This window comes from Miscanthus floridulus, chromosome 2, assembly GCF_019320115.1.
Source record: "Miscanthus floridulus cultivar M001 chromosome 2, ASM1932011v1, whole genome shotgun sequence".
Lineage (NCBI taxonomy): Eukaryota > Viridiplantae > Streptophyta > Magnoliopsida > Poales > Poaceae > Miscanthus > Miscanthus floridulus.
The window spans coordinates 120,199,096-120,339,394 of NC_089581.1; the positions used below are offsets into that span (position 1 = coordinate 120,199,096).

The following is a 140,299-nucleotide window of genomic DNA, read 5'->3' on the forward strand; positions in this document are numbered from 1 at the left end:
TAGGGTGATTATACCACCACATAGTGGAGTAAACCAATTACAAGATGAATACCAGTTAAATCACTGGGAGAATACCAAAGGGCAAGAGACAACCAATTTTTCTTCCAAGGTTCATATGCTTGCTGGCACGCTAGTCTCCGTTGTGTCGACCAACACATGGTGGTTCGGTGGCTAAGAGGTGTTGCATGAACCTCGTCCACACAATTGGACACGACAAGAACCTACCCACAAGTGAGGTAACTCAATAACATGAGCAATCCACTAGAGTTACCTTTCAGCTCTCCGCTGGGAAAGATACAAGACCCCTTACAATCACCAGAGCCAGCCACAAACAATCACCAACTCGTACCGAAGCTCCTCCACTGCTCCAAACCATTTAGGTGGTGGCAACCATCAAGATAAACAAGAAATCCGTGGCCACAACGATCCCCAAGTGCCACTAGATGCAATCACTCAAGCAAATGCACTTGGAATCATTTCCAATCTCACTATGATGATGAATCAATGACGGAGATGAGTGGGAGGTGTTTGCTTAGGCTCACAAGGATGTCAAGTATGTAAAAGTGCCAAGAGGGTGAGCCCCAAGCCAGCCAAACACTATTTATAGATGTCTCCTCGAAATAGAGTTGTTGGCCAGCCACAAGCCGACCGGACGCTACTCCGTGTCAGGTCGCCCGAGTCCGGTCACTAGATGGCTGCCACACGTCCCTCATTCAAATCTCATGCGTCGATCTTTAATGGTAACTTCAATAAACGCCCAAGTGCTAAAGATTGATCGGACTCGTCCTCAAAACGACCGAACTCACATTCACAGTGCTGAAAGGTCCTAATGGCTAGAGGGGGGGTGAATAGCCTAATAAAAATTTCTACAACAACACTTAACCAAATGGTTAGACAATTATGAGGCGAAGCGAGTGTTGCGCTAGCCTACTAAAAAATGCAAGCCATCTACCACAATTCTAGTTTAGATAGTGTCAATTCACACAAGAGCAATGACACTACCCTATGTTAGTGTGCTCTCAAAGGCTAACTAAAGAGCCACACCAACCAAGCATGCAAGCTCTCACAACTAGCTACACTAAAGAGCTTGTCAACTAGTTTGCGGTAAAGTAAAGAGAGTGATCAAGAGGGTTATACCGCCGTGTAGATGAATGAACCAATCAATCACGAAGATGAATAACAATGATGACCAATCACCTCGGAATCAATGATGAACACAATGATTTTTTACCGAGGTTCACTTCCTTGCCGGCAAGCTAGTCCTCGTTGTGGCGATTCACTCACTTAGAGGTTCACGCGCTAATTGGCTTCACACGCCAAACCCTCAATAGGGTGCCGCACAACCAACACAAGATGAGGATCACACAAGCCACGAGCAATCCACTAGAGTACCTTTTGGCGCTCCGCCGGGGAAAGGTCAAAAACCCCTCACAATCACCACGATCGGAGCCGGAGACAATCACCACCTCCGCTCGACGATCCTCGCTGCTCCAAGCCGTCTAGGTGGCGGCAACCACCAAGAGTAACAAAGCGAAATCCGTAGCGAAACATGATCACTAAGTGCCTCTAGATGCAATCACTCAAGCAATGCACTTGGATCACTCCCAATCTCACTATGATGATGAGTCAATGATGTAGATGAGTGGGAGTCCTTTAGCTAGGCTCACAAGGTTGCTATGTCAATGAAAATGTGCAAGAGTTATCCCTTGAGCCGGCCATGGGGCTATAAATAGAGCCCCAATCAAATAGAGCCGTATACCCCTTCACTGGGCAAAACACGCTCTGACCGGACGCTCCGGTCATACTGACCGGACGCTGGCCCTCAGCGTCCGGTCGCCCGATGGACGCCACGTGTCATCGCCTTCAAACGCTGTTCGTCAGATTCCAACGGCTGCGAAGCTGACCGGACGCTCCGATAAAACTGACCAGACGCTGAAGCCCCAGCGTCCGGTCGTTTCCAGTAAGCTCCCCGAGGCATGTTTTTTTTACTGGACGCAGCCAGCGTCCGGTGCTCAACCCTAGCCACTGTGCCGTCTGACAGCTCGACCGGACGCAGCCTTTCAGCGTCCGGTCGCTGAGTGACCCAGCGTCCGATCAGTAGACCGACGCCAGCATCATTTCGATCAACTCCATTTCAACTCTTACTTCTTCACCCTTGCTCAAGTGTGCCAATCACCAAGAATTTTGCATCCGGCGCAATAGAAAATAGACATTTCATTTTCCTGAAAGCGTCGAATCTAGTGCACATGTGGTAGCATATTTTCACAATATTATCAAGGGTGTTAGCACTCCACTAGATCCTAAATGCATATGTAATGAGTTAGAGCATCTAGTGGTACTTTGATAACCGCATTCCGATACGAGTTTCACCCCTCTTAATAGTACGGCTATCAAACCTAAATGTGATCACACTCTCTAAGTGTCTTGATCACCAAAACAAAATAGCTCCTACAAGTTATACTTTTGCCTTGAGCTTTTTGTTTTTCTCTTTCTTCTCTTCAAGTGTAAGCCCTTGATCATCTCCATGCTATCACCATTGTCATGTTATGATCTTCATTTGCTTCTCTACTTGAAGTGTGCTACCTATCTCATGATTACTTGATGAACTAGGTTAGCACTTAGGGTTTCATCAATTCACCAAAACCAAACTAGAGCTTTCAAGTGCGTCCGATCGCGTCTAGTAGGGTTCCAGAGCACAGAAATCAAGATCGGACGCGCTCGGTCAAAGGTGACCTAACACGCCACGGCGTCTGGTCCTCACTGGCCTCTACTCTGCACGCACATTGTTAGCATACATCAGCAAAGTAGCTTTTCACCTGCGCGTCCGGTCACATGAACAGCTCATGTGTCCGATCGCGCCACCGAGCGCTGCACCTCACTAGACCAGGTGACCGGACTCAGCCACGAGTCAGGTCCCTATGTATGATCGTTCTTCGGTCTTCGCGGCCAAGTTACACGCCACCGGCTATAAATGACCGGACGCTGCCTAGGGTTAGGTCCCGCGTCCAATGTAGCGTCAGGTCAGGGACCGACGTCGCCTTTTCTTTTTCTATCTCCTCAAACACTTCGCCCTTGCTTCCAACTTGCTAACCACAAAGTGTAGGACTTGTGTGTACGTGTGTTAGCATTTTCCAAAGCATTTTACAATGGGCAAAGTTAGCACACTAGATTCCTAAATGCATGTGCAAAAGTCATGTCACCTAGTAGCACTCGATAAACCGTTTAACAAAAGATTTTCTCTCTTTATAGTACAGCTATCGATCCTAAGCGACTCACACCTTCTATGGTGTCTTGAGTGTAAAACAAAACCTATCATATACCTTTGCCTTCATCATCTCGGTTTTTGTTTTTCTCTTTCTTCTTTTCAAGTTGAGCTTGATCATCTTCAACATATGTCCATCTCTATCTCCATGAACTTCATCACCATGCTCCACACTTAGATTGCACCAACCTAGCTCATTTCACAACTCGTGACAAAGGTTAGTGCTAGGTTTCATCAATTATCTAAAACCAAACTAGGGCTTTCAGCTGCGCAGCCTCCTCTCCGGCGTGCAGGGTGGCGGCGGACGCATGGGCATGGAGGCACGCAGAGTCGCGACCCGTGCAAGTTGTCCCCGATCGGATAGAGGAGAGAGAAAAAATAAAATAAGTGAGGATTAAAAGAAAAGAAAAAAATAAATCCCTAAGGACATTTTAGACTTTTTGCATAGCAGATTGATACCGTTACTAGCGAAAGTGGACAGAATGGCTTGGGAGAAGAAAAAAAAAAGTAAAGTGTCATGACATCTAGGTGCGTTCGAACTTTTTAGTGACCTGTAAGTCTGGAGCATCTTTCATAATGGCACACAGGTCAAAGGCTCAAGGAGGAAGGATTTTCTCCTCTTCTGCTCTGTAAAACGCGGCCCGGTCTGGCCCGTTACTCAAGTAGAGGAAGCCCAAGAGGAACCAGGCCATCTGTGATTTCACTGCAGGGCAGGGGCAAGCGGCGAAACCTATGGAGTTAGCGCTGGACAAAATACTTGCGGCTTACCAACTCGCTCGACTCGTGTCCAGCTCGGCTCGGCTCGGCTTGTTTTAACTTTTTTCACGAGCTGAGCAGGAAGTCTAGCTCGCTGTTTTAACGAGCCAGCTCGCGAGCTGCTCACGAGCTTAAACGAGCTGAGGCCTATCAGCCCACGGCCATAAATCTAGAAGATGATGATGCTGACCTAGAAGCATATACCTATTCCATTGATATGTAATCCTTATTTTCAGCTATTTCGTATGAATTTTGATTTTATAATTGTTGTGGCACTTAAATGTTGATTTATGGATTGTTTTCCGGTGAGAAGACGATGATGCTGATATTGAATTTGTGAACTTTCCTAAGTCTATGATGGCAAGCAAGTAGTAAGTATGCTGGAACTACATGGATCATGAATGAACTAGCTATGTTGCATGGTTGATATTTTTGATGAACCTAATATGTATTAATCATGGTTGCATAACGGTGGACGTCATCTTCTGGAATTATTATGACATAGACATTATAAACATGTGTATCCTATTTTTTAGTAGCTCGTGAGCTAAATGAGCCATGAGCGGAGCTAAGCTGTCCCTTTAGCTCGTAATATTAACTCATTTAGCTTGTTAACTTAACGAGCCGGCTTCGTTGACAAAGAGCCAAGCTGGGTGGATATCAAGACCTCTACGGAGTCCGGTGAGGGCGGCGGCTGCCGAACATCGTCGTTTGGACGTCTGGACTCACGTTAAATGTACCCATTTATCATCAGCCCAATGTCATCGTAACCGGGGAGTCGATCATTCGAACGTCATTTTTGCAATTTTTTCCTCCCGTGGGAGCTCGTCGTGCAGATCCTCCGCCGCCTCCCGTACCGGTCGCTCTGCCGCTTCAGGTGCGTCTCCAGGTCCTGGCACGACGTCTCCTACCACCCCGACCACCGCAACACGCTGCCCCAGGACCTCGCCGGCTCGCCGGCCTTCTCTATAGCAACCACGTCCCTAGCCCCCTCCACTGCGACTTCGCTGTCCGGTTCGCGCCGGCCGGCTCGTCCCCGTTCCCCGGCCTTGGGTTCCTTCCATGTGTCGCCCGCGCCCTGCCCCTCGACTGCTGCAACGGCCTCCTCCTCTGCCGCGCCGGCGGCGGGGCCGGTGGATGTCACTATGTCTGCAACCCGGCCACTGGCAAATTCACCGTTCTCCCGAAGCCGTCGTCTGGGTTCCAGGCGCTGGCTCTGGCTGCCTTCGAGCCTCACGGCGCCTCGCCTCGATTCCATGTACTTAACTTCGCAAGAACCGAGCCTGTGCAAAGGGTCCTCTTTGATTCCGATTTCGAAGAATCCGACGATGATGACGCTCCTTCTGATGGTGGTGGCTACGCGGCAGCGAATTGTTGGATTTGTGTGAGGCGACCGATTTCTGTGTGCAGGGCCTTGAGGTATTCTCGTCGGTAACCAGGAAATGGGTGCACGCTTGCCTTGACTACCATGTCAGGCTGGTGGAAGGAATGGGCAGTGTGTTCATCAATGGCTTTGTCAATTTGCTCACCCACGAGAAGAAGGTTCTCGCTGTCGATCCAGAGGGCCGGGCGTGGCGTCTGATTCCCTTGCCTGTATCCAGCAGGTTTGGGTTGGTCGGGTGCCTTGGACAGTCTCAGGGATTCCTGCATTATGCCGTGCAAGAAGGCTGCGGCTGCACCATGATGCAGGTTTGGATTCTGAAGGATTTCGGGGAACGGATTGGATTCTGAAGTGCCGGTTCGAGATTGAAGTGGCTCCGCAGACGAAGATAAGATACTGTTTGATTATGCTGGCAATGAATTCTGGTCTGAAATTTTCTATGTGGTCGTGTTTCATCCCGAGAGGGATCTTGTTTTCCTCCCTGTGGAAGGATACAAGTTGCTCTCCTATAATTTCATCAGTGCTGAAGTGAAGGAGATATGCATGCTGGAACCACAAACAAGGCCCAGGTTCCTGGTTTAGGTGCCCTCCTATGTGGATTTACCAAATCCTGATGTGCAAGGGAAGGAGTTGTTCTGATCAGTTCAACGTTGTACTGCATCTCTGGGAATCATGATTCGCCTAGTATCAATTGCTAATGTAAATGCTCATTTTGTCTGTAAATTTTGTAATATATTCTGCTTATTAATCCTGATTTTACTTTGTTTGTCGGTTTTAGAATGTATCATTTTTGCTAATCTGGAATAAGAAAGTGACATTCATCCCTTGAGGCAACGTGATACTGGTGATATGTAAACAAAATATGAGCAACTATTTCATGCCTTCCAATTTTTATGATAATGCTCGACGAAAGCTTAACTATGCCCCTTTTTTCATACTTGTATGCCTAAGGTAAATTTATTTCACATGCTCAGCTTAACATATGACTAGTGAAGATGGTCACATTAACATTACTATCTTTACTAGTCACGTTGAAACATCCTTGACGTGGAGCTATGGCTGTCTACCTTGCTCCCAGTTATAACATCCTTAGGTCATATTATAACTGCCAGTTATAATATGACGTGTTGTGTCATTTCCTTTGTCTAAATTTCTGCATCTCTTTTAGGTACTTAGCCATTAGTCCATAACGATAGTTCAATACTTCAGTCAGCTAGTAGAACCTATCCTTATATCCTAGATGCAGTATAATTTGTATGCATAAAGCAACTACATGATCATGTACTCCCTCTGTCCCAAATTATCTGTCGATTTTGGTTTCCATGCCATAAGTTTGACTCGATTTGTAGAAAATACGTGCAACATTTATATCTCCAAATAAATTTATTAAATAACTAGATTCAAAGATCTTTCCAATGATATCAATTATGTAACATAAATATTAATATTTTTTAATATATATTTTGTCAAAGTTGTTTTTCGGGAAGCGAAAACGACATATATTTTGGGACAGTGGAGTATTTCTGAGTAGATGCAGTATGAGTAGATGCTCCACAATTCTTTGATCTCTAGATGCATCGATTCAGTACCATGTTTCTCTGAAAGAAACAAGGGAGAATTATCTATTTGGCACTGAAACAAATCAGTCTTCCGTATTTAGCACTAAAAAATTTGAACTTCTTTATCTAGCATCAAATTGAAATTTTGTTCCGTAAATAGCACTACCGTCTATTTTCACTAGTAACGGTGTTAAGTGGCTTGCAAAATGACATGAATGCCCTTATTTCTGATGTATTCTGGATTCATTTTTTTGAGGAATGGCTCAGGTCCACATGTATATAGGCCTTTTAATCTTGACCGCAGATCAGGAGATGAATGGCTCAGGTCCACAGGTATGCATACTAGTATTTCTGATGTGTTCTGGATTTTATTTTTCTGATGAGGAAAAATGGCCAGATGACATCACGTGTTCACCGTATTGCACGGCGGCGCGTTCGATTCGGCACAGCACAGCAGCGCGCCTACGTGCGTGCGCGCGGGGAGGGCGCACATGCCTTCGCGCTCGCTCGGCCATGCTCCTGCGTGTGCTCCAGGTGCTCGCCGAGCTCCTGCAGACCGGCCCCGCGCTGCGAGCGAGGCCACCCATGGCCAGTCCCATGCCGAGGAGGCAGAGCACGCGCGAGCCTCCCGGCGACCTTTTGCGTGCTGGCGACCTACGCCGGCAGGGCGAGCCTGGAGCGCGCGAGGCCTGCGACGACGACGGCGCCCGCGGAGAGGCCGGTGAGCAGGGTTCGCGGCGCGCATGACACGACGGCGGTGAAGGAGACGGGGACGAGCGGGTTGGCCTGCTCCACGGCAGCGCGCCACCGGACAGCTCGCGGCGCTCGTTGCCGGAGAGGCGGGCTCCGTCGATCTAGAGTTAGCTTTTTTTTGTTTGGGGAGGAAGAAGGTCGCGGGAGCGCTCGGCCGTACGGGGAAGAAGGTCGCGGGATCCTGAATGCATGAGTAGAAGGGTATATTGGACATACGGAGACAAAACTGACAAGCTCAAACGATTCAACTAACATATGCACGGTAAAAATTGACGGTAGTGCTATTTAGGGAAGAAATTTTTAACTTAGTGCCAAACAAAGAAGTTTAAATTTTTAAGTGCCAAATAGACTGAATTGTTTCGGTGCCAAATAGATAATTCTTCCAAGAAACAAACAATTTTCAGAACAGTGTAACCAAAAGCAATGCTATACTGTATGTAGATAATTGATTTTTTAGTTGTCTGCTATCTCAGAGAAAACAGTGATGTTGCATCCACTGAACTGCACCGTTATTATAGTTCATTTTCCCTTGGGAAGCTTCGCACCACAAATGTTTTTTCCTTGCACTTGTCCAGTACTGAAGATATGCTCAAATATTAATGATGGGCATGGCTTGATTTCCTGGATCCCTTCTCTTTGCCATGTTGACAGATTAACTTGGTTGTGCCACTGAATTTGTTTCCTAAATATCTTGGATTGGTGAGTATATAAGAATGGCTTTGACTTCCTTGCGCATACAACAGCCCTATTGAGAGGAAAGAGCCACAAAACTCTGAAAGAAATGTTGGAACATGCTCCTGACACCGCATGGTCCTTAGTTTTGTCACTGACCTTTTGAACTCATATTTCTGAGTAAATGTATTTTTCGTAATTATGGGTCCATAGCCTTCATTTTTTTCAATCATGCAGTAGTTTCGTTTTTGTACTCTTTATTTTGACATGTCCAGGAAATAACTGTCAAAAGAATTTTGCCACTGGTCAGGTTTCTGCTGCAGAGGATAAAAGAAGAGGAAATAGGGGAAACAGAACTGAAAGACCTTGATTTCTCGGAGCTTTTTTTTTTCTTTCCCATTAGAGTCGGCTAAAAGATGAATAGGACATTGACTGTGGTCCATCTATTCTACTTTTATTTACGCCGTATATCATATGAAACACTGTAAACATTCCCTATTTATGCCATATATCCCTGTACTACACTCATTCAGTCTATATATAACTCAACATTGTCTGAGATATGATGGATAGATGAGTTAATAGATACTAGTGTTAGCATTAAAACTTTAAGGTTGAGTAGTTGTCTGATGACTCAACAAATGCCGACTGTAAGCAAAAGCATCCAAAGTCCACGCAGAGATATTTCACAGGCGGAGCTCTCCAGCATTCAGATTTCAGAGGATGCAGCACTCTCCTGTTGCATTCAGATTTCAGAGCATGCAACCTCTCCAGTATTCAGATTTCAAAGCATGACGTACCAGTATGGGGCAACCAGACAACTTAAAATGGATTTAACCGCTGCTCCCATGCACTGGATTGCTGGATCAGCACCGGTTCGATCCACAGTTCAACCAGCCCCATCTTTAATAACTGGGACTGGGAGCAATGAGATCAAATTAGGGTTACATCATTGCTAGATGTCTAAGATAACCCATTTTCACCCTACACCAAGTGCCTGGTAGACAGCCACAGCCCCACGTCAAAGATGTTAAGGAATCCAAATCTGTATCCACTAGAATCTATCCTTATTCGTATCTAATTCTAATATTGATACTGTAATGGATGTATGTATTTGAATTCGATTTTCATTACTTTTCTATTTGATTTTGATTCATATTCGAAAAAAAATGTAGGTATGGATGGATATTGATACTATTTTTTTTTCCACAACGGTCAAAACTGAAATTCATTACGCTTGTAATGAAATTACAAAGTTCAGCAGATAACAGAAACGTAAACAACATTATGACCAAAAGCAAACGCATCCTGAGGAAGATCACCCAGGGATCTGTCTCGAGGACAAAACTACCCCCCACGACTAGAAACGAAAACGCGATAAACCAATTGGAAAAATGAAAGAAGCTCTAGAAACGAAAACGCGGCGATAAACCAAAAAGCGCCCGCAAGACTGATGGATTGGAAAAATGTAAGAAGCTATTTGGGTGAGGGGAAGTGTTTCAATGGGTACAGTATAGCAAATCTGTTTACATATCAAAATGCTGCAAAAATGAAAGAAGCTTCTCCAGCGGCAGACTTAAGTGTCAGGAACTCAGGATCCTACAAGTTCAAATACTGCAAGAACTTATCCGATGGCTTGTTGGAACATGGTGACACCCCTCACGTTCGCAACCTCCCCCAAAAGATATTGGTTATTCATAAGATCCCAGACCTCCAAGGGCTTTCATTTCTCAACAGAAGAAAGTTACATCACAACTGGGAGAACATTTAGTCCTTCGCTTCTATGTAATTTTAACTACCTTCTGATGGAGCTATTCTCTGTCGTTTCCTATCTATGCTTCTTTCCTCTTATAATGTGCTAAGTGAGAGCATGAACCATTTGCAACAATCTCCAATGCAATCGCCCTTGACAAGAATGCCCACATTACAGTAGAAATAAAAATTATCCTATTCTGATGTGAATACAATAATATACAACAGAGACAGCACAACATGTATTGCCAGTTTGCCACGTAAACAGAGAGGTTGATAGACACAGAAATATCCATAGAGAAAAAACACAGGTTAATTGGTTCGACATCAAGAGTATGAAGTTTCACAAAGGCTAAAAGATAGTTCATTCAAACACAAGCAGCATATGATACTACAGCCATACATGATACATATATCTAGCACAAGAAGCAAAATATAATTCATTCAGACATTCGCCTTTTACAAAAGAAACATAATTTCCATCTCTCAACAACCATTCCAACAAGATTGAGTACCTGAATAAATTGAAGTATTTCTTGCCTTCTTCTCCTTGCTGGTGATTCACATCAAGATGATTTGACTTCTTGTTGATGTATCCAGTATGCTGGATTGAATCTGCACTCTGCTTTCTAGTCCCAGGCAGCCAATGACTCCGAGAAAAGGGGAACATAGGACAAACAGCGTTTTGAATAATTGTCCTCAAGCTCACACCCCATGTTGCGAATCACATGCACTTTTCTACTATCCATATCATAGCATCTTATTGTATGGTCCAAATCCGAAACAAAGAATATCAAGTGGCACTCTGGATGAATCGTGATCAGATTATACTGCTGCAGAGGACTAGAACTGATCTTTCCGAGTAACTCCGAAGTCCTGACACTATGTTTGAAGATCCACTCATCACTAGCATAGTCCTCAAGAACATACACTGATAGTCTCAAGTCATGTTCTTCAACCGTATTGAGATAGTACAAGTGCCCTTGAGAGTGTCCAATGAAACCGTCGTCATTGCCGTGCGGCACCGGAATGGTCCTCCTTGAGTTCCCCTCGGTGTCAACCACCAGTACATCTTCATGCCCAGATGCAAACACATGAAGAAAGCCATTGAGAAATACAGTGCTTATAGCATCCCACAAGGTCACATCGTCACTCCATAAACTGTCCCTGTGAGCCCACTGCCCGGTCTCCAACGAGTAGATCTCAAGCCCCTCGATAAAGTAGCCATATAGTACGAGCTCAAACACATGGAAGTTGGGGGAAACGACCGGGTCGAACCCCAGCCGCGTATCGCAGATGTTACCAGCCTGGCTGGACTCAGGCAGCGCCACCCATTCCTCGGTCGCCGGATTGCAGACGACGTAGCCGTCGCCCGCGTCCGTCGGGCTGCGGCAGAGGAGGAGACCGTTGCAGCAGTCCAGGAGGGTGATGTCGGCGTGGCCCGGGAGGAAGGACAGGGAGGGGCGGATCAGGGGCGCGCCCCTCCCCGTGACGTTGGTGAAGTGGCGGGCCGACTCGGGGAAGCGCTCGCTGCTGGTGGTGTGGTAGAAGAAACCGGCGAGGGTCTGGGGCAGCTTCTTGCGGTGGTCGGGGTGGGAGATGAGGCCAAGCCAGTGTTTGGACACGCACTTGAAGCGGCAGACCGACTTGACAGGCAGTCGCGAGAGTATCTCCACGATGAGGTCGTCGGTGAGGCAGGTCGCCGTGTTCCTCCTCTCCTTGGAGCACGCCGCCATGTCTGTGGGGAGTGAGGCGCTGCGAGTGGCGGCTACGGAGTGCTGAGGGAAGAAGCAAGCAGGAAGGGTTTTCTCCTCTGCTCTGTAAAATGCGGCCCGGCCCATTACTCGACCAGAGGAAGCCCAAGGAACCAGCCCATCTGTGGTTTCACTGCGGGGCACGGGCAGGCGGCGGAAGCGGAAGCCTATGGAGTCCGGTGAGGGCGGCGGCTGCCGTCTCCCGTGGGAGCTCATCGTGGAGATCCTCCGCCGCCTCCCGTACCGGTCGCTCTGCCGCTTCAGGTGCGTCTCCAGGTCCTGGCACGACCTCTCCTACCACCCTGACCAACGCAACGCGCTGCCCCAGGACCTCGCTGGCCTTCTCTACACCAACCACGCCCCTAGCCCCCTCCACTGCGACTTCGCTGTCCGGTTCGCGCCGGCCGGCTCGTCCCCGTTCCCTGGCCTTGGGTTCCTTCCATGTGGCGCCCGCGCCCTGCCCCTCGACTGCTGCAACGGCCTCCTCCTCTGCCGCGACGGCGGCGGGGCCGGTGGATGTCACTATGTCTGCAACCCAGCCACTGGCAAATTCACCATTCTCCCGAAGCCATCGTCTGGGTTCCAGGCGCTGGCCCTGGCTGCCTTCGAGCCTCACGGCGCCAAGCCTCAATTCCATGTACTTAACTTTGCAAGAACCGAGCCTGTGCAAAGGGTCTTCTTTGATTCAGACTTCGAAAAATCCGACAGTGATGACGCTCTGTCTGACACCGACGGTGGTGACTACGGCGGTGGCGAATTGTTGGATTTGTGCGAGGCGACCAACTTCTGTGTGCAGGGCCTTGAGCTATTCTCGTCGGTGACTGGGAAATGGGTGCAGAGCCACGCTTGCCGTGACTCCCATGTCAGGCTGGTGGAAGGAATGGGCAGTGTGTTCATCAACGGTTTTGTCAATTTGCTCACCCACGAGAAGAAGGTTCTTGCTGTCGATCCAGAGGGCCAGGCGTGGCGTCTGATTCCATTGCCTGTATCCAGCAGGTTTGGGTTGGTCGGGTGCCTCGGACAGTCTCAGGGATTCCTGCATTATGCTGTGCACGAAGGCTGCGGCTGCACCATGATGCAGGTTTGGTTTCGGAAGGATTTCGAGGAAGGGGATTGGATTCTGAAGTGCCGCTTTGAGATTGAAGTGGCTCCGCAGACGAAGATACTGTTTGATTATGCTGGGAATGAATTCTGGTCTGAAATTTTCTATGTGGTTGTGTTTCATCCAGAGAGGGATCTTGTTTTCCTCCCTGTGGAAGGATACAAGTTGCTCTCCTATAATTTGATCAGTGCTGAAGTGAAGGAGATATGCATGCTGGAACCAGAAACAAGGCCCAGGTTCCTGGTTTATGTGCCCTCCTATGTGGTTTTACCAAATCCTTACGTACAAGTGAAGGAATTGTTCTGATCGGTTTATCTGTCCTCCTATGTGGATTTACCAAATACTTATATGCAAGTGAAGGAATTGTTCTGATCAGTTCGGTGTTGTACTGCATCTCTGGGAATCATGATTCACCTAATATCAATTTGTCTCTGAATTTTGTGATATATTGTGCTTATGAGAATCCTGTTATTACTACTTTGTTTGTCAGTTTTAGGCTTTTACCATGTATCGATTTTGCTAATCTGGAATAAGAAGTGACATTCATCCCCTTGAGGCAATATGATATTGGTGATATGTAAACAAAATATGCTACTGTTTCATTCCTTCCAACTTTTATGATAATGCTCGAGGAAAGCTTAACTATGCCCCTTTTTTTCATATAACTGGTGATATTTGTATGCCTAAGGTAAATTTTTCACATGCTCAGCTTAACCTATGACTAGTGAAGGTGGTCACATTAACATTACTATCTTTATGGCTGTCTCTGGGAGCAATGTCGAAGATGTCAAGAAATCCAAATCTGTATCCACTAAAATCTATCCTTAATTGTATCCAATTCTAATATTGATACCCTAATGGATGTATGTATTTGAATTCGATTTTCCTTAGTTTTCTATTTGATTTTAATTCATATATTCGAAAAATATAGATATGGATGGATATTGATACTATATTATTTTTGTATATAATAAAACACACCTCTGGACCATGCTATAAATATATCTTTGATTTAGAGCATGTTTGATATGCATGACTAGTTATTAGTTGAGGCTAAAAATTATCCCAAATTAGCTATTGTTGCTAACTAGTTGGCTAACAACTAGTTGAAGATTTGGCATGCCCACTTATTAATACTCTCCTATTTAGATGCATCAGAGCTAATTTTGGTTAATTTTTGCGCTAGAAATTAGCCCTTGTATCAAACATGCCCTTAGTTAGGAATTGATATATTTATTGTAAATTGTTTTTTATATATTAGTTTATTTATTTATCATTTTATTGATGTAAATATTTTTATATACTTTAGCTTATTTATTTATTGATGTATATTTATATAAAGATTATTTTTATAGTTAAATACAAGATATCATAGGAATTCTAGGATATATTATTATGGACAAAACCTAATGATACATGCAACTCTCCCTTTATTGTGAGAAAACAGTGGCAATTGTATTTTAAGCCCATTGTTGGGTTGACGAAAAAAATGTATTATCCATAGAAATAAAGGATAAAGAGAAACGGGGAAATTTATTGACAATAGGCATTAATGGTAAATATAAATATGAATAAAGTATTTTAAACTGAGTTACTATTTGGATTAGCTAAACTTTTTATAAAGCTGCAATAGCCGAGAGGGAGGCAGCTAATACCGAGTGGTTGAATAGTTCAAGATGAGTAATATAAATTAGACTATTAGCATGCTTGATATCATGGGCTAATTGTTAGCCAGCTAATTTTAGCTCAAATTAGCTCTAGTGCAAGAGGGCTAATAGATGAGCTAATTTATTAGTCAAGTCGTCAACCAGTTGTTAGCCAACTGATTTGGACTAATTTTTAGTTCAACTAGTAACTAACTGGCCATATCTATCCAAACATACCCTATAAGTTAGGTTGTTTGGACTAGCGAGGGCTTTTTTTAGCTGTTGACGAAAGGGTTACTTCACGGCTTCACCTAGAATCTATTGTAAATTAGGATAATTTTTGAAGGTATGCATGCCTTATATTTTTAGGATGGAGGTATAATGTAGCACTTTTATTGTTATATGTAGAAAGTGTATAGTATATTTATATTTCATGGTAATGCTCTCTATTGAGCGTCTGGCTGGCCGAACGAACCCCCACGCCTTGCTCGTCCGTGGCCTTGTGCCTTGCGCCCCACCCGCGCCTCCTGCCTTGCGTCACGCGCCACTTACACCTCGCGTCTCCCGCTATGCTCCGCCACACCTCACGCCTCCCGCCTGGACTCGCGTTGCGCACAGGCGAGGTTCGACCTCCGTGCTGTGGCATCGAACTCTGTGCCGGTATCAAGCTCCGCGTAAACGAGCGTCCATTGGAAAGCAGCAAGTAGATGAGCACATATTGCAACCGTATGTTTAATGCGTTTCTGATGTATGTGGCATATGTTTCATCTGGATATTGCAAAAGTAGATCTGGTGTTGCATATGTTGCAATGACTATACACGTACGTTGCAAGTGTATGTTTCAAATGTTTCAGTTGTTTTCAAACATATGTTGCAAGTGTTTTTATCTGGATGTTCACGTATGTTGCAAGTGTATGTTTCAAATGTTTCATCTATTTCAAACGTATGTTGCAAGTGTTTTATCTGGATGTTACATATGTTCTCATACACATATGTTGCAAGCGAATGTTGTAAATGTTTTATCTGTTTCGGACGTATGTTGTAAGTGTTTTATGAGCAGGCGCGGCAAGGGCGCAGGAGAAGGTGGTCCCCTCTGGCGTAGCGGCCCCCGCGTGTGCACGAGAAGTGAAGCGGGCACAGGAGCAGGCGATGAGCACAAAGATGTATCTATGGGCGTGGCAGCAGGCGCGGAGCACGAAGCTACATCTATGGGTGGGCAGTAGGCGCGGAGCACGAAGCTTCATCCATGGGCAGGCAGCAGACACGGAGCACGAGGTAAAGCGGAGCACGAAGCTACATCGATAGACGCCCTAAGAGTATCATTATTGAAAACAGACGGACAACAGGCGCATACAGACGCCGTATTTGGACGTCCAGGCGCTAGTCTATCCTAGTATATTTCAACCTCTCGTTGTATAATTTTGTTTTCCTAAAATTAGTGTTATTGCTGATTGAAATTTAAATAAACAACTAAATTGAATACATATATAAAAATCAAACTCGTCGCTTTCTGTTTATATCTCAGTATCATTATATAAACAGAAGGCATGGTTTGCCGACCTTTTTTATCCTTTCGATTTGGATTCGCTTGCCGCTACTCGCCAATCCTAGTCCGAGACCCAACTCGATCCAGGCTGTTAAAGGAAATAACTCAGGTCCAGTTTAGTTCAAGAAAATTTTGCAAAATTTTTCAAGATTTCTCGTCACATCGAATCTTTAGACGCATGCATGAAGCATTAAATATAAATAAAAAATAAAACTAATTACACAGTTTAGACGAAATTCACGAGACGAATCTTTTAAGCCTAATTAGACTATGATTAAACACTAATTGACAAATAACAACAAAAAGTGCTACAGTGCATTTTGCAAAAATTTTCGCCATCTAAACAGACTCTCATTCTGTCATAAAAAAGGGGAAAATTCCTATCACCGCCGCCGTCACCGCCTGTTCCTCCCGTTCAACCCCTACAAATACAAATTCCCTCCCTCACATGTTTCTCCAGAATCTCAGGTTCGATTAGCAGATTGATTTCCAAGAGGGTTTAGAGATTAGAGAATAGTGTCTCCAGCCATGGAGGCGGCCCGCGACACCAAGAAGAAGCGGATTCTCGCCGTCACGAGCTCCGCCACCACCGCAGCCGGCGGCGGCGTTGGACTGACCGACGACCTCGTCGTCGACATCCTCTCGCGCGTCCCCGTGAAGTCGATCTGCTGCTTCAAGTGCGTCTCCCCGTCGTGGCGCAACCTCATCTCCCACCCCCGACAACCGCAAGAAGCTGCCCCAGACGGTCGCGGGCTTCTTCTACTTCGACGAGTTCGATTCATGCAGCTTCGTCAGCCTCGCCGATGCCGAGCCGCCGAGGAGGACAGGAAGAGGAGGATGGGTGCGGCCCCCCTCGCCATGCGATTTCCTGCCCGAGAACACAGGTGGTGGGGTGGTGGACTCCTGCAATGGGCTCGTCGTCTTGAACAACTCCCGCAACTCCGGCTCCGGCTCCGAGCCCCGCCCATCGTATGTCATCTGCAACCCTGCCACCGAGAAGTGGACTACCGTGCCAGGATCAACCCATGCCGGCAAGATCTGCACTGCCAGCATCCTGTGCTTCGACCCGGCCGTCTCCCCGCATTTCCATGTCGTTCAGTTGCTGGACCGGGAGTTCGACGAGGCCGACGAGGAGGAAGACTGGTTTACCGAGGAAAACCAGTTCGAGGGGTTCAACATCTACTCCTCTGAAACTGGGGCCTGGGTTTTCCATCCTCACAACAGCCATTGGTCTCCTGTTGCCCACCGGAGCAGGATGACCTTCTTCAACGGCCAGCTGCATTTCGTCACCGACGACGATGGCGCGGTCGCTGCACTGGACAAGAAAGGGCAGACACGCAGGGTGATTCCTGTCCCGCGGAGTGGAGAGGTCCAGCTCATTGGCCATTCTCAGGGGCGCCTGTTCTACGCGAACAGAGATGCTCGTAACGCCTCCAAGCTGACGATCTATGTGCTGGGGGAGAACGGCTGCTGGACTCTGAAGCACTGTGTCGACACTTCAGGCATGTTTGCTGGTGAAGAGTATTTGCAGTCTGGGCTGTTGGTGGGAGTGGCCGCCATTCATCCGCACGGCGATTCCATCTTCTTGTTTGATTCGTTGCAGGGAAGGTTGATGTCATATGGTATGGGTAGCCGGCGAGGTCATGTCATCCGCAGTGTCGAAGAATCCCCGCTGTGGTCATTTGTACCGTATGTTCCAGTCTACTTGGAGATGGCAGCACTGGAAAACTCAAAGTAGATGCCTTTACATTTGTATGTGCTCTGTCTGTGATGTCCACAAGTGCGGCATGGGCAGCTTCATATTTGTCTGCTACTTGAACAGCAGCCGATGCTATTACAGTTTAGAAGGGTCTTGTCTAATCATCTACTAGCTATTCTGCAGTGAGTTATGCTATCAGAACTGAATTTAGTATGCTTTCTATTATAATTATGGTTATGGATCCATGTAAACTGATGTTCAGCGGATGCTATTACAGTTTAGAAGGGTCTTGTCTAATCATCTACTAGCTATTCTGCAGTGAGTTATGCTATCAGAACTGAATTTAGTATGCTTTCTATTATAATTATGGTTATGGATCCATGTAAAGTGATGTTCAGAGTGGTTACTTAAGTATTTCATCGTTGAAGGGCCTTTGGAGTTCACTAATGGAGCACATGTTTCTCTATCTTTATTTGTTAAAAAAATCGAATGATGTGTGGTTTCTTAGCCGTTTAAAGGCTACTAACTTTTTTTTCCCTTTGGGCTACTTGGATTTCCCCCCTTCTCTAATCTCTATGTTCTGTCTTTGCTTTAGGTTGGTACCGAGACATGGTACATCTTTTAAGCATAATTTATCTGTTGATATATTATCATACACATAAAATCTATCACTTTTTTAGTCATTGGGTTGAAACTCAATAGTTGGATAATCAATGGAACGCGGCAGCTAACCATAAAACAAAATAGAAAATGGTTGATCTAACAAGAAATTTGTGGAACTGTGGTGTGTAGAATTGGACTTGGATGGACATTATATTGATGCAATGGAATTTAGGAAATAGGTCTCAACATACTATAGCAGCAGCAAGACGATGACATGTAGATCAAGCGACAACTGAAGCATGAGAACAATAGTGGAAGAAGATGACGCGAGAGAAATTCTTTTTCTTTTAAGGAAGGGATACCCCCGCTTTTGTATTACCAAAAGCAAAACATTTAACAGTACTTGCGTATTGGAGGGCCCGCCAACAGAAAAGGCCTTAGGCCGAGGTCTGGATCACAGAAACTAAATTTCCAACATTTCTACTATCACTCAACAACTCTTCAGGCCGAACCAAAGCAACATTTACTGAGACTGAACGCCGAGCATCCAATGGCTCCGACCCTGATGATGATGTTGTCCCGCCCGCCATCCTGCACTGCAGTTGAGGCGGCGAGCAATTCTTGATCTCTAGACTTCATGCGAACTCCTCCACTTGCATCCCGATATCTTGTTTGAACAACGCCATCCATCTCCTTAGTAGCCTGACAATCCTTAGCAACACCTTTTGCATCCCTGTCCATGAAACACATTGAAAGTAGATTTCATTTCTTAGGCCCCGTTTGTTTCCGCGTATTCCCGCAATCGCGTTGCGAGTGAGCGAGGAAAGCGAGATAATCCCGCCGAACGCCCCGCGACCAACGCGCGACCGGGAATCGTTCGCGGCATGGAACGCGCGAAACTTAACTACGACCCGCGATTCGCAAAACGCAGTCTCCGAGCCGCGTTCGCTCAAACGCGAACGCCCGATACGGTGTCGCGGAAACAAACAGGGCCTTAGCTTCCACACATACCAAAGCACATCTGAGGATATGATATTATGCTAGTTTCAGTGGAGAGTTTCATTTCGTTGTTTCCAAGACTGCCGTGTCATATAGAATGAAATGAAACTTGGATGAAACACCAACTCTCAATGCAAAGTTTCATTCTATGGTTTCATAGACATTTAATTCTAAGACTCATAGAGAGTTGAAAATCATGCCAAGAAAGTTTCATCCCCATGAAACTCACTTCTTCTCTCTCTTTATTAAAACACTGCCATGCCATCAAAAATTCATATGTGGCAGGTTATTAAATACAAATGAAACTCTCGTGAAACTCCCACTGAGATTGGCCTTAGTAGCCTTATGACGTTTGTTAGAAACCTAGAACCGAGCGATCGATTCAAAATCTTTTCCCAAAATCTGACCCAACAATTCTGAAATCATTGACCAAAGATTGATAGCCATGCAACATTCAAAGAAAAGATGAACAATTGACTCCCTTTCATTACAGAAGATACACGTAGGGTCACTAACATCTCTTCATTTGGCTAAATTATCTCTTGTTAACAATTATTGGACAAAAGCCACAGAAAGAACTGCACTCTTGGAGGAATCATATTCTGCCAAATTGAAATAACAAACTGTGGGGTGACCCCTCTACAATTAATCACAGTATATAAAGATTGTACTGTATACTTACCAGAAGAAGTAAAGTTCCACAATATTTGGTCTTCCTCTTCAGAGAGGGCCATTAGGCTAAGTAATTCCAACCATAAGTTCATAGTACTACTAGACATACTTCTTCTTAAGGTTAACATGAGATTCTCACCATCCCAAACATCATAAACAATTTTACCTTGTTGTTCACTAATTACATACAAGGGCCAGTAAGCAATAGCTAGGCTAGTATTGCATATCCAATGATCTTTCCAAAATTTGATCTTTCTACCATTGCCTATTACCCATTTGATGCCCATATGAGCTACTTGCATGGCCCAAAGCACTCCCTTCTTCCAAAAAGGTGAGGCTCCCACATTGGGACAGCACAGAATATGAGGTTTATCTGTTTTATATTTGTAATCAACGATTCTTTTCCAAATTGGATTTGAATTTAGCTGATATCTAAATATCCAGGCACATAACAGTGCCGTGTTGAGGCTCCTCATATCTGGGATTACCTAGTCCACCAATCTCTTTTGTTAAACTAATTGCCAATTGGCCAAATGGTATTTGTGATGATCCACCAAGTCATTCCACAAGAAATGACCCATGTGAGAGTTAATCATGTCAATGGCCTACCTTGGAAATTTAATAACAGATAGCAAATAAATGGGAATGCTTGCTAAGCAAGCTTTGAGCAAGGTTAGCCTTCTTGCATAAGAAAGAATTTTGGCTCTCCAACTAGCTATTCTCTTCATGATTTTATCAATAATTGGTTGCAAATCATTTCTCCTAAGCTTGATGTAGTGTAAAGGCACCCCAAGTATTTTATTGGAAACTCACTTCTTTTACAGCAGAAAATTTTGGCAAAGCAATTTGCATCATCCTCATCTAGGCCAATAGTTAGCAGGTCACTTTTGTCATAGTTAATTTTCATGCCCGACATTTGTTCAAAACAAACTAGTAACCACTTCAATGTGCTGGCTTTTTCAAGATTATTTTCTAAAAATAGTAGAGTATCATCAAATACTGTAAGCTGATAATACCTCGATCTATAACTTGAGGGACAAGCCCAATGATCAATTTTGTTTGGCTGCTTTCATAAGCATTATTGAAAAGACATCAGCAACCAAGTCAAACAGGAGGGGAGATAAAGGATCCCCTATCTTAAAACTTTTCTAGGTTTAAAGAAACTACTATTCTCATCATTCATCCTAATACATATAGAGCCGCCCCCCCTAACAAATTTTCTAATCCAGCTGATCCACTTTTCACCAAAACCTCTAGATCTAAGCATATCCTCTAGAAAGTGCCAATTAACTTATCATAGGCCTTCTCATAGTCAAGCTTAAGCATGACCCTCTCTTCTTTATTATTATGGACCTCATGAATAATTTCATGTGTAGCTACCACACTCTCCAAGATATATCTGCCTTTAATAAAGACTGTTTGGTTTGAAGCTATCAATCTATCAACTACCCCCACCAACCTATTATTAAGCATTTTAGAAAAAATCTTAAAGCTACAATTAATCAAACTAATAGGTCTAAATTTCTTAAGAGTTTTGGCCTCTGATTCTTTTGGTATAAGGGCAATCATGGCATAGTTAAGCCTATCCAAATTTAGATGCTCTCTACTAAAGCTGTTAACCAGCTGCATCAGCTCCTTTTTTATCACTTCCCAAAAGGTCTCGTAAAAGAGAAAAGAAAAACCATATGGGACAGGGGCCCTTTCTGCACAAGAGCCAAAAACAGCCTCCTTAGCTTCATTCTGTGAAATCAACCTCAGTAGTCCTTTTCTTCCTCCCCCTAAAAATCTTCATCTATTCTAACACCAGTATCCTCTTCCTGCCCAAACAGAGATTTGTAAAAATCTACTGCATGGTCCAACATATTGTCATTATCTTCAATCCAGCCATCTGGGCCTTCCAGGCCTATGATCCTCTTCTTCCTATTGCGTTAATTAGCTACAACCTAAAAGTAGACTGTATTCTTATCTCCCTCTCTAATATTCCTATCTCTAGATCTTTGCTTAGCTTTCATCTCCTCCATCCTCCAAATGGGATCTAACTAACCATCAATGGTCTTCATCCTCTCTTTCTCTCTTAACTCTAGCCATCTCTCTTCCTGATATATCAAACTCCTTAAGGAGTTCCAGTTTTTGTTTCCTAATATTGACATTGATATTGATGGCCCAACCTTTAATATTTTTCCTAAGTAGTCTGATTTTGAACTGCAAGATGTCCATAGGATCATCATAGGCACAAGGAGCACACATTTTTAACTAGGTTTTTGAAATCTGGTTGCTCAAGCCACCATTTCTCAAATGTGAACAAACTTGATTTTTTGGGTTCAGTCACTCCAAGGTTCAAAACCAAAGGAACATGGTCACTTCCTACCCTAGCTTTGGCTGTCATAAAGGCTAGTGGGATTTTTTGTTGAAAGTTAACAGTACAAAAAATCTTATCCAAGGCTGGCAAAATAGGCTGGTCTTGGTTATTTGTCCAAGTATAAACCTATTTGAGTTTTTAAGCTCAATAAGGCCCCATTTATTTATCAGATCTAGAAAACTATCAGCCCATTTTTGATTAACTTGCCCATTATTTTTTTCCTTTGCTATAGTTACTATATTATAATCACCCTTTATAACAGTTGGGCCACCCTTGTTAGCTAGGAGCCCCTCTAATTCCCCAAGAAAATCAGCTTTACCTTCCTCATAAGGGAGCCATACACCACTACTAACCTCCAAACAAAATTATCAATACAATTCTTAATGATCCCAGCTACACTAAAAGAACCATTCTTCCAGGCAATCACCTCAAACTTTCTCTCATTCAAACCAACCAAGATACCCCCAGCAGTACCATTGGCAGGCAGAACATTCCATGAGAAATCTTTATGTATATAATTAAGGAATGAATCATTAGAGGATTCTTTCTTGGTTTCCTAGAAACCCATAAAATCAGGCTTATTGTCATTCATAAAATCAGTTATGCACTGAAGTCGGCCTTCTCTATTAGGCCTCCAACATTCCAAAAACCTCCTATCATTGTTATCCTTTTGTGTATTTTGTTGGGCTTTGCCTGTAGAGAAAACATAAGGCCATGTCTGGTCAACCAGAATATCAGTCTCCTTTATAGGAGTTTGAACCTTATCAGTTAAGGGTGGAAAATCAGTAACTATCTGTTCTAAATCCAGATCACCACAGAGATTAAATCAGGGTTGTCCTCCTTAACATTTTCACAGTTGAGTCTTTCTTTTTCTTTCAAGTTATCAATAACTTTATTAGCTTCTACACTATCAGCACCTATAATGTTCACACATTGAGCTTTTTGCATTAAATTGGAATTGCTTTCGGGTTACCTTTCTCCAGATTCATAATTTTCCTCAGTTTCTATGCTCTTTGTATAAAAATGAGACCATCATCTTGACCCCTCCTTGGTCTTGGAATTCTCTCCATGGGACCCCATTTGGTCTTCTTTTTTTGATTTTTCTTGTTTTCTCCTTCAGATGCCGGTTCCGATGTCAACTCTTTGCCATGCAGTATGTCTAGGTCTGCCAGAGAGATAGCACCTTCCTCCTCTACCATTTCTTCCATTTCATCATCCAGAATATCATACTCTTCATATGAATCCACTAGTTCCATTTTCTTCAACATCATAGAACATTCTTAAGTAAGTCCCTCTCTTGCCAATCTTTTGAACTCCTCCCACTTTGAATGATGAGACTCTTCATTAACAAAGTAGTAGAACTTATTTTCAACTATGTGGCAGTCAGACTCATCTTTAGGATGAGCTTCAGGTGTCTTCTAGCTATTCTCAGCTTTGGGAGTCTCTGTATTGACTGAAACTGCTGATGGTTTAATGTCTACTCTTATATCATAACCCTTTGGAGTTAACTCCATCTCAGAAAGCACAGCTGGTATGTAAATATTAGCTTCTTGGCTAGGAGTTAACTCCAAATAGCCAGGTGCTTCTTTCTCTCCATAACACTCCCCAGTATGGAACCATCCCTAAGTTGTTAACAACTTGGATGACTACCCTTCCATAGCCCACATGACTTGCTGTTCCTGGTTGAAATCAACATTGTTTTCAGTGACAACTTGCTGACAGCTAACAGTCTTGTATCTAGAATTCCTATTTTGAGTTGGTTATTGGATAGGTGTCTTGAAAGAATTCCCCTAAACTCTATTACGCCTTTCTGAAGTTTCCTCTTCCTTACCCAGGTATTCATCTTCCTCTCCATCTCCTTTGTTTCCATCATCATCACCATCACCACCACCACCACCTTCCTCTTTTTTTGTTTTTAGTTTGGGTTCCTTCACCTTCAACCATGAAGGACACCAGTGAAACCTCTAGTTTGGTTTTGGTGAATTGATGAAACTCTAAGTGCTAACCCATTGCTCTAAGTGATCATGAGATAGGATAGCACATTCCAAGTGATGGAGCAAATAGGTGAAGATCATGATGGTGGTGATGGCCATGGTGATGATCAAGTGCTTGGACTTGGAAAAGAAGAAAGAGAAAACAAAAATGGGCTCAAGGCAAAGGTGATATCCATAGGGCCATTTTGTTTTGGTGGTCAAGATACTTAGTGAGTGTGACCACATTTAGGATCTATAGTCGTACTATTAAGAGGGGTGAAACTCATATCGAAATGCGGTTATCAAAGTGCCACCAGATGTTCTAATTTATTGCATATGCATTTAGATTCTAGTGAGTGCTAACACCCTTAAAAATGTTTGTGAAAATATGCTAACACACATACACAAGGTAATACATTTGGTGGTTAGCACATTTAAGCAAGGGTGGCAAAGTTGGTGAAGTCAAGGAGGTCACTGGTGTGACCAGACGTAGGACCGGACTCTGGACCTACGCGTCCGGTCAATGGTGTAGAGAAGGGCGCGACATCGGTCTATGACCGGACGCCGGCGCAAGGAGATGATCGGACGTGACGGTGGTGCATCCGGTCAGGTGTGATGTACGCTGATGTAAGCGGCAGAGCGAGGCTGAGGAGGAGCAGACGCTGAAGGCATTCGGTCAGCAAAAACCGGCTCTAGATGCTTACTGTAGTCGCTTTGACGTGGCGTTAGCGTAGCATCAGGTCGTGTTGAGGCACGTCCAGTCGATGACTTCGTGGTGCGGGCACGTGGGTGATCGGACGCCGTGGCGGTGGCGGTGCGTCTGGTCGTCCCTAGGGTGCGTCAGATCGTCACTAAAGCACGAGCGTGAGCGAGTTAACCATTGGGATCAAGCGATAAACGTCGAACGCGGGGGACACGTGGATGGCTGGCAGTGACCGGACGCTAGGGCTGGTGAGTCCAGTCGGTGCGACAAGCGCGTCCGTCACCCCGAGCTGGGCTCTGTGTTGAGCCTAATGGCTCTATTTCGTAGGGGCTCCTATTTAAGCCCCGTGGCCGGCTCTTGCTCACTCTCTTGGTCATTTGCATTGACAATACATCCTAGTGAGCATAGCCAACACTCTCTAACTCACCTTGCTTGATTGGATCATCATCTAGTGAGATTGGAGAGCATCCAAGTGCATTGCTTTGAGTGATTGCATCTAGAGGCACTTGGTGATTATGTTTCACTGTGGGATTCGCTTGTTACTCTTGGAGTTTGTCGACTTCTAGACGGCTTGGTGCAGCAAGGATCATCGAGCGGAGGAAGGTGCTTGTCTCTGGCTCTGATCGTGGTGATTGTGACAGGTTCTTGACCTTTCCCCGGCGGAGAGCCAAATGGTACTCTAGTGGATTGCTCGTAGCTTATGGATCCCCATCTTGTGTTGGTTGTATGGCATCGGGTTACGGGTTAGGCATGTGATGCCTATTAGCGCATGAACCTCCAAGTGGGTGAATCGCTACAACAGGGACTAGCTTGCCGACAAGCAAGTGAACCTCGGTGAAAAATCATTGTGTCATTTTATCACCGGGATTTTATTGGTATTCTTGATTGATCACTTGCCACGGCGGTATATCTTCACTACCCTACCATGCATTTACTTTCCTAGTGTCGGTGTTTCGAACAAACACCGGCTAGTAAATTTATAATTATTGCGCGTTAGGCCCGGATGGTGCACTAAAGGACACAAGGTTTATACTAGTTCGGACTGAATGTCCCTACGTTTAGTCTGCTGCTGCTCGTGTTATTAGTACCGAAAAAGGTTTGTAGTAGGGGGTACAAACGATCGAGAGAGGGAAAGGTCCCAAGTCTCTAATGGAATGGTCGGAAGGACGCCAAGAGCTTGGTCACTGCTTGGCTGTGTGCGTGATGTGTTGTGTGTGTGTTGAACTGATCTGTCAAGAGTCGTTTCCTTTAGTGGGGGGCCCTGCCCTCCCTTTTATAGACCAAGGGGGGAGCAGGGGTTACAGATGGGAGAAAGTGGAAAATGCCAAAGGTATAGAAGGTCCTTTGAGGGAGCCAGGTCTTCCTTTTTCCCTATGCCTACCCTACTTAACACGGCAGGCCATGTCAGAGGTGGCGTGTTCGCTGATCCTCGTAGGCCATGCCCTGGCCTCATTTAGCAAGTGGGTGCGTCCCATCCTACGCTGGCGGACGATGCGGCGTGTCGGAGAGCCGAGCTGTGACCCCTCGAAGAGTAATAGGGGAAGTGACCATACGTCCATCACTGTAGATGATGTGATTTCTATCTTGGACCATAGTGGCTGTCGTATGCCTGTGTTAGTATCTGCGCCCGAGGACTGAAGGCGGCGCCTACTACACTGTGGGATAAAAGTCAGTGCCTACAATACTATTTGGGCACTATTACATTAGAAAGGGCTTAAAGCGCCTGTCCCATCGTATCCTGACGGTACCTTCCTCCAGGCATGTAGGGCATAGTCCTCGGTACTGCGTTTGACTCGAATGTCCTATCATACCCTATGCTTGTCATCATGAAGGAGCAGGGTACAATCGTTGGGCGAGGCGAAGCCCGCCCTCGGACGTCGGGCGAGGTGGAGCCCACCCTTAGACGTCGGGCGAGGCGGAGCCCACCCTCGAACATTGGGTGAGGCGGAGGCCAGCCCTCGAGGGTCGGGCGAGGTGGAGCCTACCCTCAGACGTCGGGCGAGGTGGAGCCAGCCCTCGGATGTCGGGCAAGGCGAAGCCAGCCCTTAGCCGTCGGGCGAGGCGGAGGCCAGCCCTTGGGGGTCGGGCGAGGTGGAGCCCACCCTCGAACATCGAGTGAGGTGAAGCCAGTCCTTAGCCGTCGGGCGAGGCAGAACCAATCTTCCGTCATTCGGGCAAGAAGAGTAGTAGTGTTCTTGTCTGACTGGAAGCATCAACGTTCGATGTTTATTAGTCCCACCTCATCAGGTACCCCGGTATTAGGTCCCCAACACCTAGTGTAGCTAAGCTCTTTAGTGTAATTAGTTTTGAGAGCTAGCTTTCTTGCTTGTGTAGTTTGGTTAGTGAGGCTCTTTAGTTAGTCTTTGAGAGCTCACTAACTTAGTGGTAGTGACCTAGCCTTTGTGTGCTTAGAGACTATAGCAAATAGAATTGTGGTAGGTGGCTTGCATGTTTAGTGGGCTAGCACAAAACATGCTTTGTTTGCCTCATATTTGTCTAACCACTTGGCTTAGTGTTATTGTAGAATTTTTACAAGCTATTCACCCCCTCTAGCCATTAGGACCTTTCAACCAGGAACAATTTCTTGTTCATCTTGAAAAGTATCTCATGACGTATCTTACTGATGTCCTTGTAGGCCACGTTAACCCTCACCACTTCATAGAAAGTCTTGAACAAGGTAGACCAATCAACTTATGTAACTAATCCAAAACTAGAAACTATAGAGCAAATACTTTCAATGACACCATTTTGGTGGGATACCTCTCATCTACACCCAAGCCTCCTGTAGTTCATCACATGCTTCAATGTCCCCAACCCATTCAAGCACTTCCACCTGTACTCCCTATTTCCTCATATTAAATGAACGATAGTTTTGGATGTCAACCACTTTCTTGTGTGGTGGAAATCTCACCAAGAATTTGCCCACCTCTAGTTCTCTAATCTGCCAAGGCCACTTGTCTCTAGATCAGAACCACGACAAGCATAGTTGTTCGAGTTGGTGTTAGAGCATGGGTCTCTAGTGGCTCGGGTGGACTCAAGAACATAAGAATCACAAAGAGGACGCAACGGTTTATCCTGGTTTAGGCCAATCGATGCCCGACGTCCAGCAGCTAATGATCCTTATACTCAAAAGCATCCAAAATTGGGGGATTACAACATAATGTAGAGAGAGATTTGGTAGGGGGTTAGCTCAGTGCTAATCCTAAGGTTGCCTCACCACTAGTGGAGTCTTTCCCTCGTCAAAGAGAAGGAAGACGATAGGATGTGGTGGAGGAGCTCTCGGTGCCCTCTCTGGGTTGCTCTGCTCTTGGTGCTGAGCAGGAGCAGATGGAATGAAATGGAATGTCTTGGGTTTGATCCTCCCCTCTAGGTCTGACCTTATCCCTTATATAACAAGATAGGTCAGGTACATGGCGGTTTGGAGAGATGAGTCTATGGTCTACATGCACCGGAGTCTAGGAGAGTCTTGCAGCGGCACTCTATGGACCGTGGTGGTGTCGTGGAGCCGAAGAAGCTTTAGGCGTCGTCTGGCTGCTCTGTTCTGAGACTCTACGTGTTAGGCTGTGTCAGCTTGGACCGACCTCCCCTGGGTAGACCTTCTAGAGTATTCTTAGTGGCGAAGGAGGTTGGCTCCAGGGGCTGATGTGCGGGCCCAGGAGCCGCCTAGCCCCTAGAGGTCATGGAAAGCTTGTATTCTTATATCACACCCCGTGCGTGACCCTATCATGGAAGTGGCCGGCAAGGCCACGCTCGGAGCACGATGCTTGGGAGCCCCTGAGCCTCAATGGCTTGGGGCTTGTCTTCTTGCGCCCAGGCCTTGGCTGGCATTGCAAGCTGGGCAGGAACCAAGGCCTAAGCTCGAGCATGTCATCGATCATGAGTCTGAGACCTAGGCAAGCCCTTGTGCCCAGTGTAGGGGCTACGCTGTGCCCAAGCTCAGTCAGGTTTCTTCATCGGAGGGTGCGCGTGAGCGTACCCGATGGGTATAGCCCCTGAGCCCTCGAGCGATCCTAGAGGGGTCGGTCGGGGGGTCCCTTCAGTTGGGAACCATTGATCCCGAGGCTTAACATACCAATATGTTAGGATCTCGTCAAGAGCCCCCGAGCCCTTTGTGGCCTCACTTGGCCTGATTTGTGATGATGACGAAGGGCTGAATTTGATCTCCTAGTGACCGAACTAGCCATAGTGGGGGCGGCTTCTACTGGCAGGAGTGTGTTGCCCTACGTGGGGCCATTTCCCTTAGTGTGATAGGGGTGCTTGGCTATCGGGGCCAAGTGGTAGTGGTGCTGACCCCTTCTCTACTCCTATGTCGCATAGGTCTATGACCCGAATGAGGGTTCAGTGAACTCATCTGGGAGTTACTGACTTTAGGCCTGGGGGCACCCTTCCTTCTAGTCGGGTGAAAGCTCTAGTTTGGTTTTGGTGAATTGATGAAACCCTAAGTGCTAACCTAGTTTATCAAAGTGATCATGAGATAGGTAGCATATTCCAAGTGGTGAAGCAAATGAAGATCATGACATGATGATGGTGATGCCATGGCGATGATCAAGTGCTTGGACTTGAAAAGAAGAAAAAGAAAAACAAAAGGCTCAAGGCAAAGGTATAAATGGTAGGAGCTATTTTGTTTCGGTGATCAAGACACTTAGTGAGTGTGATCACATTTAGGATCGATAGCCGTACTATTAAGAGGGGTGAAACTCGTATTGAAATGCAGTTATCAAAGTGCCACTAGATGCTCTAACTCATTGCATATGCATTTAGGATCTAGTGGAGTGCTAACACCCTTGAAAATATTTGTGAAAATATGCTAACACATGTGCACAAGGTGATACACTTGGTGGTTGGCACATTTGAGCAAGGGTTAGGAACTTAACCGATGCCACCGGCACCCTATATAGAAAAGATGGAGGTCACTGTAAGTGACCGGACGCTGGTCTCGATAGGACCGGCGCGTCCGGTTAGTGGTAGTGTGAAGACGCTGGCGTCGGTCTTCGACCGGACGCTGGGTCACTTAGTGACCGGACGCTAACGGGGTGCGTCCGGTCCTGCTGATGAGGCAGCGCACAGAGGAGACGCTGAGTGACCGGATGTGTCCGGTCGTGATTTTTCGTTTCTGGATGCTTACTGGAAACGACCGGACGCTGAGGTCCAGCATCCGGTCACTTCGAGCAGTGCGTCCGATCATCACTTGACCGTTGGGATCGGGCGCTTGGTATTTGAAGAAAGGGATGATGTGGTAGCCATCCATTGACCGGATGCTGGGGTCCTACGTCCAGTCGATCTGACCGAAGCGTCCGGTCACCCCGAGTTGTGCCTAGTGAAGGGGTACAATGGCTCTATTTCATGGGGGCTTCTATTTAAGCCCCATGGCTGGCTCTAGCTTACTCTCTTGGCCATTTGCATTGACATAGCAACCTTGTGAGCTTAGCCAAAGTCCTCCCACTTATCTCCATCATAGATTCAACATCTTTGTGAGATCGGAAGTGAATCCAAGTGTATTGCTTGAGTGTTTGCATCTAGAGGCACTTGGTATTCGTGTTTTGCTACGGGATTCGCTTGTTACTCTTGGTGGTTGCCGCCACCTAGATGGCTTGGAGCAGCGAGGATCGTCGAGCGGAGGTTGGTGATTGTCTCTGGCTCCGATCGTGGTGATTGTGAGGGATTCTTGACCTTTTCCTGACGGAGAGCCAAAAGGTACTCTAGTGAATTGCTTGTGGCTTGTGTGATCCTCATCTTGTGTTGGTTGTGTGGCACCCTATTGAGGGTTTGGCGTGTGATGCCAATTATTGCGTGAACCTCCAAGTGAGTGAATCGCCACAACGAGGACTAGCCTGCCGGGAAGCAAGTGAACCTCGGTAAAAAATCATTGTGTCATCACTTGATCCCAAGGTGATTGGTCTTCATTGGTATTCATTCTTGTGATTGATTGGTTTACTCATCGACTCGGCGGTATAACCATCTTGCTCACTCTCTTTACATTAGAGCAAACTAGTTATCAAGCTCTTTAGTATAGCTAGTTGTGAGACTTGTTAGTTTGGTTAGTGTGGCTCTTTAGTTAGCCTTTGAGAGCACACTAACTTAGTATAGTGACATAGCCACTGTGTGGTTAGAAACTATAGAAACTAGAATTGTGGTAGGTGGCTTGCATTTTTAATAGGCTAGCGCAACACTTGCTTCACCTCTTAATTGTCTAACTGATTTGTTAAGTGTTGTTGTAGAAAGTTTTAATAGGCTATTCACCCCCTTCTAGACATTAGGACCTTTCATCGGGACCTACCATGGGTCGGGTGATTGAGAGTGTCTAGGCTAAGGTGATTGAGAGTGTCTAGGACCAATCCTCTCTGAAGCTATATGTCCTATCCTTTGCATGATGATCATCTAAGGTTGTGCAACGTGTTGGTGGGAGATCTCGAATGTGCGTTCGCTATGCTTGAGATATCTCCCTCACACTTATTCGTGTACCTATTTTATTCAAACAGAAAGACAAAATTAGAACAAACAAGGGCTCTTCCAGCTAAAACACCGAGGAGCCTAAATTATTATTATTTATTTTTATTTTACTTTATTTTATTTGTTCACCCAACTTTTTATCTTTTAACAAAACTCAAAACAAGGCTAAGGTAAAATTATAGAAATAAATATAGCCTTGATTCACCTCCATCATGAGTTACCTCCTTTGTTTATGAAAGTAATACTCCAAAGTTCATTAATCAAACTTCAACACCATGTCAAATTTTGATTAAAGAAGACTATTTTAACCTAAGCACCATGCTTAATTTAAAAAGCCTATAGATGTGCTACGTATGAACATCCAAAACGCCAGAGCATACAACATAAACAGGGGGTATGAACTTGTATGAGCAAGCTATCTTTATGGAGACAAATAATGTGAGTAAAAAGAGTTGGTGAACATTACCTTTGCCTTTACATACCCTAGTTTTACTTACCGGCAGCATATGGATGGAAGCTTGAGGTTGTTGCGGTGATGGCTTGTATATGGTCCATCTCAGGTTGGCACCAAGGCTAGGCTACACACACAACTAGTGTATATGGACCATGAGCCATAATGATGGCAAAGGTCTAGATGAGGAGCACTCGTCTTCAGGCTCCTTCACTCGCTTCTTCTTCTTTTTTTTTCTTTTTTCTTTTTTATCATATATATATATATTTAACTTTCTTCTTTCTTATATATATATATATCTTTTTTTAGCAAGATAGAGCTATCATCATTTTTTATCATTTTTAACCAAGATGGCCTTTGTGTATGGAACTTGTGGTGAGATTTTCACCATCCTCCCCCACACTTGGACTTCGTGAAAGTCAAGTGTGTAATGTTGGGGGTCTCCTTTCGAGTGTGTTCCATCACTAAATATCATTAAGGTATGTAGTCGATGTCGATGCAGCTCCCATGTTTTTAGCATCATATGGCCCTTGTTCTTCTTAATCCCAACCTGAAATGGTTAGCGACCAAGAATACCCAAAGGTGCATACTAACTGGATAACATGTTCTTGCTTTTATAAGAAAGATATTTTTTATGATAATATATAGATAATTTTTTCTTTATGATAATCCAAGGTATCTCTCGGCAATGCTTAGTTTATGGTCATAAGCTTGACCTTAGGAACTTCATCCTGCAGCTATCAGTGGTGGTTTAGTTCCCAACTTCACCACCAAACATTTAACAATTTCGTTCAAGCTGCAAGGTTAGTACCATAGTGCATACACGATATTTGTAATATTTATGATAAACATAGGCATCAACAACCATCCTCCTAAAAAGTTTGAAAACAAGAATCAAGAGGTGGTTGTGATCCTCATAGCAGTATGTGGGACTAAATAGATGTCCATGGCACAAGAATTTTTGTTCTCAAGAGATATATTGTGTAGGGTCAACGTTGGATCTCGACCATTGTCAAGAACAACATTTGGATGGCCAGAGGGACAGGGTTTTGGTTCAATTGAGGGTGTTGATGGACATTCCGTTTCACAAGAGAGCTCAGGTAAAATGAACAGAGATATGAATTTTGTCTCCTCGAACGGGCCATTGTTAGGATGATGCTCTGCCATTGGGATATCTGAGTGAGTGGCAGAAGCAGTTCTTCCTAACTTTTCACCAAGGCTCCTATAGGAAAGTTTCTATTGGAAAAGTTTTTTAAAGGGGTAGCCTATAAAAAGTTCAAAGTCAAGGATAGCAAAGATATGGAAATCTAAGTGAACCTCAGTTTCGTTAGTTTCAATTGGCACGTCCCTAACGGTCCCACAACACTTGAAAATGAGTCCTGAGGGACTTTTGAAAAGTTTGTTGGTTGAGATTAGTGACATGTTGCCCAAAAGATTTTTCGCCAGAAATTCTGACATAATGTTGGTCCTGACTCTAGGATTGTAGAGGGCTTCAACAATAGTTCCCCTTAACGAATGAAGCATGGTCGTGGAAGGTTAAAGAATCTGAATTGCTTCAGAAGAACGTTTTACTTCCATTAACCATTACTTTAATGGTTTTACCATGGGGGAATCTTTCTCAGAAGGAAATGTAAGCTTTTCGTGCCTAAGGTATTTCAAGGTATTGCCATAATCCCCGAATTCGATCGAAAACTCCAATGGATGAATTAATCTTTCCTTTAGTGTTTGTGGTTCGGGTGAGGGCTCACGAGTTGAATCTAAGGATGGTATAGGTTTGGATTCGACTAATGATGGCTCCTCAACACTCGACATGACTTTTGCCTGGAGGATTCTAGTTCTCATGATGGGGGAGTGTAGCTTTCTAAGAAGTTTTCAAGGTATTTCACTTGTTTTGTCATGGGTTTGCGTGTAAACCGGCCTCTGGCAGTCGCGTCTATGCATAGGTCAGCATTTATGTCAATACCCAAACAAAAGAGTCGCAACAATAAGCTGCCGGGTAAAGACAACTCTAGGCCAGTGTGTATTAACGCTGAAAACCTAGCACAGCCTACTCCTATAGACTCCTTCTCATGCTGTTCAAAGTCAAGGATTGCCCTTGGTAGAGAGCCGATACGAGACATAGGGAAGAATGCAAGGTAAAACTTGTCTTTAAGTTTATCCCAGTTCCCATTAGTACTTTCTATGACAAGTGTGTACCATTGCTTCGCCTTCTCTATGAGAGAAAAGGAAAACAATTTCCACCTTAAAGTTTCTTGTGTCATGCCTAAAATGCTCAGGCATGAACACATCTCCTCAAACTCTAGCAGGTGATGGCAAGGGTTTTCATTATCATACCCTGAGAAGGGTTGTGCCCGAACTATAGCTATAAAACTAGGGTGAAGTTCACAGCCAGATGAAATATTTGGTTTAGAACATGGCTCATGGAACTCCCCCTTTGAAGTGGACCGGTATTGGATTGGAGTGGTTTTTATGGAGAAAATATTTTTGTGTTTTTATATAAAAAATGATACAAATACGAGGATGAACTAGGTTCGAAGGAGATACGGCAACCGTTCCTTGGCAATGGTGCCAGAAAGCTTGTCAGTATTTATTAACGTCTACAGAGTTTAATCCACAAGCGTACGAAATTACCGTAGTTGCTTTCACCCAAAAGTATTCAGGGTATCGTATTTTCCATAGGGAACGAAGGTATTTCTTCTAGCTAATTCGTCCAAGGACAACACAATGATAGCTAATGAGGGTAGAGATGGATTCCTATGGCTTAAGATCTAAGGATAGATAAACTCTACTTCTACTTGCTTTACTTCAGGCACTGGTTATCACCTGGTCTGCCAAGCAATGCTAGCCTATAGCTCTACGTCATACCCAGACGTGGGTGATTACGAGGGATGGACAGGGCTGTCACCATATGTCGCCTACCCCTCAACTACGGAGTATGAGGCAACGAAGGTAGCCTCTAGCATAGACACCACGTCTACGCTATCGACTACTACTCTAGTGTTGATCAGGGTTAGCCGTCTTTATTAGGGCCCTCTACGGTGAACCCGCAAAGAAATAATAGGAAAGCTTAACTAGTCAAAAGACTTTATACCACAAAGAATCACAAATACTCACTTAGTGGGAAAAACCGTTGAGGCACATGTATCTATTGAGGTACAAGGTGGGGAGACACCGACAAAGCCTGGCTCTTCCTTGAACTCTCCCTCACATCTCTTCCTACTACTTTTCTAGAGCTAGCTAGGGCCTAAGCCCATGGAGTGGTGTTGCTCTTCTCTTTCTCTTTGGTGCTCTTCTCTTGTGTGTTGTGTGTGTGAGAGGGGGGTTGCCTCTCTATTTATACAAGCCTTGAGGCTATGCTAGAGGCTATTCTTGGAGCGAAGCTATCTCCGCCGCCTCTACATGCCTCCATGCCACTGCCATTCGAAGGGGCGGTAGAGAGGAGCTGGCAGGGGGTCAGCTGACCCTAGGGTTCGGCCGCCCCCTGACCTGGCCCCCTCACCACCACCTTCATGCAATGGGCTATCGACTGGTCCTAGGCTGCTCCTTGGTTGGTATTTTGTCAGGATGACTTGAGTTGCTGGAGTTTCTATTTATTCCTTTGTGCAAATCAGCGTTCGAAAGCGCCTTTTGGTGTGTTCTCCCATGTATTTGTACTTGTGTCCTGAAAATGATCAACTCACCAAAACTTATGGAATATGTTAGTGCAAGACCCTATTTACTAAGTTTGGTGTTTGTTTGGATGGATTTTATATAAATGTTGGTGGTTAAAAATTTGAGTTAAGGACCGCCAACAGGTGCCACAGATATAGCCTCTCATGGTAGCGCAATCCTTGAGGAGGTGCTTTGCTTGCCCCCCGTGGAACAGGCAAGGGGCCTCAAGCGCCTTCTCGAAGTGTTCTGGGTGTGCGCCCTGCCCGCGGGGCTAAGGCCTGGTGGCCTGCTCGGCCACAGCCACCATCTCCTCCCTGTGGCGCTTCTCATCCTTATTCCTCCTGTCACAGCGTCGCTGGGACGAAGCGGGGTCATCGTCGCCATCTCCACCACTAAGGTGGCCAGTGGCCTTGGGCTTGCCACTGAAGTTGGCCTAGATAGCCTCCTTGTTAGTGGCGTACTGGGTGGCGATGTCTAGGAGTTCCGGCGTCATACGCGGGGTCTCACGGCTAAGCGCCTCGCAGATCGTGCCACAGATGATGGCATTGATCATGTCAGCATCAGTGATGCTACGGAGCTCGTTGTGCTTCTTGGAGAAGCATTGGATGTATTCCCGGAGGGTCTTGTCAGCCCTCTGCCTGTAGTTGTGGAGGTCCCATGAGTTACCTGGGCAGGTGTAGTTGTGGAGGTGCCCCTGCCCTATCGCTCAGGAATACGAGACTACGCCTGAGCATGGCGCCTGGCCTCGATGGTGTCATGGACGTCGCGGTCGTCACCAATCCGGTGGCACACGGGGGGACATCGAGGAGAAAGGTCACGACTTCGCTCCTACCGAGGCTTGGCGCCTAGGTCCGCGGCCGGTTGGAGCTATTGCAGGAGGTGTCGCCGTTGCTCCCCCTACCTGTGGGGCATGAGCGTCGGAGCGGTCCTCGTTGGGAGTGGCCATCATCTAGGACGGTAGGGATCACGCAGCATGGCACCGGGAAGCCGAACTCTCGACCTGCTGCTCGAGAGCGACGCGGAGGAGCCACTTTGCCTCATTCAGCCGCTCGTTGGTCTTTGGGTCTAGCATGTTGGAGATGTCTTCCAGGCGGCAGGCGATGGCCACCATGTTGTACGCCGCACGAGGAAAAGAAGAGGCCACTAGGAGCCCCGTGCAGGCGCTGTCATCGTCGTCGAGAGGGCACGTGGCTCGTTACTGCGCAAGGTCCTGCCTTTGGCGCTCGAGCTCTGCCTTAGTGGTCTTTAGGTCCACCTGTCGAGCTCATAGGCGATCCTCCTTCTCCTAAAGGTAGGCCACGTGGCTACGGGGACTCTGGTCCGGCGATGTGAGCTCGGGCGCCTCCTCGGCAAGAACCTCGCCGTTGATGTGGTAGCACATATGGGGCGGAGCGTAGCAGTCGATGTCATCGGAGTCGTACTCCGGGCCGTTCCCCGAAAGGATCCCGAGGAAGGTGTGCAGCGAGGGGACGACGGTCCCGGCCACGTCGGAGAGGATGGCGCTACGTGGTGCCTCGCAACTGATGAGGTGCTCTAGCTCCATCAAGTAGGACACCGCCGTGTTTTGGATCCCAAAGGGCAGGCCTGAGAGGTAGTACCAGAAGCGGTCAGGCGGTGGGAGGACCTCATCGGTAGCGTTCGGGTGGTGGACGTTGGCCAGCATGTAAAACATCTAGCGGCGGTCCGACATGGTGGGGTTTGGGCCCAAACCACGCTAGATCTGTTGGGCTAGGACCTCGAGATCTGCTCCCTGAAGTCCTGGTAGAGGGGGCAATGTTGAGGGCACGTTGCCCACCGGCGCAGCCTTGTGGAGTGGACGAAGCTTGCCATAGTAGTCGGTGATGTAGGCTAGGCTCCCAAAGTTGAGGACTTGGCCTAGAGAGAAGGCACCGGCCATGACGGAAAACTCATCGGGGAAGCGGACACCGCCGTTTGGGGCGGTGCCGCTTGCTCCAGCGATAAGGCAGGTGGCTCTAGCCATTGTAGAGCCTGAATCGCACTTGACGCTGCCCCCTACCTGGCGCACCAGTTGTCGTAGGGTTAGAACCGCGATAAGCATAGTTGTTCGAGTCAGTGTTAGATTACGGGTCTCCGGTGGCTCGGGTGGACTCAAGAACACAAGAATCATAGAGAGGATGCAACGGTTTATCGATGCCCTACATTCAGCAGCTGATGATCCTTATATTCAAAAGCACCCAAAATCAGGGGGTTACAATAGAGTGTAGAGAGAGATTTGGTAGGGGGTTAGCTCGGTGCTAATCCTAATGTTGTCTCGCCACCGGTGGAGTCTTCCCCTCGTCGGAGAGGAGGAAGACGACGGAATGTGGTGGAGGAGCTTCGGTGCCCTCTCTGGGTTGCTCTGCTCTCGGTGCTGAGCAGGAGCGGATAGAATGGAATGGAATGTCTTGGGTTCGATCCTCCCCTCTAGGTCCGACATTATCCCCTATATAACGAGATAGATCGGGTACATGGCGGTTTGGGGAGATGAGTCCATGGTCTTCATGCGCCGGAGTCTAGGAGGGTCTTGCAGCGGCGCTTTGTGGACTGTGGCGGTGTCGTGGAGCCGAAGAAGCCTTGTGCGTCGTCCGGCTGCTCTGTTATGAGACTCTGCGTGTCAGGCTGTGTCGGCTTGGACCGACCTCCCCTAGGTGGACCTTCTGGAGTGTTCTTGGTGGCGAAGGAGGTCAGCTCCAGGGGCTGACGTGCGGGTCCGGGAGTCGCCCAACCCCTGGAGGCCGTGGGAAGCTTGTCTTCTTGTGTCACGCCCCATGCGTGACCCTATCACGGAAGTGGCCGGCAAGGCCACGCTCGGAGCATGGCGCCTAGGAGCCCTCGAGCCTCGATGCCCCGGGGCTTGTCTTCTTGCGCCCGGGCCTTGGCTGGCGTTGTAAGCCGGGCAGGAGCCAAGGCCTGAGCTTGAGCGTGTCGTCGATAGGGAGCCTGAGGCCCAGGCGAGCCCCCGAGCCCTATGCAGGGGTTGTACCATTCCTAGGCTTGGTCAGGTTTGTTCATCGGAGGGTGCACACGAGCGTACCCGATGGGTATAGCCCCCGAGCCCCCGGGCGATCCTGGAGGGGTCGGTCGGGGGTCCCTTCAGTCGGGAATCATTGATCCCGAGGCTTAACATACCTATATGTTAGGATCTCGTCACCACTGCTTACAGTAAATTTCAGACAACTCTCCTTCTAGCTCAATCAAGGATATCTGAACAGTCTTCACTCTAACAACCCCACAATTAGTCAAATTCTCAGCCACTGTGTCGACTCTACACTAGGGACCTCAACATGGTAGAAACCTAAACCTTGGCTTGGCTAGCACTTCCTAGGTAAGCAGCAACAGTGTGATCCAACTTCCAGTGAGGACAAGCATTCATATGGTGCCCAGCAATCCCACAAATGAAACAAATCTTCGGGCGAGTACAGTTGCTAACAAAGTGCCCCGGTTCCCTACAATTATAGCAAGTCAGCGCGTGATACCTTGGATCAATGACAAAAGGGAGGTCCTCTGCTTGCTGATTGCCTTATCCTCGCCCTACTGTCCCCCACCTTGACATTGTGGAGGGTGACTGGCTGGCGGTCACTGATTTTGCTAAGGAGGACCTGCTATTCTCTCCTGTCTCTTTGTTGTTGCCTGTAGCGACCCTAGGGCCTGATCCCTTCCTCCCTGATTCTGGGGTTGTGGGGGTGGAGGGTACCTCTGAGGATTTGGTGGCGGAGGTCGTGGATGGTGTGGCGGCTACGGAGGGCGAGGCCTTGGCTCAGGCTGCCACACCCATCTCCTTCCCTCCTCCATGTCGCGATTGAGGACCGTTGCGTACACCTCCTTCCCGTCCTTGCCCTGAATGTCCCGGGAGAAGCTGATTTTGGTTGGCTTGGTGTCAACTCTGTTTAATCTTCCATCGGAAGCAGTCTTCAAGCCTGATGAAGGACCTCGCCTGAGCCAGATCCTTACAAACCCAGCAAAGCGCACCTCCCGCCGGCGGAGGGATGACCCAAAACTGGCCAAAAAAGTTAACCGCTCCTCTTCCTCATGGATCGAATCTTCACCAGCAGCATCCAGACCTGGCTCTGAGCCTAAGCGGCCGGAGCGACGGCCAAGGGCCCAAGCCGTTAGAGGCCCAAAAAAGTTCATGTATATTAGTATATATGTATGACTATATTGTATATACTCTTTTGGCCCATACGTCTAAGCCCATGGGAAAAGGAGCGTGTATTGAAGTCCGAGCACTGAAACGTCGCGTCGTTGATGCATAGCTACAGAATTGTTGCACTAATTTTGTCAAAACTTTTTCTCACGAAAACAAGTCTGATGTTGAGTTAAATGATTTTCTCTCTTAATTACAAGTGCTGCAAATGACTTTGTCAGATGATTTAATGTCAGCAACCGAGATTCTATAGTTTGTGACGGACTGACGGACGCAGATTGCTATCCGAATGTGTCTATTGTCTATCGGATTCTCTTAACAGTTCCTGTAACAGTAGCATCAGCTGAAAGAAATTTCTCCAAATTGAAACTATTAAAAAATTATTTGATGTCAACTATGTTACAAGATAGATTGAATGGATTGGCTATGTGTTGTATTGAGAATGATGTCTTGGACAACATTGATCTCGACATTGTTCTCAATGATTTTGCATCAAGAAATGCCCGTACATTTTTTCAGCAAGCCCTAAAGCATTATTGGCCTTGTTCGCTTATCTTATAAACCGTCTTTTTCAGCTTGTTTTTTTTTCAGCCGGAACACCGTTTTTCTCTCACAACAAATCAACCGGAACAGTGTTTCGATTTGTTTTTTTCAGCGAGGCGAACGGAGCCATTTTCTTATTTGAGGTAATCATAATAGTTATTTTATTTTTCTTTTAGTTACTTCTATTGCATAGACATTGTGTTTTATGAACTATATATATTCTCCCATTTATCTAGTATATGATTTCTTATGTTAGAAGTGGGAAAAAAATTTGGCCTAAAGGGCCCTTGCTTTCCTATTGTCCAAATCCATAGAGCCGGCCCTGGCAGCATCGTCGCGAACCCGGATCCGTTTGCCCTCTGCATGGTCCCCGATAGGTGGGGGAGCTTGGGGAGCGGACCCGGCGTGATGGGGCTCCGTTGTTAGCCAAGGTGGGTGCGCCCATGGCGATGGGTCCAGGTCGCCCACGTGCCTCTGCGCGGCAGTTGAAGAGGACGACATAATATGTATCTTTTCGGAAGAGAGATTCGCCATCGTGCATAGTTGAATCAAAGGAACCAACCACACGGGGGATCCCGGCTATTGGGTCTGCAAGTGGAGTCGAACAACAGAGCAAACCAGGAGCAGGAGGAAGCTGCATAAAAAAATAGAGCACCAAAGTGCACACCTCTAACCGCGAGGAGTAGATATGATCACGGCACGGAAGGCGATGAAGTCGCAAATAGGAGCGGTCCATGCGACACATGTAAAACCGATTAGAGTGGAGCCCCGTTTAATTATAACTCATCGAAGCATAATTGAAACACTCAAATGTTCAAAGCATACATGAAATAAAAAACAAATTCATGTAATAAGCATGAATGAAACAAAGCATACAGGGAAAGAACAAATTCATGCAAGCATAAATGAAACACTCAAATGCTCAAAGCAGAAACCCGTTCCTAGACCCCAGCACATATTGCAAAGCACGAAGAATTTTTTAGTAACGAAAACGTCAATGAAATTAGAAGACTCAGGTCCGTCGATCAGTCCGTGTGAGCTGGGATACCCCTGTTCCCGTGGTCCATCAACATGACGACATGTCCGTTACTACGGTGATGTCTATCCGGTCTTGTGGTCGTGGTCGTCCGAGTTTATTCCCGGGCCGGGCCTTCAACATCAATTGATCACTTTTTTTTTACAACAACATCATTTATATATATATAGCGTTAAAGTACTTTACACAGCGTGGGAAAACAATTCTCAGATTACATAGCACAAACAAGACAAAGCGACTGTAGTTCTTCTTCTGTAGACATAGGTGATGTTTCAGTCGGGGGCGGAGGGCCCACGAGAAGTGGCCACGATAGAAACATCGAGGGTCCTCGTTCTCGCACTCCGATAGCACAGCCAGTGCTCACCTCGACTATCTGATCTGCCGCTGCTGTCTGTGACTGTGGACTGTGTGGTGGCAACAAACGACTGCAGTGAGCGTCCGGCAACCAGCAGTCCAGCACATGGTTTCACCGTTTCAGTTTCAGGAGTAGCAATAAACATAAACCATGCATGCAGCCAGTGGCAGGTGATGATATATATGCACGCCGACCGGCGGCGATATATATGCACGCCGACCGACGTGGCCGCCGGCCGCCGTGAGTATCTGGTTACACCGTACGTAGTCTGTCCCCCAGTGCGTGCCACTTCACCTGACCGGAGTCCGCCGGAGGTGCACCAGATCGATCAGGATATACATGCGCAGTTTTTTCTTTGGCTTATCCGATACGTGTAGTGCATGCAAGCCCATCAGGCGCCTCCCTGGCCGCCACCGGCCGGCGCATGGTCGTATATATATAAGCATAGCCTGCCACTGCCACACCAATAAAAAAAACGACCAGAGTTCAAACTTCAAAACTCTTGGCACGTGATTTTCAGTCAAGAATTCATCGTACGGTGGTACGTAGTAAGCCGCCCGATCATATCGATCAATGGCGCCGGCGTCTCGCCTCTACCAGGACGACGGGGCCGCGCCGGAGACGACGCAGAGGGTCTTCCACTTCGGCAAGGGCAGGAGCGACGGCAACAAGGCGATGAAAGACTTGGTACGTGCGTGCGTAGCGGTTTACGTACAAAGTACAGCTTGGTCGCCTATCCATAAATAAATCATTATATATGCCACATGCATGCATGCATGCAGCTGGGCGGGAAGGGTGCGAACCTGGCGGAGATGGCGAGCATCGGGCTGTCGGTGCCGCCGGGGTTCACCGTGTCCACGGAGGCGTGCCGGCAGTACCAGCAGCAGCAGCAGGAGCTTGGCCTTGGCGGCGGCCGGGCCATGCCGCCGGGGCTGTGGGACGAGGTCGTCGCCGCGCTGCGGGTCCTGGAGCGCGCCATGGACTCAGTCCTGGGCGACCCGCGCCGGCCGCTGCTGCTGTCCGTGCGCTCCGGGGCCGCCGTCTCCATGCCCGGCATGATGGACACCGTGCTCAACCTCGGCCTCAACGACCAAGTCGTCGCCGGCCTCGCCCAACGCAGCGGCCGGCGCTTCGCCTACGACTCCTATCGCCGGTTTCTCGACATGTTCGGCAACGTGGTAACTACTACTGTACACCAAAACCACACTACTACTGCTTATTATCCGTATATATACGATACGAGTACAATTCGTATTTCACGTCTTTTTCTAAAAATAATAATAATAAAGTCCTTCATGTATGTATTTGGGCTTGGAAGTTGCAAGTATAGTCTAGTTCCCGTTATGGGCCTTGGGTCCATAGTGCTACTCTAGCTTCCATGTTCTTGCCCCTGCGGCTCTCTGCCATTTCCCTTCCCACTTCCGCTTCACCTCTTCCGCTAGGCGATCGCCGTGGGCCGTGGCTTGCGGCCGTCGTGGTCTTGGCACCGAGCCCCCCGGCTGCCACACGGCTGGATCGGAGGAGAGCGGTCCTCAGCTTGTCCATGGCTGCGGATCTTCAGGGCGGCGCGGCCGGCGGTGCGGCGCCGCGCCGTGGGCCGAATCCTGAATTGGGGAGCCTTCTAGGGCTGCTAGGTCATTCTCTCTCCTTTCTCTTTGCGCCGGGTCGGTTTTGGGTCACAAGTATTATTTATTCCTTATAAGCTCGAATATTGGTTTAGAATCAAACTCCAAATTAGAGCCTACTTGGCATATGAAGTCTACAAACATCATGTTCAAACTTAAATAAATGGATTATTCGATTTCACGTTTGGGATTTGAGTGTGTGCTAAAGGATTTTTGTTGATCTTAAACGTGAGGTCAGGCTCCAAGTTCAATCTCATTTTTCTAATTGAGGTTCCATTCCTGCAATCAAAGGGAAAGTTGGTTTAGAATTTCGTGTCTATTTTATCAAACATTCAAACTATCAATCTGAGCTGGATTATTGCCTTCAAGCAAATCTCAGTTTTAATTCAGACCCAAAAACTTCGGCTTAAGTGGTAGTAGCTTTCTGACTCTGAGACAGAGTTCAGACCTACTACAAAAACTGTTTCCTTCGCTAGGCTCTTTTCTCTCTTTTTTTCTGAACACACTCATGTATTTCCGTTTTTCGATAAATGGAAACGGGGCTCGACCTCGTCTGGAAAAAAAAATTCAGACCCAAAATTTCAACATGTTGGAACATTTAGCACAGACAATTCAAATTTCATTTTGATTGGAGTTTTTTTGTTTGTGGAAATGCCTTCATATGTCCTTTTTTTTGTCATTTTCCATTACTTAAATCTTTTAATTTTTGTAAACAAACTGAATTCTGCGTGTTTTATTTTCTTTTTCTTAATATGTTCATTTTAAGGAATGCAGTACTGTTTCTTTCCAGTGTCCAAAATGCTATGTAAGACCCCATGTCAATGCTCTAAAAGTTTCTTGGTATTACAAGCTGTATAACAAAAATGATCCAGTGGCCATGGCCAAGTGACTGTTGATGTTGCATGGGTTCCATGTAATCTTATTTGTATGAAAATAGCATTTTATCTTGACATGAAATTTGGTTCCCGTTGACAAAATTATCTTTACAGCTTGGTACATCTTCTGTCTGATTCATATGGTTGCTGAAATAATTGACTCATGCCCTTCCTCAAAGTTTACCAGTGTGTTGATTCTGTCAGGTTATGGGCATACCTCATGCACTATTTGAAGAAAAACTAGAAGCCATGAAAGTTGCCAAAGGTTTGCGGAATGACACTGAGCTGGATGTCAAGGATCTGGAAGAACTTGTAGCTCAATATAAGAATGTCTATGTGGTGGCCAAAGGTGAAAATTGTCCCTCAGGTACGTATAGGCATGTAGCCACATTTATAACATAATATTAAATATTAAATCATTTTCTGTTATGTGTGGCAATGTCATAACATGAAAATAGATTCATAGAGTTCTTGCTTTTCATCTTTTGTGCATATCTGTAGATCCAAAGAAGCAGTTGCATTTGGCTATCTTGGCTGTTTTTGATTCATGGGACAGTGCTAGGGCAAAAAAGTACAGAAGCATTAATCGGATTACTGGATTGAAGGGCACTGCTGTAAATGTTCAGTGCATGATATTTGGCAACATGGGTATCAGATCAGGCACCGGTGTTCTCTTTACTAGGAACCCTAGTACTGGAGAGAAAAAACTTTATGGAGAATTCCTTGTCAATGCTCAGGTAGTTATTTGGCATTTAGTATCTAATGTTCCATAAGGCATAGCTTTGTTTAAGTGTCATACTTTTTCCCTGGATTCAACCTATACTGATTTTTTTGAACAACTAACATGTTTCTTTCTTAGGGTGAGGATGTGGTTGCTGGAATTAGAACTCCACAAGAGCTTGATGCGATGAAGGAGTGCATGCCAGAGCCTTATGCGGAACTTGTCGCGATCTGCAAAATCTTGGAAAGCCATTACAAAGAGATGATGGTGCAGTATACTGTCCAATTATCGAGAATTCCCTCTCTAAGTTAGTAACTTAATATTTGGTTTCTGTGTGTGCTACATGCTACACATTAAGCACAATCTAAATTTCATGTCCAAAAGGACTTTTCTTTCTTTGTGCTGGAATAAATAAATTGGAAGTCGGTTTTGCAAATTTGACTTGTTGCTGGACCAAGTTACTGCCTTCATTTCCAACTGATGGGGTGGTCTGTGTCTGACATCATGCTTTTAAACACAATGAAATCTATGCATATAGTATAGACATTTGGAATTGACTCTCTGACTTGTTGAACACGAATGCCAATAGGCATAACTACAAGCATTATGAAACATTATTGTTCCACAGTAATGTTTTGTGCTGACCCTCGAATCAACTGTCATGTAGTGTAACTACAGTGACAGTTTGGGGCTTTAGCCTTGACCACCTAGTTCACATGCAATGCAGGACATTGAGTTCACTGTTCAAGAAAACAGACTTTGGATGCTTCAGTGCAGAACAGGGAAACGTACTGGCAAAGGTGCAGTAAAGATTGCTGTAGATATGGTCAATGAGGGCCTGATTGACCATCGTTCGGCAATTAAGATGGTGGAACCACGACACCTGGACCAGCTTCTTCATCCGCAGGTATATTTAAGTAATGAGTATCACAAGTCTGTCGCATTATATACTTTGTTGACAATTTTATGTTTAAAGAATAAAAGGTAGCAAAAAGCATTTCTATTAAATTAAACCAATAAATTGCAGCTGAATATAAACTAGGATATAACTATGTCAAATACTGCATTTTAAACTTGTCAGGCTACAGAATTAAGTATAAATGCAGGACCTGGTTTTCTAGAAATAAGAGTCACTTTTTAATCTTTTTCACATGTGACCTGTAGTAACTGGTACTTTGGTATCTGTTTTTCTGTGTCACTAGAATGCACTTTGCTAGTTAATTTCAACCAGTGTTCTACTTAAAAATGATGTTAACATACCTATTTCTTACACTCTTTCTTTGGCCTTTTATTAAACTAGTTTGAGGACCCATTGTCATATGAAGATAAAGTCATTGCTACAGGCTTACCTGCATCACCAGGTGCTGCTGTGGGTCAGATTGTCTTCACAGCCGTTGATGCTGAAACATGGCATTCACAAGGAAAATCTGTCGTTTTGGTAAGAATCTTGTTAATATTTTAATACACTTGCTAGTCCTTATATTTCAATTTACAAAGCTGTTAGGCATACTTTTCTTTTCTTATGTTCATATTATAACAATTCTTTTTGACTTGCATAATTTTATAAGGTGAGGACTGAGACCAGCCCGGAGGATGTTGGCGGCATGCATGCGGCTGCTGGAATTCTCACAGCTAGAGGTGGTGTGACTTCTCATGCAGCAGTTGTAGCACGTGGCTGGGGAAAATGTTGTGTGGCAGGATGCTCAAGTATCCATGTCAATGATGCAGAGAAGGTGCTTAACATATAAATCATTGTCTGCACTAGTTTTAGGGTAGAACCTTGGTTACTGCCATGTTGGCAGTTGTGTTGTGTAATGAGGAAGACAAACAGTTGCGTTTCAAATAAGGTTTGTTTACATTTTTAACTGTTTTTATGCAGGTGGTAGTGGTTGGAGACCAGGTGCTTTGCGAAGGTGACTGGTTGTCACTGAATGGATCAACTGGAGATGTCATTTTGGGCAAGCTACCTCTCTCCCCACCATCACTTAGTGCTGATTTAGAGATATTCTTGTCTTGGGTGGATGAAGTTAAACAGATAAAGGTAAAAAATCTGCATTGATATAAGTTTATTATTGACCATGATTGGCCTTTAATGATTCTCAGCACATTCAAATCAAGCACAGTAAATAAATAAATCTTCCATCATAATACTTGTTTCAAATATGGTTGTTCTAGGTCATGGTCAATGCAGACACTCCTGCGGATGCACTGACTGGAAGGAAAAATGGCGCTCAAGGGATTGGATTGTGCAGAACTGAACACATGGTTGGTACAATGCTTTATGTTTTAGTTGTATGAATATGTATATGATTAACGATATGCATCAATTTTTTTGTGCTTCAGTTCTTCTCTTCTGATGAGAGGATTAAGGCCATGAGGCAGATGATAATGGCGGATAGTGCTGAACAGAGGCAGAAAGCATTAGACCTTCTCCTGCCATATCAGAGGGTAGACTTTGAAGGGATTTTTCGTGCAATGGCTGGTATGTGCTCACAGACATGCATTTTTGTTTGACTTCACAGTTGTTCAAATGTCATTAATGGCTTTGATAAGACTACAGCTGCAGTGTTATTATTTCAGTTCAAGTAATGTTGACTGCTCAATGCATCTGTAACCTCATGATTGTCACATCATAAATGAACACTGATCTCCTTTTCTTATGGGATGAACATTGATCCCCTTTTCTTAAGGGGTGAACATTGATGTCCTTTTCTTAGGGGATGAACATTGATCTCTATATTCAATACTCATGCTAATTATTTCTCAAATTAAAATGAATTTGAAGCGTAAAAGTGAACTTGCTTATCTGACTATTGACTATCGCATTCATGCTTGTTCTTCAGGTCTTCCAGTAACTATCCGGCTCTTGGATCCTCCACTCCATGAGTTTCTTCCAGAGGGCAACATTGAGGATATTGTTCACATGTTATCTTGTCACACCAATTCTACTCATGAGGAAATCCTTGCAAGGATAGAAAAAATTTCTGAAGTGAATCCTATGCTTGGTTTCCGTGGGTGTAGGTCAGTTTTTCATGTTGTGCTCACTTGCCCCATGCATTTGCTTACCAGCCCTTCCCAATATGAAAGGGCAGCACTATTCCAGTTCACTGGAATTGGCAAGAAAGCACATGATTTGTACTAGTGATTGTTAGTCTTTATTTTATGTTCCAAAGCAGCATTTCTGATGTAGAATGTGCTAAATATTTTCAGGCTTGGTATATCGTACCCAGAACTAACAGCAATGCAAGCCTGTGCTATCTTTGAGGCTGCTATTGCTGTGAATGACCAAGGTTTCCAAGTTTTTCCAGAGATAATGGTGCCTCTTGTTGGTACACCTCAGGTATGAAAGTTTCTTCTCAATATTTGGTGGTGTTTGACATGTATTGGGGATTTGGATTATTACTTTGGACTTTGGAGTGCTACTTCAAAGTTAGGACATTTTGTTTTCTCCTGCACTAGCTCAGTTGGTCGAGGGTGTGGATATATGCCCAGACCACCTAAGTCCAAGTCCTCGTCGAGATGAATTTTATCTTCTTAATAAAATGCCACCTAGTTCCTCCTAGGCAGGTCTTTTTTTTTGTATATGCACAGGAGATGGCCTTTTTCATTTTTGAAATTCTCCATTTTTCCTTGTTTGCATTAGTATTTCTGGTTCAAACTGATTCTTGCTTGATTTATATTTCATTATATGTCATGCTTCTGGTTAGATTCAGAATGTTTGTAGTATAACATGGATTGGCATCACTTAGATGCTTTTATTTTTCTCAAGGTAACTATTACTAGAGTGATGCTTTTCAGGAACTTGAGCAGCAAATGAGTGTGATTCATCAGGTTGCTCACAAGGTTTTTGCCAATTCAGAAACAACTATTAGATACAAAATTGGGTCCATGATTGAGGTTCCTAGGGCGGCTCTTATAGCTGATGAGGTAAATGATGAACCTTGTAGTCCATAGGATGTACTATGCTCAATATGAGCAAGAATAAACATACAGTTATGTTATAAAGAAAATATGATTTTCGTCATTTGGCTATCATGAATACTGATTTATATTTTCTGTGAATGTGATTACAATGGTTGACAGATAGCAGAGCTGGCAGAGTTCTTCTCATTTGGGACAAATGACCTCACACAGTTGACATTTGGTTACAGCAGGGATGACGTTAGCAAGTTTCTCCCAACCTACATATCCCAGGGTATTCTCCAGCACGACCCATTCGAGGTAAGCTTTATTCCCTGCCTCCCTGATCAAGCTAAGGTTGTCAGAGTCCTGATGTTCTATTTTCCGTTCGCTCTGTATCATTAAAATGAAGTATGTTTCTATGATTCGATAAAGTTGTGTTTGGATCGTCAGGTGTTTGACCAGAAGGGAGTTGGGGAACTGGTTAAGATTGCCACTGCAAGGGGCCGAAGGTCAAGACCTGATTTGGAGGTAATGGGAACATGCATTATCTGTACTCCCTCTTTAAATTTACATATATTGAAGCTTAAATCTGTCTCTTGTTTATTAAATTGGTGTCTTCGAGTAACAAAATAGTAATAACAGGTGGGCATTTGTGGGGAACATGGTGGAGAGCCGTCTTCAGTTGCATTTTTCGCTAAGGCTGGACTGGACTATGTTTCTTGTTCGCCTTTCAGGTCAGGCACTATTATATCTTTTCATGAATAATTCATAGGAACGTTCTAGTTAATCAAATCGATCCTGTTAGAACTTAGAAAGTTAGAATTGATATTCTCATGTGCACATGTATCAGATTGGTATATATGTGCAGTATGGTACTAACTAATCAGAATGTGCAGATGTAGCACGTGTTAAAGTTTCTTAGCCTCAAAACTGGACCTTTTTTTTCCATAGTACAATCTTATTCTTTAGCAAAATCAAGTCTTTTCATGTTTATGTGTTGGCTGTTTTCTTGAGAAGTTTGGTAAGCTTTGTCTATTTTACGCTTTGACGTACAAAAATACAGAGAAGGATGTAATGCAGTGACTTACACATACTTTAGAACAACTTGCAAGTCTGAGTTTTTTTTTTCCCTACACTGCTAATTGGACTGTGGTTTGAGTCAACACACTCCACAACTTGGTGTATATATATTTGGATGCAGGGTCCCAATTGCAAGGTTAGCTGCAGCACAGGCAGCCCTTGAATGAGCGCGGATGTTTGTAGCTTCTCAGCAAGCAATCGGTAGTGCATCTTGCAAATAAATAATGCACAGACGGGCACCTGCTGAATGCTTGCTTGAGATGTACGATCACTTCTAAATGAAAGTTTGCATGCGTATGTAAATTATTAACCTTTGGAGTACGGCAAATGTGAAGCGCTGGACCCAACGTTCAAAGGTTGTATAATAGCTTGTTTGCGTTCAGTGCAGTACAATGGTTGTATAATGAAAGTTTGTACAGAGGTTGTTTGACAGTTTTGGAGTATATTACTTCTACTGAGGCCATTTACTTGCCTGTATAATTTAAACTTCAAGAAATTCACGACCGTTAAAAGTAAAATGTTGTCTAGTCTACGCTGCAGATATCAGATGCTCTAGAATTCATCAGTTCTGTATGCACGTTTTCATGAACACATGCATTCATAGTAGCAAACATAATTTTCAAGAAAAAAAAAAGATAGTAGCAAACTTCGTTTAAGCAAATAAGAACTGTTGGGACTTGGAAGTGTGGATGAGTACTTTGTTTCCCCATTTTTTAAAAAGGTCCTTTGACCTATCATGTTAGCGAAAATAAAGCGAGTTAAGACATGTATGTTTCGGTTGCACAATGCCATCCTTCGATCCTTAATAGACCTGGCCTTGGGGGTCACCTTGTAAGGGAAACAAATTCAGCTTGGCTAGGATAGGAAACAGGTTCTGCTGATGGCAGTGGACAATTTTGTCGAACTGCAGCACAATGGGGCAAGTGCGAAATGAAGTTTAGACAATCTCATTGGAAAGCAACAGATCAGAACCAACGGCACTAAGCAATCTCATTGGAAGGCAAGAGACCATAGCCAACGGCAGTAACTAAGCAGCAATATCAAAGGGTATAAAAGGAGAACATACACCGTGGGTCCTTAAATTTGTCATGATGTGTAAGTAATCTAAAATCATGACCCCTGACAATGCGCATAAGTGATTTTTACAACTCTTAGTGAAGGCATATCTTTTTTTCTTCTTGAACACACAAGAGGGTGCATGTCATACCATTAAAGAAGAAACGAAGGACACACCAGAACACCTCACAAAGAAAGCAAAAAGAATTGACACGCCACAGACAGAGATAAGACGACACTTCAACACAAAGCTAACAGGAGGGGGACCTAAACTAAAGCCATGACCAAGTTCCTAAGATCCTTGGCCCCGGAAGCACACCATGTAATTCCTTCAACGATCACCGTCCTGACCACCTCATCGACAGGAGTAACATTGTTGAAAATGCAATGCTTTCATCACCTTACACCACCAGCAGTAGGAAGAGGACGAATCTGACTAGGGGATCAAACTTTGCAGCCAAAGCTTCTGAAAGGAAAAGATGGAACTAGCAAAGACACATGAAGTTAAAAGGCGCCGGATGGTCTCCTCAGCCTGATCATGCCTCTCTAGCTGTTTTGGGTTATTAAACATCACCCCACTTCTATTTATTGAACAAAATGAGCAATGGAGAAAGAAATTCCTGCCAGCAATATTGCAATGCACACAGCTAACAAATGTCAACAAGCAAATTTAACTTGATACACAATCTCTGTAAATATAAGCTACAGGGTGATGTTGATGACTGGCATCATTCCTTTGAAAACAAAATCAAGAATACATTAAAGCATAAACGGGAAATAAGTGTGGGTGTGTGGGTGTGTGTGTGTGGGGGGGGGGGGGGGGGGGGGGGGGTAAATAACTATTTGTCTTCACCCTGCAAGTATGCTTGTAGCCTCTAGCCTTGATCAGCTAGTGAATCTGAGAGAAATGGAACATATGGAAGGTATGGAACAAATGGGTCATACAGATGCTCTTTGATATCGCATATAACACAAACTTTCCTGTGTTCCATGTCGTATGACATCAGCTTATGCTCGCACTGCCAAACGAAGTAAACCAAATTGCATTCTGGATGGATCGCAATCAAAGCGTAGTCCTTTCCAAACCTGACATTCTTCTCTCTGAAAATATGTGAAGTGCTAATGCTGTACTTCAATATCCATTCACCACTGTCATAGTCCTCAAGAATCCAGACAGACAATTTAGAGGTATCAGGGCACCTCATATTTATATAATGCAGTAGCCCATGAGATTGACCAATAAATGCAAGAGGGCCACTACACGTGAATAAGGCACACATAGTTTCCAGCAAAGGAATGGTCCTCCATTTCTTCCCTTCTGTGTCCACTGTCCGTATCTTGAAATCATAAGTCAACAAATGCATCATTCCGTTGAGAAAAACGTCTCTTGATTTGACTAGCTGAAGCTCATCGCCCCAGCCATTCCCCTTGTAACTCCAGGTACCTGTCTCTGACGAGTAGATATTTACACCATCAATGTAACCATAATCCTCATCCCCGTTTATAATTTCAAACACATGGAAGTGGGGGGAGATGGCCGGGTCAAAACCAAAAAGGTAATACAGAGCAACGCTGTCTGTGTCTGTCAGGACAACCCATTTCTCTGTTGCAGGATTGCATACAACAAAATCGGCTTCATCACGGGGGATACCTTCCGGCAGAAGCAGAAGAGAAGGCCATTGCAGCAGACCTTTGGAACAATCAACCTGTAGCCGGTCAAGAAGGGTAATGAGGAGTCTAAAAATGGCAGTTCTTCGCTCTCCATTATGCCAACGAAACCTGGCAATATTTTTAGGTCCTCGTTGTCGAGCCAGAACCTGTAGCTGGGGTGGAAGAAGCCCGATAGTGTCTGGGGGATCTTCTTGCGGTGCTCAGGGTGGGTGATTAGGCCGTACAGTGCCGGGAAACGCACTTGAAGCGGTAGATCGATTTGGCCGGCAGCCGTGACAGGATCTCGACAATGAGGTCGTCGGTGAGGTCAGCGGCGGCGCTGGTGGCGCTCTTCTTGCAACCATCCATTTGTGCGCTAGTCAATCTGAGGAACAGGGTTAAGTATAAATGCAGAATGAAGAAAAATTCAGATCAGACATCAGTGCAGGGACGGAGGTAAAGAAGAAAGATGAAGGTGGCACAAGGTGTTACCAGTCTGCCGGAGAGGCGCATCGCACAAGGATGGTGGAAGACTGGATCTGGAAGTCGAGAGATGGCGATGTTTGGCGGTTCCGCGGCTGGCGGCTGGGCGATGCGATGTGGTATGTGTGGGAAATTGCAGCCCATTGCCCTCCATGGGCCGTGGGCTCGTTAAAGATTCTGGTCCAAACGTCCTGCCGGTCTAGTTATTTTATCTCTCTGAATTAACAAAAAAATAGTCTACATTTTCTAATTAAACTGTAAAATCAGATATTTTAGCCCTTTAAATTTCACAAAGTTTAATGGAATTTCTAAATATCTGCCAGCAGATTTCTTGTGTTGTTTTCTTCCACATTTGTATGGCTCAGATATTCATCAAGATTCGTGTTTTTTTACAGGCTTGCCTAAATAACAATGGGCCTGAGCCTTCCGTTCTTCCAGCCCACTCACTAGCATCCTAGCAGTACGTCGCCGCCGCCGCACTCCATTCGCCGGCACAACACCGCCGCGCCCTCTACTAGCGTTTGCCGCCGAAGGTGGTCCCATCCACGTTGTCCACCTCTGCCTTACTCATAGCCTGTTCGCTCGATCGTATCATGGATTATAAATTAAAATAATATTTTTCTCTTATACCAATCCAGCCAGCAGTTTTGACCGAAACGAACAGCCTGTCAGTCCGCGCGTCCGGCACCGCCCCTGCTCCATTCGTCGCATGCGCGAGCGCGCTGAGAGGTCGCGCTCGGTCACGACAGCGCGATGCCTTCGAGACGAGCCCGGCCCAATAGTTGTTCCATGCCTTCGTGCGGCCTATCTGCTAACACGATCCAAAACGCACCTCAGGCCTTGTTTAGATGCCATCCAAATTCTAAGTTTTTTCACTCTCTCTTCATCACATCAATTTTTAGCCGCTTGCATGGAGTATTAAATGTAGGTAAAAAAATAACTAATTACATAGTTTAGTTGGAAATCACGAGATGAATCTTTTGAGCCTAGTTGATCCACGATTAGACAATATTTGCCAAATAAGACGAAAGTGATACTATTCATCGGGTTAAAAAAATTTGCAAAGTGAACCAGGCCTCAGCCTCCTTTCCGTTTTGTCAGCGCAGCCGGCCGCCGAGTCCGGCGTCGTCACTGTCGGAGAGCGAGTCGGCGAGTGGTGGTGGCGGCAGCTTGCGGTGGCCGAGATGACGCAAGTGCTTTGGTTGTCCTCGAAGGTCTCCTCTCTCTGGGGCGCCAGTCCCAATCGTTGCTCCCCTGGCTTTCATCCGATCGCTCCGTTCGGTTTGCTGAAACTTAGGCTAAAACTGGTCGAAAAACATTGATGTGGCTAAATTATTGTGAGAGAAAAACACTGTTTCGACTAAAAAAACAAGCCGAACAAGCCGGTTTCTGAACGAACGGGGCCGGCTGCTGCAGCGGCCATCCGCAGCTCCTTCAACTGATCGGCTGGGGTCGCGTGCTACCCTTGTGCCCGTCGTATCCACCTCCTTTAATTTTTTATAAAATTGTATTAATTACCTCCCCACTAGTCTCGGTTAAAAATGTTTTCATATTTTTAGTTAAAAATCGATAAACATTTGACAAGGTTTTAAATCACAAAAAAATATTTCCAGGCTTCTAAAAATTTTAATAAAAAAACTAGTTCTCTACCTCATATAATACACCGATGTAAATTTTTCTAAAGCCACACAAAAAAAATTATCCCCAACAGTCATGACCTTTCCTACGTGCACCCAAAAAACTATACCTAGTATCAGCCAACTTTTGAAAACGAATGGACCAGATTCACCCTAGACTCTCTTTTCTCTCGCTCACTCACATCCAACGATTCAGGTTGTTCGGATCAAACCTCATCACTCGTCCCTGTCCTGTCCCGCGCCGACCCCACGCGGCACGCGCGGCTCTCCCTCTTCCCGGACGCCCCCTCCTCTCCCGCACCCGTGCTCACCCCGCTCGTGACTCTCCCTCTCCCCAACGCTCGACTCGCGCGCTCCTCTCCTCTCCCTGCCGCAAGAACCCTCGTTCGCTTTTCGGTTGTGGGCAGAGGATGGTGTGGTGTCCCCTGTTTCTCCGATGGATGGTGACCTTGTTGGCTGTTGTCTCTGCAGAGCCTTCTTTTTTCTTTCAGGCATGTACGAACAGAACAGATTGCTTTCTTTTTCTCATGTTCGTGAGTACGGAGCATTGCCAAGACGACTCAATTGAGGTAAATATATATACTGATCTGTCTTCATACTGTGTTGTGATGAGAACCATGATAGAATAAAAGGCATCCTGCAGTGTTGCCTATGTTGTAAATAGTATATTATTAGTGAGTACTTGTTTTTTTTTTCTATCGGCTTTTTAAATTATTCATGGCAACAATTATACACAATCAAAGTATATACAGGTAATAATCATGAGCTGTGATTCATTGCTTCATGGAAGCAATCGGTTATCATGGTTCTGACACCCTTCCTTTTTCTCCCGTGGCGGGCAGTATACTATTTCTTTTTCTCCCATAGCGTTAGCATGGGAAATATACTTGATAGAAGTAATATTCCATCGACAACACCGAGTAGGGTAAGAGGGTGATTCTAATAAAAGAAGTACTAATTTGAGATTGCTAGATGAAGACTTTAAATGAGTTGAAAGTTAATAAATTTAGACAAAGGCATTACGATGTTCTGTTATATTTTCTAGTCATGCTCTGTCTTCTCTTGTTTAAATAAAAAATATCCGTAAGAAGTCACAATGTGCAGCCGCAATTGAACTGCAGCAATAGTTAGACTTTTTTTTTCAAATCACAGTTTATATTTGGAGTTGAGACTGGTGGTTGTTGTGCAGGTATATTTGGAATTGAACTGAATGAAAGGATCTCTACCAGCAAAAATGAAAGGATCTCTGCTACTAGCACATTTTATTTGCCAAGAGTATAGATTTTTTTTTATCGGCTGTTATTTTCCTGTTACAAAGGGGGGGCATTGTTGGTATGCTTAGTGTTTCCTGCCTGCCAATTAAAAAAACTGCTCTCATGTATTCATTGTTTCACTGCTCTGTAAATCTGAAATGTTTTTTTTTCTCTTTACATAATTTAGTCTACTAAGGAAGTTGGAGTATTTTTATCTCGCATGTGAAGATGTATTTTACCCCATATTTTGCTGCTCAACAAGGTAGGTGTCCAAAAAAACAGAAAAATTAACAAATTAGAATCCAATATTAGAACTGATGCTTCATGGTTCAGATCATTTTGATTTGAATTCCTTTGTTCTTGTGTTTGTGTAGAAAGTAAACATGGCCGGGTTCATTAGGCATTACAAGCTCCTCGAAATGGTTGCTGAGCAAGGAGTGCATTTTCATTAAAATGTACTCAACCTTTGTCGTGCCTATTCTGAATTTAGGCCAGTGCATGGTGATGGAGAGTGTTTCTATAGGAGCTTCATATTTTCCTACCTTGTAAGTGTCCTCCTCCCTTTTCCTTTGAATAACATTTATGTTTAGTGGTTAACACAATAGTTTGTGCCACTCTAAAACAGGAGCGAGTTCTTCATAGGCAGGATACACATGAGGACCACCGTCTTCTTGCTGCTGCTAAAGGGGTGGCTAGGCAACATGCACGCCTTGGGTGGGCTTCTGAATTTTCCAGGAGCCACAAAGTAAGCTCTCACCTTCACCACGTTTGGCATTTCTGAGATAATCATGACTTTCTTCAAGTTACATCAACATGCAAGCTGGATCTGGCATCTCACTTTCCTTTTTTTTTTCTTTTATCGTTTGCAGGATATGCACAATTGTTTAACCATAGTGGCATAGTGGCATGCCATCACAATTTTACGTGTTGACATATGTTCAAATATGAATTTATTGAAAATGTAACAATCTAATGCTAATAAAAATACGATATAATTAGAGAAGTAAAAGAGATCATGCTTCTTCCCTACACCAGTATAATGCACCCATGATGGTTTGTTTGGTCATCTGATGAAATCACTAATGTTTTGTTTCTCCTACTTGCTTATAATAAATATTTTCTTTCTCAACTACTATCCTATAGCTGTTGCTTACTGGTAGAAGCTTCACAGGCAAGTGTTATGTTGGTTATATCTGTTCATACCTTGTTATAAATGGTCAGTATTGTGTAAGCATTATTGCAAAAAAACAGTGACTATATCTGATTCTTTTAGGCATTTAAGAAGCTGATAAAGAAAGTATTGAGAGGGAAGACACACAGCGGATGGAAAGCATGTACCAACGATTAACATGGGTGAAGACTTCTAGATATTGCCTATTATATAATATCTAGATATTATTGATTCATGAAAATAAATATGAATTTTATTATTAATTGAATTATGGTTACACTGTATCATCATGTATTGTTATATTTTTAATACAATATACATATGAATTGAGATGCTTCCTCCATCGTGTATGATTCTTTTATAATATCTTGTTGATTGGCAAACAAATATTTTTTACAAATATTTTAGTTATTTGATTTGTCCGTAGTGTTAGCACGTGTATTATACTATTTCTATTTCTATAATATACTGAAAATGATGTAATGAATTGGAATCTCTCTTAATTGTATTGATGTACTCTATTTATGTGACGAAGTATCAACGTAATTTTGGTTATTTTCATGTGCATTCCTGAAATGAAGCCGTGGCGTTATCACGGGCACTATACTAGTATAGACTGAGACATGAGAAACCGAATGAATATTTAGATATCATTAAAATATCTCTAGAAACTTTCTAAAACTAGATTGAGCTCTAAAATATATTAAGAAAACTCTAGAAAATTCTCTACACATTTTAACTGATGTCTAAATGAGTTTTAAAAACTTTTCATAACAAAAAATATAAGATAAAACAAGCTTGAATCCAACATACATTAATGTTGAATGTATTCACGTTATTCATTCATGTTGGTTGCATCTCGTATTTTTTTTGTGTAAAGTTCTCATAAAGTATTTAGATATAGATTAGAATTTTTTTTTGGGAATTTTCTAGATCTTTTACCATTTTCTAGAATTAAATATGATTTTTGGATCTTATAAAGATATTTTCACAAGCTCTAAATGTTTTATTTGAGTTTTTGGTGTCCTTCTATTGCTAAGATATTTTTGCAATTTTTAGTAGCTTAAAGACATTTTTCGTGGTTTAAAAACCTTATTAGACATTTACTAAAGTTTTCAACTAAAAAAATGTTGAAACCAACTTGAAAACCACTTCTAACGAGCACACAAAGCTAATTTAAATGGCTTGGAGAGTCGAGGGTCTAAGGTATCAGGTATTAAAGTTGAAAGAGGAAAACTCTACTCCAACAATAGTTCAGTACTAATTCTAAGGGAGGGGCTAAGATATTCAGGTGAAACTTAGAGTACACTAGTTCTAAAATGAGTTAAATGCATCGTGGGTACTTAAACTTTTCTCGCATTCTCATTCAGGTCCTTTAACTTTTCAAATGGTTATTCTAAGTTTACTCTAGGTTCAATTGTGGACCAGAATTCACATTTCGAACCAACCATTTGAAAAGTTAAAGTACCTAAATGATCACTTAGAGAGTTCATGGAATTAGACGAGAATACGAGAAAAGTTTAGAGAAGCACAGTGCATATCACTCTTCTAAGATGATGAAAAACGTGTTGAAAATAGCATTAGAGACCTGAGACTCTAACTAAGTCCATAGGCTAAATAAAACGGTGTGACTCAACCCTCTCACATCGATGCCACACATGAAAGTGTTCATGGCGACGTTGGCGTGTCGATTTAGCCATGTCAATGTATGTGGTATGATATTATTAGTCGTTCCATAACTCTAGCATAATGAAAATGGCTACCCTGACGATTTCAAATTATAAGTCGCTTTGATTTTTTGGTACATCGAACTTGCTATATATTTAGATATATATTATGTCTAGATACATAACAAATTTGATGTATAAAAAAAAATCAAAGTGACTTATAATTTGGAACAAAGATAGTAGTTTTTAAAATTTTAAGGTAGTATAGGCTATTATTAAAAAAATATTAGTTTTTTGAGTTAAAAATCTCAAATACACCATGCCGCCAAGCTCACGACCTTCCTTCCTCAACCTCTCCTCTTCTCCTCTAATCCAATTTCTTCTAGGATTTGAGAAGAGGGACATAGGAGGAATGCCGAGACTAACAGGATAACAAGGGTTTAGGGTTTAGGCACTGTTTGGATCCATGGGGCTAAGGTTTAGCCCATGAGTCTGTTTGGATCCAGGGGCTAAAGATTAGCTATGTGCCATACCATGATCCATTTGCCCCTAATTAATACTCATGCATAGCCATGCATAGGGATGAGTGGGGGTAATATACGTCTTTTGCCCCACAGGACCACTTTTAGTCCTTTTTAGCCCACATTGGAGGGGCTAATGGAAAAGGAGTGGGTAAAGTTTAGCCTCCACTTTTAGCTCTCTTGTTTGGATTCATGAGGGCTAAAAGGTCACTAAAAAAGGTGGGCTAAACTTTAGCCCCATGGAGCCAAATAGGGCCTTAGTGTTGGGTCTCCAGGAGATCTAGTCTCTGCTAAGAGCATTTTAGTCCACCTCTTACAAATGACAAAAGTTTCAAATTGCTAAACCCAATTTCATTTTACACTATAAAAGAGCGAGTTTTTTTTTAGAGGGGCTCTCGCTCTAATAACCGTTCTATCTATACACCGTGCTATAAGAACATTTGATAAACCAAATGGATAGTAAGGAGCACTGGAGCAGCATGGCTGTTAGAATAGGAAAAGTTGTCTTTCTAGGTGTCAAGGATGCATCAGCAAGCCATGGCAGGACGTAGTGACAAAACGGTTGCAAAATGAATCTTGCTCTCAAGGGTGCAAAGCTAACAGTTTTGTTGCGGCTTGTGTTTTTACCTTGGGTGAGGAATAGGACCGCATGGAGGTCACCCTAACATTCAACTTTTATCCTGAGGTTCTTCAGTTTCATTTGTTAATCCTGTTCATACTGTGCTCATCAGGACTCAAGGTTCAGCTGAATGGCCTTAAGAGCTGGTTCAGACTTCAGACTGGACCCAAGTTGAGCTCAACTTAGATCAGAGTTTGAGCCAAGTCTGGGATTATTTTTGTATGCTAATTAGAAGTATAGAAGAATACAATTTCTAATTTAAGAATTTTGTTGCTCTGTTGTTCTACAAGAGAACACTTAATTAATTGGGACTTGGCTGCATCCGCATCCCACCTCCTACACTAATCCATTGCATAAGCTGTGGGATGGTATTTTGATTAAGTGGCGCCTAATCTGCTCTTTAAATGGATGGTTGTTTCAATAGCTATTGTGTAAAAACAATGTTTCAATATACCTTCCTGTATTTAATAAATACTGCTGCTAGATAACTGAACTCGTTTACCGATGAAATGCTGTGAAGTTGTGTTTGTACTGTTGTACAGCTAGGTATGAAATGATGTAACTTACAAGTGGTTTCTTGTAGTCTGGATTTGCAATATTCTTGTCATCCTAGACGGTGCACTCAGTCTAAAATATAGTTTCAACTGAAGATCAAAGTAGACTTTACGAAGCTACAGAAATGAACAGAACAAATTCTTCCTGGACCTACATTTTCTCAATTGTGACTTCGCCTCATAGTTATTTATTTTGCTAAATTGATTTGTTTTTTCTATGATGTTACATTAGCAACATAGCTATACAAAAAACTGCTGAGTATACTTATGTCATTAATTCATTTGTTTTTGTCTTTGTGCTTTGTTTGTTTAGTTTTTGTTCTTATTCATTTAGATGTACTATATCCTGAAACGTAGTTAAATTCTAATACTGGTACAATGTGTACTCTGCTCAGCGGCGAAGCCACAGCGCATGTGTCGGGGTCATGCGACCCCGATAACTTTGTATGAATTAGTGGAACCCCGCGTATTTCGGCCAGCTACGACCCTATCAAATTGAGTTCATGAATCTGTGCGACCCCGGCAGCAGTTTAGTCTAGATTCGCCGCTGACTCTGCTCATTCATTAGGTTGACTCAACTGCTTGCGAATCATCAGGACGAGTTACCAACCTTAAGTCCCAGTTGTCATCGTTGGGGAGAGAGAATGTTGAACTTAGGAGGCAGATTAATGAGCTATAATCCGAGGTTAGCCAAGATATTGGAAGAGGTTGCTGTGAAAAAGGAACTCATTGTTGCATTGGCAAACACCAACGTGAGGGAGATGCTTGAAGTTTGGTTTACCAATATCAAACGAGTTGGTATTCCAAACTACCCGGTTGTGGCATTGGATGATAATATAGAAAGCTTATGCAAATCTAAAGGGGTTCCAGTCTACCGGCGTGATCCTGATGAAGGCATCGATAACATTGCAAAAACTGGTGGAAACCATGCCGTCTCTGGACTTAAGCTTCATGTTTTAAGGGAGTTCTTGCAACTTGGATATAGTATTCTCCTCTCTGACATTGATATTATTTTCTTGAGGAGTCCATTTGATCACCTTTACAGAGATTCTGATGTGGAGTCCATGAGTGATGGCCACAACAACATGACAGTTTATGGTTTCAACGACGTGTTTGATGAGCCTTCTATGGGTTGGGCCAGATATGCTCACACAATGCGGATTTGGGTTTACAATTCTGGGTTTTTTTCTATATTAGACCAACAATTCCTTCTATTGAACTTCTTGATCGTGTGGCTGGCCGCCTTTCTCATGAGCCAAGTCATGGGACCAGGCAGTTTTCAACGAGGAGCTGTTCTTCCCGTCTCATCCTGGTTATGAAGGCCTTCATGCATCCAGGAGAACCATGGATATTTATCTTTTCATGAACAGCAAAGTCCTCTTCAAGACAGTGAGGAAAGACGCTCAGCTCAAGAAGCTAAAGCCAGTGATTGTGCATTTGAACTACCATCCTGACAAGTTAGCGCGAATGAAAGCGGTCATCGAGTTCTATGTCAATGGCAAACAAGATGCACTGCGTCATTTCCCTGATGGGTCAGAATGAGGAAATTACAGATTTTGCCGGTAAAGAAACCTATACCCTTTGTATCCTATTCATTTTGGGGTTGTTCTGGCATTTGGATCTACTACATGTGGCCGATGTGGGATCTTCACACGTGCGAGAATGTTTGGTGAGTGCAACATGGATGCATTGACCTTGAGCTATTTGGATATCTCCTTGGTCTCTAGTCTCTACTAACCTCAACAGTTCTGTAGCAAATTTGTACAAGCTTAGATAGATGGCTGATCACATTTTTCTTTTCCGTATGATTTTTTGGGGTTCGAATGTAGGAAATCAAGGCGGTTTGTTCTGAACTAGTGATACGATTTGATGCTGGCGTTTTCTTGTGTGGTGGTTTAATAACTTGTGAATTGAGAACCTTTTACAGTTTCAAATTTATTAACTTTGATATTATCCACAGGATCACAGTTGAATCACTGTTGTGGACAGGATTTGAGCACGGGATTCTTTGGTCCTCCCGTGCCTGTCATGTGTTCTGGGTCTAGAGGTAGTACAGCTAGTGATGTGATCTTGGTTTGTTTGTTTCTGCCGCGTCGCTTGAACAAAAGGCAACGTGGGGAACACGTAGTCGTATATAGATTCCCACCATATGCCCGTTCGTCCGATGCAAACGTCGGCCTGGCGCCTCCTATATATAGCGGGCCAGGCTATCAAATTGCCTGAGGTCGGTGGGACGATAACGACCTATCCGAGACTATTCCACTCCAAGTTTTTCAGCTTTAGCTGCATGTTTTCTAGCTAAAGGGTGCTTCAGGAAAAGCTTCAGCTCCATATTTTCTAGCTAAAGAGTGCTTCAAGAAAAAAAAGGGAGTCTTTTAGCTAAATAGGTGTAGCTTCAAAAACACGCTCCAAAAAAAGAAAGTAGAGTTGAGAGAGCATCTAATAGATGCTTCAGAAACTTATCTTTTTTTGTCATAAAAAACTTGTCTTTTATGGAACTGCTTTATGATAAATTTTGTGAAGCAGAGTTAGTGATGCAGTATTAAACAAATCTTAAATACCACTCCACTCTGTGTGTGGTGTTGAGGCCAAAACATTCTCAGGCCCTTTTCGTGTGCCCCCCTCGCCAACATAATTTTGTCTTCCACAAACTTTTGCGAAAGTGGCTCATATAGTTCATTTAGATATCAGATATCCAGATACAGCCTAACTAGACATTAGCATAATTCGGCCCAAGTTGAGCAAGGTTACGTCCATCTGAGATTTGGTCTCAGCTATTGTTCCACCAGCTCATAACAATTTATTTCCAATTTACAAATTTATTTAAAGTGTAGAAAGTTTTTGGTCAGTAAGTTTGCAGTATTCACGTGAGATTTTTTTTGTTCCATGTGACAATTTTTTTCTCCTCTTATACAAAAATTGTTCCACCCGAACAGTTTTTTGGTTCCAACAGAATTTTGGCTTTAGCTGAAATGTTCCTTGGCTAATTTAGACCGACTGCCATGAAAGGTTAGTGGGGTGGTCGACAAGTCTAGAATATTGTCGTTATTAATTGGCTTTGGTGCAAATATTAGCCTCTATTTGGATGCCCTAGTTTTAGAAGAACTATATAATATAAAAAAAACTATGGTTTCATAAGCCGAAGACCTACAAACCATGGTTTAGAAAAAGAGGTTTCATGTGGATTTTTAAACTAAAAAAAACTATGATTTACAAACTAAAAGGTCTATTGCATCTGAAATCCAACACATCTAGAAAACCAAATTATTTAAAAAAAACTATAGTATTTTTCCAATACTCCAAAAACACTTTGAATCTAAACTAAGCCTTAATTAGTTGGAAAAATATTTAGTGCAAACTACATCTTCGGTGCAATTGTGAAAATTTTATTGAAAAACATAACTATAAGTTTTCAAAAAAATTGAAACTATTCACATCCATAGTGTATCTGTTGGTGAACATTGGCATACAAATTGAGATCCAAACTCCATTTAGAAAAATGCATATGAAGGATTTTTATCTTTTAGTGCATACGCACTTGAAATTTGTTATTTTCGTATGAATGTTTAAAAATGAGTTTGGATCTCAAATTTTTGTGGCAATGTTCATCAATAGATGCACTATGGATGTGCAGAGTTTCAAACTTTTGAAAACTTTTAATTATGTTTTCCAATTGGGTTTTCGTGATTGCACTGAGAATGTGGTTTTCACTTAATATATTACCTAGTTAATCAAGGGATTTGTTTTTTTTTCTTATATAAATAGAAAAAAGAAGAAGACAAGGGTGGTCAATAGCGGATAAGAAGCTCGCTTGTGGAAACTCATCAATGTCCTTGTGCGGCTCGTGAAGATGTGTAGTTCCAACCTCGTTTAGATTGGGATGTACAAAAGGATATGGTGCAACAAAATAATCTCATTTACTACTCTTTCGTTATTTGAATCACCTTGTCCCACATGTCCTGTAAGATAGTGTTTGGTTCAGAGTCTTCCTAGAGAAGTATATTCTCTCTAGATGCTAGACAACACTGTCCTCCAAAACACAGAGGTACCAAACCCATCCCACTTTGCACGTGCGCGAGTGTTCGTCTGTGCTTCCCTCTTCTCTACGTCAAATCGTGAGTTAGAACCCACGGGGGTAGTGGAAGTATAGTGGTGGGTGAGGCAAGTGAGGGCGAGGGGTGGGGGGTAGTGGTGAAGGCGAACACATCGGCCAACTGGGGATGAGTGTAGCGGGTAGATATACGAGCGAAGGGACACAAGCGAGTGAGTAGCCAGTAAGGGGGCAAGCTTCTTCGATAGACCTCAATCTCAGCAAAAGGAGCCCCTATGATCCGTGCGCAGGGGGCAATGGAAGGAGATAAGGCATAGAGATAAGAGACGAGCCTATGGATGGCATGTGGGGCCCAAATATAACTTTTTTGCTAGTGATGTGATAAACAGAAATTAGAGACAACCCATGCCTCCAACTAAACATCAAAATGGGACTATTCTATCCCCTGGTTTCCAAACCAAATACAATGTCTACCTCCTACTTTCTTACTCCCCTCTCTCATTGATACTTTAAAAGGTTCCCCTCCAAGTCTAGCGGACGTCAAACCCAAGTTCATCAGGAAGCTTGGCATGTTATTTGGGTTGGGGTCTATGCCATCATCATTAGAAAATACTCAAATAGTACATTGAGAGAAGACATTAAAGCGTGGGTGACATTATTATGATCTTGGATGGCACAAAGGATACATTCTAGTTGTTTGGCAATGAACTATGAGCAACAAATTATGGTCTTTGAGCGACACATACATATTTGAAACATGATAGCATCACCCCTAATCTCCCTTGACTCCACAAACTGTATTTTCAAGTCATGGACTTTGGCGGACATGTTTCACAAGTGTTGAGCAATAGGCTGACACCCATTATCTATGCCATATTGAAGGTCCAAGATGACCGGAGGGGAGATATGACTTAAAATCCACATTTCGACGAAGTTTGGAAGGTCGAAAAGGACATAAGGCACTGAATCAAGGGGAAATCACCCCATGAGAAGCTAAGATAGATTGAAGGCAACGAAAGCCTTGTTACAAGCAGGGGACAAAAAGATTTTGAATGCCTTCGGCCACGAATTAGAAAGGAGAGAAGTGCCACATCAAGCGAAGCCATAGTTTAAGGAAGGCCCACGACAAAGATCACAACATACTATTAAGGGATGGAGGAGGTGGAGATAAGAGGAGTACCACTTCGAGCCTGTTTGGAATGCGGAAAATATTTCCCGTTCCTGCATTTTCCTTATAAAATTGAACTGATTCCTATGAAATTCCTGCGTTCCAAACAAACCCTTCTTGAATATCCTCGTACGTCTTGTAGGAAAAGATAGTAAAGAACATAGGATAGGTGAGGAGTTCCTTAGCTATAAATATTTAAGACTTTGGGTGTAACTCAACTAATTTTCACCTATATGAAATATTTGTGCCACTGTGCTGTGTTCTTCCATCCGGAAATTCTTTGAAGTCTCTTTCGGTTGTAGGCCAACTACTTTGGCCCTTCACGCCCATCAAAAATAAAACTTACTAGGAATAGAGATTTTAGTGAAAAGCTACCTTCTAACAGCTTTGCTAAATGATTATCTAAATATAACCATCTTCTATTTTAGATTTTTTGCTAGTAAAAAATAAAAGACAAAAATAGCTTTCTAGACTACGTATGAGATATAGAAAAACTATTGTAAAGTGAAAAGAAATAAAAAAACAAATTTTTATACAAATGACTCTTCGAATGATGATTTAGAGAGGCTCCTCGAGATGCTCAACCAAACAGTTACATGTTCGACTCGTGCGCTTGAGTCACTGGTTTTCGCCCTGTTCGTTTGGGCTCGTTTGGCTGATAAGTCATGACTGAAAGTACTGTTAACTGATTTGATGTGAGAGAAAAATATTATTCGTTAAGTAAAAAAGTACGTAAAAAACGTTTGAACACGAGTAACAGACTCCAAACTGATTGCGGACCATTTGCGGAGACCAGGTCAGGTGTCAGTACTTTGGGAGTTTGGGGCCTTGGTAAAGCCGTGGCAGGCCACGAGCAAAAAAATTTCAAACAGCTCGATCTTTCTCCGGGACGCGCGACGGAAAAAACCTTTTCCTTTTATACAAACCGAAAGGTAAAATAAATTGCGACAAAAAAGAAAAAGAAAAAAGAAACCCAACGAGTCAATGAACAGCAGCGGCACATCGGAAGGAAGAGAAAAGAAAAGGGAAAATACGCGGAGAAACCAAACCAGAAACTGGCGCGGCCGATAAGGCACCACGTCCACGTGCGTGGCTCGGCCCTTCCGCCCGTCGCTCTCGTCCTCCCTCCCTGTGTCGCCGCGCGCGGAAGGCGTTTATCCTTCCTCTTCCTCCCTGATTCCTATTCCCCTCGCTCCCTCCCTCCCTCCCTCCCTCCCTTCCCCTCCTCGCCTGTCTCTCCAGAAGAAAAAACAATCCCAAGCCCTCTCCGAAATCTACCGATCCTCGGCCGCGCCGGGGCCCTAGGCGCCACCGCCGTCGCGCCCCCGCCGCGGCCGGCCACAGGACCACTCGCCGTCACCCTTCCCGACCCGGCGCCGCCTCTGGTGCCCAGGTAAGGGGTTCGTCGCGCCTCTTGTTTTCTGCCGCCTCACGTACGCAACTCTTGTTTCAGCAGTTTTGGTCGGGTAATGAGCTGTTTAGATTTCACCTTGCGATTCACGCTGATATTGAGCTTAGCGTACGTAATCATAACCCAATCAGTTATGTAGGATGCCTTGACGTTTCCCCTCACCCTTATGAACCTGCGTTCGTAGTTTGTTCCGTCTTATTAAGTTGCATGCACCGACCAGTTCAACCCAAAAGCTTAAGCTGATGGGGAGAGGTGGGCAATTCACTTATATTCCAACACTTCGGAAGACATTGGTGGGGTCTGAGTATTATCCAGCTTGAACTAGTGAATTTTCCCTACGTTATCTATGTTGGCCCATAAGATTTGGTAGGGGATCCATTCCTATTTCCCTTCCTATTTCTGGTTCACTGGCTGGGATGCCTCAGGGGAAAATGTAGAGAGAAGATTATAACACTCTAACATCCATCGGGAGGCAAGTTCATTCACCTACCCAGCAGTTCTGGTATTTGAACATGGCTATAAAATCATAAAATGTTGATTGTGATCGAGCAATATGCTTTCAGATCAAATGATAATGCATTGGCTAGGTAGCCAAAGTTTTTCTGTTCAGCTTCTTGGTCAAATATTCAGCAAGGATCTGTAGGAATGACCTGAAGCAAACTAAATATCGGCGAAATAGCTAGTGCAGAGTTTACAATTTTTTTGGCAGGCTAAATGAGTTTCATAGAAGCAAACATACACGCATCACTTATTTATTTCGCCCCCATATTGACATAGCATTAATGTTTTTTTTTACCTTTAGAATTATCATAGTTGATGAACTTAGGGTCCCATTTTCAAATAGCCAAGACTACTTATTGCTACTGAAATGAAACAATCATAGCGATATTAACTGCAGCTTCTATCTTTGCAAAATGGTTGTAGTTTAGTGAGTACACTTAGTATTTTAACAGTTTTGAGACGCACTTAGTTTCTCATCTGCCCTCCACCATAGCCTTTGTGGCGCTGATGCTCCATCTCTGCAAGAGGAATAAAATACTTTATACTTTGAATAAGATCATGTAAATGGATAATTTGACAGCTCAAAAAATCACCTGTTCTAACTTCTAACCGTGTTTGTATTTCAGGGGTGTAAGCTAGCCATATTACACATCAGTGACTGATGAAAGACTGTGTCCAGTGGATGGGAATTTCATTCAGTTTGAGTTTTGCTTGAGATGGCAGTTGGATTGACATCTCAGCTGTTCCAAAGAGTAACTGCTACTGACATATTTTGCCAAAGGAACAAATTTAGGGTACACATTCCTCCTTGCTTTTCTTGTACTAATACATAGTCCTTTTTTATATTATTTTGGGATTCTCTCTGTTTTTTTTCAGAGTCCTGAGATGAGGAGTTGTCTTCCCTTGCCATCCACCTCGTTTCCTTCAGTTGCTGATGTATGGCCCATTCTTTTTAATTGCTAAGCTAACAGCACAGTACATTCATTTAATCATTTGTGACTAATTTTTGAAAGAGGATAATGACTAGTATGCCTCTTTTATCATGCAGAAGACATCAAAGATTTTTTGTGTATCAGTTTTTTCACTTTTCTTTTGTTTTCGAAATTTTAAATATGGTCAGTACAACCAATTTAGCTGGAGCACATGGTTTCTTCCAAGTTTGTGGATGTGTGGCAGAAAGAATTAAGTAACCACTGTTAATCTGTTTCTACATAAGAGAAACAGACAACTCTCCATGTAGATATCGTTTTTAAGCCTATTTTTGTTTTGCAAAATTTTCTTATCTATGGTAGACCTACTCCAAAAGAATGAGGTATTTGAGTGTAGTTGGTTCGAGTTATGTAGATCACACAGCCACACACCATACCACAAGGCATTAGCAATACTCACTAGTCACTAGGAAATACATATAAACAATATGGTGCTGCATTTGATTGTAAAGGTGTTTTGTGACCTAAAGTTTATCTGCACCCCTTATGATCAATCATTACTTTCATATTTTTGGTTAGTTTCAGAATGAGAACTAATTGATGTTGATAACTGTAATGTATTTTACCAGTGCCTGCATCCAGTGCCTATGCATAAAAGCAACATTGTTCTTTATTAAATCATACTCTCCTATATGTACTTTTGGGAGTTGGAGTAAAAATCTGTCAAGCTTATGAAAATGACATCTGTAGTTCCATTGCTAAAATTACTTTACAACATTTTTGTTTATAGTTTTTTATCAACATTTTGGCATGAATACTATTTTCAAATGTGTGCTTTTTTCCAACCATAAAACTTACCTTTTTAGGTATCAAAGAACTATTTATGTAGAACTGAATACTTGTCATTCTTCATCCCTCACAATCTAATGTGTAATTACAGCCTCCTCTTGTTTTCATCCTAACTTGAGTCTTACATTTGTTCCAAGATAACAGCTCTGTGATACTATCGTTGTATGACACTATAGTTCTTTTTTCTTTCTAAATTTGTGCCAGTACAATAGTAAAAAACAGTGTTACTTAGACATGACTACGCGTGTTGGTGTCTGATTCTGGTGTGGGCCTGACTTGGCAATTTTTTTTTTGCCATACAAAATACCACTTGGAATTCACCATGTCTGGCTGGGGAAACCCTTTTTATGACTCTGGTGTCCAAGTTGTACAGGTTAAAAGGTACACACTGGTTTTGCCTCCTAATTGTAGATCTTACAGAGTAACTCTGGTTTTCTTTGCAGAGGCGATACTGTTGGGATCACAATGTGTTAGAGAGTAGCTACAGGCCCATGCTTTATGCACCTCGCAGATATAGATCTTTGGGCTTTCGATCTTGTGCCTTGCCAGTTCCTTTGAAGGAAATTCCTCTTGTCAAGAACGCATCATTAGCACTAACTAGGTACTTCCCTTGTACAATTCTTTATTTATGAACTTTCTGATTATACACAGACTTGGTAATGAGCAAACAGCGAAACAGTAGTTTGGATCAGATCCTACCATTGTCGTGTTGCACTCGGTTAATCAGGACATTGGAGAAAGTCATCTACTCTATAGTACGCAGTACCACTGGTTGGTTTATCCATAAGTGGTGGCACGGAAATCATACATTCCGTAGGGTGATTACCTATACCTCTTGTTGTGAGTGTTGAGGTTTTCACTCATCAGTAACCTGTTGAAGTTAGATAATAAAGTAACCAACTATGGCAATAAATTTTATGTTTTGGCATATGATGCAACGTATATATCTTGGCAGTGTGTTATCTTTTAAATGTTTTGATTACTAAAGTAACATATGGATTATACTAACACTCTACCCACTTGTTAGATAATATAGATTGATAGCTAACATAATGGAGCTTGAATTTTGAGCCTGATCATGCTCTTGTGCTGGCTACACTTTTTGGGCAGTTTTAATTATCTCTTATTTGTTCCTGACCTAAGTCTTTCTTAAGGTCATTACTATGACTATGCAAATTCATTAGGTTCATACTTGAATTCTCTTTAATTTTAGTAGGGAGATGCAAATATGTGCATGGAAACAGTACCATTGTTCGCGTAGTGCACTATTAAATAATCTAAAAAATAGAGATGTGAAACATGCTTGATTTTATTTACTTGGAAAACTGTCCATGTATATATATTACATCTGAATGTACTTCATATCATTTTTAGTAATTGCTTTTTTCGCGTTGACAGGTCATGTGATACTTTACTTGCAAATCCTGCTACCTCACTTGTGGTCCCTGCAATCGGGATTATTGTGTTTGCTCTGTGGGGTTTTTTGCCTCTAGTGTGGGATATTAGAAACCGTTTTGATGTATGTGTTCTGCTACATGTAACCATATTGTATTATTTTTCATTTATTTTTGATTTACATGATCATATACTAGGCTAGCTTTTTCTTGAGGGCATATACTTCGCTAGTTAAAATAGTTCATAATGGACCTTTACAGCATGGAGGCAACTGGAAGAAGAGCCCTACATATTTGATTTCTTCGTCGTACCTTCAACCTCTACTTCTCTGGACAGGAGCAACACTAATCTGCAGGTACAGCTCCACCATATTATAATGATCCTTTCTGAAGTGGCAACTCTAGCCACTTGATATCATCGCTGCAATGCTGTGACCCTGTTTGTAATATTGAAATTATTCCTGTTTCCACTGGAATTGTACTGCAGATAGTCAGTGTTCATCTGACTGCTAAACGCTAAACAGTTTGTGACCCATCGTTTAGCCAACTATCAGACAGCTACGAAAATTATGCACACAGTTCCTACAAGATTCATGTGTTTGAAATGGGCTATAAACATTTTCCTTAGTTTTTGTTTTCTTTTTATTTATCTTTCTCTTTGTCCATGCAATGTCTTGCAGGGGTTTGGATCCAGTTGTCTTGCCTTCCGCAGCAAGCCAAGCTGTGAAAACACGCCTGATAACTTTTGTGAGATCATTATCAACTGTCCTGGCTGTTGCATATATTCTCACAAGGTGCACATGCTACATCCTCTGAAAAACTTCAATTGTTTTTTACAAGTTGTAGCTTTGATTCGATCATGCCCATTTAAGTTATGTATAGGTAATGGCACCGTTTATGCAGTCAAGTACTCAAGATAACTGTAACTGCAAAAGCACATGTTGGAGATTACAATTTACAATTTTGCCCATGGACGATTCTTTTCTCCCCAACTTTAGTTTTGTCTATCATCTTCAAGTACAAATGGTTTGCTGGCTACATAGCATGAATGGCATTGCATGATTCTGGTACAACTAGATAAACTAATTACCTATTGGCGATAGAACTATTTACTTAAAAGATGTGGCCAGTGACGGTATATATCAAAAAATATAAAAAACCTTGACCTCGGGGGGTCGGGGGGGGGGGGGGGGGGGGTGTGTGAAGACAGCCCCCAGACATTGCATTAAGAAAACCTTCTCAGGTTGGTCGAGAAAACCCCTGTCCCACCCATACACAGTGGCAACGTAGCCCATGTGAGAATGACCAGGGCTGGGCCTTAGACCTGTGCTTTGGCGTGGGAGACGAGGGGATTTTTAATACCCAGCCTTAAATTCGCTCCCACGAGGAGTTGAACCCAGGACCTGAGGAGTGCTACTCAAGCCACCTAACCAACTCAGCTAGAGGCCACTTATAAAAAAAAAAACCTCAGCTACAGGCCCTTTTGCATATATCAAAAAATATAGTTGGTGAGATTGTGAGAATAAACGAAGATTAGCTTCAGTTTGTGCTATACAAATAGATGAGGAATGTATTGGAACTTTTTTGTACTTGTTAGTCGCTGAATTCTCACTTTTGGTAGTAGGAGAATTCTTACTCTCATCGAGAGAGGATGACACTAGGAGTTGGGGCAATTTTCTTGTCTATTTCTCACACAAGCTCACACAAATGCCATGCCAACCTGAGGGGTTGGGGTTACATATTTATAGGCTGCTAGCCAGCCAAGCATATGCCAAGATGCTAATCTAAGATGCTAATATGCTGTCCTAGCTAAGATGCTGTCCTCTAGTCTAAGATGCTGTCCTCTAAGATGCTGTCCTCTAGTCTAAGATGCTGTCCTAAAAACAGAAAAACAGCCACAAGGACCATGTGAGCAGCACAACCCCACAAAGACCAGCCACACATGAGACTTATCCATCATTCTCCCCCTAAGTCTTGTGCGTCATCTTGTGGGAGAGTTGAACCATCCCGGTCCTGGAACAGAGCTCAAGGAACTTGATCCTCCCAAGGAGCTTGTTGAGCAGGTCCGCAAGCTGGTCCTTGGTGTTGATGTAGCTCGCCTTGATGCTCCCTTCCTCCAAACAGCCTCGGATGAAGTGGTACCTCACCCGGATGTGCTTGCTGCGTTCGTGGAACACGGGGTTCTTTGCCAGGGCCAGGGCGGACTTGCTGTCCACCCTAAGCTCCACCGCTCTAGTGTCTCTGTCGAGGAGATCACCAAGCAGTCGAGCGAGCCAGAGCGCCTGAGTCGAAGCGGTGGAGGCCGCTATGTACTCGGCCTCGCAGCTGGACAGGGCCACCACCTGCTGTTTGACCGACTGCCAGCTAACGAGGCACTTGCCGAGGAAGAAGAGGATCCCGCTCGTGCTCTTGCTGGTGTCGATGTCGCCGGCGTGGTCGCTGTCGCTGTACCCGACGAAGTGTGCCGCCCCAGGGCACCTCGGGTAGTAGAGGCCGTGGTCGAGAGTCCCCGCAACGTAGCGGATGATCCTCTTTACAGCCTGCTGGTGCTTTGTCGTCGGTCGCTGAATGAACCGACTAACGTAGCCGACGGAGAATGCCAAGTCTGGCCGTGTGTGGGCGAGGTAGCGAAGGCTCCCCACAAGACACCGGTACTGTGTAGCGTCCACCTCCTCCGTCGTGCTGTCGCGGCTCAGCTTCAGCCTCTCCTCCATCGGAGTGAGAGCTGGGTTGCAGTCGGTGAGCCCAGCTAGCTCAACGACGCGCTTGGCGTAGGTGGTCCGTCGAAGCGTGATCCCAGAGTCATCCTGGTGTACCTCGATTCCCAGGTAGAAGGAGAGAGGCCCCAGGTCACTCATCTGGAAGGTGGCCTTCATCTCTTCCTTGAATGCCGCCACCTCCGCATCCTTGGTGCCGGTGATCACCAAGTCGTCGACGTAGACACCCACCAGCAGGGCATTTCCTCCATTGCCCTGTCGGTAGATGGCCGCCTCGTGCGGGCTTTGCTCGAAGTCCATCCCCTTTAGCGTGGAATCCAACTTGGCATTCCACGCCCTCGGTGCCTGCCGCAAGCCATAGAGGGCCTTGCGCAGGCGGAGCACCTTGCCCTCCTTGCCGGGGATCGCAAATCCCGGCGACTGGTGCACGTAGACCTCCTCCTTCAAGTCGTCGTTAAGGAACGCTGACTTGACGTCCATGTGATGAACACGCCAGCCCTCCTGGGCAGCTAGCGCAAGGAGGAGTCGCACGGACTCCATCCGTGCCACGGGAGCAAAGGCGTCGTCGAAGTCGACCCCCTCCTGCTGCACGAAACCTCGTGCCACCAAGCGAGCCTTGTGCTTGACGATGGCGCCGGCTTCATCCCTCTTCAGCTTGTACACCCACTTAAGGGTGATCGCGCGGTGGCCACGAGGAAGGTCAACAAGCTCCCAGGTGCGGTTCTTCTCAACCGCATCCATCTCCAACTGCATCGCGGCGCGCCATGCCGCGTGTCTCTCGGCCTCTGCGAACGACCGAGGCTCGCCGTCGTCACATGCAAGGTGCAACTGCGCCTCCAGGTCCTCCAGGTCGTGAGGCACCAGTCCCGGCACCAACTGGTCGCCGAGAAGGTTCTCCATCGTATGGTACCGCAACAGCTCGCCGTCGTGGTACGCGTCGATGCGCTCCTCGTCGTGAGAGAGCGGAGTAGCGAGCTCAACCGGACTGTGCTCGACACGAGCTGGTGTTGGAGTAGACGTGTCCGGAGAGGTGCCTGTCGGTGCTGGAGTGCGTGGCGTTGCCGGCTGTGGTGAAGCCGGCGAAGAACTCATCGCAGCCGAGGTCCTGGCTGGAGAGCGTGGAGCTGTCGGAGTAGCAGGCGCCGGGGTTGGTGGAGGCTCGGGGACTGGGGTAGACGCGCTCGCCGAAGAAGAGCTGCCTACTCCCCCAGCTCCCTCGAAGTGGACGTACTCGACAGTGAAGTCGTCGTACGTCGGAGCCGAGCCATCGTCCACCGCCTTGTCCCACGCCCATCCTCGCCCTTCGTCGAACACAACGTCGCGCGCCGTGCGCACACGCTGTGTCTTCGGGTCGAGGATGCGGTAGGCCTTCGAGCCCTCCGCGTAGCCGATGAACACTCCCGGAGTGCTCCTGTCGTCGAGCTTGCTGATGTGGCCAAGCTCCTTGGCGAACGCGAGGCAGCCGAAGACCCGCAAGTGGGAGAACGCCGGCTTGCGCCCATGCCAAGCCTCGTACGGCGTCCTGCCATCGAGCGCCTTGGTAGGCGAGCGGTTGAGGATGTAGACGGCCGTCACCACCGCCTCTCCCCAAAAGACAGCCGGCATCCCCCTCTGCTTGAGGAGGGCCCGAGCCATCCCTACAACCGTCCGGTTGCGCCGCTCGACGACGCCGTTCTGCTGTGGGCTGTACGGCGCGGAGTAGTGGCGCTGAATGCCCTCGTCAGCGCAGTACGACGCGAATTCAGCCGCCGTGAATTCGCCGCCGTTGTCGGTGCGCAGCACGCGCAGCTTGCGGCCGCACTCCGCCTCCGCAGCAGCCTGCGCGCGTCTGATGGCGTCCGCAGCCTCTCCCTTGCTGCTGAGGACCATCACCCACATGTAGCGGGAGAGGTCGTCGACGAGCAGCAGGAAGTAGCGTCGTCCTCCCGGTGTGGCCGGTGTCACCGGGCCACACAAGTCCCCGTGCACGAGCTCGAGCCTCTCCTTGGCTTGAAAGCTCGCCCGCTGGGGAAAGGGGAGTCGCCTCTGCTTCGTCAACACGCAGACGTCGCAGAGCTGCTCCACATGGTCGAGGCACGGCAGGCCTCGCACCATCTCCGTGGCACTGAGCCGCTTCAGGGCCTCAAAGTGAAGGTGCCCGAAACGCTCGTGCCACTGCCACGCCTCGTCGTCCCGACGAGCAGCGAGACAGAGGGGTTGTGCCACCTGCACGTTAAGGACGTAGAGTCGATTTGCGCTTCTGGATACCTTGGCAAGAAGGCGACGACGACGATCCCAAATCCTCATGACTCCGTCCTCAACCACCACGCGCGAACCGTTCTCATCCAGCTGTCCCAAGCTGATGATGGAGTTCCTCAACGCGGGGATGTAGTAGACTCCGGTGAGCAGCCTGTGCTCACCAGACACGGCGGTGAAGATGATGGAGCCGATGCCCTTGATCTCCACGCCGGAGGCATCCCCAAACTTGACGGAGCCTCGGACGCTAGAGTCAAGCTCGGTGAAGAACTCCCGTCGACCGGTCATGTGATGGGTGGCGCCGGTGTCGAGGCACCACCCGTCAGTCTTGTCGTTGCCGGAGCTGTCGCCGAGGAGGGCGTGTGCTTTTGGCTCGTCAAGGTGGAGGAGAGCCGCTGCGGCCGGTGCCGCTGGAGATAGCTCGATGCTGGCATGTGCCATGAACAGAGCCGGCTCCTCCGCCTGTGCGACGTGGGCCTGGCCGCGTCGTGGCTGTCGACAGTCCTTGGCCCAATGGCCAAAGCTGGCCGCAGTTGCGGCAGGCGTCGTCTCGTGCCGGCTTGTGCCTGCCGGCGGCGCCGCCCTGGGCGCCTCCACGGGCATCACCCTCGGCACGTCCTCGCGCCTCGGCCTGGGCGTCTCTGCGCGCCTTGCGTGGCTTGCCACGCTTGCGGCCGCCTGTCGCGGAAGAAGGCTCCCCCTTCCTCCGGTCACCTTGGCTGGCAAGCCACTGCTCCCGAGTGAGGAGGAGCTTCCCGCCAGTGGTGATGGGCCCCGAGAGGGACTGTGGCTCATCGCTGTCGACGACCTTGAGGCGACCTATCGCCTCCTCGATCAACATCGTGGAGAGATCCAGCAGAGACTCGATCGAGCGAGCCATCTGCTTGTACTTCTCGGGGACGCAGTGGAAGAGCTTTTCGACAGCTCTCTCCTCGCCGTAAGTGTCGTCGCCGAACTGCACCATCTTCTGCAACAGAGTGTTGAGACGGAGAGCAAAGTCATCAACGTCCTCACCTGGCTTGAAGGCCAGGTTCTCCCACTCCTTGCGAAGTGCCTGCAGTGTGGACTTGTGGGCGTGGTCGCTGCCGATGCGTGCCGCAGCGATGGCGTCCCAAGCCTCCTTGGCAGTCCGCTTGCTGGTAAGCGAGAACTGCATCTCGGGCGGGACTGCAGCGATGAGAGCATCCAGCGCCCGTCGATCTAGGTCGTAGTCGACGTCGCCATACCAGACTGCCTCCCACATGTGCCGCACCTGGAGCTTTACCCTCATCACCGCAGCCCACTCGACGTAGTTGGTCTTGGTGAGGGTAGGCCACCCACTGCCGGGACCGACGTCCCTGACAACAGCCTGGAGCCCGTGGTAACCACGGTACCGATCCGGGGAGAGAGAGCCACGCTGCCTGTGAAGGCCGCGCTCTCCATCGACCCGTCGGTACCGATCCGGGGAGAGAGCCACGCTGCCTGTGAAGGCCGCGCTCTCCATCGACCCGTCCGCCACCGTTGCCGTGCGCGCCTCCTCCAGGAGCGCCGCCGCCGTGCGCGCCTCCTCCAGGAGCGCCACCGGCGCGTCCGCGCCTGTCTGGGCTGCCGCCGCCCTCGTGGGCGTGCGCGGCTGCCCCAGGAGCGCCACCGCCGTGCGCGCCTCCTCCAGGAGCGCCGCCAGCGCGTCCACGCCTGTCTGGGCTGCCGCCACGCTCGTGGACGTGCGCGGCTGCCCACTGCGCCGCCCGCGCTCGCGCTGCCTCCCTCTCCAGCAGCTCGAGGTCCGCGTCGGCGGTGTCGTCAGCGGAAATGGAGCTGCCGATGCTGCCGCGCAGAGCCTCGACCTCCGCCGCCGCCGCACGCGCTGCATTCGCCGCCGCACGCGCTGCATTCGCCGCCGCCGCTGCTTCCGCCACCGCTCTGGCTGCCGCCAGCTCCGCCGCTGCCAGCCTCGACGCCCTTGCCGCCGCCGCAGCGGTCTCTGCCGCCGCTCGCTCGCGTTCCTCTGCCGCGGCAAGTTCGGCCTCCTGCCGACGCTGCGTGCTCGAGGCGACCGAGCGCTGAGACTGCCCTGCGGACATGACGCGCTATTGGGGGGCTGCTGCGTGGGGAGAGGGCTGCTTCAGACGAGCTGGGAGAGGAGTGAACGGGAGCGGCCGGAGGAGCTGCTGCTGCCAACAGCTGGGGCTGTTGTGGGGCTGGGAGAGAAGATGAGCAAGAGATGCTCAGGCTACAAGATAATACGGCTCTGATACCAGTTGTTAGTCGCTGAATTCTCACTTTTGGTAGTAGGAGAATTCTTACTCTCATCGAAAGAGGATGACACTAGGAGTTGGGGCAATTTTCTTGTCTATTTCTCACACAAGCTCACACAAATGCCATGCCAACCTGAGGGGTTGGGGTTACATATTTATAGGCTGCTAGCCAGCCAAGCATATGCCAAGATGCTAGTCTAAGATGCTAGTCTAAGATGCTAATATGCTGTCCTAGCTAAGATGCTGTCCTCTAGTCTAAGATGCTGTCCTAAAAACAGAGAAAACAGCCACAAGGACCATGTGAGCAGCACAACCTCACAAAGATCAGCCACACATGAGACTTATCCATCAGTACTTACATGTGGGGAATGCTAGAACTTATAACTTTATAAGCATACAGAAGGTATTCAGAAATGAAATTTACTGATGTGCTGGTATATGTGAGTGCCATTCTGCGCTAACATTATCAATCGTGTTGTGATCTGTGTTAAAATAATTTTGACATTGTTTGTCAAGGAATCAAGGATGTGATATTTGTGGAATTATTTTGTTTGCTTTATTGAACATATCCAGATGAAATCAAATAACTAACATATTAGTTAAGTTACAATGGTGTTTCATGTATTACAATGGGAAGATGTGCAGATCCGTGTTAGTCCTTGCTGCCTTGATTTGTATGAAATTTAAGGTGTCTATATCTATGTTATCATCTTGTATGATTGATTTGGTTTCATTGTGTTCTGTTTTATTCAGTTCTGTTAACGCTAAGATTGTTTTTCTTCTTTTTAGCTTGATTCAGCAGGTACAGAAGTTTCTTATGGACATGCGCAATCCCAATGATGCAAGAAACGTAAGATCCTTATATCGTAACAAGTAAAATCTTGTTATCTACCAAAGTTCTTTGTTACCCTTTTTCCATCTGCTATTTGTTTCTCTTTATTCACAAAGGTCCTCCCTCCCCCTTTGTAAGTCACACAAAAACATAGGAATATGTTTCACTGATTGTAGAATGAATGTAGAACTCTTTAAGGATCTTCTTGAGTCCTATCTCTTGATCTCTAAATAAGGGTTCAGGAGGTGCCAGAACCAGCATAGTTACTTATAATACTTCAATGAGGCCACCCTCATCTAAATTCCATCAGCAGGAATCTTCTTCCCCGATGATTGGTTTACTGCCTCAACTTTGAGTGCCTTATGACTTTATGAGGTTTAGGTCATCACCAGGAACCAATAAGAAAGACAACGTGGTGTTTTCTAACTCCCAAAGAAGTATTGGGAGGAATAAATAAGACCATCTCCAACAGTTTGCAATAATTCACTCCTAAAATATAGAAGACAATTTTACATCAGGAATCCTATACTATTTCTAAATTATCCCAACCACTTTTATATATTCTCTCTTGTTCATTTGCATCAGGAACCCTTTCCTACTCTTTATTCTTTTTCACGTCCTTTCACCTTTAGATTGGGAGACCGATACGTGCGTGGTAGACGCGCGGATCTTTGCGCGCGATGGGTGATTTTTTCCAAGTGCTAAAAGATTGGGAGGTGGTATTGGGAACTCTTGGAGATGGGTTTTTTCTATTCTTGCCAAAAATCCTAGATTAGGAGGCTTTATTGGGAACTCTTGGAGATGCTCTTGTAAGTAGTGAACATTTGGGAAGAAACAGCATGCAACACAAGATCTTAAGTACAAAGCTACTTTTTATGTACACATAAGGTATTAAAAAAATTAAGATGCAGCTTAAACAAACCAACAAGCTTAGCCATTAGAGTGAAGGCCGCCATCAAGATCATATGGCCAGCTGCTAAGCATCACCAACGTGCGCCAGCAGGTTACTTTTTGATCTGTGAGGAGCTAGAGAAGGGGAGGCGAAAGTTCCATGTGGATGCCACATCAACATTCATTATTCAATATATTTATTAGTTGTCACCTCAAGTTATCTGGACATCATCTGGCAATCTTAGTCAATAGTGATCATGAGAAAGGCTGCCGTGCAAGTCCAGGATCTGTTAGTTTGATTTTTAAACGAGGTAGATAGTTGGAATCATGCTAGTTTACGAACCTACGGTGCAATTTTCTCGTGGTGATATGAGGGCCCTTCCAATGCACAGATTTTCTTGGAGAAGAGAGAATATTGAAAGCAATGGAATTGCACGGGAAAACAGTAGATTGATTATAGGACCATGGGGTACATGTACATATATAAGAAGGATGATCTAGGGGTGGTTTATGGAAGTATGACCACTGTCGGATATCCTTGATTATTATGACAGCAATCAATCTATAGAATCTGTAACAGGCTCAAGGCCCATACCCCTACAGTAGGACCAGCCAACAAGGCCAAGCCTAGCGTATCTGTTTAGCATCTGTCTAAAAAATATATTTAATGTATGTTTAGAATAACCCTTCCAATGTATAGTGTCTAAATGCCCTAAATCGACACTACCTTCCTCCAGTGTAGTATTTTGTTGTTTCTACTCTTCTGGATTTTGCAGCTAGAACCTAAAAGTTTCATGGATTTATCCTAGATTTAGTGCAGTTGGCACTGTTTGTTTGGGACTGAAATATATATTGGATGTGAGTACATTGAGGAAGTTATTGGCCCACTCTTTTCTTCAGTTTTTAATATGGAATTAGAGACTGAAACTTTTGCTGAATGATTGGTTTATTGGAAGCACATAATTTGATGCCCAACAGTTACTTGGCAGCAGCCCTAAATTCTCTGTTTGCTATACTTCTGAGGGCCCATTTGTTACTTAACCTTACCAAGTCTAGAAATAAGTAATGAAGTCAAGATATTGTTCTGATATTTGAATCACGTAGAATAATATTAGTACATTTTTTCCTTCAAACTGCAGTATTACTTATGTAAGTTTGTTTCTGGCAGATGGGGTTTGATTTTACCATGAAAGCTCTTTATACTGGTGTTTGGATTGCTGCTTTTTCTCTCTTTATGGAGTTGCTGGGTTTCAATACCCAAAAGTGGATAACTGCTGGAGGGTTTGGGACAGTGTTGCTTACACTTGCTGGTCGTGAGGTACTACAAAACATGTGGCTGATATGATTAATTTGTGCTGTAGTGCTAATATCTATCATAATTTGTTGCAGATTTTCACTAACTTCCTCTCGAGTATCATGATCAATGCTACACGCCCATTTGTAGTCAATGAATGGATCGATGCAAAGATAGATGGTGTTGATGTCTCTGGCATTGTTGAGGTATTCCTTGATTTAACTTTGGGCTAAAACTACACCATCTAGTTATGATATTATTTGTAACATGCTTTAAGGTTTTATTTGTATGTACTATCAGTTTTTCCCATGGAAGATTTGGTCAATACTTACTTTGAATCATTTCTCTAACTTGAAGTTATTTGATTTGATTTTCAGCATGTTGGTTTGTGGTCTCCGACAATCATTAGAGGTGTTGATCGAGAAGCAATATACATTCCTAACCATAAGTTTACAGTTTCTATATTAAGGAATAACACTCAGAGGACCCATTGGCGTATTAAGACCTATCTTGCTATTAGCCACATGGATGCCGGAAAAATTGGGGTAAGTACCACAAGGAATTACTTAACATAATCCCCTTCTCTTATCTGTTCGATTTTTTTCCAGTGTATTAAAACTCATCTTAGCCATACATCTTTGTTTTTCTTTGGCAGACTATAGTTGCTGACATGAGGAAAGTGTTGGCAAAAAATCCGCATATAGAACAACAAAAGCTGCACAGGAGAGTATTCTTTGAGAAAATTGATCCAAAAAATCAAGCACTTATGGTAATTCCTTACATCGAGTAATTCCATCTTTTAGTTTATTGCACAATCAGTCCTCGCTAAGAACTATGTGATCAGCATTGGTACATCTTTTTAGTATTGAGTTGCATGCACCAACCTGTTCAACCCAAAGTCTTAAGCTGATGGGGTGAGGTGGACAATTCACTTATACTCCAACACTCCCCCCTCATGTGGAGGCTCCCGCAGGTCTCACACGTGGAATAGGAGCGAGCAACAATTATTTTATTTACTTGCGCTAACTAGGATTTGAATTCGAGACCTTTGGTTTTGATACCATATTGAGTTGCATGCACCAACCAGTTCAACTCAAAAGCTTAAGCTGATGCAATTCACTTATACTCCAACACTTAGGCATAGCCTTATTAAGCTGTCTGGCAAAGACCTCCCCTATATTATTACCATTTGCCTTTTCACCGATGTTTTATGTAAATTTAGCCTTTTTTTACGTTTATGTTACCTAATAAAACCTACCTTAGCTAGTTAACTATGCAAAATACCTGGTTCTTCGGAACCATTTCATTGTGTTTTACTCTGAGAACTTGTGTTGGATGGGAGGCTAGTTTCTAGATGGCTGTAGCCTATAGGTATCTGGTCTTGAATTGGCGTCGGTTGCTAACTTTCAGGCAGCTACCAAGTTGGTTTAGAATTATCCATAACCACATGAATACATGGATCATATGTTGGCCTTTGATAGAGCTAGTAATCTGGTTGAACTTTATTCATGAACTGGAGATAATTGCAATGGCTAAATCTAGAGATAATCAGCAGCGGTAGAGCAGGTTCGCCCTCCTTGGGAGGCTCCGAACGAGATGGCTCTATTTCTGCTTAACTCCCCTAATCAGCCGGCCCTTTGTTATATCTCCCAATGGCCGGCTGGACACTAACAAACTGGCTCCCAGATCCTAACTTATAGGAAAAGATAACTATGGCCTAAAACTAGCCACTAGAGGCTGGCACCTTCTTCTTCCTGCTGTATTGCTTCCCAATGAAAGCGTCTACAACACTTCCACCCTCCTTTCGAAACAGCTCGTCCTCGAGCTGGAATTTGGGATAGGTGGCCTTGAAATCTTCCAGCAGCTCCCAGGTTGAATCAGCTGGACTTCGACCGAGCCATTGCACCAAAACTTGCCACACACCATGGTTGAGGCGAGCGCGGGCAATGTGACTGGGCTCAGGAACAACATGGCCATGGACAACTGTAGGTAGTGGAACAATGTCTGCAGGAGTGTTGCCATGGAACTTCTTCAGGAACACCACGTGGAACACATTGTGGATGCGTGCCTTAGCAGGGAGCTGGAGGCGGTAGGCCACCAAGCCAATGCGCTCGAGCACCTGGAAGGGGCCGAAGTAGCGGGGCGCGAGCTTGGCATTCTGGCTGGACCTGATAGCTGTCGCAGCGCGCTGGTGAAGGCGGAGCCACACCCAGTCGCCCACACTGAAAGACACATCCCGGTGTGCCGAGTCATGGCTCTGCTTCATGATACTCTGGGCTTGGAGGAGCCGATCCCGGACAACAGCCAAGAACTCATCCCTGGCCGTCAGCTGCTTGTCCAGTGCAGCCACCTTTGAGTGACCTGGCTGATACGAAGCCAGGGTGGGCGGTGGTCGACCATACACCACTTCAAACGGAGTTGCCCTCAATGTTGTCTGGAAGGATGAATTATAGCAGAACTCTGCCCAGGGCAGCCACCGCAGCCAGCTCCGCGGACGATCGCCGGCGAGGCAGCGAAGGTAGACGCCGAGAATACGGTTGGTGACCTCTGACTGACCATCAGTTTGGGGGTGGAAGGCAGAGCTGAGGCGCAGCGTGACGCCAGACAGGCGAAAGAGCTCGGTCCAGAAGGCGCTGGTAAAGACCGGATCCCTGTCGCTGACGATGGAGCATGGCAGCCCGTGGAGCCGCACAATCTGGTCGAAGAACGCCTGGGCAACAGAGGTGGCGCTGTAGGGGTGGCCGAGGGCGATGAAATGTGCATACTTGGAGAAGCGATCAACCACCGTGAGAACCACCGATTTGCCTCCGACCTTGGGAAAGCCTTCAACAAAATCCATGGCGATGTCGGCCCAGACGGTGTGGGGAACGTCCAGCGGCTGCAGCAGGCCGGCTGGATGGAGATGCTCCGTCTTGTTACGCTGACAGACGGTGCAGCCCTGCACGAAGTCGCGGACAAGACGGCTGGCGTGCGGGCTGTAGAAGGAGGCGCGCAGGCGGTGCAGCGTCTTCTGTACGCCTTCATGGCCGGCGCCGTGAGCTGTGGCCAGGATCTGGGGCCACAGAGCCGACGTGTCGGGGACGAAGATGCGGCCACGATGCAGGACGAAGCCATCGACGGACATCCAGTTCGCCCCAGCAAGGCCCTGGTCAATTTCCTGGCGCTTGGCGATGATATCCGGCAGTGTCTCGGCCTCCGCTTGGAACTCGTGGAACAGATCGAAGTCCGGCCGGGAGAGTGCGCAGGTTGTCAGTGCTGCGGTGTCCTCATCACGGCGTGACAGGGCATCAGCAGCCGCGTTTTGGCGGCCGGGCTTGTACTCCACCTTGAAATCATAGCCAAATAGCTTGCTGACCCATGTGTGCTGCGGGATGGTGGAGAGGCGCTGGTCCAAGAGAAACTTGAGGGCGAAGTGGTCGGTGCGGATCGTGAATGGTCGTGCCCAAACATACGGCCGCCAGTGCCGCACGGCCTTCACCAATCCGATGAGCTCGCGCTCGTAGGCAGCCAACTTGGCATGCTGTGGCGCCACGGCGCGGCTGAAGAACGCGATCGGTCCTGCGCTCTGGTGGAGGACAGCGCCGAAACCAGAGCCCGAGGCGTCGCAGTCGATGACGAAGGGCGTCGTGAAGTCGGGAAGCTGCAGCACCGGACCGGAGGTTAGTGGTGACTTGAGCATGTCGAAGGCGGCGGCGGCGGCGTCACTCCAGCGGAAAGCATCCCGCTTCAAGAGGGCCGTGAGCGGGGCTGCGATGACGCCGTAGTTGTGGATGAAACGGCGGTAGTAACCCGTGAGGCCGAGGAAGCCACGCAGCGCGCGGAGGGTTCGCGGCATGGGCCAGCTCTGACCGCTTCAATCTTGGCCGGGTCCATGGCCACCCCTGCCTCGGAGATGAAGTGGCCCAGGTACTCCACCCGACGCTCCGCGAATGAGCACTTGGAGCGCTTCAGGAACAGGCTGTGGGCGCGCAGTGTGGAGAGGACAGCACTGATGTGTTGCAGGTGTGCAGCGAACGACGTGCTGTAGATGAGAATATCATCAAAGAACACGAGCACAAAGTGGCGAAGGAAGGGGCGGAGAACCTCGTTCATAAGGGACTGGAACGTCGCTGGGGCATTGGTCAAGCCGAAGGCCATTACCACGAACTCAAAATGCCCATGATGAGTTCGGAACGCCGTCTTGTGGATGTCATCGGCGTGCATGCGGACTTGGTGATATCCGCTGCGAAGATCGAGTTTGGTGAAGTAGGTGGCACCGCGGAGTTCGTCAAGAAGCTCGTCGACGACGGGAATGGGGAAGACGTCGCGCACTGTTTTTGCATTGAGCGCGCGATAGTCGATGCAGAACCTCCATGAGTTGTCCTTCTTGCGCACGAGGACGGGCGATGAGAACGCCGAGGTGCTTGGGCGGATGATACCCTGCTGGAGCATGTCGGCGCACTGCCTCTCCAGCTCATCTTTGAGCAGCTGGGGGTGGCCGTAGGGCCGTACTGCAATCGGGGCCGTGCCTGGTAGGAGATGAATCCGATGATCGCAGGCACAAACTGGAGGCAGTGATGACGGCGTGTCGAAGATATCGCCGAACTCAGCCAGGAGCAGTTGGAGGAGGTCCAGGCGCTAGGCGGCGTGGAGAGCAGGGGCCCTGGGGGCTGTGACGCCAGTCCAGCGAATGCGGCGATCCCGGCGCCAGAACGTCATGGTCTGGCGGGCGAGGTCCCAGAGGATGGGGCCCAGGGACCGGAGCCAGTGGCAGCCCAACACGAGCTCGTAGTCGGGGAGGGGCAAGACGAAGAGGTCGATGTGGAACTCCTCAGTGCCAATGGTGACGGGGACAGCGGCGCAGACCCCGGCAGATGGGACGCGTTCCCTGTTGGCAACGCCCACGGTGAGGCTGGGGCGCGCCGCGGGCTGGAGGCCGAGGCGACGTGCAGTATCCGCGGCGATGAAGGAGTGAGTGGATCCCGAGTCCACCAGAGCCCGGATGGATGTGCCTGCGACGGATGTGGCCAGGTGCATGGTGTCCGCCGTCTTGATGCCGGTGAGGGCGTGGATGGAGATCTCGACGTCGTCGGTAGGGGAAGACTCCTCCACCGCAGCGTCCTCAACTGGTGTATCATCATCGAGCTCCATCAGGTACAGGCCCTTCTTCATGGAGGCATGGTCCTTCGTGAATTTTTCTGGACAGTTGAAGCAGAGGCCCTCTGCTCTGCGTTGGGCCATCTCTTGCTGTGTCAGCCGCTTGAAGCGCGGGCCTGCTGGAGGTGGGCCTTTGGTTGGAGCCGGCGGCGTCTGCGGCACAGTTTTGCCCGCGGGAGGAGGCATGTGCGGTGCGGAAGTCGCGGGCAGGGCGCGCGGCCGAATCGGCGGGTTGGTGCGGGTGGGGACGCGGCTCGTAGAGGAGTCCTCGTCCTCGTCCAACTCCAGGCGCCGTTCGAAAGCCCGCGCGAGGGCCATGGCGTCATCGAGCGTGGTCGGATGTTGGAGCTCGACGTCCGTCTGTAGCGGATTGCGGAGGCCGCCGGTGAAGATGTCGATTTGGTCCTGCTCCTGAAGCGGCCTGCAGCGCGCGAGCATGGGCAAGAACTGCGCCTTGTACTCCTCGACCGTCCTTGTGCGGCGGAGCTTCATGAGGGCACCGAGCGGGTTGCTGCGCGCCGGCGTCCCGAACGCCCGCTGCATCTTGTCGACGAAATCCGGCCACGTTGGAGCGCCGTGGTTCTGCTCCAGGCGGTAGTACCAGTCCTGGGCAGCGCCTTCCATGTAGAAGGAGGCGAGCCACACGCGCTCGTTATCCGCCGTGCGATCGGCGCGGAAAAACTGCTCCGCCTTGTGAAGCCATGTGACCGGATCGGTGCTGCATCGTAGCGCGGAAACCGGAGCTTGTGCTTCCCGTGCTCGCGTGGGGGTGGTGGGGGAGGGGCGCCATGCTCCGTGTCCTTGCCACTGTGGGAGCCGCCGGAGGAGTGGTGGTTCGATTGCAGTCGGTGGACGGCCACGTTGAGACGGCTCTGGTCGCCCTTGATCGTCGTCACCTCGTTCTTGATGGAGGAGAGATCAGCGAGGATGGCATCCAGAGTGGTCTTGAGTTCGTCACCCATGACAGGTGAGAGGATCGAGAGGTCTCTGATACCAGATGATAGAGCTAGTAATCTGGTTGAACTTTATTGATGAACTGGAGATAATTGCAATGGCTAAATCTAGAGATAATCAGCAGCGGTAGAGCAGGTTCGCCCTCCCTGGGAGGCTCCGAACGAGATGGCTCTATTTCTGCTTAACTCCCCTAATCAGCCGGCCCTTTGTTATATCTCCCAATGGCCGGCTGGACACTAACAAACTGGCTCCCAGATCCTAACTTATAGGAAAAGATAACTATGGCCTAAAACTAGCCACTAGAGGCTGGCGCCTTCTTCTTCCTGCTGTATTGCTTCCCAATGAAAGCGTCTACAACAGCCTTATTTTCTTAAGGTCCTGTTTGGATGCTTGTTTATTTTTCACACCCGGAAACCGGAATCAGCTTCCAGTTATAATATTCTGTGCACAAGATACAACCGGAATTTTTTGACTTGTAGAATGTCATTTGGGTAAATGCTGTTAGGAAGCACCTGGATTGAACTTAATGATGCCCAGATAAGCTCTCTGCCACCTAGCTCAAGATCCTCTCAGCCACAGGCTTCACATCCTTGCCATCAGAATCGAGCTTGCTGCCACCGAGCTAAATGAGCTAAATGCCACGCAGAACGAGCTTGAGCTCCAGTGCAGTTGTTGATTGAGGCCCTGGCAATATGAATTGAGGCCGAGGTCATGCCATGGTATCATGTTCTGCAACTACTACAAAATAATCAGTACCAAGGGAGGGGTAGGTAGGTAGGTTAGCATAGCTAGTATAACTGAGGAGAGCAACCACGCTGAGACTCCGAAGCGAACAATCTTCAGTCCTTTGCATCAGCGCTTCCTTTTGTGCCCGAGTTGATATCCAAATCATACAGAGACTTGACTGCAGATGCAACAAGCGATTAAAGCATAAAATTGAACTTGGAGTCGAGAGAAATTTTAGATTGGAGCTCTCAAGATGGATCCCCAAATCATCCAAGATCTTGATTGCAAATGCAACAAACAATTAAGCCATTAAATTGAACTTGGGACTAAAGAAATTTCGTATCAGAGCTGTCAAGAGGGATCCAGATCTTGATTACAGGCACAACAAACGATTAAAGCATCAAACTGGACTTGGAACTAAATAATTCAGATTGGAGCTCTTAAGGTGCAGATTGTTTGGGACGATTGGCGAGCGCTTCAGGGTGCCCAATGGCCAATGCAAGTCGCTTCACCAGCGTGATGCCCTTTGTGTGTGGAGGCAGTGCAGGTGGAGGCTGAGATGACAACATGCCGCAGATTGAGGCTTCAACAGTGATGGCGGTGATTGGGAATTTGATCGATTGGCTAGCCGTCGCCTCCAGTGTGCACAGATGAGGGAATGAGCGGCGCTCCTGATAGTTGTCGTTTTAATTTCCTAACCTCCAGAGACTATTATTTTTTACAACAGTATAGGCCAAATTTCAGTGTGCTAACCATTCATCTAAACAAAATTTCAGGCTCACAAGTTAAAAAAAACAGGGAATGTAATTTACCGGTGTTTTAGCTCTAAAACCTGTCATCCAAACAGCCCCTAAGGATTGTTTAGACGAGGGGGATTCTCTAGGAATAATTGGTGTTTAGTGCATGTTAAAATTGAATCCCAAGGATTTGGATCCAAATCAAGCAGGTCCTTGCATTTTCAGAGAATATTTTGATTTGTCAAAATCTCAGAATGAAATCCTTATGTTTTGATGTTTAAGTTGTTTCCTAGTCCAAATAGGTCCTTAGCTTTTTCATAGAATATTTTGCATTCTCAGTCTCAGCATGAAATCCAGTCTGTGGTGTTCTGATATTTAAGTTGGCCTGCTTTATGAAATGATGGCAGTAAAACCACCAACCTATTGGTTATTTTTTGGTTTTCTTTTGTTAACCATTAAATTGTTCCTCTTTCTAAAAAAGGCAGCGCCTCGCCTAGCACCTAGTATTCTGTCTAGGCCTTTTCCACGTAGATGTGTTTTGGGCTTGATGTATGCATGAAAATGGGGCAAATAGAGATGGAAGAGTTTTTTTTTTTTTTTAATAAAAAACGCAGGAGAGCTGTGTATCGTTATGTTAAGAAGAAAAAAGGTTATAAAGAAACCCTTACAACACATACCCACACACTCCTAAGGAGCGATGTGCGAAATACCTCTACTTGGAAAAGAAGATGAACTATGGTGATATTAATCATAGATACTGATAACACCATTTTTTTTTTGTTTTGGTACGCTAAATTTCCTTTATTTAGCATGGAATGAATCTGACTGTCCATAAAATGTATAAACGCTTAGCAATTCCTGGGTGCTAGGCAGATCCAATGTTTTCCTAATCGGTAAACGGTCTTTACACGGTCGCCCTTCGTTTAGCGTTTAGGTTGTTTACACGGTGTTTAAACGAAGTTAAACGGTCTAAACAGTTTTGTACTTATTTTTTAAAAATACATATAATTATATATGTGCATGTAAAAAATCAAGTATTCTATCAAATATATGTATTTTGTCACTGTAAATAAATAAGTGTTCTAATCTGTAGCACAATATCAAGTATTGATTCCACATTCACATGTCAATCAAATCATGATTAATGATAAAGAAATGAGTCAAATGGTAGTCAATAGCATGATAAATCACAATTGACACACTCACAAACTGACAAATGGCGGCTATTTAGCATGTCTTCATATCAATACAATAGTGCATAACATCACATGAGTACATAAATTCAGATTACACCATGTCTAAACTAAAAATCATTGCCGCATTGGTCATCACAGGCTCACCGCACAAGACCACAGACCAAAGGCAAATTAGTAAATAAGCAAAAGGACATTAGTTGAGTTCTCACAACTCACAAGTCATAACTCTCAGTCACACAAGCACATTAGGTCATCACAGCAAGACGCCAAGACCGCAATCAATTTCAATCACATGTCATAACCAAAAGATCAGCCATCAGTCCATCACTAGCTACTAGCCATGCAAAAGCAAAATTCAGCAGCTCTGTATGTCATTATGACTGTGAGTGACTACTAACTACTCATCATTCTCCCCCTCCTCATCCCCAACAATTGGGACCACATCCTCTTGGTCAGATTCAAAGTCAATCTCATCCTCACTGATTGGTTCTTCTTTTTCAGACTCAAATTCATCTTCTCTCATTTGGGCCAGCCTTGCACTTCGACGAAGTTTCCCACACTCCTCAACCCCACAAGCTTCTTCAATTAATTTCCATGTCAGCCCAGAAACAGGCTCACCATCCTCTTCATCACCACCTTCAACAAGCCATCCCTGAGCTTTAGTTGCTTCAGTTCCCAAAAGAGGATCCATGTTCTGATTCTTCTTAGCCTTCATTTTTTTCGCATTCATCCTATTATTGTATTGAACAAATACAAGTTGGTTGAGACGCTCACATGTCAGCTTGTTCCTTTTTTTTGTATGATTCTGCATAAGCAAATTTAGTTTTAGTTAACAGTCTGAAATCACAAGTTATATAGACATAATTAGAGTTTATAGAAGCACAAAGAGTCGGGAGGCTTACAGATTCAAAACAGCTCCAGTCCTTTCACATCCAGAAGCACTAGAAGTTAAAGAAAGAATCCTTATGGCCATTCTTTGCAGAGTTGGAACCTGTGTTCCATAATTTGTCCACCATGTTGCTACAAGTGAAAATACCAAGGTATATCAAATTATTGCAGAATTAGTCGTTACAGCCAGGTTTTATATCAACTTAAATTACACTGAAATAAATTAGAAGGTGTAGATTCTAGCATGGAAAAAATGTTGATGCAGATTCTAGCATGGAAATAATGTTGCAGCAGATTCTAGCATGGAAAAGCACGTTTCTACAAGTGAAAACAGCAAGGTATATCAATGTACTGCAGAATTACCTGGGTTGAAATCATATTGCTTGCAGCCAGCCTTTGCTACAGGTTTTCCAAAGTGACCTTGTTTCTCTCTAAACTTGCATAGCTCCTCATTGAGCACTTTGTTTTGCTTGTCATAGTCACCATGGTAAAAGGTCTCAACAACAGTGAAGAATCCATCCATGATTTCGTCATTCATGAAGATGGAATCATCATTGTAGCTGTAATATGGATTCAATAAATAAGCAGCCTTATGCAATGGAGTGTCCAGCCTATCCTTCATCTTGTCATCAATGATCTCTATAACATTGTTGTACAGATTGAGATTTCCTGTCTTCTCAATGTTGCGAAAGCCCGTCTTGATATCTTCCTTGGCCTTTATGATGCCCCCATACAGAAATGACAAGGATGGTTTGATATCACTATCAACCATGCGAAGTACCTTGATCAGTGGCTCAAATACCCTCAAGCAAAGTGTAACCCCACTCCAAAAGGTAGGTTTTGTCATTGTGGAAGTAGCTAGGACACCTTTGCTATTCTTCTTGATGTGGCTCAAACCTAAGAATTTGTCCCATTCATCACATTGAGACATTGCCCGTAGTTGCTCCTTCTTCTCATACAAGCTTTGCAAAGTTAGGAAATTGGAAGCAAATCTAGTTACACCAGGCCTCACAATATCTCTCTTCTTTGTATAATTCCTCATCAAAGCCAAGGTTCTATGGTGTGCGTAGATAAAGATGGTCAGTGACTTAGCTTGATCAATGTAGCCCTTGAACTTCTTCATCTTCCCAATTCCTTCAAGCATCAAATTCAGGGTGTGAGTTGCACATGATGTCCAAAATATGTTTGGCCTCTTCACAAAAAGTAAATCCTTTGCTGCCATATTGTTTGAAGCATTATCTGTGACAACTTGGACTACATTTTCAACACCTACTCTCTCAATACAGCCATCCACATACTCAAAAATAAGCTTTCCAGTGTGTGACTCTTCTGAGGTTTCCTTTGATTCAAGAAAGCTTGAGCCAATGGTGCAGTGCATACACATATTCATGATACTTCTCCTTTTCTGGTCAGTCCATGCATCTGTCATGATTGAGCAACCATTCTTAGCCCATTCCTCTTCATGTGCCTTCATCATCTTCTTTGTCTCCTCAACTTCCTCAAACAATAATTTCTCTCTCAACTGGTGCTGGTTTGGTTTCTTTCCACCAGGGCCAAATCTGCCAGCTGCTTCTATAACTTGATCGAACTCTACATTGTTTATCTGGTTAAAAGCCACACCTAAAATGAAACCAAGATATTCACAGTTAGACATTAAAAGCACAGAATGCAAGAAATTCACAGTTAGAACTTATAATGGAGCAAATGACAAGCTGCAAGGCAAGAACTTACCATGCACATACACCCATCTCGCAATGTAGCGCTGCAAGCTATGCATTCTCTCTTTCATTATTGATTCAGTGATTAATTGCTGCCGGATCACCCTTGTGCTGCTTAGGGAGGCTTGATCAAGAGGCATTGTAAAATTATCCATAGGCCCTATTTTCCTAATGGTCTTCCCTCCAGCCGCATCAACCTCTTCTACCTCTGCTATGTTGGTGTCCTCATCAGCATCCGGCGCACCATCAAGGTCCACAGCATCTCTAACCTCTTGTTGTTGAGTAAGCCTAGACTTTTTAGCCTTTTTTGAGTCATCTATGGCTTTCTTGCACTTTTCTTTATCCTTTTCCGTCGATAATTTGCAAGATCTAACCTGCATATTTATTATTTAAAAAAGAAACATTAAGTTCTCAGGAAGAATATAGAATCATGGCTTGATAGAGAATAGATATAATATATTAACCTCGCCACGAATCCCAGCAATATGGAGTTTTAGCCTATGTATTCCTGCCGTCACCTGTAGGCCACAATACTTGCACTTGATCACATTCAAGTTGTTTGGATCCACCAACACTCCATACTCCCACCCAATGTCACTAGAGTTCCTCTTTAGGATCATGGGTTTGCTAGTGGAACCAGAAGGATTAGATGCAGCGGATGACATCCTGCAACTACAAATAATTTAATGAGCAAACTTTAGACAACTATTTAGTATTTATCATTGCATCCTATTCTATCAGAAAGGAGCAGCAGATGCAATCTTGATGTTGGAGTATGAGAGTATGAGTGTATTAGGCCCATGAGGCCCATGTATGACTAATATACATTGCTACCCTTCTAGGGTTAGCCCAATAAGACTTCCACACAATTCTAGCATGGTATCAGACTAGGCTTTCCTCCCTCCCCTTCCCCAACCAGCCGCCAGGCGCCGCCGGCCGGCCGGCCTCTTGCCGCCGCCATGGCTGGCCGCCCTCCCCCTCCCCCTCCCTCCCCAACCTACTTCCACGTTTTCCCCTCCCTTCCCTACCCGTCGTGGGCCCAGCGCGCGGGCGCCGGCCCCCTTGCCGCGGACGCGGATGGCCCGGCCGCCGCCGCTGTCGCTGCGGGCGTGGGCGCGGGCGTGGGTGGCCCAGCCGCCGCTGCGGGCGCGGGCGCAGGCGGCCCCGCCGCCGCGGGCGCGGACACGGGCAGCCTGCCCACTGCCGCCGCCGCCGCTGCTGCAGGGGCGGGCGCGGGCGCAGGAAGCCACGCCGCTGCCGCTGGGGGCGCGGGGGAGACCCTGGAGCCTTTCTTCTTCCCCGCTCCCCCTCCTCTGCCGCCCCCTGCCCCTCTCCAGATGGCAGGGGCCAACTCCGCTCTCGCCGCCGCTCTCGTGGCTGCACGGGCTGCTGCTGCGGACAGCCAGGCCCGGGTGCGGGCGGCCGCCCTCGCTTTGGAGCGCGAGCGCGACGCGGCTGATGCCCTGGCCCGCCAGATCGCTGAGGCGGAGCAGCTCCTCGTCCTCCCTACATCCTACGACACCGCGGCCACCTCCTCAGGCTCGACGGGTCACCGCGCGTCTCGCACCACGGTCATCTGGCACGACCCGGCAGACCCGCACGTGGCTCAGCTCCACTACCAGGCCGGGGGTGTCCAGAACATCCGACTCCTCGTCCCGGTCGTCCTCGAGCCTGTGTCGCCCTCTTACGCCCGCTGGAGGGACCTGGTTCTCCTCACCCTCCGCCGCTACGCCCTCGACGACCACGTCCTAGTCGACGCCTCGGTCGCGGTCCAGACCCCATCGTGGCTGCGCCTTGACAGCGTCGTCCTCTCCTGGATCATCGGGACGATCTCCCTGGACCTCCACGACCTCGTCCGCAACTCTGCTGACGCTCGCCGGGCCTGGCTTGCGCTCGAGGGCCAGTTTCTGGGCAATGCCGAAGCCCGGGCCCTGCGTCTCGATGCGAGCTTCCGCACCTTTGTTCAGGGTGACCTCTCCGTTGGCGATTTCTGCCGGCGCATGAAGAGCATGGCGGACTCCCTCGGCGACCTTGGCTGGCCCGTGGAGGACCGCATTCTGGTCCTCAATGTCCTCCGCGGGCTCAGTGACCGCTACGCCCAACTCCGGACGTGGATCACCCGGCAGAGGCCCTTTCCCTCCTTCCTGCAGGTCCGTGACGACCTTGTCATGGAGGAGCTCACTCAGGGCGTCCAGCCAGGGTCCACCTCCGCGCCAGGGTCCTCGTCTTCCTCGACTGCCCTGGCCGCTACTCCTCCGGCGCGTTCGTTCGCTCCACCGCCGTCGTCGCTTCTTGGTTCTCCTCCCCCCGGGCCGGGCGGGGGTGGGGGGGGGGGGCCGTGGCGCCCGCCGTCGCCGCGGAGGGGGGCGTGGGGGCCGCGGGGGCCACCACACACCGGCTCCTCCAGGGAGCCACCAGTCGCCCGCGACTCCACGGGGTGCAGCCTGGCCCTCTTTCCACAACCCGTGGTTGGGGCGCATCTCCATGTGGCCCTTCCCGGCTCCAGGTGGAGAGCCTCGCCCACCAGTGGCCTTGCTCACTGGAGCTCCTCCGGGGATTTACTCCCCGTCTGCGTGGGCTACACCTCCCGGCGCATCTTCGTGGGTGCCACCTCCCGACACCTTGCCCGGGCCTGTCGGTTGGAACCCGGCGGCCTTGGCCAGATCCTTCAGCACCATGGCCCTGACACCGCCTGCCGGTACCGACTGGATTGCCGACTCGGGTGCCACTTACCACACTACTCCAGACCCTGGTATACTCTCCTCTATTCACCCTCCTTCTCCCTCTCATCCTTCGTCCATCATGGTCGCGAATGGTTCGTGTATTCCAGTCACGTCCGTGGGTGCCGCCGGCACTCATGGTTCCTTTCTTCTTCCTGACATTCTTGTTGCACCCTCTATGGTTCACAACCTTCTTTCTATTCGTCGTTTTACAGCTGACAATTCCTGTTCTGTTGAATTTGACTCTACTGGTCTTACTGTAAAGGATTTGGCTTCCCGGCGTCCTCTTCTCCGATGTGACAGCACGGGACCCCTTTACACCCTTCGGCTTCCGACGTCTGCTTCCTCTTCGTCACCGTCTACTTTGTCAGCTGCCTTCGCCGCCACTCCTTCTTCCACCACTTGGCACCGTCGCCTCGGCCATCCTGGACGTGATGCTCTGACGCAGCTTAGTCGTAGTTCCGACATTGGTTGTACTCGGGCTCACGATGAGCACTTGTGTCATGCGTGCCAGCTGGGCCGTCATGTTCGTCTCCCTTTTTGTTCTTCTTCTTCACATGCTACGCATGTGTTTGATCTTGTACACTGCGACCTATGGACATCTCCTGTCATCAGCATTTCTGGGTATAAATACTATCTTGTGGTGGTTGATGATTTCTCGCATTATTCGTGGACTTTCCCCTTGCGTGCAAAGTCGGATACCTTCACCACTCTTCTCCACTTTTTCGCCTGGGTGTCTACTCAGTTCGGCCTTACCATCAAGGCCGTCCAGTGTGACAATGGCCGTGAGTTCGATAACGGCACCTCCCGTGCCTTCTTCCTCTCTCACGGTGTCCAGTTGCGCATGTCTTGCCCGTATACCTCCTCCCAGAACGGCAAGGCCGAGCGCATGATTCGCACCACGAACGACACCATGCGCACCCTTCTGCTCCAGGCGTCGCTTCCTGCTCGCTTCTGGGCCGAGAGTCTGCACACCTCCACTTATCTCCTCACTTGATGTGTGAGATACTCCATGTCCAGTTCTAAGCAGATGCAATCACCACGAAATTTTTTAATACAGCCATCTCCTTTAGCTGCACTTGTCTGAATAATACAATTACTAAGATACTCAGCAGAAAGTGTTCCCAATTCACAATTCACAAGCTAACTAGTTATTTATCCCATTTGCACGTGTCCAGACATGCCCCAAAGGCCAAAGTTAACCAGGCAGCAGGCATCTAGCCGTGAATGGCTTCCAACAAAGAAGCTGACATAACTGAAAATCAATGTACAGCAGGAAAGGCTAACTAGCTAGGCTCAATTTCAATCAGTAAGTGAGCACATATCTGAAAATGGAGAAGCACGACAAAAAACTCTAGGAAAGCAACTAAGCAAGCACAGACATTCAGATCTACTCATGGAGAGAGTGCAGGACTAAGGCAGTACAGAAGAGTGGATCACCTTGAGCCTGGCACGGTCGTAGAGTTGGAGAAATTAGAGGATTGCAGGAATCACGTTGTCAGTGCAGCCGGCGCCGATGTGGGTCGAGGTGTGTGCAGCCGGCGTCCGCAGCAAGAGGGTGAGGCTTCCTGATGTCTTTACGGCTTCACGAACAGCAAGGGCACAGGCGCACAGCTTCACGAGATGGAGCCGTGGAGGCCATGATGGAGGGCGGCGGCTGGTCGGCGAGCTTGGACGCCGAAACGAGCGGCCGCAGTGGCTACCTGGCGGCGGCGGCTGAGAGGCTCACTGTCTGAGACGAGTGGCAAATGCCAAATGAAAACCCTAGGGCGAGTTTGCGCCGAACTGGGCTTATCTGTTACCAGTTGGCCCAAAATTGACCGCGAGATCCAAAATTTCACTCCCGCCCTTGCGCATGTTTCGCCTGAACGTTCCGTGTCGCCCGTCCAGTCTTGTTTAATGCCGTTCCGTGTCGCCCGTTTATACCGTTTTTTAGCGTTTCGGACTGTGTAAACGGCGGCGACGTTTAATGCACCGAATATGGCCTAAACAAGACAGCATGGTGCCGTTTCCGTTTTCTAAACCGTGTACACGGCCGTTTAGACCATTTAGGCGAACATTGGGTAGATCCCAACCGCCTGCCTAGGGCCTAGCACTTTTTGAAACACTGAGCTGTGCACTTGTTTGCATTCGACTGGTGTCAATATCCTGCTTTCATGCATATTTATCTATTTGTATACATTTTTGGGATACAAGACTATCTTCCCTTCTATTGCTTTTGAGTTTCATATTGGCCACCAATTGAGTTCATTCCTTTTTTTGTGTGTTTCTTGTAGATTTTAGTATCCTGCTTTGTGAAGACATCACATTTTGAGGAGTTTCTCAATGTCCAGGTAATATGCCTTTCCATTGTTTGATATTTGTCTTGCAAGAAAGCGTAGGAACATGTTATGTTGGCATTCGCCTATGGTGTCTGCTGAAAATATATGGTCTGTCACTCTGGACCCTTATTTTCTAGCTTGTGTTGTTCAAATAAATTACTCAGGTCAGTAGGAATGCTTATAGAGTAAAGCATTTTGACAGTTTCACCCATTGAATGTCACTATGTTGAAACTTTCAGAACTATGAGTATTTTAGTTTAGATTTTACGGTTTCCTTCCATTCTGGTGTTAGTGTTCTGAGCAGTTGCCAAGATGACTGAAAAAAAAGCAAATTAAATCTTAGCCATTCAACCGTACATCATTCCTTTCAAAGAAAAGAAAATTTTAAATAAATGGGCATAGAACTGCATGACTACTTTAGCATGTCCTATAAACTCCTAATGTTTGAATCTTGGGCCCAGTACATGTGGTTTTACTTGAACTCTGCCATTGAACCTTGATTATAACAAGGGTTTCTGAACTAATCTGGTTGCTTTTGACCTGTTGTGCATCAATATTTTGGACTTCCTTACATGGGAAAACTATTCAAATTTTCATTGGAGAAGCTTAGGATGCCATTTTGGCATGACATCCATTTGAATCGAAGAATTTCAGCTTGATTTTAGGCTGCATTTTGTATAAACTAGGAGGCATCACACCATGCTAAAAAAACCATACTAAAAAATAATTAACATGGGTTTTCTGTGTTCCAAATTACACAGGAAGCTGTTATGTTGGATCTTCTTAGAATAGTTGGGCATCACAAAACAAGGCTTGCTACCCAAATTCGAACAGTTCAGAAATCATATGGCAATGCAGACTTTGATAACATTCCTTTTGGAGAGGACATGTATAGTCGCATCCGTGGCCGTCCACTTCTGATTGATACATCTGCAAGGATCAGTGATGACAAACCCAAGCCTCGACCTGTATCATCACGTGAGGAGCAGAAAGTCAAGACAAATGGCTCGGTAGAGACCAAGTCCGCTTCACCTGAAAATGCTAGTTTAAGCAACTCTGAAAAGCAGGAACAGAAAAAAGTGGTACCTGAAGATGCTCGGGTGAAGAACATTAAGAGTGATAATGTGACGCCAGTAACACCGTCTTTAGATCCTGCTACGTCAACTTCTACGGCTGGTAAAGGGAAGACACGTGAACCAGAGCCCACTGAGCGGCAAGGCGATGGGTCAGTCTTGGTGGCTAATCCAAAGAAAGAATCTAGACCAGTTTTTGAAGATAACATTGTTCTGGGCGTAGCCCTTGAGGGCTCCAAGAGGACACTGCCTATTGAAGAAGGAAATCCTTATCAGTCACTATCTGAGACTGAACTGGACACGGAAGAGGCGGCTTCATCACCAAAGGATAAGATAGGTCAAAGCCCAAAACTTTGAGGTCAAGAAAAAGGCCGTTCAGAGGAATCTCGATAGGTTAGCCGAGTTCAAAGTGTAATCCTTGTGAAGATTTGCCACCAAGCCTACCTTTTTTGTGCGCTTGTGCAAATGCAATCTACCACACCAGTGTTCTACGTTTAAGGTGTAAATTGCCACTGATGATTATTCAGGGAACATTACCTGTTGAAATATATCAGTCGTATTGCTATAGGCTTGTAAAGAAGCGCAAGTGCTTGAACAAGCATTTTGTACAGATTCTGCTATTGCTGATTTAACTGGCTTCTTGCATATGCATCGGCAATTCAGCATGTGCGTTTGTAACTGTCGTCTCCGTTTCCAGGTTTGGGGACCAAAATCGAATACCGCGCGGCGCTAAAGTACCTATCGCTGCGATGAGAATAGCATCGCTAAAAATGACGCAAAAGCGCTTATAGCTGAAGTAGCGGAGGAAAGCGAGGTTGCATAGCACTGGTCTGTTCCAACTTCCGACCGCTATAACGGTGTTATAACATCGTTATAGTACACTATTCTTAAAAAGTTGGAGCATATGAATTTCAGAAATTCTAATTTGAGTTTACCTCTGCCAATTGGCTGCCGGCAAACGACGATCACAATTGGCCCCCGGCACTCAGGCTCCACAGCGTGGCCAAAGACGTGCACCGCTGGTGGCGCGCAGATCAAGACGAGGGTGAGGGTTGAGTTGAGGTGCCTACGTGTGTTCGGTGTTTAAACATTTTTGGCATGGAATTTAGAGGTTTTTGAATTTCGTATAAATGTGTTCTAGTCAATTTGAAAGGTTTCCGCAATAAATTGAAAGTTTGGCGAAGAAAGTTTAAGGTGGGTTGGAGGTTTACGGACTGGAGTGGCGCTGCAGTGCAGGAGTACAACATTATCGAAGCGCATTTGCTCTCTAGCCTCTGGCTACCTCACCGGGAAGAAGCCTGCCGCTGCTCCGCCGTTTCCGCCATTTGACATGACATCGATGCGCATCGCTGCTCCAAGGACATATATTCTCTTTTGGATGGTATGGTATTATCCTCGTTAATTGACTTAGGCATCACGTCCCCAATTTTATACAATTTGGCCCCCCTTTTTTTTAAAGAAAATTTACGTTTGGCCTCCGAGAAGACGTAAACTCATCTTTGGACCCTGGGGATCGGCGCCAGGACTCATAGCGCCGAGGTAACACGTCTCGGCGCCATAAATCTTGGCTCTGAGGTGCCTGGCTGTGCACAGCAGGGCATCCTAGGTGGTGTTGACGTGGCCGGTACCTCAGCGCCGAGGTCGGCGCCATGTATTCTGGCGCCGACCATAGATTAACCGTGTGTGGCCGCAGCTCTGTCTCTCCCTCTCACCGCCGCCGCCAGCCAGCCCTGCTGTCGCCCGCGCCTCCTCCGCCGGCTGCCGCTTGCTCCACCGCAGCAGGCCGCCGCCCACCGTCCCCCGCGCATCGGTCGCCTCCCTCGCTCCCCCATCCACTCCCTCAGCCGCCCTCGTTGCCCCAGAGCTTCCTCCGCGCGCACCGGCGGCGAGGGCGGACCCTGCTTCTCCCCAGCGCCCCCGTCGACCAGCGGGCCGCCGGCGGCCGAGTCTGGCGGCACCCCCGCACAACCCCCCCCCCCCCACCCATTGGCTCCCTCGGCTCCTAGTGATGCCACCGGCTCCCTCGGCTCTCAGGTTTTTTTTTCTTTAGTTTTTTTAATTGAGTTAGTTTAGATAATGTAGTTATTTATTTTATATAGTTATGTAGTTTGGTAAAGCTTTTTTAGTTATTTAGTGATTTTATTGATGTAATTTAGTTAGCTAATTTAGGTAGATATTTATTTAGCCAATTTAGTTAGATAGTTAGGTAATTTAGTTATATAGGTAGTACTTGTAGTAGATGTAGTTAGATAGATAGGTGGTTTAGATTAGATACTTATTTATTTAGGTAGAGAGTCAGAAACTTTTATATGTATGTAATTTAGTTATACCTATATTAGTTAAATCCGTAATAACTTTGGTGCTGTGCATACCAACTAGATGGACACCGTAGTCACCCTGTATCATGGAGGAAGTGTGGAGAAAGATGAGTTTGAGAATATCAGTTTTGTTGGAATGCAAAGGGTACCAGTGATATTCGATGATCGGCTATTGTTTTCTGAGTTGTTTGGTAGGGCTCGTGATGAGCTTAAATGCAATTCAAATGAAGATGCCATCTTAGTTGAGGGGTACTTCACCATGGCAGGTCAAGGACAATTTTGAGGCGGTTAGTCCCAATTGCATCAGAGGCTCAATGGGACAAATATGTCAAAATTGTCATGAAGAATGAGTTTCAATGTTTGAATTTGGTTGTGCAGAAGTTGTCCAATGATCCCACCCCTCATGGGTATTCACCCCTAATGTTCATTCACCCCCTCATGAGTTGTCGCTAGCACCAGAGAATCCGGCACCCTCTGAGCCTCTGTTACCCAACCGTGAGGTGGATGTGGAAGATGTGGTTGTGGTGCCCGATGCTCAATCCGCCCCGAATGAGGTTGGTGTATGTCCTGGTGTCCGTGCAGAATGTGGGACTGATGATGTTGTTGGTGCCCCTCAGGAGATCCCTTTGACCCAGAATCATCCTAGTAAGTGATTTAGTAACACTTTGGCTTTCCTTATTCTTTGTTCATTCCATTCCTTTGTCTCAGTGCTATCTATATTTGTGCTTTAAATGTAAGAGCCAATCCTGATCACGATGGTTGTGCTTCTGTTCCTCCATCAACCAATGTGGACCCAGGGTTTATGGCCTCTAACAGTGTAGATGTTGATATTGCGGATGATGAGGAGCCTTATGGCACATCAAGGGCCGTTGATTCTGATGATGACCGCCTAGTTGCAGCTTTGAGCGAACAAGAAATGGAGCTCATCAGATGCTTGTGTCCTGATCGTGATCCACTGGTTCATGAATTCAACTATCTTAGTCATTCTCAACATGCTTATGGAGAAGGAAGAGATGACGAGCTGTTAGAGGCTCCTGAGGCCGATGACAGCGTGGAAATTCAGAAGGGCATGGTCTTCAAGGACTTGCCCACCTTAAGAAGGTGGCTACAAGAATATTCTGTGAGACGTAAGAGACCATTCAAGGTGAGGCACTCCTATGTGGAGCACCGTTACACGGTGGTGTGCAAGATGGCAGATTACAATTGGAGGGTCTGTGCTCGCAAATAGAAGGCCATAGGGAAATTCAAGATCACCAAAATTGTAGGTCCACACACTTGTGCCCAGACAGATCTAAAATAGAAGCATAGACAATTGACCTCTACCCTTATTACCAGAAATTTATACACAACTTTGAAGGGTCAGCCCAACTTAAAGGTCATGACAATTATGGAGATGACTAAGGACGAGGCACAAGATGGTCATGGACCAGGTTTTCGGTAGAACAAGGCGATGGAGAGCAACCCCTTTCTTACTGACCCCGAGCAGAACCAATGTGGCAAATATGGTAGACTTGGGCATAATTCACGTACATGCCATTGGCCGCTTAGTCAGGTGAAAATAACTAATGTTTCACATACAACCAAAAAGTTATTTATTTGTTCATATAAAACTAATCTATACTTTCTCATTACATTTTGTAGGATGGAGCCATTTCACCTGCTGGAGCCGTACTACGAGGAGAACCAACGAGGATGACTCACCACGGAGGGGGAGGTAACGACTTTACTTCTGCTTGTTATTTTTTCTCTGCACATGTACTTATGTTCATGAATTAATCTAATAATTTCTATTCTTTGTAGGAACTATGGATTCACTAGGTGGGTCGATCCTCGACCTATTTATCCACATGCGGAGTACATCTACTACCTGCAGGACTGTATCTTTGATCTAGAAAGGGAAGTTAGTAGCGGTTACAAGGACGACGAACAGGACGACAACAACAATGGTGCCAGTTCATAAGAGGCACTCTACAATAATCCATATTGCACCTGCCCTAATCAAAGGAACAAGGGTCCTCCGCCGCCGCCACCACCAACAATGGGAGGATACTATGGAGAAGGTACAACACAATTTGCTATGTGGCCACACTACTAGGACAAACCAATTTTTTTAACGGGCCACATGCATGTGTTTTTTTGTTTAATCACCTAAGGCATGTTAGGGTTAGTCGAAGGAACTATGTATCCTTGTTTGGCACATGTTCTCACATGCCATTTCATGTGCTTGTTGTTTGCTTCAATTACCTAAGACATGTTAGGTTTAGTCCAGGACCTCTGTACCCTAGTTTGGTATATGTTATCACATGCCATTTCATGCGTTGTGTGTGTTGAATTAGATAATCCACTAATTCGTTACATTTTATTTGCACTATGTGAGCTCGTTTCACTACCTATGCAATATTAAACTCAATATTATGACAACAAATAATAAACCAACAACACTATGAAATGTCCAATAATAGAGCACATTAATCAACATAACAACATTTGAAGTACATGATGACAAACTAAATAACGCAGAACATGCCCTAGGTATGTCCATACTTAAAGTGCATTACATGAAAACACAATGCAAAGTCCAAAATTAGACAATATTGTTCATGAATAAATCATACAACTAGCAAGTCATGAAGACTACTGAGTGCAACGAGGCCACTTTCCCTTCCTCTGGGCATCGGGATTCTCCTCCATCGCTGCCTTCGCTCAGAGCGCACGCTCAAGCTTCCTCTCCCTCTCCTCCCTGTACGAAGCAACACGCCTCCTTTCCTCCACTTGTGCTCCTTTTCTAGAGCCTCCTCTCTGCATCTCTTCTCCATCATCTCCTTGTCCTCCACCTCCCACCATAATAGTTTCTGCATCCACTCCTTGTCTTCCGACTTGATCTCAGTGTCGATCCACTGCTCAAAATCATAGAGCGGTGGAGGGGTCTGCAACAAATGCAATTGTTACAAAACAAATAAATCATGCAAGACTTCATTTGACACAAAAAAATTTAAACAACATCAATTTCTCACCATCTTGTTAATGCGGCACTGACGAAGTGTAGGCTCAAACGCAAAATTGGCACACATCCAATACCTCTATCTATACGTGTCCTCTTCATCGGACTTGGCCATCTTGCAAGGATGGCTGCAAAAGCACATGGGCACTGGAACACCACTAGGCAGAGGCAACGGGTCGAAGGCATTTCCGGTCATTCGGCCATAACTACAATTGAACCAAATTTGTTCTAAGAACCGAAAGCAATGAACATTAAACCCTAAACCTAGGGTTTTTCTATTTGTTGCACGTAAATTAAAACATAATTTAACACAATGATAAGAGATTACCTTGACTTACTAGCTTTACTATGCCTTAGCATCCTACCGTTATATAATACAAAAAATAAAAAATCACTTCAACCATTAGGTAATAACGTATCTAGGGTTGCAAAATAGACGTAATATATACCAAATCAATACGTAAAAAATGATAAGGGGAGAGAGGATACCTTACTCGCGAAGATGTATGGATCAAATCCAAGTATCCAAGGTCAAATTCGTCGATTCAAGATATTGGGTGGGTTAGGGAGAGGAAGAAACCGAGAGGGAGGAGGAAGAAATAAGAGCAACCTCGGCAAGGGAAACTTGGCTGTGGGTTTAGAATCCATGCTCGGCGCCAAGATCTGTGGCGCCGAGGTCGGCACCAAGATCTGTGGCGCCGAGGTACCGGCCACGTCAACGCCACCTAGGATGCCCTGCTGTGCACGGTCAGGCACCTCAGAGCCAAGATCTGTGACGCCGAGATATGTTACATCGACGCCATGAGTCCTGACGCCGACCCCAAGGGTCAAAAGATGAGTTTACATCTCACAGGGGGCCAAACGTAAATTTTCTTAAAAAAAGAGCCAAATTATAAAAAATTGGGCATCACGTCCTTGATTCTTTTCGATCCGGTGGTCCCCATTATTACTTGAGTTGAAAACTGCACTGAACAAGGCCTTGTTTAGTTGGCGAATTTTTTGGCGAAATGGTACTGTAGCACTTTCGTTGTTATTTGACAATTAGTGTCCAATCATAGTCTAATTAGGCTTAAAAGATTTGTCTCGTAAATTTCGTCTAAACTATGTAATTAGTTTTATTTTTTATTTATATTTAATGCTTCATACATGCGTCCAAAGATTCGATGTGACGAAGAATCTTGAAAAATTTTGCAAAATACAAGGAAACTAAACGGTACCCAAGTGTGATCCGCCTCTTGAGCTTTATAACGATGTCAGCCTTTTCTTTCTCGTGCATACAGCTTAAAAGTATTTGTTTGTGCTTTTGGGCACCTGTGTTGATCACTACTGTGTGTCTAGCTGTCGTATATATCTTACATTCTTTTTATAGCAAGGCGCTTGCAAGATCCAATACTGTAACGACATCCGTAGCTTCAGCAAACTCGCAAGAAAACACATTCGCCTAGCCAGCCAGCTGTAACTTCGCTTTCTCCGACCCCCAGTACGTACGTGGAAGTTTTGCATGTTCCATTTCACCATAATCTATGTTTGTGCAAGTATGTCTTTATGTTTATTTTAGGTTCTGGGCAAAAGAGTGCGTGTGCGTGCAACATTTGTTTTGTGATACTGGAACTCCAGTTTAACAGTAAAGGGTGGATTGCAATTCCTCCCCTTCTTTGTGCAAGTATGTCTTTATGTTTATTTTAGGTTCTGGGCAAAAGAGGCAACTTACTCGTGCATTTTTGTACAGCTAGATAGGGCCACATGCACGATAAATGTAGTAGCCTTTAGTCTACTACTGCACCGCCACACGCACCATGCATATCATATCACTGCAAAAGCAAACAAGCGGGCACTGATGCATGGCGTGGGTCACACTCGCTCACACTACAGACGAAAGGAAAAATAAGCAGTGCCAATGCACAAAGAAAGAAGGTGGTGGTGGACGATGGACCCCAAGGACAAGGAGGCTAGCAGCAGGAAATAAGCCCATGCCCTAACAGAGAGAGAGATCCTGCTGGGCAAAGTGCATCTTGATTCTTGTGGGTGAAAAAGGGGAGGACCGACCAAGTTGCTTGCATTGTGTCTGTCAGTGTCTCTCTCTCTCTCCAAGCCTAGCTCCTCCATCTCCATGCAGGCGTGCATGCCCTGCAGGTGCCCATCATCTCGATCTCTCTGATAAACCTAAAAAGGGGCTCCCACTACCTCCTGTTACTATGCTATGGCCTCTGGGCTCCCATGCATCCCGGCCCGGTATCGTCATGTTCGCTTTATAAGCCGTATTTTCTCAGTCAATGAACAGTATTTTTCTCTCACAACAAATCAGTCATGACTTATCAGCTAAAACGAACATGTATATCGTCGTCGTGGTCCAAGTTCTAGCCCACCTGGGCACCCAGTCAGCGATACATCGCGTTGCTGTTGCTACCTAGTGCGAGGTAGAACCTCGAAAGCGAGCTCCCTGCCTTACCTTCATGGTGATATGATTGCTACACATGGCGGTAACAGTACGTAGCATGATTTGTATCTAGAAAGATGAAAGGGCATCTTCTAGTAGTAGGCAGCAATATTTTCCTCCATGAAATATCCATTTTAATCTCTCGGAACATTGATTTAGTCCCTTTTTTTCACTAGCTGTTTTTTCTCTGTATCTGTCGGTATTGTTCTCTCTGTATACATAACGGTGTGTTTGGTTCTAGAGGTGAGGTGGGATAGGACGGGACGAGCCTTTTTTTAGATGTTTGGGTGGGAGACAAGCAATGGAGTCAGGGACATCCCACCTGAAATTTTCGATGAGATCTAAGCTGGACTCGCTCGTCCTAGCTTCTTTCACGTTGTGCTCTTCCGTGAGGATCATGAACGTTTTTTTGTAAATGCAAGAGGAAGAATTGCTTAGATACCCGAGGCTTACTTGGGTCATGATGTAAATGCTTTCGCTAATAAAGCTATTGATGGGAGAGGCGAAATTGTCGCTTCAGAATCCCGGCTCTGGCACCACCACCTGCGCCCTACTCGGCCCTGCCTTGGTCCCAGTCTAGGTGAGGTCTGCCGTGGGAGACCTCCGGCGGTCTAGCCTGGGCGTGGGTGCGGGCGATGACCTTTGACGTTGGGGTGCTAGGGGCATAATGACCTCAGGTGTGGAACTATGGGGAGAGCGGCGGTAGCGGTGGACGAAGCTGAATGAAAGCTGGGCGGTGCAGAAGCAACCGGGGAAGAAGAAAAGAAACAGAAGTATATGACGATGACAAATGGGTCCATGGATGCATGTGTTAGTTTCAAAACACAAAGTCATCCATCCTCGCAATTCATTCAACCAAACATAAAACTAGAATGACTCTATCCGCTCAACCAAATACTACGGTGGAACAGTCTCATCCCAAAAATCAAGGATAGGACTATCTCATCCCACTTCCTCCAAGTTTATCGATCTCCAAACCAAAAGCAACCTAAGAGGTTGAGAGGCTATTGTGTTTTCTACTTTTTCTTGTCCTGACTTAAATATAAAAAATCTAATATATTTTGTTGCAAGTCAAAGTGTCAAAGTATCTTAAATAATGTAAGGATATCTTATTAGTTTGGCAATTTATTGCAGATATCTATGGCCATTCTAATTTATATCTTTCCTAGACATGGTGTCCTTGTCAGTGACTCAGTGTGCTTAGCTGTTGTGGACGTAGTTTTGAGACAAAGAGGGTTCGATATATAAATAAATACGAACATTGTCCATATTTGGTTGGTAGCTAGATTCATTTTAGTTTACACGTACGGTACGGGAGCCTTTACAATTGGCAAATTGGCAACTACACCATGTACTTAGGGCCTCTTTGGCACGGCTTATGTCGGCTTCGGCTTCATCTATTTTGCACAAATCGAGGCACTGTAGCGTGGAACTGTTTTGTAAGTCGGAGTTAAAATGAACTAGAAGCCGGGAAAATCTAGTTTTTCTGGCTTCACCGGCTTTGGCTTCACCGGTGAAGCCGTTTTGGATGAGCCGTGGCAAAGGAGGCTTTAATGATGGTACGCACGGGATAGATATAAACTATATGTAGGCAGAGCCATCCAAGATGTGAACTTTTCACACCTTATTCTTTCGACGTGCCGTGGCGGGTCCAATTTTCCGGGCCGCCGGCTGCAGCTTTTTGTAAGTGATGATAACAGATAACTATGTCAGCATAAGAACCTTTGTAGACTTCTTTTACCCGCCTAAAATATAATATCCTCGCTAGAACATGCAGCTAATCCATCCACGCTTAGGCGCCCATGCCACAAGGCTTCCTCCTCTCTTCTCTGCTTCGTTTTTTTTTTCTGCGAGACCCAGTTACAGACGTGGACGCTCACATACACGAGCGCACACTCAACCCTTTGAACATACGCACACATACACTATCCCTATGAGCACCTCCGAAGAACTGAGTTGGACCCGCAAATCTCGTTCACCTTCACCTTGTGCCCTCCAACATCTATATCTCTTCGCTGTTCGCAGCATTGTCCCTGCCCATTGGGCCTGATCAAATGCCAAGTCAAGTTGGAATTGGGTTAGATCAGAAAAAAAAACTGTCAGATTAAAATCTTTGGCTCGAGTATGACCCGACACGCTAACGAGTTTGGCTATTTCTTGGATTTTCCTACTTTGGGAGTTGAGTCGGGTCATGAGTCGAAAATCATGATTTAAACTTGACCCGACGCACTGGTGGGTCAGATCAAATCGAGGTTTTTTAAGTGGCATGATCAGGTCTAATGTCAAGTCGATTAAAATCTATGAGACATGTGTCACTTGTTGAAACTGTGAATAAAGGGGGCTCTTTTTCTCTTGTCATATATAAGCATGTTTTTCATTAAGAATAAGACAAAGAAATGTACAGAAGCAATACTAAGCTCTGGCTTAGAGCATCTCTAAGAGTATTTTAAAAACCCACCCTCTAAGTCATTATTTGAAGAGTCATTTAAATAAAATCATTTTCTATATTTTTTATTCACTCTTCGACAATTTTTCTATAGCTTATGCTGTGCCGGTGCCAGCACACCTTTTGTTATATTCCAGCGGCCGGCCGGCGTTCGATCGTCGACCAGATGACATTCTTGGATCCGCCCTATCGCTCTCGTCTCCTCCGTCCTCACGCGATAATGACACTCCCTTTTATTTCTACCGTGTGGCTGGCCCATCCATCACTGGAAGGCACCATACCTTTCCAATTCCACGTATATATCACTTGCATATTATTGGGGTGACTTTCTATATTAACTGCCGCTTATGCATATTGGAGTGCCCTTTTCTTTTTGTTCCATCAGATGTCCCACTGCGGATGGGGACCTATGCACACCTTGCCTTTTTCACGCACCTCTGCTTGCCTGTATAGGAACGCACGCAGTGTGGTTTCGTTCTATGCGCTCGCATATGTGATGGTCATTTTATTAGGAATGCAAAAAACATATATAGGAATCCTATAAGAACACATAAGAACGCAGTTGCAAAACGGAGAATTGGGGAAAACATGGGAATTAGGAAAGGAAGTTCACTAAGAGGTTGTTTGAGTGGCGCATGCTGAGTTTCCTACATTTTTTCCCTCCTATCGCGCTTCTTAGTAGCTGTTTATTATTGAGTAATAAAAAGATGGAGGCAGGGAGATTTGAACTTAAGATCTCTCACTTTAGCCCTTGTGTGCATTACGATCTCAACTCCACCACGTACCTAACTTACAAAAGATATATGCTTTCCCTTTAAATTTAGTTTGGAGGCAATCCGGGACTAAATAAAGCCTCCTGCACCGACACGTCTTTGGTGATCGTTACAACCGGAACTAAAGGGTGAAATTAGTCCCGGTTTATATATTACAAACCGAGATTAAAGGTTCCAAGCCTCTCTTTAGTCCTGGTTGCAATTTTAAACCGGGATTAAATAGTTTTTGGCCATCGACGATAGGTCGTTTCTCTACTAGTGTTGTTAAGTTTCGGGGCGTCTTTGGAACATAGGATTCTAGAAACACAAGAATAGAGAAAAAAAACTTAGGAATTAAGTGCCATGACATTTTGAATCCTATGAATTGAAAAAAAATATAAAAATAGGAAAATCGAACGTTTTTGGATGGAGCATAGGAAAAACACAGGAATTCGATGAGAGAGAGAGAGTGTTTGACACAAAAGAAACTTTTCATGGGGTTCAAATCCATGGTAGAATTCCTCCAAAATTCCTTTGGAACAAGCCATTCCATAGGAATTTCACAGGATTTGTAGCAAAACCCAATCCTTTATTCTAAATGGCTTCATAGGAACCTTTTCTATAGGATTCCAATCCTCTATAATTCCTCTATTTCTTTGTTCCAAAGGGCTTCCGTATAAGACTAATGCTTAGTACTAGGTAGTTTGCTAGACGGTTGTTACCTGTTGATGAAGTATCCATGGAGATATGAGTTAATGACATTGTTGGTGTTTTGTTTCTTATTACCGTTAGGGAAGATATACAAATCATACTAGAAAATCTCATACGGTCCTTTTTTATTAAGGAAGGCATCCGCCTTCGGGATAATGCCTCCGTTAATCTAGCTTTTTGGAGGCATGCGCTTTAACACGTCCGTCTCCATTAATGCCATTTATGGAGATGTGCGCCACTTCAACGAATCAAACCCGCGACCTTTGGTTTAGTAATAGCACCTCTCTACCACTACACAACACACCCATTTATTGTTATATATAATATGCTATCTTTTTATATCAATATTCCATAATCTTATATTGAATATTTTGGCTACTAAATGTACTTAAATGAAAAAACTTTAACTACAAAATTTTAAATCTTGTCAAGTACTACAACACTTTGGTATAGGATGTCTCACTATCCGAGATTGTTCGGAAAAATTCAAAAAAAATGAATATCAAAATATGTGAATTTAAAATAAATATTTGAGACTCTAAATGACTTTAAATAAAAAACTTATCAACAAGAAACATGTAGCTCAGGTCGGCCACTACAACTTTGATATCAACTATGTGAATATTCGAGGTCGTTTAGGAATTCTAAAATTTGGATTTCAAAATCTATAAACTTAGAACACATATTTGGGACTCTAAACGACTTCAATAAAAAAACTTTTCAACTACAAAGTTGTAAACTGTATTGAGAACTATAACTTTAGTTTAGACCATGTCAACGTCCGAGATTCTCTGATAATTTCAAATTTTAAAATTCAAAATATGTGAACTTACAACAATATTTTGTGACCCTAAGCAGTTTTAATTGAAAAACCTTTCAACTAAAAAGTTGTAGATCGTGTCGGGAGCTATAATTTTGATATAAAGTTTGTCTCTGTCTGAGTTTATATGAAAATGTTATGAATTAGTTTTTGATGCAACTATTTGTAGAGACGGATATCTTAAGACGTTCGTCTCCGTAAATCAATTTTAGGAGATAGATGCTTAGAACAACAACCGTAAAAAAACATCGATTATGGAGGGGGTCGTCTTAAGGTGTCCGCCTCCGAAAATCAATTTACGACGATAGACGTTCTAAGATCCGCCTTCATTAATCGATGATTTTCAAAGACAACCATCTTAGGACATCCGTTTCTGTAAATGATTTTCAGAGACAAACATTTTTTCTGGAGCCCCCCTGACCATTTATGGAGACAGTCGCTATATGTGCCCGCCTCCAAAAATGATTTAACCCTTTGTCTTCTAAAATTATTTTTTCTGTAAATAATTGCATGCAAATATGCATGGGGACTTAGCTAGGTGGCGTTCTTACCATGCTAATATTTGAATTGGAACTCATAAAACATGTGATTGCTATGTTTTTTAGATAATGGATGGAATCTGGCTTTGGACCCCTTTGAGGAAGAGGTATTGGTCCAAAATTATTACAAAATCTAACTGACAACACATACTAAGTTTAACATTAATAGCCATATGGAAATTAAAGATCATCCATGAGATGCAAAAAACCCATCAACTTTGACTCTAACAACGGTGATTGTTATGGTTAGATGCATATATAATTTATTTTCAAATTACAAAGTATTCAGTTGTGTTACTGTTGTGATTTGTAAGAGAAATGGTGCTGCTAGTTAGTGTCATAATGGTTTTTTTATGGATTTTAGTACTTATATAGACACTCATATACACATATATATGTATGAATTTATATTCACTCCTATGAACACACATACACATCCTACCCTTATATATAAGCAACAGTACTGAGAGACACAACCAGCAGATCTCAATGAATACAAGTCTTCAACCACTCTTATTTGATGTATGCATCAGTACCTAAAAGGAACAAATTAACTAAGACTGCTGACGTACATATATCGTTTATATTATCAAGGCCAGCATAGGCGCCCTACCAATATACTCAAGAAGATCCTCGACTATACAGAACAAAATTGCAAGATCCAACAACAGAAACAAAATAGATAACATATTATATATTAGCTATTGGCAACCGAAGCATCTCTACTATAAGGAACCAATCAAAACTATACTAGGTCTTCCAAAAAAATGTCCCCCGTTGAGAGACTACAACCATTATGCACCAACGAAATTGTACCCAGGATTTCAACGTCGTTAAAATCTATGACTCCTAATCCCTGCTCACAGGCTTCAACTCAATCTAATGGCCAATGTTATTTGGATCTCCCACGCCAAGGCTTCAACGCAAGGCTCGCACATCCCGCAGGCTACGGTAAAATGAAAACCAATGAAAGTCAATCAAGGCAAATATGGAAGTCAATCAAGGCAAATAGGAAGACGGTAAAATAGAAACCAATGGAAGTCAATCAAGGCAAATATGGAAGTCAATCAAGGCAAATAGGAAGGAGGGATCCGTGACTCCGATCAAGGCAATTTGTAGAATTGTCATTATAATGGAAAAACCCACGTCGAGCCCGGCCCCATCTGACGCGCCCCTTCCAAAACTCCTCGTGCTGTCCTGGTATTGCGTCAATAAGGAATGGCGACAAACCTGCCAACATACCCACTCGCATGTTTCTGTCAAGAACACGTGGGACTTGGTTTGGTGACCCCACGCGTCAGTAGGAGCAGTGGAGCGTCTGCAGCGTGGCTAAACCTGGAAAGGTCTACCCCTTTCTTCTCATAAAATACCAACGGCGGCACCATGGACAAGGAAGCAAAACGGGTCACTTACAGTTCGGGCCCACAGAGTGGAGATCGATGAAGAGGTTTAGCACATTTGGTATCAAGGAGAGAAGTTGGACCACTGTGTTACAAAAAGAGAAGTTAGACCACTGTGTTATATAAAAGTAACACATTACACGCCCCGACCGAGTTTACAAAATAAACGAACCGATTTGACACGTGATTATAAAAATAAAAGGCCATTATAAAATAGAACACACAAGCTAGAGACAATTAGTTTTGTTCTAATTTTTAGATATATAGCTTTTGATATGCACCTAAATATACATTATGTCTATATACATAGTAAAAACTACTTCCTCCATTCCAAATTATAAGTCGCTTTGATTTTTTTGGTACATCCATTTTGGTATGCATCTAGATATAATAATATGTCTAGATACATAGCAAAATGAATGAACAAAAAAAGTCAAAGCGACTTATAATTTGAAATGGAGGGAGTATGTATCTGGAAAAGCTAGAATGACTTATAATTTAAAACAGATGAAGTACTTAAAACTTGATAAATTAGTTGACTATGCCAAGAAGAAATGTTTTTTTTTCTTTTGTCCAATAATTTTCATTAGTTAGCTTTCTAATACCTGAAAATCATCTGAAGAAAGAAAAACAGGATGGGAGAGAGAGAGAAACCGAGGAACAACCAGATAAATATCTATCGCGGTTGCGCACATATATTTACGACTATATCTACTATTTAATTTTAAAAAAGATCAAATATAATTTTTTCTTTCATTTATCAAAAGTGAATTATAGAGTTACTTTAAGAAGCTATATCTACTTTAAGAAGCTTGGTACGACATCTTTGATTATTTGGGATGAAGTTTGCATGAAGTGTTTAAGAACTTAGGCATATTGTAAATTATATGGTTAATGCGAGAAATAATTTTATTATGTCTTGTTACGTGTAAGTGTTTCCCGGATTGTATATACATGGTCATATATAATTGTGTGAAAGTTGAACTCTGGAAAAAAAATCGTTGTTTGGTTGTTTCCATGTACATCCCTGAATGAAGCCGTATCATTAGTACATGCACTATACTAGTTATATTAATTAGTCCTTGGCAAACATATATAGGTGCCATTTGTCAAAGGCAACTACATATCGTACCCTCAGTGAATTTGCTCCAAGAACATTGCACATATATGGAATTTTTTGGTACCCTTTCGAGTAACATAATCATGGATATAAACCATGATATATAATATTATTTTATACCTAATATAATTGTATGATCGATACTCTATCGTGCATGTTTATTTCTTCATGAATGTGCCCTAGCATGTATTTCATTGAGAGAGAGAGAATTATACGATGTGACTATGAGAGAATCCTTGCCGCGCAAGTTACGGACCACCAAGACAGACCTAAAACAAACCAATGCAGAGTCCATTGTCATATATATCTTCCGTTTTTCATCTCATGCGCATATACAGAAGAACGCCTCACCATTGCACATATATATAATAAATGCGAGAGGAGAGAAATGCTAATGAGGAACAAGTTAATATGTCCAATCGTCACAGTACTTTTAGAGCATCTCCAAGAGTACCTACCCTATATGCCTTCCCAATCCTTGTTTTTGGCAAGAATGAAAAAAACCCTTCTCCAATAACTCCCAATCCATCCTCCTAAACTTTTGGCACTTGGAAAAAAAAACCGTCAGCACGTAACTTTACACGGACGGGCGGTCACGCGGATAGAGGTTTCCCGCGCAGACTTTTGCCGTGATTGTTCTCCTTTGCACGCGAGTTCCTCCATCGCGCCAACGCTCACCGTCCAAGGTAGACGATCGCCGCCGCCGCCGCCGCTACGTAGCGACGAGGTACGTACTCGATCGATCGACTTGGTTTGCCGTGGGCTTCGTGCACCGCCGCTGCTGCTAGGTTTGCCTTGGCCGCCATCGCTAGAACTGCCTTGGGCGTCGCTATCTTGGCTTGCTAGGTTTGCTGTCGCTATCTTGGCCAGCTAGGTTTGCCTTGGCCGTCGCTATTCTCTTTCCTGATGGCCAACCGATGTCTTGGCCTACCTCTCTGTGCCAGGCCATGGCCGACTGCTGCCTCAGTATGCCAGGCCATGGCACCCTGTGGCCGGCCGTGGCTGCCTGCTGGGTGGCTGTGGCCTGGCTACGGTCGGATGTGGCCTGGTCACAGGGTACGTGCTATTGATGATTGATGTTAATCATGTGGTAATCATAATTTTATTGTTCATAACATTTGGTATTGATTTTTTTTCTACATTTGTAGACTCGTCCCAATGGAGGGGGTGGATATTGGACAAGCATGGTCACGAGGCTGGTTGTGATGTTTCTTTGGACGACATCGATCAGTATCCCCATGACACAACTCAGGCAAAATCAGTACGCTCGTACTGAAGTTGAAGCAGTTGAAGTGCAGGCAAGTGCAGGTGTTCAACGCCAATGCGCTACAAGACCAAATCAGAAAAGGCAAAAAAAATTCAATCATAAGGAGGATGAAATTGTTGTCTCAGCTTGGTTGAACGTTAGCAAAGATCTCGTGCAAGGTGCTAATCAGTCTCGTGCCTCCTTTTGGCGTAGAATTTATGAGTACCGTGAAAACAATAGGACAATTTGGCCAAGCCGAACAAAGAGTTCGATTATGCATAGATGGATGTATATTTTGGACCATGTCAACAAGTTTTGTGCCTGCTACGACACAATTGAACGTAGAAATCAGAGTGGTAGTACCATTCAAGACAAGGTTAGTGTTATGGAATTGTTTTGTTTACCTATTTCATTCATCTTTAAACACATACTAGAAATCAAAGTGGCAGAAGTGATTTCTCAGCAGTCATGACGTCTAGTGTGCTTGCGAGGCAGCCCCCGGGCTGTGACTGGCATGCCCGGCTGGAAGGTGGGTGCGGCTGGCTGGGAGGTGGCGGAGGCCGGCTGGGAGGCGGCAGCGCCGACTGGCAAGTGGTGGCTGTTGGCAGGGAGGTCGCGACATCGAAGGTTTGGCGCAACCCTGTGATGTCGTGCGAAAAAAAAAGAATGTGGCAAAAAAAAAACCATCGTGGGGCCAATATTTGATTTATTGAAAACTCTTGAAGATTGACTTTTTTTTCTCAATATCCTTTTGGGAGTTGAGAAACACCATGTTTTTAGAAATAAAAAATAGGGTACTCTTAGAGATTGTCTTATTTTCCCTAGTTTCTATGAGATACGATGTTTTGAAAAGTATAGAATAATAGAAGTAATCCGTGCAATTGTTCGTTTACATGCAAATCTTGTCAAGACTCGGCAAACAGGATCTCAGCTGCCAAACACATTAGATGGAGGCGACAAGCTACGGGTTGCTTTGCATCAGTCCAAACGAATGGCATGACGAGAACCATGCATGCAACGACTGATCGAAGAGTCAATTTTAACCGGTAAAAAACTAAAAGATCCTCCTGCATCCACGGAAGAATGCAACTAACTATTGCATCCATAGCGGTCAAATTAGCTTAAATTCAACTAATAGTAAATAGAGATCCTCCCTGCATCCACGAAAGAATGCAACTATTGCATCCGTAGCGGTCAAATTAGCTTAAATTCAACTAATAGTAAATAGTATTGTCATTTATATCTCTAAATAATTTTATTATGAAAACATATTCTATAACTAATCTAATGGTACTTATTTTGTATCAAGAATGTTATAGAACATTTTTACATAACTTCAGTGAAAATTCAAATGGTTTGACTTCTCGACAAATAAGAATTGCATTTTTTCTGTGGACGTGCAAATCAATAGAGGAAAAATAAAGGAAGTAAAGTAACACGTACATGAAACCATGATACCAATGCAACTTACTCTGGCTGCAAAAATGAGTGGAGAGAAGAATATGAGGAACTAAGCTACACACTTACGCCCAAACATGCATGCGTTATGCTGCTCCGATCTTTAAACAATGTCGATCAATTAATTCCTCCCAAATTTCTAATTAAAAAAATAAACATCTGATCTTTAGTTTCTCCGATCCCTACATACTTACGCCCCTGGAAAAACCTAAGTAATGTGGTAAACTGGGCTAAGATCCATCCAATTAACAAGTGAAAAAAAAGCACGCTACCTGCTCCTAGTACGTGTTGCCGCCACTCAGTCACGCGATCAATGCAAGCGAAGCAATGCATGCGCTATGCTGCTAGCTAGCTGTTCTGCCGATAGAGCACGATCTCGATCTGATGCACGATCATGGCCTCCACGCACTCGTCCACACCACGGGCTGCTCCTTCCAGGCGAGGAACACCCCGGCCGCCGCGCCGTCGTCCGCGCCTGGCTCTCGCAAGGTCCATCCCTCCCGATACCGGCGCAGCAACGACCGCATGTCGTCGGCCACGTCGTCGCTGAACGCCACGGGGGAGAAGCCGGCCGACCGCATGCGCCGCGCCCACGACGCCCCCGTCTCCCGCCTCTCGACGGACTCCGACGCCGGGCAGGACACGAGGTCCACAATGGCACGCCCCGCCGCCCTCTCCAGCGCGAGCCTCTCGTTGCTCGCCTTCGGGAAGCTCTCTTCCAGGGAGTCCATGTACGCCGAGAAGAAGCGGAGGCCCTCGGTGAACACCTTCATGAACGCCGCCTCCGTCTCCGTGTTGGCTTCCTCGGCCGACGACGACTCGGATGCCGCCACGAGGTCGGCGTCCTCTTCCACGACGGTGACCACGCGCGGCTCGAGCCGGCGGAGCGACGCCACGAACGCGTCACGCCGCCGCGCGCCTCCCGGCGCCACCCCGCGCAGCGCGTTGACGCAGTTGATCGCGAGCGCCGTGGTGCCCTCGCGGAGGTCGAGGCCATCGAGGTCCAGCTCCGCGAGGTCCCCCGCGTGGTGCACGGCGCGGAAGGTGAAGGGCACGCCCATGAGGCGCGCGAACTTCTCGAGGCGCTGCGCGATCTCCCGCATGACGCGCTGCGCGGCCGCGGACGGCGCGGCGGTGGGCACCACGGTGGTGATGGACAGGTGAGGCGTGTCGTCCGACGACCTCGTGGCCAGCGCCTCCAGCAGCGTCGGCCACTGCGTGCAGAAGGTGTTGCTCAGGTCCAGGATGTGCAGCCGCGGCGGCTGCTGCGAAGACGAGGAGGAGGAGGAAGAGGACGCGGCCCCAGCCGTCGCCGCCGCCGCCTCCAGGAACGCCTCGAGTATGGCCCCGTTGGCGGCCACGTGACCGAAGGAAGCCCAGGGGCTCAGCTCCTGGAACCTGAGCGCGGTGCGGCGCGTGGACTCGAAGGACGTGTTCCGGTCCGACGCGGCGGCGAGCGTGCGCAGCGTGCGCGGGCCGGAGGTGGTGAGGCGCGCGAAGAGGCCCTGGAGGAAGTAGGACGCCAGCTTCTGGTCCACGTCCCCGTACGGCGACGCCAGCTCGTTGAGCATCCACATGAGCTGCTGCACGCGCTGGCTGTCGCGGGCGGCCACGGCGCGCGCGCACTCCAGCAGCAGCTGCGCGGCCCACCGTCCGGCGCCGCCCGCACCGGAGGACGACGCCGGGGAGCTGAAGTCGAGGTCGATATCCACCTGCGGGAACGAGAAGTCTGCCGCCTCGAACAGGTGGCCACCACCGGCGCCGGACGACGTGGACGCGGGCGGCTGATGCGGTGGCGTGGGCGCGGGAGACGACGAGGGCGGCGGCGGCTGCTGCGTGGGCGGGGCCGCATGCGACTGGAAGTGGCGCGACGAGGACGAGGAGGAGAAGTCTTCATCCATGTAAAGGCGGTGGTCGTTGCCGCATTCTTCTTGGTACGGCGCCGGCTGGTGGTGGTCGTAGCAGTAGCCGCCGCCGGATCCTCCACCGCTGCCGCTGCCGCTGTTGCAGTGGGAGTGGGAGTGGGAGTAGTAGTGGTGGTTGTGGGTGTGGTAGGAGGAAGGGGAGGAGCGTGAGCCGGTGGAGGTGGTGCTGCTGCGGGACGTGGAGCGGGAGCTGTAGGGGGACTGGTGGTGCTGGTCCGGCGAGGAGGACGCTGCTGCTGCCTGTTGGTGATGCTGGTGGAGGCTAACCAACCTAAACAGTGTATCCATCTAAACCACGACCGGCGCGCCAGGAGGCAACAACATGCATACTACGGTGTAGTGCCAGTGGTAATGGGGGTGCAAATGGGCTTGAGCTGTTGTTGCTACACAGGCACAACAATAATATGGTGGTGGTCTTGTTGTGGGTTATAACCTGCAAAAAGGAGAGGATGCCTACCATACCACCACCACCACTTTTTTCTTTTTACTATTGCTATCGCTGTTCTTGGATAGATAGATAAGGTAAAATTTGGGTGCTTTTTGTGCGATCGAAGGTGCGTGAGGGGAGAAACTAAAGCGCATGCATGCTTGCTCATCTTCATCCGAGGAGGCTAATCCTGCTAGTGGTTCTAGTACAAATAAAGTGATCCACGTAGATTAGAAAATATTAAGACTACTATTCACACAATGCAAACAACTATCATCGCTTGTGATTTGCAAAAAAAAAATATTTTTCTTTCATCATACCTCACCTCTTTTTCCTCTCTTTTTTTCTTTTTTTAACATGGACCATCTTCTCTCCCTAAGCGTATGTAGCTTATGTAAACCACTATAATAAATATAAGCATCTATTTTTTTATCTGATCCTACGTGACACTTGTGGCTACCGTGCAAAAACCGAGTTGGGGAAAGCCCTCGGAGGACCCTTTTATTCACCGGCTGAGGTGGAGTAGTGCCTCGTCAGCTTTTTCATCCTCTTGCTGCTTGCTTATCCTGCCTTTAGTTTGGGTGTTGATCAGCTTTGGCGAAGTAAAGGCCGGCTAAAGTAAGCGTGACAGTAGGATTGTGCGCAAAAGGCAGGCCGCAGGCGGATGCAGATAGCGACGACTGGGATGCATTTGAAAATTCTGCTGGCCCACCGGACAGCCGTGTCTTTATCCCAACACCGTTATTGCATTTCCGCAGAATATAGTACCAGTACTGGCACGATTAAAGCTGTCACCGAGAAATTACAGTGCTTATTACTCTCTCTGTTAAAAAATACTACTATAAATTAGGTGCCAGTTAAAATAGTTCACGTTTAACTATATTTTTAAAATTTATATCCACATTTATTACTCCAAATCAATTTATTATAAAAATACATTATATAATAATTTAATGGTACTTATTTAATATTATAAATATTAGTACTTTTTATCTATAGTTCAGTAAACTTAGGACCTGTCTGGTACAACTCACAATAGCATTATGAGCTATTCACCCTGTTCGCTTGTTGGTTTCAACCAGCCCAAACTAGCCAACCAACAGTGTTTTCCTCTCACATAAAACCAGCATCAGCCAGCCCAAACCAGCCCAGAAACCAACCAGCGAACAGGCCGATTGTGAGCAGTTTTATTTGTCAAACACTCATTTCTAAAACAGCTTTATCCATGAAGTTGTTTTTCTTTTTCTCTCACAAAGATATGAGTTAGGCCCTGTTTAGTTGCACCCCAAAATGCTAAATTTTTCAAGATTCCCCGTCACATCGAATCTTTGGACGCATGCATGAAGCATTAAATATAAATAAAAAATAAAACTAATTACACAGTTTAGACGAAATCCACGAGACTGAATCTTTTAAGCCTAATTAGATTATGATTGGACACTAATTACCAAATAACAACGAAACACTACACTAGCGTTTTGCCAAAAAATTTGACATCCAAACTGACCCTTGGGATGAAGCTAAAAAAGTAGCTTATCCTAGCTCTCTCTCTCATTTCTCTTTCCCATTCATGCATGAAGCCGTTGGTGAAGCTGTTTTGCCAAATAATTTTTCTAAAATAACTCAACTTCACCTAAAAAGTTACTTATGAAGCTAGTGAAGTTGAGCTGTGCAAATAAACCCTTATAAGACACTCAAATATAATACTGTGCTAAACTTGTATTCTTTTTTGATCTACGGGAGTACTAACATATGATATGGACATGACGACATCCACACGGGTGAAAAGTCACAGGGTTTGGCCAACCAGAACGTTCCGTTCAGCAGAGCAGACGACGGAAAGAGACGAGTGCGGTGGGTCAAATGTTGTACCCTCCTGCTTTTTTTTTTTTGAAATGACCCTCCTGCAGTTAAGTATACAACCTGCTTCATTGGCCTTAACACACACACCCCAACCACCACCACCACACACACCAAAAAAAAAAAAAAACTGCTACATTTGGTATACAACCTGCCAATTAACGCTTGGTCATCAGCAGCCAGCTCAGCGCTATTTTCTAACGGTAAACAAGAATAGGGACATCACTGTATGCCCTATGCACTTAGGGCCTGTTTGATTCAGGTCAAAAGGTTCACGAGATGTCACATAGGGTATCGCATAGGATGTTTGAATACTAATAAAAAATAAATTACAGAATCCATTAGTAATTCATAAGCCGAATTTATTAAGCTTAATTAATCTATCATTAGCACATGCCTACTGTAGCACCACATTGTTAAATTATGGACTAATTAGGCTTAAAAATTCGTCTCGCAAAACGGTCTCTATTTTTACATTTAGTTTCGTAAATAGTCTATATTTAATACTCCATACATGTGTCCAAACATCCAATGGGACAACGACTAAAGTTCAGGAGGTGGAACCAAACACCTCTTTAACCATTCCAAGTCTGGTTTTTTGGACCCATGCTTACCCATTCAACGTTGTCAACACTCAAATCTGTTATGAGAACCTATATTGAACATATGAACATATAAACCTGTCGGTGTTTCGAGTTGCCTCCGACTAGTAAATTTTTAATATTATGCGTCTGGCTCGGATGGTGTGCTAAGAGGACACGAGGTTTATACTCGTTTGGGCAGAATGTCTCTACGTCCAGTTTGTTGTTGCCGCTCGTGTTACTAGCACTGAAAGTTCGTAGTAGGGGTTACAAACGGTCGAGAGAGGGACATGTCCCAAGTCTCTGATGAGAGGGGCGAACGAGTGCCGAGAGCTCGGTCGCTTCCCAGCTGTGTGCTTGTGTGTTCTGATCGGTTCGGGGTTCGATGGGTTCTAGTCTGAATCGATGCGATGTGTTGCGATGCCCCTTATGGGACGCCCTGCTTTTCCTTTTATAGGTCAAGGGAAAGCACGAGTTACAGTGGAGGGAAAAGAGAAGAATAAGGAGGAGAAGAAGTCCTCCAGGATCGCCGGGTCCTTCTTTTCCTTCATGCGGGTCCCGTCGACCCTGTAGACATCAACAGGAATGGCTCCACATCGTGGCCCTGTCTGTCACTGGCGCCATGCGCAGGCGTCGTCTCCCGGTCGTGGCGCTCCACTATGTCCTGCCGGACATCATGGTGAACTGACGTGCCTCTCAGTCCTCGTACGAGGGTTAGGCAGAACAACACCGGTACGCCCAATGTTGTTCCTGATGTGAATCTCAAGGTATGACCCGTAATGGCCACGGGTTATATTGGAGCGTGCCGGTCACCTCCCTGGTGTCAGAGCTTTGACCCAGACCCATTCGCTTGGACCTAGAGTGGTTGGCGGCGGTATGGATCTCCGTCGGGCGAGACGGATCCCCCGGCCTCGGGGTTGGTCGAGGCGGAGTCCTCCCCAGAGGCCAGGTGAGGTGGAGCCAGCCCTTAGAGGTCGGGCGAGGCGGAGCCCGCCCTTAGAGGTGAAAGGTCCTTGTGTGGTTTTGGTAATTGAGTGACAACCTAGGTGGACTAATTATGTTTATATGAGATACACAGGTGATTAGTCCACAGGTACATGTGTGTGAGCAACATATGCCATGAAGGTGAAAATGGCTTGGAGATGTTGCAAAGCTCACACATGTGATGATGAAGGAGCTCATTGCAAATGAGACATGATATTGAGTCATGTGGTCAATGTGGAGAAGATCAAGACATGACTTGGTTTGATGGACCAGTTGCAAGTGTGAAGGGCAAGTTGGAGGCTTTGGAGCGATGGACCGCGTGGTGGTGAAGCTTAAGCAAGACTTGGCGCCGATGGATGAAGGCAACAGTGAAAAGCAAGTAAAGTCAAGATCGATGAACCAATATGATCACGTGATGATATGAAGTGGATCATATCATTGTTGATCGTGTTGAAGCATGTGTTGCATTGACATTGGAGGAGATGGAATGGAATGCGCAAGACAAAGGTATAACATAGGGCATTTCATTTCACCGGTCATAGGTGTGTAGAGAAGTTGATGGCCGGGTTTAGGATAGATGGCCATACATTCAAGAGGGGCAAACTTGTTTGCATATCGATCATCTAGAGCCACTCGAGTGATCTAACTTTACATCGTCGCTAGAATTGAGTGGCGTGGCAAGTTGAGTGGCTAATCCTTTGGAAAATGATTGTGAAAATGCTAACACACATACACATGGTGGTGTACACTTGGTGGTGTTGACACATTTACAAAGGAGATGAAGTTGGAGTTGATGTGGATCAACTCGGCGATGGAACGAAGGCAAGAAAGGTTCGAAACTCCACCGACGGAGTGTCCGCCCATAGAGTGCGGACAGTCCGACAGTGCCACCGACACCCTATACCGAAAAGATAGGGTTTCACAGAGTGCACCGGACGCTGGTCATGTAGTGACCGGACGCTGGGGTCCTACGTCCGATCAGTGGCAGCAGAGAACGCACAGGCGTCGGTCTTCGACCGGACACTTGCGTTGAAAGTGACCATACGCTGGCTGGGTGCGTTCGATCGCAGTGGTGTGGCAGCGCATAGAGGAGATAGTGAGTGACCGGACGCTAGGTGAGTCCGGTCGGTGGTGACTGGACGCGTTCGATCATGAGTGGAACCTTACTGAAAGTGACCGGATGTTGGGTCCTGTGTCCGGTCATACACTATGTTGCGTCCGGTCACAACTTGACCATTGAGATCGGGCGATCAGCGTTGGAAGCAGGGGACACATGGCGTGCATCACACGATCGGATGCTGGGGTCCAGCGTCCGGTCGATCTGACCGGAGTGTCCGGTCGTCCTGAGTTTTGTCCAGTGAAGGGGTAACGGCTAGTTTAGCCCGTGGGGCTATAAATAGAAGGTGGTCTCGGCCATGGCTGGTGCTGAGCACCTTGGGGGACTTTGTGTCCATGCTTGAGTGTGCTTAAGAGCCCTCCATCTCACATATGCTTGATAGTGATCATTCGATTATGTGAGAGAGCGATTCTAGTACGATTGTATCGTGAGGTTGCATCGAGTGATATTAGATGGTCATCTTACAAGGCGGTGGTGCTTGTTACTCTTGGAGGTTGCCACCTTCTAGATGGCTTGGTGGTGGTCTCCGTCGAAGCCCGCAAGAAGCTTGTGCGGTGCTCCGGAGAAGAGCTTTGTGAGGGGCATTGTACTCGCCCTACGGGAGCCATGAAGAGCAACTCTAGTTGAGTGTGTCATTGAGCTACCCTCACTTTTCCTGGTAGGTTCTTGCGGTGCTCGACGTGTGGGCTTGGCGGGTGATGCCAATTAGCCGCCGAACCACCAAGTGAAGCGGTCGACACAACGGGGATGTAGCGTGTTGGCAAGCACGTGAACCTCGGGAGAAAATCACTGTGTCAACTTTGTTCTTTCCGTTGGTTTGCTATCCCCTTACACAAGCTTGTATTTACTTTCATGTACTTTGTGCTTGTGTATTTGCTCTTGTAACTAGGTTGCTTGTGTAGCTCACTAGTTACCTTCTTACTTGTGTAGCATAGAAGTAGCTCCCTTAAGTGACTAAATTGGTTTGTGTAACCTTGCTAGTCACATTGCTTAGTTTATGAAGCTAAGTATTTGCGCTCTCTAATTTGGCATTGGTTGCCTTGTTATTGAGCATTGCTAGTGAGCTTAGTTGGCTTTGTGCTTCTGCTTACTAGTATGTGTAGGAGCTCTCTGTTGCTTAAAGTACTAATGGTATAGGTTTGTGTGACCTTGCTTCTAGAATTGATTAGGTGAGCTCTAGCTAACCCGGCACCTTAGTTACTTAATTAGGATCCTTGTAAGGTGCTAGAAAACATAGATAGAGGGGTGTAGTCTTGGCTAGACCGATTGTTTTAATTCCGCACTTATTTTGGTTAGCCGACGCGATTAAGATTTAGAAACGACTATTCACCCCCCTCTAGTCGCCATCTCGACCTTACAAGAGGTCGGGCGAGGCGGAGCCAGCTCTCGGAGGTTGGGCGAGGCGGAGCCTGTGGCCTCAGTGTCAGGCAAGGTGGAGCCAGCCCTTAGAGGTCGGGCGAGGCAAAGCCCGTGACCTCGGTGTCGGGTGAGGCGGAGCGCAAATCCAAGGGTCGGGCGAGGTGGAGTGCAAACCCAAGGGTCGGGCGAGGTGGAGCCTGTCCCCAGAGGCCGGGCGAGGCGGAGCCAGCCCTTAGAGGTCGGGCAAGGCAGAGCCTGCGGACTCGGTGTCGGGCGAGGTGGAGCCCGACCCCAGAGGTCGGGCGAGGCGGAGCCCATCCTCAGAGGCCGGGCGAGGCAGAGCTTGCGCACTTGGGGTCGGTTGGAGCTGTAGTCGCGCTCTTGACTGCTCAGATGAATCAATGTTGATGGTTATTAGCTCCTCCTCTCCAGGTACCTTAGTATTGGTCCCTGACAAAACCATTTCAAATTTAAAAGTTGTCAATTACAAGTTTTAGGTCTCTTTAAACTCTATAATTTTAGTATAAAGTTCGTCTTGATCTGACTTAATATGAAAAAAGTTTTAATTTTTTTTATACAAAATAAAGGGAAACCTACCTATCACTGTCGGTTCGTGGCTACAACCGATAATGAGTGATTGTCTGTTGTGTAGTATAGTGGAAACAAGATACAAGTGAGAGTTCATAAAAACTGAAATGCAGGAATCTTAAGTAATGCAATATCAGAGGTTATACTCTCTCTCCCTTTGGTCGAGTTGTAATGGTGCCAAGGCGAACTTTGGGGTCCTTGACCCACCACCCACTAGACCTCGTTTAGAATCTGTTGTAATATATTCAGGTGGGGACTCTTCGCACCCCCCCCCCCCATGTTACGCTGGGGTGTTACGCTCAAAAGGTTGGTGCTCACGGTAGAAATCTTCCCTGATGGCTAGATATGGAGCATATATATAGCTCCCCAAGATGCCAAAAAATAGAAGAATAAGCTATATTATAGAAATTTCATTTCATTACATTACATTAGTAGAAGCATATCCTGCGCGTCGCTACAGGGACCGTTAATGAATTTTAGTGGACTGTGGGTATGCTGTGTTAGTGGATGATGTGACATACTGTCGTCGATAGATTAGAAGAATAGATAGGTGCTATAATTGCCTGCACTAGTTAGTTGATAGTGTAATGGCTTACATGTGGAGATAGAGTCCTAATAGGGCTTAGGATTATAAGATTCTACCTTGTCCTGAAATATAAGGAATTCAAGTCAAACTATAGTGACTTTGACCAAATTTATTGAAAAGAAGAAAAATAAGTAGGACTTCAAATTAGCTTAATTAGATACATTATGGAATATATTTGTACCATATACCTCTTTGATGTGGCATATGTTAATATTATTTTCTATAAATTTGGTTAAAGTTATTATAGTTTGACTTGGACAAAACTGAATGAATTCCTTATATTTCAGGGCGGAGGGAATATACAAATACAAATATAGATGTAGATAAGGAAATACATACTTCCTATCTTTGTTAGACATTTTATGTATAAATTCCGTAATTAACTTTTACCATTTGATTGAAATCCAAATAGCTCAAAATCATCCTTGCATGATAGAAATAGAAAAGGTGGGATAAAACTGTAAACGGTTTTCCGAAACACTTTATTAGTTCCCTACCAAAAAAACATTTTATTTCACTGCTAGAACATTTTGTTTTCTTGATAGGAACATTGCAAATCTGATAGTCAGCCGTCAGTCTTTGGAATGTGTTTATTTTACTGCCAGAAATTCTTCTTTTTCTAAAAAAAGAATTTATTTTCTTAGATTGGAAGATTGGAAATAAAAACGGCCAATAGATCAACTACTATAACCAGATTTTCTAGAGGCGGATGTAGATAGTTTGTAGAGGCAGTTGTTCTAGCCGCCTCTACTTATGTGCCTCTTGAAATCGAGGTGGGTATCCAGCCATCTTTAGAAATCAATTTTTAGAGGCAGGCTGAATTCCAGCCACCTCTAGAGATCGATTTATAGAGTCAGTCCAAATCAAGTCGCTTTTAAAAATTGTTTTCCACGATATGTAAATGGGCAAAAAAATAGCAAAAATATTGTTTTTACCTGGGAGAGTCCCACTATCCAACCACACGTTGCAAGGCACAAGTCGCATAATTTTTCACGCCCGTGCCACCATGGGGGATCGACAAGGGCATCATATGCGACCTTAGGTCTCGCATGTTACTTTCTTAACCACTATGCCTTAAAGTTATTTGTGACTAAGTATTTGATACATTCTTTTTTTTTTACTTTAGTGAAAATTGTAATGCATATTTGCAATCCGAACTAAACTCGAATTAAAAAAACTCTAAATTAAAAATTTTTAGATCTTTTTTAGTACTATGACTTTGGTTTAAGTTGTTTCTCCATCTAAGGTCATTTAAAAAACTGAAACAAAAATTAAATTTCAAAATTTTTAATCTTAAAATAGATTTTTAGGTGTTTAATGATTTCAAATGAAAAAAATCGTCAACTACAAAGTTTCATATCTCTTTGAGGACTACAACTTTAGTTAGGTCATTCTCACCACTTTGAAAATTTCAAAAATATAAATTTAAAATATGAAAACTTAAAATAGAGTTTCTAGGCACTAAATGATTTCAAATGAAAAATAGTGTACTATAATGTTGTAGATCCCAATAGTACTTCAACTTTTCTTTAGGTCTTTTCTTCATCCGAGGGTATTTGAAAAATTCAAAAAAAAAGTCTCAAAATATGAAAAATTAAATATATATTTTTTGTGCTCGAAATGAATTTAGATGAAAAACTCGTGAACAAAGTTTTATATTTCTTTAAGTACTACAACTTTGAAATAAATTTTGGTATTTATTCGACTTGATTTTAAAAAATTATGAGTTTTAATGTGTGCCACCTATTGTAGAGATGTGCCAAATTGCGAACAAGCTATATAAATGGAGGCATTTTGTAGAGCCAGCCGGAATACGTGGTATTCTAGCTCTTGCCCACAATGGACAAATTTCCAAATTGCCTACAAGGTACTCCCTCCATCCCATAATAAGTGACATTTTAGGATTTAAAATTTGTTTATAATACGTGGCATTCTAGCTCTTGGCCCACCTAGAACTTGTAGGTTTAGTTAATTTCCAGTTTCAAAAAGTGCAGTTATTACAACTTGTTTGGTTGCATGGCTAAATTTCGATCGCCTTATGACTAGGATATGTTGCCTACGAGGCCACCAACTAAACATGCCCTACGTGCCAGGACAAGTTTTCGTAAGGTAACATGCATCATTTTCCTGTAACACTAATTTCTCTAAAGAATCATAAAATATGGGATGGTTGGAGTATATGGGACTCTTAGCAATGAAAATCTGCAAAGAAGAAGAGGGAAAATGCCTAGGGCGCGTTTAGTTTGCCCTCAAAGTTGGCGCCACCAAAAATTCAAGGTACTGTAGTGTATTATAGCGTTTCGTTTGTATTTGGTAATAATTGTCCAATCGTTGACTAATTAGGCTCAAAACGTTCGTCTCGCAAAGTACAACCAAACTGTGCAATTAGTTTTTGATTTCGTCAATATTTAGTACTCCATACATGCACCGCAAGTTTGATGTGACGGAGAATCTTCTTTTTGCATAATGCCAAAATTTGGATTCTGGGTAACTAAACAAGGGCCTAGATGGACACTGTAATACCCTAATATAATATGTTTTCCTTATGATGATGAAGAAATCAACAATGGAAAGTTGAAGTAAAATTTCCTTATCACTGCTCTTGTGCCCAGAATCCCCCTTTGTACAAGGCCTTGTTTAGTCGCTAAACTTTGGATACGCAAAGTTGGCGTCACTGTAGCATTTCGTTTGTATTTAGTAATAATTGTCCAACCGTTGACTAATTAGGCTCAAAATGTTCATCTCGCAAAGTACAACCAAACTGTGCAATTAGTTTTTAATTTCGTCTACTATTCCATACATGTACCGCAAGTTTGATGTGACGGAGAATCTTCTTTTTGTATAGTGTTAAAGTTGGGAGTTTTGGAGGAACTAAACAAGGCGCAAATCCTAGGGCGCGTTTAGTTGGCCGGAATTGGGATGTGCAAAGTTTGCATAGTGCCAGGTTCTCTACTGTAGCATTTCGTTTGTATTTGGTAATAATTGTCCAACCGTTGACTAATTAGGCTTAAAATATTCGTCTCGCAAAGTACAACCAAACTGTGCAATTAGTTTTTAATTTCGTCTACTTTTAGTATTCCATGCATGTACCGTAAGTTTGATGTGACGGAAAATCTTATTTTTGTATAGTGCCAAAGTTGGGAACAAAGGCCTACAGCAGGATCATCGGATTCCGAACTTTTCGTAGCAGAGAGAAGAAAATCCTAAGGTACAACAAACTTTTTCAGTAGACGACCGAGCATGAATTTTGGCAGTTTGGGTCTTTGGCTAGCATGCAGGGTGGCCGGCACGCACGCGCGCAGACGCAGGCGTCCATCGAGCGGGCGCGGCTGATCGAGAGGTGGGAGAAGAAGAGAGAAGCTCAGGAAAGAGATTCCCAGTCCGAGGCAGTCCGTCGGGGGGCACAGCGGCGACAAAAGCTGGCGCAGGCCGCGCACGCGGGCGCGGGCGTCCAACCGGTCAGCGCAGGGCATCATCATCACATTCACCTCCCGTCGTCCCTCCCATCGGCATCGGTCGAGCCGTGTCGTGAGTCTGGTGTCAGCACGCACCGCCCCGTGCTTTTTCCACTCCACGCGCTGCTCCTTGTCTGGTGCGGTGCAGGCAGGCGGCTGCCGAGCCGGTCCGGTGCCGGCCGCCGGACTAGAGAAAAGACAGGGCACTGGAGGATGTTGTTGCCATGCGCTCTGCAGCAACTGCTGCTGATTCTTCTTTGCAGCTCCGCCTGCTTCCTTCTCGGTCTCTGTTGACCGCTGGTACACTTAATGTAGTAGGAGTACACACTCGTCCTCGTCTCTGAGTTGATCGAGTGCAGCGCTGCCGGCGACGACTATACTCGTGTCTCGCAGTTTGTTTGTCACTTGTTCTGTTTTAATTCTCAGGTTACATCACTAGTACTCGCTAAAAATATTGTAATAGTAAGGATTCCTTGGGCATCAGCTCCACAAATTAAATAGTACTCCACGTGTGTGCTTGTGTGCAGCTTCTTTGGTGGCTTCCATGGTGGAGGGCATGTTTTTTCTCGGCTCAAGCTTGCTCATTAACTAGACGGGATAAACTGTTGGCTCAGCTTGTTATTAGGAAAAAAAAAAGGTAAACTGGACGTTCGAGTTGAGCCACTAATAAGTACTCCCTCCATCCCAAATTGTAAGTCATTCCAAGAATCTTGGAGAGTCAAAGTTTTTCAAGTTTGACCAAATTTATATAACAAAATAATAATATTTATCATACCAAGTAAGTATCATTAGATTCTTTATTAGTTATATTTTCATATTATATCTATTTGATGTCATCAATCTTTGTGTTTCTCTCTATAATTTTAGTCAAACTTGAAAAAGTTTGACTCTCCAAGATTCTTAGAATGACTTATAATTTGGGATGGAGGGAGTAATAACTAAGCCGAGCAAGTGTTTTTCGTCCAGTCCTAGGACAGGGCCAGGCTCATCTGAAGTTCTGAACCATGCATGCATGCTTCTATGACCATAGTTACCTCTCCACCACCAAATTTTACTTTCACAATCGTTTAGTTTTTTACTCTCAGCACAAGAACCGGGCCCACGTAGACGTCGCTAAGTACACGGCGGGTATATTCCCATTTGTGTTTAGGAGCAAAAAAATTAGTAGGAGTAGTAGTAAAGTGAGCGGCTCGACGTTCCAATCATGAAGAGAATCTCCAAAGTGGAATTATGCGGGCATCCGGGAATTGGCCACATTCTGTCCATAGCCAAATGATGCTATCATTCCTATTCCTATTCCTATCCTCCGGGCCATCGCTAGCGCTAGCAGCCGTTCCTTTCCTTTCCTTTGAATCCAAGCAACAAGGGCCTGCCTGCTTCAGTGCTGCTTCTATACTACTAGTCTTCTACAGTCTATACCCATTGCCATCATCATGTTTTGTCTCGTGCTCTGCGCGGAACCATCTCGCTTTAACCGGCCGTGCCATCAATCAAAAACAAAATATTCCTAGGGTTACGTATGTGATGCTAATAGCAAGTATAGCAAGAGGCTGCAGGTTAGCTATATATACTCCCTCCATTCTAAATTACAAATCATTTCAAGAATCTTAACGTCGGGGACCAGTACTAGGGTACCCGAAGAGAAGGAGCTAATAACCATCAACGTTAATTCATCTGGACGGTCAAGGGCGCAACTACAGCTCTTGCCGACTCCTAGGTGCGCAAGCTCCGTCTCTCCCGGCCTCTGAGAGCCGGTTCCGCCTCGCCCGACCTTAGAGGGCAGGGCTCCGCCTCGTCCGACCCTTGGGTCCGCGCTCCGTCTCGCCCGGCCTCTGAGGGCCGGTTCCGTCTCGCCCGACCTCCGAGGGCAGGACTCTGCCTCACCCGACCCTTGGGTCTACGCTCCGCCTCGCTCGGTCTCTGAGGGCTGGTTCCGCCTCGCCCGACCTCTGAGGGCTGGGCTCCGCTTCGCCCGACCCTTGGGTTCGCTCTCCGCCACGCCCGACCCTCGGGTTTGGGCTCCGCCTCGCCCGACCCCAAGGCCGGAGGCTCCGTCTCGCCCGATGAAGACCCATACCGCTACCGACCACTCTAGGTCCAAGCGTATGGGTCTGGGTCAAGGCTCTGACGCCTGGGAAGTGACCGACACGCTCCAATATAACATGTGGCCGTGATGGGCCATACCTGGGGATTCACATCAGGAACAGCGTCGGGCGTACCAGCACTATTCTGCCTAACCCACGTACGAACATTGACAGGTACGTCAGTTCACCACGATGTCCGCCAGGGCGAAGTGGATCGCCATGACCGACAGACGACGCCTGCACGTGGCGCCAGTGACGGATAGGACCGCGACGGGAAGCTGTCCCTATTGACGTCTATAGGGTCGGTGGGACCCGCATAAAGAAGAAGAAGGACCCGACGATTCTGGAGGACATCTGCTCCTTCTCATTTCTCCGCTTTTCCCTCCATTGTAACCCCTGCTTTCCCTTGGCCTATAAAAGGGAAAGCAGGGCGTCCCATTAAGGGGCATCGAACATCAGACAACGGATCCCGCATCCAAACATATCCGAGCTCGACTCAAATCCGAACCGATCGGAACTCGTCGCAACACACCACCAGAGACTTAGGACCCGTCCCTCTCTCAACTGTTTGTAACCCCTACTACGAACTTTCAGTGCTAGTAACACGAGCAGTAGCAACGAACTGGACGTAGAGACATTCTGTCCGAACCAGTATAAACCTTATGTCCTCTTAGCACACCATCCAGGTCAGACACTTAATATTAGAAATTTACTTGTTGGTGACAACTCGAAACATCGACAGTTGGTGTGCCAGGTAAGGGCCTTTTGCGTGTCTCGACATCCACACTAGGCCTCAGATGGCTAGTCACGACCTCATCTGGGCCCCAAGCATGCACGTGCGCTTTGGGGACCTGGACTTTATCGTCACAACACAAGAGGGTTGACGATGGCTCCCATCGCCGTCCGACCTCTCCACTCCGCCAGTCTCGACACAATCGCCGAGGCACTTAAGGAGCTGTAGCTGCACGCACCGGAGGCCCACGCCCCCGGAAGCAACTAGGTCCTCGACTTCGACTACGGGAGGGTGGAGCGCCAGCTCGGCACCTTCCTGGGACCTCAGCCGTCCTGGGAGGACCTACGCCACCTTGCCTTCTCGTTCACCAATGTCATTGCGTAGGTTGCTGGAGGGGAGCCGCTCTTTCCAGAATACCTCATCCAGAGCGCCCCGACAGCGCTCCCGTTCGGTCTCCTCAACATCGCAAAGACTGATGGCCACCTTGTGGCGCAACGAGCGTCTCCATTCCTCGTGAACGACGAGTTTGTGGGGATGACCGAACATGTCGTGGAATCTTTCCATGACCTCCTCATGAAGGGAATGGAATTGCCCTCCGCCTCTGACTCCAGCAGGGGGAGCCATCACCCCTCTCGTGAGTGTTTTATGGAAGGTACCACCAAGGGACACGTCGAAAGCATCCACGAGGAGGAGGCTACCCCGACAAATGACCTCGACGATGAGGTTGAGGGGGGGACATGGGCCCCACCCCACCTGCGGGTGGAGCAGCTGAAGGCCCGGCACCTAGAGCTCGAGGAGGCACGACTCCTGCTTGAGCGGGAACACATGGAGCTCGATCAGGAGATCGAGCTCCACGGAGACAGTGGGCGCGCACGCGCCATGGCCCATGACATGAAATGGAGGATCATCGCAGACGATGAAGCCCTCCCACACTTTGCCTGGGCGAGCCAGAACATCGCTGTTGTGGCGGCTTTGCTCTATGGGCTTCTAGGGCCCGCGACGCCCGAGGATCGTCGGGCCCACCATGAGATTCACACGCTTCTTGAGTGTGCAGCGGCGCAGCAAGCCGAGAGCTCGTTGTCTTGGTGATGCGAGCTCGATGCTAGCCAGCGTACGCCCTCAGAGTGCCTTGACAAGGACGTGTCAGTCCACCAGGCGCCACAAGACGGTAGGCAGTGCACCACGGTCCTGGTGCATCAGCGTCTTGGCCGCAACCGTGATGCACGCAACACTCTCGACGCCCGCAGACGTACCCACGATGACCCAAGAGAGGGAGCTAGCCATGGCTATCACCCTAGTCGTGGTGGATGCTACGACAGCAGCAGGGACCAAAGCCCGAGCCCCGGCCTATCGGGGCCTCAGGCCTTCGGCCGACACATCCTCAACACCATCTTCCCACCAAGGTACATGCCACCAACCAACATCCCGAAATACTCTGGGGAAACAAACCTCAGACTTTGGCTCAACGATTATCGGCTTGCCTACCAAGCCGGTGGAGCGGATAATGATGATTTCATTATCTGCAACCTTCCATTGTTCTTGGCCGATTCGGCTCGAACATGGTTGGAACACCTTCGGTCCAACAGAATCCAAAGTTGGGCGGACCTGAAGGAGATCTTCGTGGAGAATTTCCAGGGCACATACAAGCACCCTAGGAACCCATGGGATATCAAGAACTGCCGATAGAAGGCCGAAGAAACCCTTCGTGGGTACATCCGACGCTTCTCCCGATAGTGCAATGAGCTGCCTAACATCACTAACGCTGACGTTATAGGAGCTTTCCTATCTAGGGCCACCTACGTGTCCCTAGTTCACAGGCTAGGACGTAAGGGCCCACAAACCACCAAGGAGCTCCTCGACATCGCCACCAGCCACGCCTCGGGCGAAGAGGCGATCGGAGCGATCTTCGACCGCCTCAAGGGCAAGGCGAAATGAGACAAGAACACCGACGAAGGTGCCTCCAACTGTTTCCATCAATAAGAAGAACAAGCAGTGGCGCGAGGGCTCGCTCATGGCCGCTGCCGACCGCAGGGGGGTCGGAAGCCCGTGGAGGGCACTCTGAACCACTTTGAGAAGTTACTCGAGGGGCCATGCCCGAATCATGCCTTCCCCATCAAGCATCTGTATAAGGAATGCGACCTCATGAAGTGGTTCTTGTCCAGAGGCTCCAACAAAGGGGAGCACGGGAAGGTTCCTGACCCGACCACGAACGACGCTGAGGGGAAGGACGATGGCTTTCTGACGCCAGATGGCTTCCTCATGATCTTAGGAGGGTCGGCAGCCTACGACTCCAAGCGCTGTCAAAAGCTCACACGCCGTGAGGTCTATACGGCCGAGCAGGCCGCGCCTACCTTCCTTCGATGGTCGGAATCTGCCATAACCTTCGATCAGACCAACCACCCAGAGAGCATCCCGCAATCGGGGAGATACCCGCTCGTGGTTGACCCGATCGTCGGCATGAAGTGGCTCACCAAGGTACTAATGGATGGAGGCAGCGACCTCAACATCATGTATGCCGAGACACTCGATGCTATGGGCATTGACCGAGCACGCATCTGGTCGACCAGAGCGCCTTTCCATGGCATCATGCCTAGAAAGAAAACCGTACCACTTGGGCAGATCGATCTGCCCGTCACCTTCGGGGGTCCATCCAACTATAGGATGGAGACCCTCACCTTCGAAGTGGTTGGGTTCCATAGAACCTACCACGCCATCCTAGGACGACCATGCTATGCGTAGTTCATGGCCGTCCCCAACTACACCTACCTAAAGCTAAAGATGTCGTTATCTACATGCATGAAATGATGATGCAACACTTAGTAATAAGGCAACAACTACTCTTAAAATATGACACACCTATCAAGCTACTAAGCTAGTTCTACCGACTAAGGTGCTAAGTTACCTATTGTTACCACTAACAAGTATGAAACATGGCATGTACTATCTTAGCAACTAAAGATATTCTTACTCTTAATACCGATTTACTCTATATATGCTAAAACAAGGAGTACTAGCTACTCTATTTATCAACCTACTCTAGGGCTACAAAAATTACAGTGAGTACATAATAATCTAATGAACCTACTGTAAACATTTCATGGCTAAAGCTATCACCAATTTGCCACAAAAATGCCTACCAATATTAAGCTAAATAATACTAAGCTTTCCTAAATGAATTAATGAGTCTATCATCATCATAGATAACTATAAACTAACTATACCAACAGATAGATAGCATTTTTGTAAACCTAACAATTTTTGTTTCACTATTTTTGGACATCTATAGAATTTACTATATTTTTTAAAGTTCAGCTCAAAACTAAATTCAATAAACCTTTACTAATTCACTGGAAAATAAAAAACTAAAATCCACCGTGTGGCCCACTGCCGAGAATCGCACGCGCGTGCACGAGACCCACCAGCCTGGCCCACGTGGCGCGGCCCAACTACGCGTCAGCGGCCCACGACGGGGAGGCCCGCACGTGTCGGTCATTTTGCGAAAACACCCTCGGCCTACCCGGTAATATCGCGAGCACTAAGCGCACTATTCCTTCAGTCTACGATTACGCAAAACAGCCCCTGCAACATCCTGTCTTCACATTGGGGAGGTCCTTGACCTGGCCGTGCACGTCGACGCGGCGACCGATGGCATTGACGACCCCCACCGGGCACCTAGGAGCCGGTACCTACCTATGCGCGAACGTGAAACGCTAGGCGATGAAAACACAAGTCGGGATGCCACAGTAAAGTCAGACCATGGTGACGGAGCTCCTGCAGCAAAACAGTGATGTTCCGGTTAGCCACAACGACGCTAGAGCAGTAGGGGTAGCGCATGAGCTCAAGGAACTCACCACGGACCCAACCAAGGTGGTGGTTCAGCCGGAGGCAGCCCGAGCCAAGCTGGCCGTGTGCGCATGGATGGTGCGGTGGTGCCCTGCGGTGGCAAGACTGTGTCAAGGGTGGCTAGGAGGTGATAGCAACTTGGCAAAGGTGCATTGGGTGATGAGTAGGTGGAGGAAAAGTGGGTGGTGCAACGGATCGAGCACGAGCAGCTCTAGAGAGGGGGCCTTGCCGCCGACACATGCCGATACGGCCTTATCAACCCGGCGGGAAGGAACCTCCAAATTAGAGCATGGCATGGTAAGAATCACTGCAAGATGGGGTTGGGTGGCTGGCTGACTACACAACGAAGCCACGGGCAAGGTTAATTGGACTGAGGTGACTCCACCAAGCTGAATTGAAGGCATGGGTCCGGCGACCATGGCGACAGAGGAAACAGGGGAAGAGCCGGCATGGCTTGCCTCATCGTTGTCGTGGCAGGACGTGGCTGTCAACTCATAGCACAAGTGTGGCAGAACCTCCTAAATTATAGGACCCACATGCACTTGTCACTGTCCAACGACCTTTGACAACAATGCATATGTTCCTGGTAACTTAAGAAGTCTGTCGGGTGTCCTCGGGAACCCCAAATCATCCACGATTTCTGAGCAGGATCACGTTACAGAGTCATTGCAGTATTACAACATTTATTTAAATATCAGCACCAGAGTAAAAACAGCAGAAGTCTTACGATAACATAGTTTACAAACTAGTTGTTTTAAACCTTACAAACTAAGTTCGATAATTATTACAAACCATAGTAGTAGTGGAGTGGCATAATTAACATATACATAACACACAAAATAAACATCATGCCCAAGGATCACACATTTACTTCTCATCGTCAGAACGAACGATAGTCATGCAGCACGATCCAAAATAGATCTACTCATGAGGCTCACCTGCAACAAGGGTCAACGAACCCTGAGTACAAAAGTACTCAACAAGACTTAACCGAAATAAAACTGATAGAACTTAGGAATGCAGGCTCAGGGATTCAAGGTATAGCTTTAACAATGATCAACGTTCTTTTGCATAAAAGCTCTTTTAACAACATTCTTTATAAAGAAAACTTCTTAAGAATTATATACAAAGCTGACACGATCCGCACTGAGATCATGAAACTTCATATCCAATACCTTCATAAGACTTATTCAAGTTCTAGTTATTAATACTACGATGATGAACAGTGAGTTGAGTCTCCATAACCGAGGAGCAACGACGATTCGAACCGATTATAAACCCAGCTGGGAATTCCAGACCACACGACATATGCAGGTCCCCGACCTACATATACCAACCTGCACTCAGATCCTCTAAAACAAGAACGGGTCCGCGCCACCCGAGAATACAGTACTCTACCATTCCAGCCCATGGCCACGTGGGTACACGCTATTCCCGCCATCTCTCCACTCCCAGTGTGCGAGTAGCCATTCTCGTAATGGAATTGCCAAGTTCAGGCTTACCGGAGTATGTGGTTAGTACTACAAATTCTCACCTCATGCAATTCAACAACGGACGTGCCTTAATCGACACAGGCGGAAAGAACCCGCTCACAAGACCTCCATGTCTGGTGGCTCACACTCACCGAGTCTGGCAGGTCTAGATTTATTACTCCACATTCCCATATCACATGCTAACATAATTAACCAATGTCCTATTTAAAACTTGCAGGTGGCAGGTAGTCACCCGACTTTCATCGTTCTACGCATAGCTAAGCAAAACTAGGCATATACGAGTTTAAAACTGGTAATATGGTAAATATGGAATAACAAGGGTGGTAATGCACCAATTAGGCTTTTACTTAACTCCTAATCACTTAATGCAGTAACGAAAAGCAAAAGCGAAATTAATTGGTAAAACACAAGGTAGGGTTGTATGCATCCGGGGCTTGCCTTCGTTGACGGAAAAGTCCGACTCCTGCGACGTCACGCAAGTATTCGATCTGACCTCAACAGACGGATTAACCTCCTCAACAATTTGATTAACTACCACGTTTTCACCTTCGTTCACTACACGTAATAACAATGCCATGTTTAACATGATGCGGAATACGAAACATGATGCTCGATGATGGATGCAAAATTAATAATTTGAATACAACTTTCCTTCGCGGTACAGTTGCAAGTCAAACAGACTAAATCTTTTTCGTAACACATACATCAATTGCCAAGGATCATTATCAACAAATGACCCAAGGTCATCACTCAATCCAAAATTTCAAACAAAACCTAAATCATTAAAGGTTACTATTTGCTTTTATGAATTAATTATTTAATTCAAAATTATGAAATAAATCAACTTATTCTAATTGAGCTCAAAATTTTAGTAAATGTTCATCACCTGATAACTAAGTGGCAAAACAAATTTCATAATTTTTGGACAAGTAAATAAGCCTAGAAAAATCATGGAAATCCATTTATTAATAAATTGAGCAATTTTTATCACATTCAAAAAGTACTGAAAAACATTATTTCATATTTTTCTTAAATACTATACATCACAGAGAAGTCACACAAAAATTTTTATAATTTTTGGAGCTCTAAATAAATCTACACAAAAATAACAAAAACAGACACTATTCATTCAAATCTAAAAAGAGAAAAAAATCCATTTGAACGTTGAGTCACTGACAACGGGTCCCACCTGTCATCCCTAACCTCGCGCGCTGACCACGACGGCGACGGCGCTGACTGGCGATTTCTCGTCGACGGTGAGTCCAATGACGACGACAAGGGTACTAACATGTTCACTACGTCACAGCGCATCGATCTATGGCACTAACGCGACCAATTACGGACCGAACCGAGCACTTCGCCGATCATGGCGGACGCGGTGGCACGGCAGTGCTACGCTGGCGGTGTGCGACCGGTAGAGCTCAAACAAGGGATCCAGGAAGCATCAGTGGCTCACCCCGAACACGTTGAAGCAAGGAGCTAGGTCGGAGAAGCAACGGAGAGGCGTGATGACGATCACGGTGATCACGGCGGAGCAAAACGTCGTCGGTGATGGTGTACCGGCGACTGCAGTGGTCAAAATGAGCAACCAGCTAAGGATTAAGTACTACATCATCAAGACGAAACAGAATCAGCCAAAACCAGGGACGGAGATGCACCGTGGAGCTCTGGCCACGGCGAATCGTGCTCGGCGGAGGAGTTGCCGGCCACGAGGAAGAAGACGATGCAACTCGAGTTCCTGACTTAGACTAGCTGAATTGGTGGGTTGGCTAGATGCGCAAGGATACGGCGGAGCTGGAGCACACTTTGCTGAGACGGCAACGGCGCTAGGTCGACGGCGAGAGCTCGACGGAGCTACGGCGGTGGTGACTGGAAAAACAAAGGAAGAAAAACGACGACGACAGCGTCTCAGTTCTTATAACGCGACTCAGAAGCTCAAGGAAGCCACGACAGAGCCGTTTCCACACCAGCGCGACGCCAAGGATGGCCACGACATGCCTGGAACGCCGAAGAAGGTCGCCGGCGGTGTAGCTACGGCGGTGAACACTGTTCACAGTATTTACAAGTTTGCCATTCGCCAAAATTCACAAATTACTCCCAAATTTTCATAACAACTCAAAAATCTCTAAAAATAAAAGTTGTTCAAAATCAAAAGTTCTACAACTTTGCTTTTATAACCATCTTCTAATTCGGTCTAGTTTTTGAAATGAACTTTTGAATTTAAAAGGGGAAAATTATCAAATTACGCCTTTTCAAATTACTCCTAATTTTCCAAACAACTTGAAAAACTCCAAAGATAAACTTTGCTTAACTAGTCAAGCTCTACACTTTTGCTTTAAGGCTCAACCCCAAAATATGCTTAAATTTTGAAATGGATTTTCAGGGTAGGATTTAAATGTTGA

General features: G+C 45.8%; 5 protein-coding genes and 4 pseudogenes across 9 annotated transcripts; 6 read left to right on the top strand and 3 right to left on the bottom strand.

The window, feature by feature from the left end:
- Positions 1 to 3,576: 3,576 nt before the first annotated feature.
- Positions 3,577 to 5,749, top strand: LOC136536951 (uncharacterized). The gene is made up of 4 exons (XM_066529080.1): positions 3,577 to 3,582; positions 4,843 to 4,895; positions 4,991 to 5,276; positions 5,429 to 5,749. Exons 1-4 carry the CDS (start codon positions 3,577 to 3,579, stop codon positions 5,747 to 5,749), a joined length of 666 nt encoding a protein of 221 aa, XP_066385177.1.
- A 4,675-nt stretch (positions 5,750 to 10,424) lies between these two features.
- On the bottom strand, positions 10,425 to 13,501 carry LOC136539501 (F-box protein At5g07610-like). Its single transcript, XM_066531469.1, has one exon. It carries the CDS (start codon positions 12,103 to 12,105, stop codon positions 10,765 to 10,767), a length of 1,341 nt encoding a protein of 446 aa, XP_066387566.1. The 5' UTR covers positions 12,106 to 13,501; the 3' UTR covers positions 10,425 to 10,764.
- A 3,210-nt stretch (positions 13,502 to 16,711) lies between these two features.
- On the top strand, positions 16,712 to 17,921 carry LOC136536952 (F-box protein At5g07610-like; annotated as a pseudogene).
- Positions 17,922 to 42,288: 24,367 nt separating this feature from the next.
- On the top strand, positions 42,289 to 50,457 carry LOC136528696 (pyruvate, phosphate dikinase 2-like). Of its 3 annotated transcripts, none has more exons than XM_066521674.1 (18): positions 42,289 to 42,508; positions 42,604 to 42,999; positions 44,526 to 44,688; positions 44,823 to 45,058; positions 45,181 to 45,309; positions 45,770 to 45,949; positions 46,343 to 46,480; positions 46,611 to 46,775; positions 46,922 to 47,083; positions 47,218 to 47,307; positions 47,386 to 47,524; positions 47,886 to 48,063; positions 48,253 to 48,382; positions 48,826 to 48,969; positions 49,126 to 49,263; positions 49,396 to 49,473; positions 49,588 to 49,679; positions 50,147 to 50,457. In XM_066521674.1, exons 1-18 carry the CDS (start codon positions 42,395 to 42,397, stop codon positions 50,190 to 50,192), a joined length of 2,718 nt encoding a protein of 905 aa, XP_066377771.1. In that variant the 5' UTR covers positions 42,289 to 42,394; the 3' UTR covers positions 50,193 to 50,457. The 3 variants fall into 3 exon arrangements, with proteins under 3 accessions (XP_066377771.1, XP_066377778.1, XP_066377786.1); XM_066521681.1 differs by having other exon boundaries at positions 48,841 to 48,969; XM_066521689.1 differs by lacking the exons at positions 42,289 to 42,508; positions 42,604 to 42,999 and adding an exon at positions 43,202 to 43,455.
- Positions 50,458 to 51,920: 1,463 nt separating this feature from the next.
- On the bottom strand, positions 51,921 to 53,299 carry LOC136539502 (F-box protein At5g07610-like; annotated as a pseudogene).
- Positions 53,300 to 61,304: 8,005 nt separating this feature from the next.
- LOC136539503 (arabinosyltransferase RRA2-like) lies at positions 61,305 to 62,178 on the top strand (annotated as a pseudogene).
- Positions 62,179 to 67,055: 4,877 nt separating this feature from the next.
- Positions 67,056 to 99,246, top strand: LOC136528718 (mechanosensitive ion channel protein 2, chloroplastic-like). 3 transcript variants are annotated; one of them, XM_066521698.1, is made up of 15 exons: positions 67,056 to 67,248; positions 68,394 to 68,561; positions 68,644 to 68,703; positions 69,989 to 70,146; positions 70,944 to 71,064; positions 71,201 to 71,295; positions 71,620 to 71,733; positions 78,918 to 78,978; positions 81,020 to 81,169; positions 81,241 to 81,351; positions 81,523 to 81,690; positions 81,801 to 81,914; positions 92,620 to 92,751; positions 97,497 to 97,553; positions 98,303 to 99,246. In XM_066521698.1, exons 2-15 carry the CDS (start codon positions 68,484 to 68,486, stop codon positions 98,969 to 98,971), a joined length of 2,088 nt encoding a protein of 695 aa, XP_066377795.1. In that variant the 5' UTR covers positions 67,056 to 67,248; positions 68,394 to 68,483; the 3' UTR covers positions 98,972 to 99,246. The 3 variants fall into 3 exon arrangements, with proteins under 3 accessions (XP_066377795.1, XP_066377805.1, XP_066377801.1); XM_066521708.1 differs by lacking the exon at positions 92,620 to 92,751; XM_066521704.1 differs by lacking the exon at positions 71,620 to 71,733.
- On the top strand, positions 93,460 to 97,488 carry LOC136513505 (uncharacterized; annotated as a pseudogene).
- A 17,667-nt stretch (positions 99,247 to 116,913) lies between the features above and the next one.
- Positions 116,914 to 119,153, bottom strand: LOC136539505 (protein SHORT-ROOT 2-like). Its single transcript, XM_066531470.1, has one exon. The coding sequence runs from the start codon at positions 119,073 to 119,075 to the stop codon at positions 117,255 to 117,257; it is 1,821 nt and encodes a 606-aa protein (XP_066387567.1). The 5' UTR covers positions 119,076 to 119,153; the 3' UTR covers positions 116,914 to 117,254.
- Positions 119,154 to 140,299: the final 21,146 nt, after the last annotated feature.

Bases quoted from the DNA above. Each gene is read 5' to 3' on its own strand.
- LOC136536951 (XM_066529080.1), top strand. The intron at 4,896-4,990 runs GTGCGTCTCCAG...CCTTCTCTATAG, and splicing joins CGGTCGCTCTGCCGCTTCAG to CAACCACGTCCCTAGCCCCC. The intron at 5,277-5,428 runs GTACTTAACTTC...TTCTGTGTGCAG, and splicing joins GCGCCTCGCCTCGATTCCAT to GGCCTTGAGGTATTCTCGTC.
- LOC136539501 (XM_066531469.1), bottom strand. From the start codon at position 12,105: ATGAGCTCCCACGGGAGACGGCAGCCGCCGCCCTCACCGGACTCCATA.
- LOC136528696 (XM_066521674.1), top strand. From the start codon at position 42,395: ATGGCGCCGGCGTCTCGCCTCTACCAGGACGACGGGGCCGCGCCGGAG. The intron at 48,064-48,252 runs GTCAGTTTTTCA...AAATATTTTCAG, and splicing joins CTTGGTTTCCGTGGGTGTAG to GCTTGGTATATCGTACCCAG. The intron at 49,264-49,395 runs GTAAGCTTTATT...TTGGATCGTCAG, and splicing joins TCCAGCACGACCCATTCGAG to GTGTTTGACCAGAAGGGAGT.
- LOC136528718 (XM_066521698.1), top strand. From the start codon at position 68,484: ATGGCAGTTGGATTGACATCTCAGCTGTTCCAAAGAGTAACTGCTACT. The intron at 71,734-78,917 runs GTGCACATGCTA...TCTTCTTTTTAG, and splicing joins GTTGCATATATTCTCACAAG to CTTGATTCAGCAGGTACAGA. The intron at 81,352-81,522 runs GTATTCCTTGAT...TTTGATTTTCAG, and splicing joins ATGTCTCTGGCATTGTTGAG to CATGTTGGTTTGTGGTCTCC.
- LOC136539505 (XM_066531470.1), bottom strand. From the start codon at position 119,075: ATGGATACACTGTTTAGGTTGGTTAGCCTCCACCAGCATCACCAACAG.